Source organism: Camelus dromedarius, chromosome 26, assembly GCF_036321535.1.
Source record: "Camelus dromedarius isolate mCamDro1 chromosome 26, mCamDro1.pat, whole genome shotgun sequence".
NCBI lineage: Eukaryota > Metazoa > Chordata > Mammalia > Artiodactyla > Camelidae > Camelus > Camelus dromedarius.
This window is the reverse complement of record NC_087461.1, coordinates 20,270,796-20,392,691: the sequence shown is the minus strand read 5'-3', so window position 1 is coordinate 20,392,691 and position 121,896 is coordinate 20,270,796. Positions and strand designations below refer to the sequence as shown.

The 121,896-nt window shown below is 39.5% G+C and overlaps 1 protein-coding gene and 2 pseudogenes across 2 annotated transcripts; all 3 read right to left on the bottom strand.

Annotated features, from left to right (window-relative positions):
* Positions 1 to 532: 532 nt before the first annotated feature.
* On the bottom strand, positions 533 to 47,742 carry LOC116152204 (WD repeat-containing protein 35). Of its 2 annotated transcripts, XM_064479254.1 has the most exons (28): positions 47,719 to 47,742; positions 46,930 to 47,047; positions 41,464 to 41,535; positions 40,333 to 40,425; positions 38,478 to 38,606; positions 36,910 to 37,043; positions 35,765 to 35,930; positions 35,493 to 35,638; positions 32,121 to 32,246; positions 29,252 to 29,437; positions 26,639 to 26,671; positions 26,212 to 26,272; positions 23,505 to 23,649; positions 21,487 to 21,556; positions 20,453 to 20,506; positions 18,405 to 18,514; positions 17,713 to 17,923; positions 15,188 to 15,268; positions 12,089 to 12,225; positions 11,562 to 11,765; positions 10,579 to 10,725; positions 8,001 to 8,133; positions 5,857 to 5,967; positions 4,809 to 4,973; positions 3,697 to 3,837; positions 2,881 to 3,037; positions 964 to 1,204; positions 533 to 690 (listed from the first exon to the last, which is right to left on the bottom strand). In XM_064479254.1, the coding sequence occupies exons 1-28, from the start codon at positions 47,740 to 47,742 to the stop codon at positions 540 to 542; spliced, it is 3,546 nt and encodes a 1,181-aa protein (XP_064335324.1). In that variant the 3' UTR covers positions 533 to 539. The 2 variants fall into 2 exon arrangements, with proteins under 2 accessions (XP_064335324.1, XP_064335325.1); XM_064479255.1 differs by lacking the exon at positions 26,639 to 26,671.
* Positions 43,173 to 43,698, bottom strand: LOC116157419 (E3 ubiquitin-protein ligase RNFT1-like; annotated as a pseudogene).
* A 3,134-nt stretch (positions 47,743 to 50,876) lies between the features above and the next one.
* Positions 50,877 to 68,613, bottom strand: LOC105101164 (matrilin-3-like; annotated as a pseudogene).
* Between the last annotated feature and the right edge of the window lie 53,283 nt (positions 68,614 to 121,896).

The window sequence follows — 121,896 nt, the reverse complement described above, 5'->3', positions numbered from 1 at the left end:
CAAATTGTAAAAAAAGTCTTAAAATGCCTTCTCCTCACTTCTAAAAATAAAATAGAGAAGACATTCAATAAACTTACTTAATTAAATACAGCTACATATAGTGCTCATTTCAGTATTACAGCTGTTAAACCTCCTTCTCTTACAGGTTATGTCAATTCCCTAAATTCAACTTTGCCCCATTCCCATGCTTCCCTCCTCCTCTGCACCAAGCTTTTTAATGAATTAGTAACCCTGACACTGTGAGAAAAAAATTTCTTGTTTGGAATATTTCCATAGCATCATATAAACAACCACAAGATAGATCAACAGACAATATGATGGATTTCTATACACTTTCTATGAAAGTTAGCATCATTTAACAGTTATATTTTCACACAAAATTATACATAATTTATATATGTGTGTATATACCATGTATGTTATATACTAAATTTTGTATAAAATACAACTATGAAATAATAATGCTGATTTTCATATAAGATGTTCAGAGTTAACTTTATTACAATAAACACTCCAATTATACATAGTTTGTCACTCCTTCATCCCACTGGACTATGACACAAGGGGCAGAAGTTGTAGTTACTGATTTCCTGAGCCAGAACACAGTGCTTGCATATGCTGCACATCCAGAATTGATACTCAGTGATTGGGCTTCCTGTGGCAACACATGTTGGCAGTTTCCCTTCCCCTCTGTAAAAATAAGAGGAAAAGCAATTATACTTTAAAACTTCTAATTACTTAAAACTTTATTTATTACACTTAAGAAAACTGAAGAATGAAAAACATCTTAAGGTAAATTTCAAATAAGCATTAATACACTTACAAGAGTAAATAAAGTAGGGTATACTATTAAGGAGATTACTTCAAAATTTAGTGCTTCAATTATTGTGTGACACTATTTAGGCATAAAAATCGAAGCTTTTAATAAGGTAGACTGACATCTACTAATTACAATTAGCCTACCCTTCAAGAAGGCTGTCCAGTTCAGATTTTCTGTTATCTTTTGGAGTATGTCTGGTGAAGATTTCTAGAGCAAGATCTTCATACTGCTGTTTCTGTTCTGAACTGAGGGTCTCTAAAGATTCAAGTTTAATAAAAGCTTTTGAACAGGTACCAAAAGCTCTTCTGGCACATGCACAGAGGGCCAACAGAGAGTAGATCTCAATGGCAGGGATAATGTCTTCATAGTCTCTCAGGTGAAGAGCTAGGAAAGAGATGACAATTTAGATTTTTAAAAGCAATCATGATATCACGAACATGCATGGGAAAGAATGTTAAGCTGTTTCAGTTTAACCTACACGAACATAAGCAAACTTAAAGAAAACAATAGTGACTGAAGAACCAGTAGGAGGATGGAGGCTACATGATCTCCACATTCTGCAAACCCAGCTAACAACTCAGGGCCTATGAAAATAACCACCACCAAATAATGCATGTGGCTGTGCCATTTAGAAATATACACACAGACTAAAAAAAAGAAAAAAAAAAGGTGTCAAAACACACATCTTTTGTTCCAAAAAAAAGGTGTCAAAACACACATCTTTTGTTCCATATAAGTGTGTCAGATATTTCTGTGGATACTCAAAATAATATATCCTGTTTCTTTTTGCTAAAAAAGCAAAGTATGAAATCATATGTTTTCTCTTTGTGTTTCTTTGAACAGATTATTGCTTTTCTGTTTGTCTTATTGAAACAATAGAACTTTGAGAAAAAAGAATGAAAATGAGACTCTAAGTTGTTAGTTCAATTTATTTTGACAGTTACCGTGTCTTATTTTCAATATTTCTACACTGCAGATATAATCTCTCTTTAAAATGCACTAGAGAATTAATAACAGATTAGTAACCAAATTGTATCTTTTTATTCTCTAGACCTGGCAATCTCAAAAATATCTTGTTAGAGTATAATACTGGAAACTTCGTAAAACAATTCAAAGCAACATATTCATGTATTTTACAATAGATTCCTATACACTGGTGTTGGGGTCAAGTGTTTACAACAAAGCTCATTTGGAAGAAATTTTAAAAAAGGAAATTCATTGAATTACAATAAAGAATACCCTCTAATTTCACAGGTTCATAGGCAATAATTTACAGTGTGATATTATTTTAAGTAAAACTGTATACAATTTTATAGGTATGGAGAAATGTCTAAAAGGAGGTTCACTCAAATGTTAGTGATGCTTATCCTGGAGTTTTAAGATTATTTTATAAGTTATTAGATTATTTTACTCTTGTCTTTGCATTTTTTCCTATTTTAGTTGAAACTGTTATATAAGTATCATTTTTATTTAAAAAGTTAAATGCTATAGATATCTATTTACTAATGTGGAAGTATTTGATAACAGATCATTGTCTTTTAAAAAGTCCCACAAGTATGGTCTGTTATACTCCCAGCATTGTAAAAAAAAATTTTTTAAATATATATATACTTATTTTATTTTTATTTACATTTATTTATTTTAAATAATATACATTGATTCTTATATTATATTATATATTAAATATGTAAAGATTTATATTATATATATATATACACACAAACACACACAAGAATGTGGACTGGGCTGTTAAGTGTTTAACTTTGCATAAATAAAATAGTGATAGTGAATGTTTTATAAGTGTTCTTTTTCCTTATCTCAAACTTCTGCTTATTCTATTAACCATGTATATACTGCTTTCCATGTATTAAAAAATAAAAAGAACTTCAAAAAGAAAATGTACAAAACAAATCACAGATAGCAAATCTTGAACATATGAAATAAATCCAGAAAAAAAAGTGTTATTGAAACTAATATAGGGGCAAAGTGAAGGAGTTGGCCCTTCATATTCAATTTATAATTTTTTAGGCATGTTACACAGACTAGGTTAACAGGCCCACCTGTCTTCAATGCACTGTCAACACTGCCCTCGTAGAGCTGCCTCTGTGCCAAGAGGAAGAAGTGGTAAGCCTCAGCCCCCCTCCATGCAGTATCTGTGAAACGACTAGTTGTGGACAGAGCTTCTTCTTCCAGCAAACCAGCCAAAGCAGAAGTGGCCTAGAAGTAAAGCAGACCCACATTTTCTGTCAGCACCACCATAACAATGGTCTTCCAATGAAGATGACTTCTGAAATTGTTATACATTAAAATATCTAAATTAGCAGATTTTATCATTAAAAAACTCATTCCAAACTTAGTTTCTCCATTATAATTCATATTTTGTTAAACAAGTATGATTAAATTTTGTCTTAAGTTTTATTGAGGTATAATTGATTTTAAAAATTATAAGATTTTTAAAGTGTACATCATGCTGATTCGACATATGTATACATTGTGAGAAGGTTCTCCCCATGGTATGATAAAATTTTAAAGTAGAATTAATTCACTTTTAAGTTAATGTAAGGTTCAATCACACATTAAAAGAATGTACATATTCTAGAAAAGCTTTTAAAAAACTCATTGTTAGAAAGGATTTTCCAAGTAAGGAATTTAAACAAAGATTACAGATTAGTCTTGTAAAAAAATAATTTGCAATATTTGCAAGTTGCAATGTCTAAATTTGAGTACCAATTCCAAATCAGTCATTCATTTCCCTCATACCATTTAAGAAAATTCAAACAAACAAGTTAAATGTCCTGTCCATAAAGAGAATTTTGATAGTTCTTTTTTCCTTGAACACTTCTGATGATTTAATGTTACTAAATAATCTACCTTACCTCTGAGTTCTTTCCTTTAGCTTTTCCTCGTTGAGCATTTTTCATTTGTTCATGGTACTGCTCTATAAGTAAAGCTGATAGTACATAGAGCTTCTTAACAAGTAAAGGTTTAGTTCTTTTCTTTGCCTCTTCATCTGCAATCTTTAAACATTTAAAGAGTTATGGAAGATATTTCTTAAACTGTATTTGTACAGTTATCATTTCTGAAATATGATTCTCTAACAAAAAGGAGGAAAGTCAGTATGATGGGATATAAATACTACTCATTTATGGTAAATATTTTAAAACCCATTTCTTGGGGGTATAGCTCAGTGGTAGAGCATGTGCGTAAGCATGGGCGAGGTCCTGGGTTCAATGCCCAGTACCTCCATTAAAAAATTTTTTTTCTTTTCCTTAGTACTAGTAAGTATTTAGTTCTTTCCTTAATGTTTAGCTATTGGAGTTAGAGCTCATAACCATCTTAGAAAATAATAGATGCTGCTAAAAAACTAAGTCAGAAGGAAGAAAGCTTTCATGGAATGGGTAGTATTTTCTGTAAAAAAGAGATTTTTAGAGTAATGTTCCAAGTACCCAGAAATAAGATGGCTTTAACACGGTACATCCTTCAGAAATTTAAGTTTATTTAAATGATTTGGAGGGAAAGTTTTCCTTTTTCATTAAATCAAATGGGAAAAGAACAGAAAAGAATATAACATTTGTATACATTAATACTGTACTGGTCATCTTCCCTCCAAATGCATACTATGAAAAATGTAAAGTCTTTAAAACTTGAACATTTAAAAGGACTCAAAATTCTACTGTCAGGGGGATTTAATTTTCAGTTAAGGGAATTTGTACTTTATGGTCCCTTAAAATTCTATAATTCTTTGTTAACTTTGATATTAAGTAAATATACAATTGCTTAGGTATCATTAAGGTGCTAAAATTAATAAATAGCCTTTTTAGTAAAAGGTAATAATACTCAGATAACACATAGTTATAATAGCAACGGAATGAGAGGGATTTTGCTATAACAAATACTTGTTTCCAAAGAAAATGGAAAAGGTACTCTTTGGTATATAAAAAATTAGTACTAGAAGAAACCAAATACTCACAAAGTTTATTACATTTACCTTAAACATCAGTTTAGCAGCATCATAAAAGTAACTGGCTTTCCGGTAGAGTTCTATGGCATCAAGAGTTTTATTCTTTCCCAATAAATGGCATGCATACCTCTCTAACAGGGAATCAATTTCCTTCATGCTATGACTTTTAGCCAATTCAACAGCTTTGTTCCACTGAGGAAAAATATATATAACATACAGTTACCCAAGCATTTACAGTCAGATGTCTTAAAATACACACAATAAAGCTTTAAGTTTGTAAGAATACATAAGACTATATCAAAACGTAAAAACTGGTATCTATTTTTAAAAATCACTTAAAATCAGAGCAACTGTAAATGTTACGACTCAAGCATGTGTCAAAATAATCCAATGACCTAAGATATGCTTACGAAGTATATCTGAAAAAGAAAACTTCATAGTTTATAATCACATTAATCTTACAATTCTAATTCTTTATTTGTTTATAGTAATACAAAATATGCAATTTCAGTTAAGAAAACATCCTACCGGATTTAACATTTAAAGTTATTTTTATAAAGCAAATGAAGCTTTATAAAATACTTTAAAAAATACTTAAAAGAATACATTGATAGTCAATAATTTCAATAATTCTGTACTTTAATTTTATTTAAGTTCCAGCTCTTAAAAATATCAAATGTATGGTTTCTATATAGGGAAAGGAAAATAGATTTGCCAAAATAAATATTGATAAAGCAATTCAGTTCCTTCCTCTTGCAATGACCGTTAACTGTTCCTTCATTGGAAACAAAACCCAATCCTAATAAAATGCAGAAAATTATGAAATTACTTCCAGACAAAAACTTGCCAGACTAAAAGCAGTTTTGTTCATGTTCCCATATTGAATTAGTTACGAGTGGGTCACCCTTAATGGTAGCCCTTCAAGAGGTAAGTGCACATTCCAACATTTTCTTAGTCCTCAACTAAGTAAGGGACATCTGACTCCTTTCACAAAATCCATCTCAAGCTCTCCAACCCTTACATTGGCAACAGTCTTTAAAGCATCACTACGGTGACTTTGATTTCAGTTCCTTACTTGGTTGAGATGTACACAGGTATCCACTGCTGCCTTTGGTTGATTACATTTCAAAAATGCAGTCACTGCTAGTTCACACATTCCAGCTCTCACAAACATTTGTGCTATTTCCTGTGGACAAAACAATACTATCAGATTTCACAGAACAAGGAAATCACTTATATTTTAACTTACAAAACTCCATAGGGATATATGAATATTAACTTCACTGGTGGCTACCAATTTTCCTTTTAAACAGACATAGAGGTAGAGGCTACAAACCAGAAAGGATGCTAAGGCATCACGTTCTATAAAATCAGTGACTCACACCGAGGATCTGGTTTTTAACCAGGTTCTAATGATATTGCACTCGTATCTTCTCTCAGTTCAGTAGCTATTTTACAGAAATGCCAAGCTCCAAAACAAACCCCACATTAGTGGGCAAAAAAAACCTTTAAGGCAATTGATGTTACACTCAATGTTAATCATTAGAGGCTTAAGAAAAACCTCACACTCACAGAGCTCTCAAATACCTCTATAAAAAATGCCCCAGACAAGTTGACCACTCATCAGTTCAGGAAGCTAGACCAAAAACAGAAGAGGGAGAACCACAACAAAAACCAGTCATAACCATTGGGCTGTACTCGACATTTTCAGAATATCAGGTTTTTTTCCTTTATTATTATCTAGTTGGTTAGAGTTTTTCTCTCTGCATCCCCACTCCTAAAAGATTTTGGGAAATATCATAAAAGTACATTGTGTACCCAACTATCTTTTTTTAAATGATGGTCATATTTTTCTGATTATAAAGTAATTCTTATGGTAAAAAAAATTAGAAAATATGAAAAAGTAAAGCTACTCATAATTCTTATTACCCATAAGAAACCTCTCTCCATATTCTGATGGAATGTCCTAACATCTGTGTCCTATGACTATATATGTATGTGTGTGTATGTATGTTTTGTAATCATAATATACAGTTTTGTATACTGTATTCCCCACTAAAATATTTTGTTCGTTTTCCCAATTATTAAAAAATCCTTCAAAACTTTATTTAAAATTTGCAGTTTAAATTAAAATATACTTTATGAAAACAAATATATGTATGTATATGCAAGACTGAGACATTGTGCTGTACACCAGAGACTGACGCATTGTAACTGTACTTCAATTTTAAAAATTAAACTATACTTTAATTATTTAATTATTGTTATCATAGCTATAATTAGTATTTACTCAATAATATTACTATTCTGGATACCCTTCAGCAACATTTTTTTCTGCACCATCAGACACACGTAACAGATGACAGTAATATGAGATTCACTGTCCCTATATCCAGGGTTATGTTGTAAGTAATTTCAGTTTCTTTCCTACTTCAGTAAACACATAAGATTGAGAATAAGGGTATGTGAAAATGCCATTATTACAGGGATAATTGCTCTGATTCACAATAAAGAAAAAACCTGAATTATCAGAATTCTTTGCTCATCTATTAATAGACAAAACATTGTGGGAGAACCTACAACTGATATGTGTCCAGACCCTGTAGTTGAGAGCTCTTATCTCTCTAGATATCATACAGCTCAGTGATTTATAGTTCAGATAAAACAAATAAAATACAAGCTCATTTACATCATTAAACAATTAAAGAGGCTTAAAAAGAGAAAATAGAACAAAATTAAAGAGAACTCTGCTTTTAGTTTCTTTTTTTTAACATTAAACCCTTTATTGTTAATGTAGCCTAATAAAAGTCAAGCTATCTTTTTAAACTTTTCTAATAGCAAATTTCCAACATACATACACACACACCACTCCTCAGACCCACCTCAGATTATTCTGAAGTAAAATTCTGACAAGATGTCATTTCATCTGTAAGTATTTCACATTTTCAGCTAACTCTTTAAAACAATTTTACTAAACTGACAACCCTACTCAACACTATGATCATGTTAAAATAGTAGGAATATGACTGACAATTTTCTCTCCATTTTCAAGCATACTGACAATTTTTTTAATAACTAAAGCATCATTCTACGTCTAAGACACTGTAAAGTTGTAGTAATTTTTAATTTTATGTATTACAGAGGACATTTCCTGACTATAACATAAAAACCTTATAAAGTAACCTAACAGCTCCAAAAACTAAAATTTTTAATACCTACTGGAAGCAACTTGTGGTTTTCTGGAAGTGAATTGGCAAGACTCTCCAATCCTTCATAATCTTCTAACATATAATAACATTCAGCTAAGCACTCCTGGTTCTGGCCTTGTACATAATACTGCACAGCATTCAACCTAGGGAAAGAAAAAAAAAACTTTTAAAAATAATGAAACTAGCATGAGTTTCCTGATAAATAAGCAAATTTCACCAAAAATGTTCTTTCATTAGGATTCCAGTACTAGTATTACTCTAGTCATCATCTTCATTACAGAATGCCTTTGAATATTCTTAAGACATATTGTTTTAATCTGATATACTGTTGTATTTCCAAACACTGACATAAATAAATAAGCATACTGATCAAAATGATAACTTAAGAACAAAGCCAATGATTTCTGGAAAAAAATCTGTAATAACAAAACAAGCAAATATAAACTATATCCTCAAACAGCAGAAAGTTATCTGGAACTAAAATGTAAGTTTTGTGAGTTTTGAAACCCCGAAGGCTTATGATGCTCATGACAGCTTGAAGGAGCTCTTGCTCCTCAACGTGAATCTAGAAGTACATGAATTTAGGAGCCGGAAGGATGGCCTTCATTTGCCTAGCGTTATGTCATAGGGGAGTACTCAGGCAGGCCTAGCGTTATGTCATAGGGGAGTACTCAGGCAGGCCTAGCGTTATGTCATAGGGGAGTACTCAGGCAGGCCTAGCGTTATGTCATAGGGGAGTACTCAGGCAGCCCTAGCGTTATGTCATAAGGGAGTACTCAGGCAGGCCTAGCGTTAGGTCATAGGGGAGTACTCAGGCAGGCCTAGCGTTATGTCATAGGGGAGTAGTCAGGCAGGCCTAGCGTTATGTCATAGGGGAGTACTCAGGCAGCCCTAGCGTTATGTCATAGGGGAGTAGTCAGGCAGGCCTAGCGTTATGTCATAGGGGAGTACTCAGGCAGCCCTAGCGTTATGTCATAGGGGAGTAGTCAGGCAGGCCTAGCGTTATGTCATAGGGGAGTACTCAGGCAGGCCTAGCGTTATGTCATAGGGGAGTAGTCAGGCAGGCCTAGCGTTATGTCATAGGGGAGTACTCAGGCAGCCCTAGCGTTATGTCATAGGGGAGTACTCAGGCAGGCCTAGCGTTATGTCATAGGGGAGTAGTCAGGCAGGCCTAGCGTTATGTCATAGGGGAGTAGTCAGGCAGCCCTAGCGTTATGTCATAGGGGAGTAGTCAGGCAGGCCTAGCGTTATGTCATAGGGGAGTAGTCAGGCAGGCCTAGCGTTATGTCATAGGGGAGTAGTCAGGCAGCCCTAGCGTTATGTCATAGGGGAGTACTCAGGCAGCCCTAGCGTTATGTCATAGGGGAGTAGTCAGGCAGGCCTAGCGTTATGTCATAGGGGAGTACTCAGGCAGCCCTAGCGTTATGTCATAGGGGAGTACTCAGGCAGGCCTAGCGTTATGTCATAGGGGAGTACTCAGGCAGCCCTAGCGTTATGTCATAGGGGAGTAGTCAGGCAGGCCTAGCGTTATGTCATAGGGGAGTACTCAGGCAGCCCTAGCGTTATGTCATAGGGGAGTACTCAGGCAGCCCTAGCGTTATGTCATAGGGGAGTAGTCAGGCAGGCCTAGCGTTATGTCATAGGGGAGTAGTCAGGCAGGCCTAGCGTTATGTCATAGGGGAGTAGTCAGGCAGCCCTAGCGTTATGTCATAGGGGAGTACTCAGGCAGCCCTAGCGTTATGTCATAGGGGAGTAGTCAGGCAGGCCTAGCGTTATGTCATAGGGGAGTACTCAGGCAGCCCTAGCGTTATGTCATAGGGGAGTACTCAGGCAGCCCTAGCGTTATGTCATAGGGGAGTACTCAGGCAGCCCTAGCGTTATGTCATAGGGGAGTAGTCAGGCAGGCCTAGCGTTATGTCATAGGGGAGTACTCAGGCAGCCCTAGCGTTATGTCATAGGGGAGTAGTCAGGCAGGCCTAGCGTTATGTCATAGGGGAGTAGTCAGGCAGGCCTAGCGTTATGTCATAGGGGAGTACTCAGGCAGCCCTAGCGTTATGTCATAGGGGAGTAGTCAGGCAGGCCTAGCGTTATGTCATAGGGGAGTACTCAGGCAGGCCTAGCGTTATGTCATAGGGGAGTAGTCAGGCAGGCCTAGCGTTATGTCATAGGGGAGTACTCAGGCAGCCCTAGCGTTATGTCATAGGGGAGTACTCAGGCAGCCCTAGCGTTATGTCATAGGGGAGTAGTCAGGCAGGCCTAGCGTTATGTCATAGGGGAGTAGTCAGGCAGGCCTAGCGTTATGTCATAGGGGAGTAGTCAGGCAGGCCTAGCGTTATGTCATAGGGGAGTACTCAGGCAGGCCTAGCGTTATGTCATAGGGGAGTACTCAGGCAGCCCTAGCGTTATGTCATAGGGGAGTAGTCAGGCAGGCCTAGCGTTATGTCATAGGGGAGTACTCAGGCAGGCCTAGCGTTATGTCATAGGGGAGTACTCAGGCAGCCCTAGCGTTATGTCACAGGGGAGTACTCAGGCAGCTACAATTTTAAGTGCTGGGTAAATGGATGAGGGGGTCCACATATGTTACCTACCACTTTTGTCGATCAGCAAAGTAGTCTCCGATGCCGTTGTAGGCTTGTTCAAGGAGACTGTCATCTGCATCACCAGATCCAGTTTTCAGGAGTTGGAGTACTCTAAACCAATCTCCCAATTTCACCCAGAGGCCAATAGCAAGATCTCTACAAAAAAATGACATTCATTCATTCATTCACTCATTCAACATATATTTATCAAGTGCCTACTCCATGCTAGGTTCAATTCTAGGGCACTGAGAATACACAGCAATGAATGGACAGATGAGGTAACTCTCCAAACACTTTAAAATTTAGCCCCATCAGGTAAGAGGCAATAGGGAGAACCTGGAATAAGAAAAAGGAAACAATTTCCTGTCTCTTATTTTCCTAGACTGTCAAGTTACTTGGCAAAATAATGATTCAAATAACAATCACTTCTTTTCATCAATTTCTTAAGACATGATCAGGCTTATTTCATGTTTACATGTTTGGTTTTATACTTCTTGTCAGGGCCCAAGTTGTATTAGCAATTTCTTAAAAGTACAAATAATAAAAATTAGATATAATGTTCACAGCTGAAATGAAGTTCATAATTATTTTCTACAAATCAAATGAAATATGAAGAATAAAACTCAATCCCCTAATATCTTTGATTTTTATTTCATGCTCCTTGACAAAAGGCTTAAATCAAAAAAGAGAACCGAAACAATCAGCTTAGTAGATAAATGCTAAAGCTTCCAGTTTCTGCAGCCATATATGACTTTTTTCTCCTACCAAATGAAAAAACTAACCCATGGCCAGCCCTTACTACATGTATAAAAAGAGAATAAAGCTGCCCTCAAATTACAAAGCATAAATTCATGAAGGTCATGCAGAATATCCAGGTTGTAATCCAAAATGAATTTATTTTCTGAAACACATGATTTTACAAATCCCACTTGTGAAAAAAAAAAATCGCAATTTCCAGAAGTACTCTGGGTGCCGGCACCTTCATCACTGACCTTCTGTCCATATCGAGGTACATTCTCTCTGCTTCCTCGAACCTGCCGAAGTAGGCGACCACCTCCGCCTGCTTCATGGACTCGCTCTGTAGGTTGCCCAGGCGCTTCACAAACTTAATGCCTTGGTAATCCTTACAGCGCACGAACCCTTGCTCCGCAGTGTGCAAATCCAGCTTCTGAAGAGCTGCTTCAGCCAGCAGGCGCCTTTAGTACAAAAGAACAGGAAAGCATATGGCAAGTTACTGATAAACAAGTCTCGAATCAGAATTCAATTATTACACCTGTTGTTTCTAGTGAACCATGGTGGGAAGTGATTATTTTAACACATTTATCCATGTTCATATAATTTTATGCTTCTGTTGAGTACTTCCAAATCGAAACTGAATTTCTGTATTTTTAAAAGAGCAAGAACGGAAGTCTACTCCCATCAGGAGGCTAGGATGAGTGCAGAGGAAGACAGAGCTGAGACCGTAAGGCTTACACCTGACATTTGGGGAGGTTTTTTTGTTGTTGAATTTTTTAAATACCAAAGTCGGGGGTGTGGATTGTCCTGTATGAATTGAGATGCATGTTGAATTCCAACATTCTCAATCAGTGCTCGGCTATCTCGCAGGGACTGAAGCTCGAAGTTAATGATATAATCCTTGTTCGGATGTTCTGGATTCTGAAAGTAAAGGTGAAAAGAAAAAAAAAAAATCAAACAGTTCCCTGTAGAATATGTATTTCCTTTTTACAGTAAAAAAAAAAAACAAAAAACAAAACAGGAACTGCATCATTTTATGAGCAAAACCAGGGAGAAAAGAAATTCCCATATATGAATCTCTTGAGTTATCTGGAAAACAGCCCCAACCCACAAGTCCTTCCTGAGGTTAAACGGGGACAGTGATAGAAGGGGTCCCTCACAATTATGCAGACTTGTTCAGATTCTTCCTTTGGACAAATGGAATAATCAAACTTACTTCCAAGCATTGTGAGGATTAACTGAGAAAACATATCAAACATTTAGCACAGTGCCTAGCTGCATTACTCACACTATTTGCAGTCTCAGAACTGACCTCATGCTCTCTTGCTTCAAACCTTAGAAGAGATACACCAACCAACTAAACCACATCCCCAACCCTCTTCCGGTGGCTGAATGTCTTGTCCATCTCCCCAGCTCCTCCACTTGAGGCCAGAAACTGTCTCACTAGACCTCAATAAATATTTGCTGAGTCAACGAATAGATGAACTTTGGTTAAATATCTTATCCACAAAGAGCCTTCTTCATCTACAAATGAGGTCTGTGTAATATCTACCAAGTACAGTTGTAATGACAAATAAACAAAAATATGCAAAGACAAATGAACACCTCATATGAAGGAACTTTAGTAAATGTTAATTCCCTTCTTTTCTTTTTGCATTCCTTCTCCAGTCTTCCAAGAAAGTTCTCATGTTATTTCTCTTTTTCCCCTATTTTACTGAGATATAATTGGCATACAACATTGTATTAGTTTTAGGTGTATAACACTCATGTTATTTCTGAAAACTGTATGTCTGAAGGAATCCACAGTTTAGCTAAACAATTCCTGGGTCGACAAGGCCTCAGTGGGAACTAAGGTATGACAATATTCTTTTCTTTATGGCTTGGCACATAGTAAGTCAGAAAACAAAACTGTCAGAGAGAACTTGGTTTTCCTTACAGTTTAACAACTGCCCGTAAACTGGGCAACAGTACTATAGATATTCTTTATTCTAGAATTAGATATGCAAAAAATGTGTCCAGTGTATCAAGAATTTTAAAGTACATCTAACAATTTAAATATGCATTTTTAAAAATTCTTCATAAAAGTCAATATAATTATCAGGCCAACAATATCACAGGCATTTTTAAGCATTCTAGATCTTAAAGCAATCTGCAACTATGAGCCTTTCTTGAAAAAAACTACAATCATGAAATCCAGCCAACTAAAAGATTAATCAAAATTAATAACTCATGTACAAAGAAAATGCAGGAAAAACTGGTAATAGCTGTCTCTTAATGTGAGACTAAATAACTGAAAATTAGGATTACACAACAAAGTGTCAAGTTCTAAATCTTGACAACATAAAAATAGTATGTCTAACAAAAAAAGAAGAGAAAGAGGGAGAAAATGTAAGAACATCATCTTTTAGAATGGACAATCAATACTATTAAAAATGAAAATGTAGTTTAAAAGCAATAAACTTAGTTTTTCATAGTTTTTTCTTACCCAGAAAAATGTATTGTTTGTGGTGAGAAAAAATTACCTAATGTTCTACAATTCCTTCAAATATTGTCACATTATTAAATTAAAATCAAATTTAACACTACAAAAGTAGATTGTACAGTGAAGCCATTCTTATAAAATTATTTCCATTTATTTTTCTAGTCTATCAAATGTATCTTTCCACATACAGATTACAGCTTTCTAGAATACTGTTCTGGTGTTTACCTAATGTTAACCATTAAAACATCTAGATTGCAATAAAACCTCAGACATTCCTTTCTGATGTTTGACAGCTGACAACTTTTAAGCCTCATCCCTCCCCCTTCTTCTGCCTCACATCTGGGCAAGGTGATGAGAAAGAACAAGTGGTCCATCCTTTGGCGCCACAGGAGTTTCAAAACACACAAACATCTACATACACATGGAAACCCTCACCCTAACCCCACCCTCTAACTCCCCCACCTCCCCAAAAAACCAAGCCAGTCTCCTTTCCCTGCTCTCAAACCATCTTTGGACCAGCTTGGGAAGCCTGTCCTTTCTCCCTTAAAAACCCCATTATGTAGGTAATATCTTCTTGCACCCTTTTGGTATGTCTGTAGTGTCATCACTCTTGACATGCGAACCAAGTTTAGGGTAGAAACCCATCCTGCTGCTGCAGAGCAGGCATGATTAGCAACAAACTGGTTCACAATAAAAGAGCTGCAATTTACACATAAACCAAAATATGAAGACATGCTATAAAATGCAGCTAACATCTGAAAATTTTAAATCTATCCCAATTCCAAAAAACATACATGGTACATAGACAAGTAAATATTTAGATAAAGTGAAGGCAAATTTTCAATATATTCTTAAAGTAAAAAATTCTCAAAGAATGTTCAATGAAGGCCAAAGCAGAGATTCAAAAATTATCTGAATTCTATTATCTGGAATTAGAGTATTTTATGAAAACCTAAAAACAAAATGGGAGGATAATGGACCTCCAAACAAAAGGTTACTCAAATATCCCTGAACAAGAAAAAGACTAAAGAAAATTATCAAATATTTCTTCAGTATCTCTATTATTAATATAAAAATAACGATGACAACAACTACCTACCAGTTTTCAGTTCCTCCCACTGTGCTAAGTGCTTTTCATAAATTATCTTGTAAGATAACAATCGTATAAGATAGGTGCTATTACCATCCACATTTTATAGAGGTAAACACTGAGGCTTATAAACAGGAAAGGAAAATGAAGGTGAAAAGATGAAGGAACCAGCAAAAAGGTTGTGTAAGTGACTGAGCAGGGCTGGACCTCCTCAATCCACACTCCTAACCAGGACACTGCACTGCCCAGTGCAAAAATGAATCCTAGTCAAGCCAGCAACAAAAATGTAATTGTTTCTTAATAAGAATTACCTTTAATATCTCATCCAAAAGAACAGATTTAATTTCTAAGTCCTCAAAGTTACAAATATATCCAGAAGTCTGAATGGGCTCCTTTAAAAACAAAAACAAATACTAAAGTTTAATTGTACAAAATTTCCCTTCTTTAACATATCATGATTTTAAATTTTATTATCAAAGTTTTCAAAACAACAAAAAAGTAAAGAGAATGTCATTAACACCCAAATACCCATCATCTAAATAATTAACATTTTGCTAAATACGCTTCAGTCAATTTTTTTGGCTAAAGTATTTTAAAGTAAATTTAGAGACATCATGAGATTTCACCCCTATTTCAGCACATACCTTTAAAAGAGAAGGATGTTCTCTTCTAAATAAGTAAGTATACATATATGGTGGGTACAGATTCAAAACTTTAGAAAACCCTTGTTTGGAAAAGAAGCAAATGTACAAAAATAAGAAACTAATTGATGAAAATATGAGATATGAAAGGACTATGAATATAAAATAGCACCAAAGAGAGGGAAGATCCAAGACAAAGAATAGAAGAGCTGAATCAGTACCCTGAGAGGGTGACTGGAGATGAAAGGATCAAGCAGGGAATATCAACATTAAACACTTATTTTTTAATTTTCAAAGAAAATGTACTTTATCAATGAACTAGAACTTTGTACACAAATGGCACCCTTTTCTCACACATAATCTGAAGAAAGGTTTGCAACTTAAGGAAAGGTATGACTCTAGAATTCATAGTAACACTCAAATGGATAAAAATGTATTCAACATTAACCATCAAATAATAGCTTATCTCCTGAAAAATAATACAGAACACTGTGTCCTGAAGGAGTTCTAGTAAGCTCTGTTTTGAAGAGTATGTCCTCACATGCTCAGTCAATAAGCAGCTGGAGGAATAAACAGCAGAGTAACTAACCAAGCAGGGACCACAGCCAGGCAGCATTCTCATGAATGAAAAGAACAGCACAGCATGATTTATAAAGAAATTCAGTCAGTGGTAAGGTTATAAGAAATTCACCTAGTTCTAAATCTAATAGAAACTGAAGAACTTCCCAAGCCAGACAACAAACTCCAAAAATAAATAAATAAAAGGCTGTTTTGTTAAACTACTCAAGGAATGCTTTCCACCAGGCTAAGATTTCCCCTGGTACTAGATTAACCATATGTGCTACACACACATTATGGACAGCCAGGCATAATCCTCCCCCTTTCCTAGGCATATGATTTCAGAATTACTGTAAGTAGAGCCAAGGATGGAAAAAGGACCCTAACATTCAGAAAGTATTTTATTTCCATCCTCAAGGTGATCCCAAGGGATAATTTTCATACTTGTTTTGTAGCAAGGGTCAAATTTCCCTCAGATCCTTGAAAGCAGCCTATGCATACAGGTCAAATGCAGCAGCCCTGAATACCTTTCTTTTGAGCCATTCCCCAGGCTCTAAAAATTACAAAAATCCTTAAGACTCCTAAAAACTTCAACAAAAGCCTTTGAGAGCAATTTACATAAGGTCATTTACTAACCCAAAGATTCTGAGTAGGGCTCAAACGAGGAAACACGAAAATAATTTAGGATATTAAAGAGGCAAATAGTTAACCACTAAATAAGTCATTACAGAAGAACTTCAGTAGCTCAGGGGCCCAAGCAAGCAATTTCTTCCCAAGAAGGAAACTATAGGTCCAAACAAACATCAATTAATGACATAAAGCATTTATCAAGTCATCTCTTATTATGCACAGTAGTGGAATATAGCAGGAGTACCGAAAATTCCAATCTGAAAATCCACTAATAATTCAAAAATTGTTTAAAAGATTTACTTTCTTAATGCTGTTTTGATTAGGCTACCACTCAAATGATTCTGAATTTCCTAAACACAACATCTAACGGCTGATACAGAGCAGACTAAGTGGCAGGAAAATTCAGAGGCTAAAAATTAGCTGATGTGAGCCATAAGTAGAAAATAAAACTGTAACTTCAAAATCAGTGAAAAAGGGGCTTCTTGATACCTCAGAGAACGTAGGTGAGGCACAGTAAGACCATCAGGGTGAGAAAGAACATGGATTAGTGGGTGACGGACTTCATGTGAACACAACTAAGACAAGGTAAGCACAGAATAAGGTGGACAGAAAGGCAGAAGTATGAAAAGATAAGGCAATTTCAAAACCACATTTTCTGTTTGGGCAATTTCAGTAAATAACACTATTTTCTTCCTTTCTTTCTTTTTTTTTCACTTTAACAAGGGAAAAAACAAAGGCTATACAGTTGGTGACCATGGTTCCATCTTTTAAAAAGGAGAGAAATACTTAGAAGCGTCTTTCAGAGAAAGTAGAGAATCTTTAAAGGATAAATATTATTCCCACTGAAGACCAAATATTTTTAAATTCCACAGAAATGTTTCTATTTATTTTCAGAAATTCATGGAGCCAACGCCAATAAGCCTCTTGAAGAAACAAAGGGGAAATGTTCAGGTTTTGATATTTGGCTCCTTATTTATGCACTATTAATGCTCATTTCTTGTTTTTACCTCAGGATCCAAGTTTCTGAAAACATACATCCTTGTCCTCTCCATCATTGCAAACAGATCAGGATTATCTCTGGCCCAGCTCATATCCCAGACATTTTTTCGCTCCAATTTTAACAACTCGCCAGTGACTTGCTGTCCTGTGCTGTCTCTTACCCGAGCATCCAAGTCAAAGCAGGTTAGAACTCCTGCGGTGTCTATGATTGCAAGACGACTACAAACGGTGAAATTGGAGAAGGGAAAATTGTGAAAGTGCCACCAGCGATCATGGATATAATCACCTACCACCATGCTTCAAAATTAGTTCATCAGAACCTGAGAATCAGGGAGAAACAGCTTTAAATAAATAACTGGCTTTAAACACATGTTTATAAATTTGATAGAAGATGTGGGCTGCTTTCCATTTTGCTTCCGTGTGAGAAAAAAATATCCAAAGGGATTAAAGCAATTGGTGTGTAAATAAGTTAAAATATTACACTAGAATTTCTATATTTTGCCCAGTTAGAGAAAGATATCTAAACTAAACACAGTATAGTAAATACGATGTTTAAATACAAATACAGTATAGTAAAGTCACATTGAGCTTTATTAAGTTGAAAACAAACACACGTCTTTGCATTTATTACATAAGTGCAGCAATCCCAATGAATAACTTCTAAGTCCAACATCTAAGTGAGGGAAGTTTTCAGACTTACCTGGAGTTGCAATTCAAGGATAACCGGCAGGCTCGACAATTAAGGGAATATTTTTGGATCAAACCAACATTAGGAAGACTGTATCTCTGAATGGTGCCAGATTCACGACTCTATGGAAAATATGTTTGATTATGAAAGCATATTTAAACATCATAACATTATATTACAACTACAGGTCTCCCTATATGTTCATACAACTGTTTCAAAGCCAAAGTGATGGTGTCATAGTGAATTCCCAATTCCATACTTAGAAATATGTTCTGAGTACATATTTACCTCCTAATTTAATTAAAACCTTTTTAAAGTAGCTGAAGGTGATCTAATTTTTTAAATGTAACATTCAAGAAAGAAATCAGAAACCTATTCTTTGATAATATACAAAGCTTTCTATCACAAGGAAGAAATATCTAAGGTTATTTACAGTTGTCTTGGCTAATATTCAGGGTATATTAAAAGCTAAAATATAAAGCACTTATATGAAACATCAATATAAGATCATTATAGGAAACAGTTGTTACTGAAAGTCTACATTTTTCTCCTATGCCATCTATGTGATACTAGTTTGTGGCAAAGGGAGATGATCAGAAAGCAGTGATACAATGAGTATTAGTCTAAATGTCCTTAAAAATAAAACAAAACGTAAGTTTCTATGCAACTCTGTACAAGCCTTAAGGTTGACAGACCAAGAGTTAGAGCAACAGACAGGAGAGAGCTATGATTTCCAAACCCTGCCGTGCCTCAGGCCGCGGCAATGGGAAGAAGGGCAAGGCCGCACTCAGCCATCCCTCCCCGCCCCCCGCCCGCCGCCCGCCCGGGTCTAATCCGAGCATCACTGCTCTTGCAGCGCCTGCAGAGGGCCTATCAGAAAGGCTGGGGAGAGCGGGGTGGCCAGGAGCGGGGACGTTTTTAATGTATAAAAGGGAGGTATAGTCTTTAAAAGAGTTAATATGCTGAAGTACACAGTAAGATTTTGTTTTTGAGAAAGGGGGTCCTGTGGTCTAAAAAGGTTGAAAAAGTAATGGTTCTAAAAACCATTTGAATTTCAACAGTGGAAAGTTTTAAATGCAGAAGATATCTTTTCCATTAAAATTTTTGGCTGGTATTAAAACTATTTGAGTGTGTTTCTCATAGGTACACCCTGTCATCTAGGAATTAAGTCAATTTTTGTGACTGATTTGACTTGCATGTTTTTTGATTTTTCCTGCAAATGTCAGAAACACAACACAACCAAAACAAAACAAAACAAAACAAAACAAAACAAAACAAAACAAAAAAAACCCCACCCTGTATAGCAAAGAATCTAAAAAGAAAACAAGAGATTCCTCAGATCTGATTGTAAGATAAACTGCTTAAAACATACACCATCATTAGGTGAGGAATAATGAACACTACATTCTTAAGATTTTCCCCCCATAAACTTAGCTAATGTCTAAAGAATGTAAGTAGAACTGGAAATACACACTATCAAGGATCTGTTTACATAATTCAAATTCAGTGACTCCACCAGCATTACTACATTAAACATTTATTTCTAAAATTAATATTTTCAAATACCAGAGCTCAAGAAAAGACACTGTAACATTGATACATTGATTTTGTTTGAAAAATTCAACAAAAATTTGCCACAGACTTACTTTACTTTACTGGCTAGCAAACACACTACCTCCTCATACTAAGCCTTGTGAAACTAACTGAGCCAAAGCACCTTCTCCGGTACAAACTAACAGGCCACATAAAGGAGGCAACTTTCCAAGACCCACTACCACCATCCAGTCCTCTCCACATCTGCCAACCCTTTATAGGGCTCATTCAACCCAGTGTCAGACTCTCCCCAGCTGGCCACAGTTCTACTGCTTTTATAAACTGCTATTTCTGCAAATGATTAATAATTTGTGAGGCAATTTTTAAAACGTTCTTATTTCTTATGTTGGACGTAGTAAAACTGGAGGGGCCCAAAGATGAAATTCAAATCCAAAACATACTGCTTTATTCTATTTTTACAATTTAAACAATTCTCATTCATAGAATAATTTTTTTTAACAACTTACCACAATCAATGTCTTATCAGATGCAGTTATGGCACAAATTGGATCCCTTGTTCCCTAAAATAAATCAATGTTACTCTTTAACAAATATTTATTGAATGACTAATCTGGTATAAGGTAGTATGAAATTCACTAAGAAGAATACTTCAATTATAGCATCTAAGCATAGAAATCTCTGCCCTCAGGGATTACTCAAAGTCTACTGGGGAAGACAGTGGACTGACACCTAAAGACAGCGCAGTATGGTAAGAGGAGAGGTCAACTCAGGAGTTATGAGAGCACAGAGGGAGGAGCATAAGCTTACACCAAAATGTGAAGAGAGGTAAAAGCCTGGGCTTAGCTGTAGAAGATGAACATTTGGCAGAAGGACCAGCACGTGCCAGAACGAGGAGGGGCAAACGGCACAGCTCTGTACAACCTGGATGGGTCTCTAGGGTTTTTTTGGTTTTGGTTTTGGGTTTTTTTGGGAAAAAAGCCAATCTCAAAAGATTACATGCTATATGGTTCCATTCATAAAACATTCTCAGAGTGACAAAACTATAGAGACGGAAACAGATTAGTGACTGCCAGGGGACAGGGGTGGGGGTGGAGAGGGTGTGGAAATGAAGTAGCATGAGGCAAGTTCCTTTATGGTGATAAAGTTACATAAACCTACGTGTAAAAACTAGTGAAAACTGAGTAAGGAACTGGGTCATAGTCTAGTTAACAGCACCATTACCAATGTCGACTTCCTGCTTTTGATGTTATCCTACCATTACATGCCACCATTGAGAGAATCTGGGTAAAGGGGTTCTATGCGCTATTTTTGCAACTTCTTGTGAGCCTATGATTATGTCAAAATACATTTTTTTTTTAAAAACCAAAAGAAGAAAAAAAGCAGATCGAGAAAAAGTTTTTCAGAATAGAATTTTTTAAAAGAATTACTAGAATAATATGCTATTCACTGGAAATAATTTTTTTTCTGGTCTCAAAATAAAACTACAGTATTTCCAAATCTACGGATATTAACATTTGCTGGCAATAATAAAATCACCTACTTGAATGGCTTTACTATAATCAAGCACCCCATCCACTGACCCAGAAGGAGTATCATCAACATGATAAATTCTGAAAAAAAAAATTCAAATTTCAATGACAGTATAAGGAAGATTTTTTACTATTCATGATCTCTAGGACAATTAAAGGATTGGATGACACCAATGAATATTGTTATTTAATATAAATATCTTGATTATTTTAAACAGTTCTTGGCCCAGCTCAATCTTATAAAGGCAGAAACTATCTACAAGGTGTTTACTAGTTATGTGAGTGCCATGTTCCTAAAGGCTGTGCCAAAAATATACCTGGATGCTGAATCACATATTTCCAGTGAACTGCAGTAAGCCCCAAGAGATACCTTCCCTTAGTCTCCAAGTGAACACCAGTTAGCAGTAACTTCCAATGCACTAAGTTGCTCTGTTGCTTCTCCATAACTTCCCTCCTGTCGCTGTGCTCACTAAAGGTAGAAGTGAAGTGTACTTGGGAAGCTCTAATGAATGGAATTTTTGTTCTGAAGTAAAGACTCCTCCCCTGTGCTTACCGGGTTATGAAGCTGCCCCACCTTGTGCACCATCTCTCAGGCACCTGTGTGGTACTGCTTACACTGCAGTATCACTGCTAGTGTCCTTGTCTCTCCCACCAGATGGTGGTTTTCCTGGAGGCAAAGATTGCATCTCCAGTGCCTGTCACACAGTGTCAGGGGCTCTATAATGGCTGATGAAAAAAATACTAAAATGAATGGAGGTGAATAGAGAAGACATATCATAGAAATGCTATGAGGCCCTGGGCAAGTTATTTAACGTCTCTGAGATGCAATTTCTCCATCTGTAAAATAAGGTTAACAATTTCCCCTTTGCAGAGTTTTTGAGAAGCAGAAATAAAATGTTTGTAAAGCACACATGCACAGAGCCTGATATATAAAGGGAGTTTAAGAAATTATAGTTGCAGTATAACCACACGAAAATCAAGTCATTTTCTATCTTTAAAATATGAAATTTTGTCATTGTTAAATTGATGTCACATTTGTACTTTCATCAGTGTAATAGGGAGATCAAATGTCAAATAAATGTAATAGAAATGTATTAAATACAGAGAGGTATATCAATTTAGAAGTACCAAGTTTCTGCTTTCTAATACATTTCTATTAAGTACAAACATAATATTTCTACTTAGTTATCACAAAATAAAAGTTGAAGGTTAAAATAGGAGTCTCTCAAAAGATCGTGTGACCCACATCCTTTCCTTAAAACAAGCAGGAAACCACAAGGAAGGCCAATCTGGCAGAGTGGCTCCATGTCCCATCCCTGCTTATCAGCTGGTAACCTCTGGCAAGTCATTTAAGTCTCTGTGTCTCAGTTTCCTCTCTGTGAAACAGGAATAATCAGAGTCCTAACTAGACTTACCTGAGTCTGGCACATAAGAAGTACTCAGTCAGTGCTGGCTCTGATCACCATCGTCAACTGTACTTTACAGACAGGGAAACTGAGGTCCAGAGGGAACAGACTCAAAGTCATTAAAACTAGTAAGTATATCCCAGACAGAAATATAAGGAAAAAGGAAATGACACCTTCTTTATTTAAACAAAACCCAGAATTTCTTTAGCTGGTTCATGAAGGACACTCACTCAGTGAAGATGCTAGACTTTTCTGCCCCAACTTCTCCCAAGATCCACTTTCTCCCCCAAAAGAGGCCAAAGGCCCTTCCCATTGAGTCTTTCAGAACTACTGAGAACACAAGATACAGTATTTTTCAACTGTTTTTTTTTTTTTCTGCTTCCACATGAATTCACATATCCAAATTTCTTTTTTTAAACTGGGGTTATAACTCTTATCTTAGTACATGAGTGAGTCTTAAAGGAAAGGGACGACTGCAGTAAGATCTCAAGTATGTGTGAAGGAAGAAGATGACTGCTAATTAAAACAATTTATAGTTCTCAGGCATGACAATTTGTAATAGCTATGTCTAATTTAAATGTGATATGGTTGAGTTACTAAAAACTATGCATCAAAAGATATACCTTTCTCTGCCTTCTTTTCGAGACCGTGTGATCTGATTAATTTCCAATGCTGTGAGCTTCTTTGCCACACGATATTGCCAGGTATAAAATGCTTCTTTCGAAGCTGCTATCACATGGGTTTTGGTCATTGTAACAAATAATGGTACTATTAAAAAGAACATAAAGACAATTAGGTTACAGTTAGACAGAATCACAAAATGTTTGTGCTTCAAAAGACTTCAGTGATCACTGAGTCCAATACCTCATTTTACAGATAATATACTCCACACAGTCTGGGGCATCAGAAAAGAGTCAAGCACTTGTAGGACTATACAAAAATATCAACTCAAAATGGATCAAAGACCTAACTATAGAACTGAGAAGGAAACTTAGGTATAAATCTTTGTGACCTTGGGTTAGACAATGGTGTCTTAAATATGACACCAAAAGCGCAAGCAGCAAAAGAAAAAGTAGATAAACTGGACTTTATCAAAATTAAAAGTATCTGTGCTCCAAAGGACACCATCAAAAAAGTGAAAAGGTTGGGTGAGGGTATAGCTCAGTGGTAGAGTGTGTGCTTAGCATGCACAAAGTCCTGGGTTCAATCCCCAGTACCTCCATTAAAAATAAATAAATTAATAAATAAATAAACACAATTAACTCCCCCCCCCAAGAAAACCAAAAAAAGTGAAAAGACAACCCCCAAATGCAAGAAATATTTGAAAATCATATACATGATAAGGAACTGTATCTAGAATATGTAAAGAACTCAATAATAAAAAGACAAATAGGATCTAAATAGACGTTTCTCCAATGAAGATATACAAATGGCCACTAAGTCACTGAGAAGATGCTCAACATCATTAGCCACCAGGCAAACACAAGTCAAAATTACAGTGAGATACCACTTTGCACCCACAAGATGGCTAGAATCAAGAAATCCGACAGTAACAAGTATTTGCAAAAATATGATAGAGAAATGGTAGGCACGTAAAGTGGCGCCTTCACTTTGAAAAACAGCTTGGTTGTTCCTCGAAATGTTAAGTATAGAATTACCAGATGCCCCAGCAGTTCCACTCCTAGGTAAACACCCAAGAGAAATGAAAACATATGCCCACACAAAAACTCACACACAAATGTGCATAACAGCATTCATAACAGCCAAAAAAATGGAAATGGCCCATAAGTCCACTAACTGACAGGTGGATTTAAAAACTCCCACTCCTTCCTCCCATCTCCACTACCACTGGCCGGTTCAGGCCTTTATCCTTCCCTCTGATCTCACATGCCTTATATTTCCTCATTAATTTAGAAAAGAAAATTCTCCGAAGTTCCTTCCTAGTTTAGGAATATGTTCTCTTAAACATTTTTTCATCTGTTCCATTTCTTAGAGAACATTTAAGTAAATCCCTACTGGGTATCCTTTGATGAAATAGTCCCATCAAATCAATCTTACATATAAAGAAAAAGAGGATTAAGGAACTAAAATAACTTGTCCAAAACAAACTAGACAATATAAAATTAGACACACACATTCACACAAAATATGGAAAAATAAAAAAACTTTTATAAAAGATCATTTTAGTACCTAGTTTCTAAATTCACAATTTAAACAGTACAAAACATATTTTTCTATTTACAAATACTTACAAAGTAATCATTAATATGGTCAGAATAAAGAAATGGTGTTAGAAGCTACCATTTACACAGTTCTTGCCACAGTCCAAATAAAGGACATTTAAGGCAGTAGGAGACTTAGAAACTGAACAAGGAACTAGAAACTAGACTGATGGTATGGTGTTAGTTGAATAGATTAATAAGTCTAGATTCAACTTCAATAATTTTATATGCTAAATAACTCAGTGTAGTTGAATCATATTTTTAAAAATATTTTATTACAATTGCCAAGATTTCTCTATTCAAAATGTATACCACTATCAAACTCTAGAGGGAGCTAGAAGCCTTCCTCTGGGGAACAGCTGGTGGGAAGGCACTCCTGAGAATGGCAGCAGAGCCCCTGGGGATGCCAGGCCCAAGCTTTGCTTAGCTTTCACTGACCCCACCTGCTCTAAATCATAAGATAACTGCTAAACCATTTTGACAAAATCCTTAGAACAGGATTTGTAATTTTTTAATGATTACTTTCATAGCTATTGGATAGAGGGAGTGGTAAATCCACAGTAACAATGTCTTCTGAAAACAAGAAGTCAGGGATTTTTTTAAGCTGTCCCTATTAACAGACTGATTTCGTTAGAAAAATCTGGAAAGGACAAACTCACTTTCACAAGCAGCTAAAGTGTTTTTTATGGAAGAGAAGTATTTACAAGCAGTTTATTAATAAAAGTGCTTCCATGGCAAAATTCTTTCTATAATCCTCAGTTTATTACATACGAATCATTAGGTTAGATACCGATTCCTATAACAGTTATATCTCCCATTTAAAGCAAATGATGACAGTATGGAAGTTGTGAGAGTATTGTCAATTTTAGATAAAATAACCTTATCATTTACTGTATTAAGCGGGATTCTTCTGAGAGTGAAATGGGGGAGTTATTAATAATTCTACCACAACAGGCATACACTGGTACTGAGCCTGGCAAGCCAGGAAGTACGCTCATCCTTGCTTTAGAGAATACCATTCTAATTAATAATGCCATTGTTGCACTTTTAAATTCGTTTCACAAATAAAACTTGATTAAAGAGGGAATAAATATTAACATCTCCTTACCAATATCAATGTATTTGGGATCCAGGGGTGTGCCAATAGAATTACAAAGGACTAGCACAAACTGTGAACAAATAAAATAGAAAATATCAAACCTCTTGCTTACGCACTTTTAATAAAAGAAATAATGGTAACCAAACATGCTTATCTCTTTTTCAAGTATCACTAATATGGAAGTAATTGATAAAATTAAGTGCAAAGAATAGCAAAGATAATCTACAGCATCAAAAATAAAGAAATATGAATTAAAATTAAACCAAGGCTGATTTCTCGACTTAATGGAACATCGGTTTTTAAGAGATCAGTTAAGAAACGCAAGTACACTGGCTACTTTTCACGATTTATACTTCTAAAATTCCTGATCAGCTACAACCTCAAAACTCATTTTTATCCTATATCCAGGTATATAAGAGCTAACTTAATTTGTTACCGTTGCACCAAATGTTTCCATATCGTTCTCCTCCTTTGCAGCAATCTATATATGATAGAAATTCAAAAAAAAGTCAGTTAATTCAGAAAAAACAAAATCTAACCTAATGAAAATAACTTAAAATGCCCAGTGATTCACACACACACAAATAATTATCAATAATTAATATTAGGAAAAATAATCAAGCACATTACACACTTTACATTCTAATAATAATTTCTTTTTTTTTTTTTGCCATTAGTCACCTTCTCTATATCCAGTACTAAGAACATTATTTTACATAGACATATTCCTGATTAGAATAATAACTTCAAATAAGCCAACTTTCAATGCATGTGGACTTTTTTTTTCTCAGTACCTCAAGTAAAACTTGTTTAATTTCATACATGTAAACTAAATAAGGATTATACTAAAATATAATTTATTCTTTCACTAACTAAAATAAGCTTATTTACTGTCACAAAATACAAATGGTTTACATATTTATCATTCACATGATCAAATAAGACTTCTTATTAAAAAAAGAAGACCCCCATCCCCACAACTTCCCATTTCTTGCTCCCTAGAGTAATTACGTCCAGCTCCTGTACATCATCCTTTTGATATTTACCTCCACAAATCCAAGTAACATGCTTACAATGCTACTTGTGTTTCAGCCTGGCGCATTACGTAACCACTACCCACCAAGACAGCTACGTGTGGAGCCATCCTTCACCCCTTTCCCAGGCTCCCATCACACAGCAGTGCACACCCATCCCTCCATCGATCCACTAGAATTTTGTTAAATCAGGATTTCAGTTTTAAAATCTTCATTATACTTCAATTTTCAAAAATGTTTAATTAAAAAAAATCCAGTTGAGAATAGCATTTTGACTATTTTGGCCCACAGCTGAGTCAGGTATAACATGATTTATTTTCCTTTCAAGCATATTTTGCTTTCCTTGTAGTGGATAATTGTCTTTTATTTTTCTGTGCTTAGTTTTCTTGGTATTTACTACTAACTCAAGTCCACAGTTATCCCCCAGTTTGTACGTCTCCCCTCAAGAGTTAAACCACATTAAGTATTCTATTAATTTCATCTTGAATTTCTTTTGGAGCCACGTGGCCTGTTCTCATTTGACGACTGCCTCGGCATGTGCATAACTGTCAGCAGGTACCATTCTTTACCACTGTTGTCAGGTGACCCTGATTCTTTCTCTTTCTGTTTATTCTTCATTTTGCTGAACCATATCCTGAAGTAGCTTCCTAAGATAAGGAAGCTTGGAAGGTATATTTTTGGTGATCCTGTATATCTAAAAATGTCTGAATTCTACCCTCATATTTCATTAATAATTAGCTTAAGGTGTGGAATTCAAGATGGGAAGTCATTTTCCCTCAGAAATTTGAAAGCAATTCTCCAAAGTATTGAGGTTGACAAGTCGAATGCCATTATGACACCTGATCTGGTGAAATCTGTCCTGGGAACCAAGTGGGAAAAGAAGCCTAGGGTAGCATTATTTAACTGCCCTGTTCTCAGCAAGTTCCTTCACCCTTCCTGATGCATGGTGCTCTGTAGTGCAGACTCTCTGGGGGCAAACCAGTCTCCCCTGGAGGTAGAAGGGCAGCTCCTTATGAGCTCAGTAGTGGGGAGGGGATCTAGAAATCTGCTTCTTTAGATGCCTCTCTTTTTTCCCCGAAGTTTTCTCCTGCCTGCATAATCTCTGGTACTTTCAAATTGCTTTTCTGTTTGTTTCTTTCTGCTGCCAGGTGCCATCAAGTCCTGTGTCTCTTTGGGATTCTGTGATAAAAACTAGCTGCTGCTTTGCTTTCTTCACTAATGGCTGAGGATCTCATTTTTCCTGAGTCTGCTAAGGTAATTGCCACTAATTCACCTACTCTCTAAGCCCCGAAATTATGATGCCATTTCCTCTCCCTTTCTGGTCCCTATGGGCATATGGCTTTTTAAAAAATACTTTTCCTGTTGTTTTAATGAGTTTCAGGAGAGAAGAGAGCCAAATGTGGCTGTTCAAATGGCCACCTTAAACCAAAAATTCTATACTTTTTATGTGATAAAATAATTTATAACACAGCTAAAGATAAATGAGTCCTTTTTTGAAAAATTTGCATACTTCTGAAAATATTTACATTTATAGCATATTTTTAAAAGGGCATTATTTATATTATTTATTTTATGAGACATTGATTTTTAAAGTAATATAACTCCACATAAAAGTACATTTCTGAATGTCAAAGCTACCCAAATTGTTATAAATGGTCACTGTTACATAATTTCTTGAGCATTTGTACTAGACATCTGGTTATTCATTTCTGCTTATGGAATTTTAAACTGGAAAAGAACTGTGGTATTTTAAATATATTCCAGAGACAAGAAGCTTCAGTACTGGTCAGTATGAACTGCCAATGGATTAACTGATTGGAGAAAAAATCAGGGAACACAGAACCAATGGAGTCACATAGTTTTCCAAGCAGAAGTCTAGACAGACCTGGCCAAAAGACCCAATACTTTGCTGTATCTGCCAGTACAGAGGCCATGCTTGAGAAGATGGATAACCATAGCCCAATTCTGCCAAGCAGTTAACCCACCTAAGTTTTAAGACATCAAGGAACACCTACCTGAGGATGATTTTCATCAGCTTTTGCAGCCAAAATGCAGAAATCCCCACAGGTAGTAATGGAAATGAGACTCTTGACATATTTAACATACGTCTCATTGTTTTTCGTATCCCAAAAGATAACACAGTACTCTGGACGATCAGGTCTGGTATACGCATAAACTACAGTGTTTGAGCAGTAACCCCACTGTGTTAGGAGGGAAGGGAGGGAACAGAAGGAGGGAAGATAGGAGGGACGAGAGAGAAAGGGAGAAAGAAATTACCATTGGGAAAGTCATATTATTACATTTTCTTCTAGAAATATTGCAGATATGTGGTTTATCAGTGGTGACAAAATACATTCTTTAGAAATGGAAGCGATAAGGGCTGAATATTCAGCTTAAGACCTTTTCTCAATAAAATAACAAAAAAATCTAAGAGTAATAAAGACAGCTTAAAAATATGCTTCAAAATAAATTTAGTTTAACTTTCCTTATTTTAATTTGTGGTGAGAATTTCAGATTTTTCCTCCATCAACAACAGCTGCCTGGGGGCAACAGAAGGAGTGACCCCTGCTGGAGTTCAATTCTGAGTCCCCAAGCCAAAATTCAGAGATAGGAGCTCTGCCTCTTTCCTCTCATCCATGTTTTTCATATTTGTTTTTATCAGAGTAACATATGCACATAGTTTATAGTCAAATAATTCTACATGGCTTATTTAAAACAAAAACAAAATGCAGACCTCTCCCCACCACCCCCACCTAATTTCCTCCCAGGATAGCTATTCACAACTCTTTTAGCTGTAACTGTTTGGTATCGATTTCCATATCACATGCATATTGATTATAGAACTTACAGCTTTCCCTTTCCCAAAAAATTCATATGTAATTTTGAATAAATCAATATTCACTATCTACATTATTAACACTGTTTACTATTCAAAGCTAAGTCACGTTTATTTTTTATACCATGATTACTTTTCAAAATAAACTTTTTACCTTAAAAGTTTTTAGATTTATATAAAAACTGCAAAAATAGTATAACAATCACTATGCTATACACCAGAAATTAAACTGACAACACTTCAATTAAAAAAATTAATAAAAAATAAAAATAAAGGGACTTGTACTAAGGTGAAAAATGTGATTAAAAATAAACCAATTAAGGTCATTTCAACTCAAAAAAACTTGCAAAAATAGTACAAAGTTCCCTATACTCTTTACTTACTTTCCCCTACTGTTAACATCTTACATTACCGCAGTGCATCTGTCTCAACTGAAAAACCAACACTGGTACATTACTACTTACTGAACTCCAAACGTAATTTAGATTTCATTTGTTTTTCCCTAATATCCTTTTTCTAATCCAGAATCCCAATTGGAATATACTATATTTAGTCATCATGTCTCCTGAGGCTCCTCTGGGCTGTAACGGTTTCTCAGTCTTCCCTGGTTTCTGATGACCTTGACAGTGTTGAGGAGTACTAGTCAGGTATTAACGTAGAATGTCCCTCAATTCAGGTTTGTCTGCTGCTTTTCTCAGGCTAAGAAGGGGATTATCGGTTTTTGGGGAGACCACCCCACAAGTGAAGAGCTCTGCCCATCATGTCACAGCAGGGGTATGTGAGCTCCACGTGACATCACCGATGATGCTGGCGTCGCTCGCCTGGACAAGGTAGTGCTTGCCGGGTTTCTCCGCTGCAAGTCACTTTCTTTTTCCCCCTTTCCATACTCTGCTCTTTGGAAGTGAGCCACTAAATGCAGTCCACACTCAAGTTGGGGGAATGGGAGGGACTACTCTCCACCTCCTGGAGGGTGGTGTCTAAATAATTAGAATACTTCGGTAAGAAGATTTATTTCTTCTCCCCCATTTATTTATTTAATAATTTATTGACATTGGTTGTACTCATGGACATTTATTTTATCATCTGGGTGACAAGCCAACGTTACGTCATTTATTTCGTTGCTGAGATTGTTCCAGCCTTGAGCTCTTTCAAGTTGGCTCCTCTGTCCCTTTGGCACGCCCCCTTCTTTCTGTTTTTTGAGCACTTCCTTACTTCCTGGCACTGTAAGATGCTCCAGGCTTATCTTGCGCTTTCCCCACCCTAGTCCTAGAATCAGCCATTTCTCCAAGGTGCTTGACCTTTAAAAATTAAATATGTAAGTCTTTTCACAACAAATATTCTAGGTAGTTTACCAGATCAATCCCATACTTCAGATCTCGTTATGACTCAAATGTTAACTTTAAGGTAAAATATGGTTAGTTGTTACATTGCTTATTCTTACTTTCTCCTGATCCACTTTGCCCTTCTCTGCTCTGCTCTCTGCCCTGGAGGATGACCTCTATGAACTCCATCACCTGAGCTACCTTGCCTTCTGCTTTCCAGTTGGGTTTGGCCAATAAAAGGCACCAGCCGGTAGAGAACTGGGTGAAAGTATTTATTTCCCCAAGCTGTCTCTGCCCAGCCAGCTAGCAGTGGCTGTGCTCCCACAGGGCAGCCCCTCTTGTATGGCCACCATGCTTAGTGGGTTCCAGGAACAATACTCCTTCTCTTGCCCACTGCTGCTAGTCCTTGGGTGCTGGCTTTGTCATCCCTTACTTGGTCCCCTTAGCCCTGTCCATACTGCTGTAATAAACCCTTCATGAATCTCTCTTCAATTACTCCTCTGTTTCCTGCTGAGACCCTGACTGCAGGAATAATTTTACTAATTATATACAGTATCCTAGAAAAGCTTACTAGTTCTAAGGTCTTCACACTAAAAAACCCTCCTTTCAACTGGCTTCTAAATAAAATGGCTATGAATATAAGCAAGAAACAGACATTATACTTCCAGCTATTACAAAACTATTTAGTAAAAAATACCTTTTTTTATAACTGCTCATGATACTCACCTTATAATCAGGTCTAATATTTGCAAAATATATAAAAGAATCAACAGCTAGTGCAATTTTCAGTCCACCTCCTTCCCAAGATAGTGCAGAAATCTGCTTTCCAGGAACCTTCAAAGTACCCAGATGCTGAAAAAAAATTATTATATTTAACCTAAATTATCACAATTAAATAAATAAAATCACTTCACAGAGATCAAAAGTGGTACAAAAAATATTTTATGAAAAGTTGCTACATACTTCAAATCATTTTCCTTCAATTTCTATGATGAAAAACAAATATTATGATAGAAGTTTACAAACTAGAGCCAAAGAATTCAGTATCAAATTTCATCAAATCTAAGATTACTGAGATTTAAATATGCATCTTTATTTTTATGTACAACTAAGGAAAGAAAAACACACTAATTAAAATAGGACAACTCTGATTATAAGATGAATCCCAGTTTTAGAGTTGTAAAAAACTGTGCTTTGTAGAATCAGTGAAATATTGGAGTAGTAAACTCAATCCTTAAGTCTTGCATCTCATTCATCCCCACCCCACCCCCAACAGCCAAGCAGGCAGCAAGCCCTATTGCTTTCACCCCTTTCTGTGCTCCCCTATGGCTGCCTCCTTTCTTGGCTGAACTATGGTAATAGCCCCCTAACTGCAATTTTTACCTTTTGCCTCTTTATCATTCCCACCCTTCAAATTCAGTCTCCACTCCGATGCCACAGTTATCATGCAGGAACACAAATCCAATCAAATCCTACTCTGCTTTAAAAAATGTTTAATACTTTTAAAAAATCAATAGCTCACCATCACATTCTTTAGCATAGTATACAGTGCCTTTCCCCTTTGCCCAAAACGCTTTGGTTCAGCACCCTACTAGTTAGCCATAATGACTGTGTTCTCACACAGGAGGGAACGCCCGTGCCTCCATGCCTTTGGCCCATATAGTATCTCTTCCACCTGAAATCATCCTTCTCTTTCCCCTGTGCCTCCCCTATCCTGTTCCTCATCCTCCTGGAGTTCTCCTAGGCATCTTAAACAGATACAACTTAAATATTACTTCCTGCCTTCTTCCCTCCCTCTAGGGCTCCAGAGAATTCAGACAGTGAGCTACTTGAGAGCACTAACTTTATCATATCCACATTTGTTTCCCTATCTCTTAATAGCTCCCTTGGTAAACAAGTACTCAAAAAAAAAATCTATTATGTAAATTAATGTATCATGCAGTCAAATTAATTTCTTCATATGCTAACACACTCTGCTTTATGGCTAAATTTACAAATGAATAAACAAATACAAAGACTTTTTTTAATGTGGCCATAGAAAGAAAACATTTTTAATCTTTGCTTATTTGACACAAGAGTATAATCCCTAGAATTTCAATAAATCATCCTGGTAGCCTTGTTCTTAAGCAAGTATGCTCTAAAGTCAAATGTATTAAACTCTATTTTGCCAGGGAAATCAATGGGGGGGAAAAGGTTTAACCTAGGAGGGTCCACTCTATCTGTCCTGCTGCCTGTATGAAACCAGAGGGAATAGGCAGGCTCTCACATCGCTCTTGGTACTGACAACCCACACTGCGAGAGCAAGGCCACCTCCCAACGCTGCAAACACACCAGGGGGTGGCAGCAGCAGGGGAGAAGCCAACTGTTAGAAAACATCCATTGAGCACCGCGGTAGACATTTTCCCACTGTCATGTCCTTTAATTTTTACAACAATGTCATGAGGTGTTACCTTTATTTCAGGAAATAAGTAAACTGAGTCTTAGAAGTTAAATGACTTCTCTAAGAGAAACTACACTGTAGAAAGGGAATTCAAAGCCAAAGCCAGGTCAACCTGACTACAAACCACATGCTCTGTTATCCCCTTCCATGGCTAAGACCACACTGTGCAAACCAGAAGGCCCTAGCCCTCAGAACCAAAAGCAAATCCTTCCCTGAGGTTTTCCTTAAGTTTAAATCCTTAGGTAATCTCCTTTCAAGTTACCTTCTCTATCTTAATAACATAGATCCAAAAATAAATCCCTCATATATTCACTCATTCAAAACACAACAAAACAAAAAATATTAAGTGACTAAATACCTCAAGGAACTGTTAGATACTTTTAATTACAACTATACCGAAAACTACTTACAGTTTCCAGTTTAACACATAACACGTTGATTTGCAAGACAAAGCAAGAAGACCTTTGAACGCATGTTTTTATACTTAGAGAAGACTGAACTAACAAGAATAAGCTGGTAAAATAATATAATGATAAATTAGATAATGGCAACAAACAAAAATAACCAATAAAGAACACGAATTAAAAAGGAGGCTATCAACATCGAGATAACTAGAATCCAGATTTTTAATTATTTAGGAAACTTGAGAACTATGCTTTTGTTTTTCCTTAGCTTTTACATCTACCAGAAATATTATTAGCTGACAACGTACAGAGAGTACCTGCTCTCAAGAGCACACTGTACTGGGTAACTTTCAGCATCAGCTGACACCATTTCTTACCCTTAGAGAAATTATGAAAATACATAAAAAATATTAATATTAAAATAGTAGAGCAACTGGTATAGGCTTTTGTGCAGCCAAAAATACGTATTATTGAAGTCTATGATGAATTTATAAAAATCAACAGGATGTCCAAAAGAGACTGAATATAGTCTAAAGTTAGAAAATAAAATAGGCAAAAATGTATTAAGTTTAGTTACTACTAAGTTCTCATTTTCTAAATTCTTTAAAATGTACAATATATGAATCCTCCTATTTGATCTTTTCTACTGCTGCTTAAAGAAAATTCTCTTCCAAAATTAAATTTATTAATAATACTATTGAGGAAGATAGCATATGTATTTATGAAAACAACACTTATATTTTAATGTAGTATCACCTAAGATTAATTATTAAGATAGATTGTCTTAAAATAATTGATTATTCCACAACAAATTAAAACTATTAGAAGTTTGGGAAAAGGACCGGTATGTATATTTAAATATCTATGCATATTTAATATATCATATTAAAACCCCCCAAAATTAACCTCGAACAACTAAATTACACTAAAAATAACTCAAAAACCAGCTGTAAAAGGAGATGCATGTTCAGATCACAGAGAAAATATTCTCAGCTACTCCCTAGTGATTTCTTATGTGAAACATCAGGTGTCCTAAATGTACAGATTATCAAATAAATTCCATGATAAAATACAACCATGAAGACTTATAATATGGGGATAACATTCAAAGACATTCACCTGATGGTTCATCATTTTTACTTGAGATGTCCCTTTTAAAAAATGTGACAAATTCATATCCCTCCCTCCATTCGGTTCCCCCCTTCCTCACTGCATATTTAAATAGAAAGAAGACAAAATCTTTAATACACTTACCACACCAAACGGAGTGTAAAACTGTACAACGTTTACATCTTTATCCTGAGTGTTGGCCTCCTGGGAGCCTGCCACAGCTAGCACACTGCCAGTGTGGTTCCACTGGATGCTGACTACATACATGTCAGCATTAATTAAAACAGGATCTAGTCAAAAAGAAAAAATGAAGTAATTATAGTGAAAAACTTAGCCTAGAGAATTTTATCATCTTAAAGATAATTTTTAAATATTTTTTTAATTCTCCACATTTAAAAAAAAGAAAAATTACATACTTTGGTCATTTTCATGTCTCATTATTTGGCATCTCCCATTGTCAAAACAAATAGCAAGGCAAGGGCAATCTGGCTCCACGTAGCCTTCTGTGCCATGGTACCAATGAATTCCAGCAATACTGATTGCTCCAGTGACATTCACTAAACACCTGAGTTTCATTTTCATCTAAATAAAATCAGTTAGGTTAGTGTTTTATATTTTAAAACAGGAGTCAGTATGAATCAGAGTGTTATATAAAGAACACTGAAAAAATTTAAAAAATCTGGTTTGGGATGCAAGTTCCATCACTTATTGGTTTACCAATCATGGACAAATCACTTTACCTGAGTTTCAGTTTTCCCCATTCGTAAAATGAAGATTAAAAAAAAAACAAAACCCAGAGTTTTTATGAGACTCAATGACACGAGGTACACAAAAGTGTTTTGAAAATAGCAAAGTGTCATGTAAAAGTTGGTTGGTTATTATCACTTCCACCAATGAGTGGATTTATGTAACGTCTTAACCCTCACTAAAAACAAAAGTAGGGGGAGGGTTGAGCTCAGTGGTACAGTGCATGCTTAGCAGGCACGAGGTCCTGGGCTCGATCCCCAGTACCTCCATTTAAATAAATGAATAAATAAAAACCTAATCACCTACCCTCCCCTACAAAAAAACTGCCCCAGAAGTAAGGTCAGAGATCCATCACAGCCAGATCTCACAAAGCCAAGGTTTTTCTTGATATTATGCTTCCTCAGCCTATTCTATTTTGTCTTCTTTTCAGGACCTGATGTTTAAGTCTTCCATCCTTTTTACAATCTTTAGCAGCTTGCTACAAAAATATCTTTGGTATCTAATGGAAACTTTGGCTTCAGGTATTAGAGGACACAAAGATTAAACTACACATCATCCTACCCATAATCCCTCAGCTTCAATACGCTGAGGTCTTGTCCTTTCCAGCTACCAGAATTAAAAGCATTAATTTACCTTAAAGCAACCCAGAAGTTTTTTAACTAAAAAATTTTAGACGATTGGAGGAAAACCTGAATTGAAGACTTTCTTGATTACATAAACTATCATAATAAATAAATGTGTATACATAAGTGAATGATATAGAAAATAATCATATAAAACTGTATAAATAAAAGTAAAGAATATATATACTTACTATAAAATTCCCCTGATTATCATAAATGTGTATTTCTCCATTTGCCATTCCAAAAAGTAAGATTTTGCTATCTGTGGACCAGGCTACATGGCATAACTGTATACCCTTCAGGTCTTTTCTCCAAATGCGATTCCCTAAAACAAAACATAAAACATAATCATTTCATTAAAAGTTCAAGGTCATGATTCTCCAATAACCTCTCTGAAAATCTTTGTTTCCTGAAAAAGCCCTCACACTCCTCACAGCATTCATGCATTTGTTCAACTTATTCAGTCAATACTGAGCACCTACTATGTGTCAAACACCCTACTGAGCATTTGAAATAGCAGCTGCTTCCAGCTTTCTTCCTTCTCTTCTAAACTCTGACTCAGAACCTCACTCCTACTCACTTCTACTTTGGGAAGAAAATAAAAGCTTTCAAAAGAGATATCCCCCATTCCCACTTTCAAACATTCGGAACAGAACTGAATCCACTTATCCTTTCTGCTTTGCCCCCAATACAAGGAAAGAGGTATGTCCTCAGTCAGACACTAATCTAGGCTAAGATCCTAATTTCATCACATGCAACCCTTCTCCCTTTCGATTCATACTACACTGATTCTCAAAATTGTTTCAATAACCTAAACATGGGTAAGTTCAACTCCTCTGGACCTCCTCAAATGCTGTTTCTTAGGTCTAGGACATTGTACACACCAACCGCCCTTGTAGCTAATGCCTCAGCATAGACATCACTTCCTCCAGGATGCCCTCCCTGATCCCTCTGATTCTGGGTTGCATACTTCTTCCACGTGTTGCTGTATTTTCCCTCCCTTAGCACCTGTCATGAGGCATTGTAATTGCCTGGTTACTCATCCATCTCTCCTGATCCAGATCTGAAAAATTTTTTTTGTTTTACCTAGTGCCTAGAACTACAGCTGTCATTTTGAAGGCTCTCAGAAAATTTATTTTTTTCTGTACAAAAAAATGTTTTTAATAAATTATTTCTCTAATGGACAGAATTTCACACTAAAACAAAAGTCCAAACTCTTAGAAGCCCTAGTGTTATAGATGAACTAGAATTTTAAAGACATAGGTTTTTAGCCTACAAAACACAGCAATGACATGCTCACTTCTATTAAAAAATGACCAGATGATCATTTCATAATATATAAAAATACTGAATCATTATGCTATACCCCTGAAACTAATGTTATATATCATTTTCATCTCAATGTTTAAAAAGTGATCGTTAGACCTCTACATACTTTTTGAAACTAATATTTACATATTTATAATACAGTCTAACAAATGTAAAGATAACTCATATAATTAGGCAGATATATTTAAAATAATTCTGAAAAATTCATTTTTTCCAGTGCTACTGTAGGAAACTTTTAAATTGATTTTTCACCTGAATATACTTGAGAATAAATGATTCTTGAAAGTCATCAAATTGTACAGTAACTATTTTCTCTTTTCTTGTTTATTTTTCTATCAGAATGCTAACATATGACAATTAATTTAAACCTCTAAAGATCAAAAATGTCAGCTAAATCTTGATCTTAGCTCTAGGTGCAAAAATGCATTACCGTCCACAGAACCAACTATCACAGCCCCGTCTTCGTACACGATGCAGATCTTCCGTCCGTCGGCATTCCAGCTCATACTTCGAGCCACTGATCTGTTCCTATCATTGATCATCTCCTCATACCACGAGCCTGTTTTCACAAATAAAAACTAATTACAAGTCGAAACTCCCATCTAACAAATGGTACTTCAGAGTTGAAAACATGCCATAAAATACACGATGGGATAAATAACTACAAAGTTTTCTATAACTTGACACATTAAACTATAAAATCTTCAAATCCAACAGAACAAGATGCAAAAACTAACTTAGGTCTTAACTAATAATTGCTTCAAAGGTTATCACAGAAAACACAATAAATGCCCATCTTTTTTTTTTCCTCTTTCTTGCTTTCTTTTCCTCTTTTTTTTTACATTTTCCCACCAATTTATTTTAATTTTTTTGTTTGGAATGAATTTTTTTTAAATTAAAGTACAGTCAATTATAATGTATCAGTCTCTGGTGTGCAGCACAATGTCCCAGTCATGCATATATGTACATATATTCATTTTCATAATCTTTTTCTCTTTCCTTTTTTCTGTTAATTGAAAAATAAAACTTCATTTGCTTTGGAAGAACCAAAACAATTGATTTTCCTCAAAGCCCAGCTTTTCCCACTTGAGTACATCTCGCATAACCAAGGGAAAAAACAGAATAACTGCAGTACCTTTATAAGTATGCATAAACTCTCCAATGATTAATTATAGGCATATTAAATATCAGCATATTATGTAAAAACTCTAAGCCTGCTTGAAAAAAATTTTAAACTGTTCATATCACATTAGTGATATCACATCCCTAATGCTGAGTGACAAAAACGTTCTTGTACATGGGGCTGGAGTGAGATGTGACCTGACTCAAGGTATAACCAAATGTGAGATAAATCCCAAGGCTATTTTGTTTTGTTTTCGTTTTTAAAAGCCTTTACTACATTCTGTACAGGGAACTCTGGCTTGAAGCCAGGTAAATAATCATGCAATGTGGAATAACTAGTCAGAGCAGGGTATCATCAAGTCAAGATCGAGGCTCAGAGAAGACCTACTTTGGAAGAAGACAAAGTTTAATCTCCTGTATTTTCACATTCTACTACCTACACACACACATACAGACATAAACTTTAAACATAAATAAATGAATTCACGTACTACAGCATATTTTAATTGAGAATATTTAAAAGGCATACCCTAAACGTTTTCAAAACAACACGTGTGAACCAAGGGGCCCTTTTCATTTAAAGATGATGGCTACAAGCCTCAAAAGAATGTGTATTATTCAGTTATTTTTCTGGCAATAGTGATGCACATAAATTAATCCTTCTCTCTCTCGTGGGCAAAAGGCACAACTTGTGAGCCAGCAGTCAGAGCCGAGATGAAATCTGTATCCACGGAAGAAAAGGAAGCTGACTGGCTCATTAAAGGAAATGAATTACTGCCTTTGACTTCTTCATAAATATGTTCTTATCTACTGAACTAACTCTAGCCACTGACCACAGAGAAACCAATTCTTACTGGAAACCTGAAAAAAGAAAAAAGAAAACAAAAAGGCTATCTCAAGCAGAAACTATACTGCTAAGAGTCTAAGTTCAGTTTGGAGATAACCAACAGTCACCTAATTCACTTTCTTAATGCAAGGTCACAGTTCAAAAGAAATAATGTTAAAGGGAAGAGGAGGCAGCCATAAATTCAGAAATACCACCCCTGTGAACTCCTTCTGGTGCTGGTTAAAAAAGGGCCTATTTCAAAGAAGTTATTTCCCCATTCAGATACTGTAATCCAGACTCCATTTTGTGAAAGATTAAATGAACTCCCCCAATATACCTTTATATAACATCCAAACAATGATAAGACCATTTTCATCACTGGTAGTCAACTTCTGGTATTGTTCATTCCATATGACAACTTGAACAGAACCTAAAAAATTATAAAACAGTTTAGAGACCAAAAAGGAAGCCACAGTTAATTTCAAATTTATATTTTTACAGTAAAAACCAAGAGCAGATTAAAATCAATACTGTTCCTGGGCAACTAACCAGTCTTTAATACTACTCAAAGATATTCACAGGATGTAGTTACTATTATTACTCATTTCTACAAGAACGCATAACCCTATTTCACACGTTTGTTTCTATTCCATGCCAGCTAAAGTCCCTGTAGGATCAGCTGCAAGAGCTGCCATATATCTGACAACAGAAACAAATGTAAGTAAGATTTACCCAATTTGCCTGACTCTCAAGGATTATGATGCCCAAAGGACATCATACGAAGTACTTTTTTTTGGTCAGGGGAGGGGGTGGATATTTGTTGGTGGTTGATGTGTCCCCTATTTCTCTCCCCCCTCCAACCTTGTTTTCCATTCTATTAGTAACAAACTCTTGAGCATATTTTAAACCTCTGGGTTATATGACCAAATGGGGTTTCTTTTAGTTTTTAATCCCTAAATACTTTAGTATGTATATCCTAAGAACAGGGGCATTTCTCTTTTAAAATCATTTTACAAATTAGAAAGTTTAGTAACGGTACAATATTATCTAACCCACAGCCCACTTTCAAGTTTTATCAACTGTCCAAATAATGTCCTTTATAGATACTTGTTTTTGTCATTTCAAGATTCAGTCTAGGCTCATGTAGTGCATTCAGATGCCTCTTAGTCTACTTTAATCTGGGACCATAGGACAGACTCCAAAAAAGGATTATATCCTATCCACAGGCAGATAACAGTATTTTTAATATATAAAATAGCTACATTTTTTTCACATCTGTTGAAGATGTTATTTAATCATCTGAAAGTTGGTGAATGATTCTAGGCTCTATTAATTATGGCTAAATAGAAATGATTTCTTAAAATATTACCATTATTTAAAATGATGACATTGTTGCATTAAGTAGACAGTTTCTAAATTCCTAAAGTTAATACTATTGAAATATGATTTAAAAATTTACATGACTCACCACTATGACCTTCAAGAGTCTGATTCACAGAAAGGGTACTAGGGGCTGCAAGACCTGTCAACTTTGCATCATCTAAAAAAACAAAAACAAAAAAATAGTGTGGCAAATATGTAAGTGGCAGATTATAAAATTTTGACAGTTTTTGCTTTTTTTGAAAGGAGTTCCTATTCCCAGATATTAGAAAGATTTAAGTATGCCTCATTCTGATCTGCTTTTCTCATGGCGAAAACAAGGACAATAACACGTACCCTCTTGCAAAGATGTTTTTCTGGAAAAATAAAGCAAAAATGTGTAAAGGACGTTGTTTATTCAGTATACTAAATATATAACTTATTATTGTTACTTATTCCTTCCCCAAAGATAACACATAAAAATATTTATGAGATATAGATTGAGAACTCTAAAGCATAAGATTGATCAAAAAGCAAAGATTTTGGGAACTAGTTTTTACTAGATTTTACAGAACCTTATATTTATTCATTCATTCATTCAACAAATATTTATTGAATGTCCACACTGACCTATGTACTGTGGAAGGTTCTGAATATAAAATGATGAACAAACTAGTTAAGGCCTCTGCCTTCAGAGAGCCTGGAGTCTACTGAGGGGACAGATATTAAATACACCCTCACACGCCCACATAAATATATATAATTTATATATATAATTATATATATAGTATATTTATAATTATAAACTGGGGAAGTAAAGGTATAAAAAGAGGCAGTAACAGAAGGGGATTAATTTAGACTGGCGGGAGGGAGAACCAGGGAAGGATTTCTGAAGAAATGATATTTATGCTGAGACTGAGGGAGAATCTGGGAAAAGCCAAGCAAGACAGGGAAAGGGGGGCAGTATTCTGGGCTAGGAAACAGCGAGGCAAAGGCCCCTGAGAAGAAGTGTAGAGCCTCTGACAAACTGAAAAAAGGCCGATTTGGTTGAACTGGGGGAGAATGGCACAAGAGGAGGCAGAAGTGATGGGCACAGGAAAAATTAGGAAGTCTTTGCAGGAAACAATAAAAAAATTTTTTTTTTTAGATTTTATCCAAAGAGCAATGTATGCCTTTAAAGACTTTTTTATTTAAAGGGATTTATTCTCCTTGATTACTAATCGTATTGTAGAGAATAATACATTAATATGTCATCTCAGTACATTAATCTTCACTTAGAAAATCTGACTAATACATGTAAAATATAGCATCTAAAACATCTACTTTAAAATATGAATTTATGAAACTCTTTTAAGAATTTGTGAGAATGGGAATTACAAAAGTTGATGCTAAATAAAATTCTACTTTCAGATAACATGTATCTTAAAATATTATGAAAAATATTCTTTATTCTGAAAACAATCTCAGGAAAAAATACCTGAGTTCCTCTAAAACCACTGGTTCTAATTATCCAGTTACTGTCTTGGTAACATTAAGAAGAATGCACATATATAACATCACAATCATCTGTCAAACAATTAAGACAGAATAAATGTTGTTGATATACATTAGGAGGATCATTATTTTTTTTAACAGAAGGTTCTTTCACTCACTGAAATCTTAAAAATTGTTCTACACACTTAAACCTTATTCTAGTATTCTAAAAACATTTGCTAGAAACATGTTTCTTATAGCACTGAAAATCCATTCTAATGCCATAGTAACAGTCACTGTAACCAAGTGAAATTAATGATATGTGATTCTAAGGGTTTACAGGACCTAACATATCTGAAAGTGTGATGAAATAGTTCCATCTTTCCCTTTGTTTATATGGTCTGAATTCATAATTCTGCACAGCAGGCATATTTTTTCTTTGTTAAACTCTTCAGTAAAGGACTCTTCACAAAATATATTCTGACAGATGAGAATAATTTTTTGGAATTCCACTTTACATGTTGAACAAGTATCATCCACATCAAAACATTGTCTTTTGCTGGCAGCAACTCCAGAACTTGATCATGCTGAAAATTTTGCAAAACTCACCTGAAAGTTCTGATGTCAAAAAAAAAAAAAAGCCAAAAGTTTTCAATGAGGTAGAAGTAGAGCAAAGCCACCAATATTCCAAGACTCTAGTGAGTTACATTCCTAAACTCCTCATGAACAATGAGGAAACAAATCAGACTGGCATGGGAACAAAAATTGGGTAATACTGACAGAATTCTTCTAAAAGCATGTACCAATAACCCTTGGATTTAAAAGGCATGATGAAAGAAGGCACCAATAAAATAAGGCATTTAAAACCCATGAAAGATTCTTGTGGTGATGTCCAAGTCTGAAAAATCAGGACTGGGTTGGAGATGTTTATTTAGGAATCATCACCCCACAGATGGCATTTAAAGCCATGGGAATGAAAGAATAAGTCTAAAGAGAACGTAAAATGAAGAGAGCTCAGAACTGAGTTCTCAGGAATTCCAACAGTTAGAGGAAAATCTAGTAAAGAGACTGAAAAAGGAGGGAAAAGCAACACATAGAAATAAAACAATAATTTTAAAACTTAAGTTCTTCTGTCTTGAAAAACAATGATTCAAGACAGAAGGAAAGGTCAAATGCTGATAGGAACCAAAAATAAAAGCTGTCCATTGGATTTGGAACTTGAAAATCACTGGTGAGGGAGAGAAAAGAGGGAGAAATCAAACTGAAACTCAAAGGAGAGAGAGGATAAAAAAAGTAATAGGGTCCATGGAAGGAGGGAGGAGGTGGGCTTCAGCAAAACATGTGGAAGTTGGCTTGTGAGAGAAGAAGGTTACCCGCCTCCCCATCTTAACCTGATGGAAAAAGCTGCAGGCTAATGCTGGTTCTAGTCCCTTTCCTTCTAAGGCAAGGGAGTGAAAACTAGTACATCACCACAGGGAATGCAAAGTAGTGCAAACTTCCTAGAAGATAAGTTGGCTAAACATACGAAGAAGCTTTATAAATGTACATGACCTTTGATCCAGTGGATTCCACTTCTAGAAATTTATCCTAGCAAGTAATTAAAGGTTTACACAAAGAAATATCTTTAATAAATATCTTTAGATATGAAGATATTGTTAGAGACAACCTATATGAAGACATCTAAATGTCCAACACTAGAACTGGTTAAATAAACTATCATATATACCAACATAATGGAATACTAAACAGCCATTAAAATGATGCCATAGAAGGTGTTTTATTGATGTAGAGGATTGTTATATTGATGAATGATAATAACTTAGCTATTTTGTAGCTAAACTCCAAAATGGTACTTACAAAGTCACATCTTTGCATCTTTAGTACAACACAGTACTTCAAACGTACTAGGCATGCAATATCTGGTCATTGTTACTGAAGGATCTGTTTTATCACAACTATGCTTATTAAACACAATAGACTGACCTTTTAACAATCTTCCAGTAATAGTTCTTATATTCATCTCTTTAAAATATGATTTACACTCATTAAGTTCCAAAACAAATAATTTACTCCATCTTCCAAGACTCTCAAGAATCTATATGCCATCTTGCTCACTAATTGCAAAGAATACTCTAACCATACTTCATCAAAAGTGCAGAACAGGAAGAGAAGTAATTTTTTTCTTGAAAAGTCTACAATATTAAACATAAGTGCATTTCTTAATGTAATTAAAACTTCCTACATGTTTTAAGCAAAACAAAAAATACATACATACACATATGTACCTATATATTTGAAAAACATAACAGAGACAAAAATTATTTTCTCTTAACACAGTTAATAAAACTAAAGCATTGAGAGATTAAATTGCTAAACATCAGAGGTCAAACTCTAATTGGTACATAAGTATCTACCTTCGAAATCTGCCTTTTATTTCATAGAATTAATTTAACACATCAAAACAATTATTCTCTCTCTACTGAGGCTGTCCATGAGCCCTCTGTGTAGTGGTTAAAAACGAGGGCTTAAAAAGTGAGACAAACTAAATTCTGATGGAAGAAATTTTCACATATTGAAGTATGGGGAAGTCATTCTGGCTTATTTATTATTTAACTTAAACTTTATGCTAACTAGAACAGCCTGTTTTGTAGCCTATCAAACATCTTGTGTATCTGTTTTAATCATTAAAGCGTGCATTGTCCAGAAGTAAAGAATGTCCATTCTGAACACAGAGATAAATATAAATGCTCAGTGCTGGTACTCCTTCAATGATAAGGCTTTCTTCCTAGGAGCCAAAGCCAAAGCCAGACTTACTCGTTGTGTAGGAAGCATATACATTCCTTGAAGGAATGTACCACTGTCATGTTTGATGCTGTTTGTTTCAGCAGGAGATAAAACCATCTTCTTTGGAACAGTTTCCCAGAACTACCTGAGAGGCTGCTTCCTGCCTACAGTCCTCAGTTTGACTCAAGTAAAACTCTTTTCTATTCCCATTATTTCAAATCTTATCTGTGTCACTTATTTCCTATGTGACCTTTGGCCATTTACTAACTGCTCAGCACCTCAGTTTTCTCATCTGGAATACCTACCTCTCAAGGTTATTGTGAAGTCAAATGAGATACTAAAGGTTAAACACCCCAAACATAGAAAGTTCTCAATTAATATTCCTAAATACCACTTCAAAGCTGTAAAGCAGTGCTACTCAAAGTGTGGTCTGAGAACCTGCAACGTCAGTATCACTAGAAATGCAAATTCTCAGACCCCATTCCAGATCAACTTTGTGGCTAGAGCCCAGAAATCCATTTTAACAACCTCATCAGATGATTCCTAATGTCTGATAATGCTTGAGAAGCAATGCTGTAAGGAATCCAAAAAGTAATTTCACTCAATCCTTTATTTTACAAAAAAGTCAACTAAAACCCAAGGATAGTCAGCAATGTGCTGAAAGACATTCAGAGGTCTTATGGCAGAGCTGAGGTTCCAACTCCAATCTCCTCATCTCGATCTACAATTTAGATTGGGGATTGTCTAGCTCTCCAACCTGGAGCAACACTAGATCGTAACAAAATGTGTAACAGTTTGCTATGATTCCAGAGAACTAGAAAAAGAGAAATCAAGCCATAAAACACAAGAGACTTCTTAATAAAAGTGTTTTTAATCCAATTTTCTGTTCTTGGGAACTAGGTGCATACTAATTCACACATCTGAAAATCAGAAAGGATAACATAAACCTGCAAATAATCTGCCAAAATGTGAGATTTTGTAACCTTACTGAAATGATTATTCACATCATTTTTATTGGTCTCCTAATAACACAGCACAATAACACACATTGCCTAGGGCAACACAGTGTCTTAGTTTTCTTTCCTCATTCTTTTTCATTTTCCATCAATAACTTCAGCCAAATTCGTCTAACATTTACATGTGATATTCTCTGAATGTTATTAAAAAAAAAAACTAGAAAAACACCACAGAATGTTTGGGGTTTTGTTCTCTTCCTTTTGAAAGAATTAGAATTGCATACTGACAAATACCATGAGCAAATCTCACTGAACAAATGATTTTCCGTCGAGTTCAAACATTTGGATTTGCATTCATTTACCTGTCTGTGTCTCCAATTTCAAAACTTTAAGTAATCCATCTTCACCACCGCATGCTATGAATCCTTGGTTCTTGTTCCAAGATACACACTTCAGCTTCACATTATTGGGAATGGTAATCTGAAAAACAACCAGACCCACTCTCACAGCTCTTCACGAAGGGGTTGGGAACGGGTCTACTCGAGACGAAGGCTGAAGACGAAAAACGGCCAGCCTTGCAGAAGTGCGAGCCGTTATGAAAATGAACATAGTCCCCTGAACTGCCCCGGGCCCCGCCATTTGGGAAAAAGAACTGCACACAAGACAAGGTGAGTGACTGAGAAAGAACCCGAGAGAGGAGTGACCTGATGGATTTATTTTTTAAAGGAGGGAGGGGGTAATGGAGGTATAAACCTATACCATCAATCCATATTCTCTTTGCACACACACTTTGCCTTCCTTTTTGTTATTACTTTTCTCCTGCTCAGCGGCCTGTGATAATCCAAAGAATTTAAGTCAACTGGATCAGCAACAAGTGGCGGAGGAAGGATAGGGAAGCACGCAAGGTCCTGCAGTTCCCCCAGAAGGACCTAACCCGGGGAGGGAATGGGAAGGAATCGTGCGAGAGGGCTGCTGGCTCCACCAGGACTAGCTGGGGCTCAGCAGGAGGTCCGAGGATGGACCAGGCAGAAAAGTGGGAGCAGGGACGGCGAAGCCGCGATCACGACGCCTGGCCTCTAAGGCAGGATGCGGGAATCGCCCGCCGGACGAGAGATCGGAGGAGCAGCGAGGGCGAACCCCGGGAAACTCACTTTCTTACTCGGGTAAAATAACATCCTGGGGACCCCGAGAGGACGAGCCCAGCAGTCAGAGCCCGCAACAATAAACTTCTAAATCTCCTATCTAGAGCACCGGCGGGTTTGGCAAGCTCCTGTCGCGCCGGCAACCGCCGCCATCCAGTGGCAACCGCCGCCGTCCAGGGCGCCGAGGGACACTTCCGGCGTCGCCCCGCCTCGCGGGGCGTCGGACTCCCGCGCGGACGTCGCGGGGCCAAGTGGGAATGGGCCCTGATAGCTTTGCGGTTTGGCCTTACTGTCGTGCGTCTGGGCCAGGGCGGCGGCCCTCACCCCTCTGCCTCGTCGTCTCAGCCGCCCTCCGTGCGGGCGGGCTCCGAGGACCGGCCACGCCTCGGACGGTCGCGGTGGAGCTCGCCCGAGGGGTCTCGTATCAACTCAGGCGTAAAGGCGCCCACTCCATTGAAGTCCTGACGATGGGGTGTTGTGTAAGCCGAAAAGTCCCAGCGTTGTTGAAAGGGCAAAGTCATTCACGGCGTTTGGCAGGCTGGCACCGTTGGCCAAATGTTGGTACAAACGTGCGTTTTCAGGTTGCAAACCTTACTTTGTGCCTTTGGGGGTTGGAGAATTCCCTGGAGCAATCTGAGGGTAGGAGATTGTGTCAATTCTGTTTGTTTTAGAAGTTTTTAACAGTTTATTTAAGCTGTTAACGGCAACCCAAGGGTCCTTATAAAAGGGAATCTGTGTGAGCTTTGGGCTGTTACAGCATGTGATTGACACTGGGCATAGCCTTCCATTTTTAAGTGATTGAGGTGTTTGGTATTTTCTTGCCTGGCATCGACTGTTCTATATTCTCTTCTTTTTCTGTCTTATTTTTTCCTTCAATTCTCCTTGTCCTTTCTGAATGCTTGGAGAGTTACAGACCACAGTTTTAGACATAGGGCAGAAACTCGCATGAAATTATTTAGTCTCACCTGTTTTTTTTTTCTTCTTAATTTATGTATCGTTTTATTGGGGGGGGGGTTAAGTGTACTTATTTGTTTCTTTTTAGAGGAGGTACTGGGAATTGAACCCAGAACCTTGTGTATGCTAAGCATGCACTCTACCACTTGAGCTATATCCTCCCCTCTAGCCTCATCTGTTTTTTATCTCTCGTTTTCACTTTTACCATATTTGTAGCTACCACTGTTGTATATAATCTAGGACGTACTTCATGCAGCAGTAATTAATTTCCCCACCTAGAGGCTTTCCCCATCTCAGGCAAATAAGGTTCAAATCCTTTGACCTGAGTCCATTGCCTCACCCGGCATACTCAAAAGTTGACAATGGTCCCAGTTTCTTTCCTATCAAATCTAAACCCCAGCTAAAAGCAGATCTTCCTTCAATCTTAGAATGTCTTTATGTTGGTGCGCCTACTCTAAACAAGCCAGTATTGCTTTTTTCATCCCACCACACCTGTCTGCTTCCAAAGCCATTTTATATATCCTCTGATGTTCCTACCTTCTTGGTCATTTGTGCCTAGTCAAACATACAAATCAGGTCTCCCTGGGAAATTCTTTCCAAACTTAACCCCCATCCCATTCAGGTAATATATTTATTTATTTTCAAATGTATGAGTATCTTTTTTCAGCACCAAACTGTACATTCCTAAGATGTGTCGACACCTGCTCATGGACTCCCTATACTGGACCCAAGAGAAAAATCAGTTATCCAAGCCAGGGGATTCCAATCAACCGGTCAAAGTTTAAGACATGATTAGTTGAAACTACTGATGATTACATTCTTGAAAATTCATCTCTCTTTAATTCCTTTCCCTAGTTCTTGCACATTCAGTCTCATTTATCCCTCCTATAGCACCATTTTTTGGTGATATATTAATATAACTGTGTGCTCAAACAAGTTTGGAAAATAATAACTTGCTCTGTGTTAGGTCATTTCAAAAGTGTTCACAAATAACAATATATGTTTCATATAATATATACTGCCATGATGTGTTCATTTTTCATTTCTCTTTACAGTTTATATTTAGATTTTTTTTACTGTTCCTGGGTTTACATTTGTAGGTTACATTTGCTTTTCAGGTGCATATATTAATGTATCCTCATCATTTTATCTAAATTTAAGTAATTTTGTTGTATTCCCTCTCCCACAAGATTCTTGATTCAAGCCTTTCTATTTAACATGAATTTACATTTGTAATCTTAAAAGCATGAAATTAAATTGTAGAAAGAGCCACAACAGTGTGTCCTGTGACAACGAACTGTTTCATATTCAAAACAGTTGTTAATTCAGCTTAATTTAAGGAAATGTGTTAATAGACAAAGTTGATGTCACCCAAAAAAAAATGACAATAATATATAAAGATAATGATGTTTTTATTATACTAAAGACAACATAAACCAAAAAAGAATGAGTAGTATACAATTTAAAGAATTGTTTTCTTCTAAAAGTTACAAGCTTTAAAGCTGAAAAAATTATATGTATCAAATATGTAAGTGAAAAAAGTTAGGCTTATCATTAACATTTTAAAAACATTAGGTTTTGTTATTTGTTATAGTAATATTTATAAATACATAATTTTATTGATTGGATCCTAAAGTAAAACGATGAAGTAAACTTAGGATTTTTTTGTCCTTGGTAAAAAGTTATAATACTCTTAATTCACAACTAAAGTCTTTAGTTGTGTGTTTCTTTCTCACATTAAAATGAATTAAAAATGGCATATAACAGTTCACTTGATGTGTGTTAACTATATTTAGGTACGTGTATTATAATCCCTGATCACAGTTTCAGCAGTACTTTAGCAAAAATGATCAAAAACCAAAAGTGTTGAAGATATAGTTCTGAATTATATTCATCTCAATTTAATGATATGATTTTTTTATGTGTAAATACTTTGTACAATTTACACTCTCAATAATAAGCCTGGTTTATACTATAAATATTATCAAGAAAAAAAATAGATCAAAAGTTCCCATTGTATGTATGGTTATCTTACTAATATAAACATTTAAAAATTAAATGGCTCAATTAGTAAAGAAAGAAAGAAATATGAAACTTTACGTTCTATTTACTACCAACTATTTCACAGCCATAGCTTAGAGACACTAAAGTTTGCTCTTAATAAGGATATGGACATTTATTTCCTTAGAAAAATGAAACTGATTTTCCAGAAGGTCCTCACACTACTTATCCAGTAACATTCAAGCATTTGTAATGGCAAATTATTAGCAGGAACATTGAAGTGTGCCGAATTATTAAATACACCAAGCGCTCCATGTTTCCAGGTGAAAAAATTGAGCTATTTTACGATGTATTTGTCCATATTCATTTGCTTGCAACTTCTCCAAAATGTCATTGAGTGGCAAGTTGTTAAGGCTAACACCACATATTTTTAGACATTAGAAAATGCAACCACACTTTCAAACACTTCAATACAAGAAAAAACATTTAAGTTCTATTTTGAACAAAAAGAGTAAAATTGTTTTCTCATCAATAATCTAATTTACTCTAAAACTCAGATATTCTGTTCTTTAGAGAGCATGATATAAAGCAGTGGTCTTCAAACATTTTTGCTCAGATATCCCCTAAAGTAATTTTGACAAATGACATCTTATATTTAAATTATATGGATATACACATATTTAAATTATATGCATATTTAAATTATATGAAAATTTTCTTAAGTTTAGTTACAAAATACGCAATTTCTGCTATATTATAAATAGTGACTCTTTAAAATAAAATTTAAATCTGTCTTTCAAATGTATCCCATGTAATATTAATACCATACTGAATTAATACGACTATCATTCTTCTAAAATAAAATATTTCCTTGAAATTGTATTTCTACTTTCTCTACAGAATTTTATTCTACTTTGAATCTTGGAAATCTGTTCTTGATCACTCTATTGTACTTCGTTGATGTCAACTTTATACAGACAACAAGCAAATACACATTTATTTTGAAATAACCTTTAAATTAATTTTCTTTGACCATGGGCTCTAAATTTTTTAAATTATCTCATTTGAGTTATCATTACAACTATTTTGGGCACGCAGTTGATCTAAACAATAAACAAATTACAAATTCTGACATAAAATCATTTAAAACAAAAGGTAAGTTTTGGTTAGAAATGTATCTCTTAATGGAATGCATTGGGGGACATGTGTCTATAAGGGCTTCGTTAATAATCTGTTGAGTTTACCCTTTATTTGGCTCTCTGGAGAGTTTACTTTTCCAAGAAATTCACCTTAGTCAAGGGCAGGCTGAGTAAGAGGTATGCCCTTTTTATATAAAGTTAGGAGAGCGGTGGTACTGAGAGGTGAGAAAAGAGAATGCCAACTGACCCCCAGTCACATTTTAGGCAGATCAATGTAAGGAAGTGCAGGATTTGGAAACTGATTCCTTTAACATCTTCTGTGCTGCCCCAGCCCCGCCAACACCCCTTGAAGGTCTCTGCAGACTCCTAGGGTGGCCCCATCTCAGTCTGAGTACCACTCCTCTGGGATCACTAGAATGGTGGTGTCAGTTCACTTGAGCTGCGCTAAGAAAAAGTACTTTTTCCTGAGTGACTTCTTTGGCTAAACAACTGATTTGGAAGGTTGCTGAGGTGCTACTATGTTCCATTTTGAAGTCTGCGTTTTGACCACTGGGCTGGACAGAGAGAGTGTACAGCTCAGTGTCTTCTGCACCGTCACACCCTGGTAATCAGCTGTCCCGTTCTGAATACGAAAGCCATAGTAAGGAATCAGCAGAATAGCACCATCTGTTAAACAGAGCTCAGTGAGGAGCTTCTACATCTGTGAAAAAGCACTAGGAAAAGAAATAATTACACAGCTTTTGCACATAAGTAAAGATAGGCATAACAGTCTATTAAAACATTTGAAAAGAATTCTAAATTTAAAAAATAAAGCTATGTGCTACTATTTCCCATCTTAAAACTTAATGAATTTTTTCCTTATCCTGTGGAATGTCGGCCCAATTTTAGTACCCCAGCTTGCTTCAAGCAGAAGCAGAAAACCTTCCAGAAAGGATATGTTTGGTGTTCAGCCTCTGCAGATACGAGCTGACCTTATCCTGGAATGCCAGTGTGGCTTCACACGCACAAGCATCTTCTGTGGAGATGAGTCTTCATGCTTCTTCAATGGCTGATGAGAAGGACAGTACACAAGTGTTACAGCTAATTAGAAATCATAGCAAATCAGGAAATCTGTGCTTCAGTACTTCCATTTTTAAGACTTACCTAAATGCATTTCTCTAGAAGAGAAAAGGATATAAGAGCACAAAGAAAGAGGAGAAAATACTGTGGAATTTGAGTGTCACAGAAGAAACTGAGTTAGGAGATACTGAGGTAAAGTTTACAGCTGTCAAAGCTGTGGGATGGTAACATGAGAGAGTTCATTATATTGTGGTTTAGACAACTTTTGTGGTTGTCTAAAATTTTCCATGATATAAAGTAAGTGTTTAATTAGATGATGTAATGTGGGGGTGGGTATAGCCCAAGCGGTAGCACGCATAGCTCAAGTGGTAGAGCACATGCTTAGCATGCACAAGGTCCTGGGTTCAATCCCTAGTACCTCCCTCTAGTCATAACTAAACCTAATTATCTCCCCCAAATAAATGCATTTTTTAATTAAACAACAACAACAACAACAACAACAACAACAACAACAACAAGATGCCCAGAATGCAGAGATAAGGCAATCTCCTTGTGATCCTGTGTCCTCAATAAGAAATGAAAATGAGGAAAACGGTCCTCTATTTGTGTGGTTAGAATATTTTAAGGATTAAAACTAGGTAATTCCCGATTTCCTATACAGACTTACTCCCCTGAATGGTTTGAACTGAGAATTCTAGTTCTTACCCATAAATACTTTGGAACTAAAAATTCAGGTTTCTATACCTGGGAGAATGATAATTCTAACCCCAATTTCTTTCTGTAATTCAGTGAGGCAGCTATTCCTACTCAGTATTGTAGCCCCTAAAGTTGCCTAACAGAAATAAGAGTAACTTCCCAGGTCTGAAAACGCGTATTATCTGCCAGCTGAGTAGTAGTACTGCCTGAGGACAGGGCGTAGTCCTTTCTGCCTACATTTTCTCCCACGTGCTACAAAGAAGATACGAGGCTGGGGGACCACAAATTCACTTGATTAAATATAACCTATGTAGCTGTCCAAATCCTACTGAAACTTTCAGTGATAGCCAACTCAAATCCCCATCTCAACTGGTTAATTAGTTAGCCCTGAAGTATTTACTGAATATCAAGTACATGCCCATCATCCCTGTACAAAGTATAAAACTGGTACCTATGACACTTTTCCAGTGTATCTTGCCTGACAAACTGTAAGCTCTGTGAGAGAAGGGGCTCAGTGTAACATCCTCAATAAAACACCCCATGGAAAATTGGGATGTTGTGCAATTGAAAGTTGAGAGATGGGTCCATTCACAATAGCATCGAAAAGAATAAAATGTTTAGGAATAAGTTTAACAAAAGTAGTGCAATACTTGTACACTGTGAACCACAAAATATTAATCTGTCTCCAGGTCCTTCCTCCGGACCTAACAGAGTACTTGATATATGACAGTAGCTCCGTGGATACTTGCTGCACAAATAAATAAGTGAATGGCTAAAACAAGCGAGGTCAGAGCCTAAACCACTACAAATCATGCTGGAATCCTCACCTTCCAGGAGAAGAAAAAATGCCCAAGACTGATTTTTCTGAAGATTAAACACTTAGGTCGGGCAACAGTATACCCAGACGTATTCAAATTCTAGAAGCAAGCTGGTCCTTATTATTGTCACCCTCCCCAAGAACTGATCCATACTTGACTTCAAATGAAGAAATATCTGCTGAGTAACTCTCAGGTATAATGGTAGATGCTAGGAATACAGAGATCTACTGCCCTTCGGGGCTGGGGCTTACAATCTACAGGAGCATAAAAAACACAAGTCCAAAACCCTTGAGTTTTCTTCCCCAAATATGCTTCACTCTCAGTCTTCCCTCAATAAAGATGCCCCATCCCCCCAGCTGCTCAAGTGGAATACGAAAGCCATCCTTATTCCTCCCTCATTCTATCCCCAACATCCAGTTTATCACCAAGCCCTATTCATCCTCCCTCCAAAACATATCTGGAATCAGTTTACTTCTATCATCAATGCCACTGTCCCAGCCCAACTGCAATAGCCTCCAAACTGGATTTCCTCTGCTCTCCATCCTCTTCAATCTACTCTTCACACAGCAGCTAGAGTGACTTTTAAAAATATAAACAGCATTATGTCACTCCTCTGCTTCAAACTCTCCATGACTTCCCATTTCTCATAGAATTTCCCTTGCCCCAGGATATCAGCATGATCTGGCTCCTGCCTAACTCTCCAAACTATCTTACACCACATTCCTCCTGGCTGGTCATGCTTCTGTCACACTGGTGGCCTTTCACTTTCTCTCCCCTCTAAAGCCACCACACAGGGCCTAGCATTGCTCCCCCTCCTCCTGCCAGCCTCCAGTCTCAACCTACCTGCTGCCAGTTCTCAGGTTTCAAATGTCACCTCCTCAGAGACAGCCCCCCAACCTGAAATAGTTTCCTCCAACCCCTATTCTGTTATTTTCCATCATTGCTTATTTAATCTATAAATTTGTATTAAAAAAAAAACCAGAGAAATGATGAAGTCAGATCGCAGAAGAAAGAATGCCTGGTGGAAAAGTAGAATTATTCCATTCTGACGACAGCTGGGAACCACTGGAGGATTCTGACCAGGAGCAAGACTCAGAACTGTGCTCCAGACTTGGAGACAAGACAGCTTACTCCTAGAAGACTGTCCTAACCACATGAATTAGGCTTAAAGGGACAGTCTTACCTGAACATGTCTTCTTGTCTTCATTCAAGGTGTGGTCATTGTAACAATCTCAGTGGTAAGAGGCGGTCCCGTCATTCACACAAATGTGCTGGCAACGTGAGAGCCCAGAGCACACTTGTTACGAACTGACCAGGAGTGGGGCAGGAAATAAAATATTCACAGATTACAATAGGAAACCAAACCCAAACTTCTGGGAGAAAAGAACCTTTGGTTTGATCCCAACAAGTACAGCAAATGACTCCTTCAGTCATCAACGAAGTGTTTCAGAAGACCTGGTTCCCTTTTCCCTAACATCTCTTTAGCCTCACCTTTTATTGCACCACTTTCCTTTTTATTTCTTGTAGAAATCTTGGATACCTTCTTTTCTTCCTACCTACAGCACTGGGGCAGCACTGAGTCTTGATTCTGTTCCAGAACTTACCTTTGGCGTTTCCTGATGACCATAAATGCCTCCAACGTCTCCACCTATACAAAGGATTATCTTCGCCATCACCAAAAATAACTTATTAGGGACCTACCTGGCCTGCACCTGGAGCTAAACTGATGCTGCACAAAAAAGACTGTACTGACTGAGGGCCTGCCCTTGATACATACACAGTGGGACAGAAAACAATGGCTTGCATGCATGTGCACACACGCGCACAGAGATAGAGACAAAAATAACAGCAATGACAGTGATGACGATGGTGTATGACTGGATAAGGAAGCACTTATTACCTGTCACAAGTAAGTACGTTACAAGGAGCAAGGGCTTCCTGGGAGACATAGCTTCTTCCTCGGCCACTAAAGGAGCCAAACTATTTTATCTGTTCCCCTCTAACTCTTCTCTTAAGTGTCATTCCATGCTCAAAACCCCTCCGTGGCTCACTATTGCCTACAAAATACTTTTCATGAAACATATGGCCCTATGTAATCCACCCCTAGTCTTCCCAACCTTCACAGTGATACTCTCCTTCACTACTACAATTCAGATGTTTGCAGCAAAATATCAGAGCATTTCATTTTCCCCTCATCCCAGCTTAGCAGCCGCTCCAGAAATAACAAGCATACAAGTCTGCAGCCTCCGGCCCCCGATCTGCGGCTCCGCATTTAATTTACAAGCCTTCCCACTGCCCAGCAAGGGGTAGGCAGGTCATTGCAGGGTATCTGGCCCATGTCATGCACCCAGTTTTAGAATGGATTCATTATTACTTTAAAATGTGAAAAATACTAACTGCCCCATCTTGTCTTTTTCTTCTATCTCCTTTTGCTCTCCTGTGCTTTCTACCCTGAGATGGTATGGCTTAGTGTTTGAGAGAATGTGTCACCACCAGAGCAAGTACCTGGATTCAGATCCTGGCTCTGCTACTCAGCAATCAAGTGACTACAGGCAAGTCACTTAATCTGTTTGTACCTCAGTTTCCTCATAAAGTTTTTTAACTGAAAATCGTCTTTGATTTCTTTTTTTAGTAAAATGTTCCGTTTTTATTCCATAATATCTGTTAGTTTACATCTAAATTTGTTTTTGTTTCCTTTTTCCAGGCCTTCTGTTTAAAGGCCTCAGTTTAAAGTACCAAGTGGGAATATTTGTGATGGTTTGAGATGTGTGACCATGAGTCCTCTCCATCCAGGTGATTTAGTCCCTCCACCCTTGAACAAACCAACACAAGCCACGCCCCTTGCCCTTGCCGCTCTCCATCTAAACCTTCGCTACCTTCCAAGGCCCACCTCCAGCCCCATCCCCTCTGTGTCTGGCCTGGACATCCTGCCTCTGCCGCCCTTAGTACCACCAGCCCCTGACTACTTAGTCCCTGCTTCCTTAAGGTGCTGGTTCTCTTTGCACCCAGAGGCAGAAGCTTCCACTTTATAGCCCCACAGTGCTTAGCACAGTCCTGGGAATCAATAGATGCTCAGTACTCTTGTACTGATCTCATTTTTTTAAAAAAGGGGACTTGGTGATATTCCACTTCTTTTAATCTCTTTTGAAAAGGTCATGTAATGTATCTCCTCAAGGGAGAAGAAAATACACATAAAACCTAAAAAAAATATGGAGTATGCTAAAATGAAACACCACTCGGAGAGCTAGGAGCTTCTCTAAGGTGTGTTTTTACATTATAAATGCCACCCTGTTCTGCCAGTGAGTTTAAATCAAACTAATGAGGATTAGCAGTGCTGGCATGGGCTCCCTCACCAAGTCATAAGGCTCAGATTCACCCAAGATTGATCATCGAGAAACTGTCAGGAAAGGACTTGCTTCAAACTTACTGGAAGATCTGTGTGGGTCTAATTCAGTCGTTTACAAAGTCTCCTTTACTGAAACAATCCAGCTTTAAGATTAACGCTACAGAAAAGTTCCAGGCCAAGTTTTAATTGGAAAAAGATCACTTTCAGCCTGTTACACCAAATAGTTACTGTCCAACTGACTTCCTCTAAAGTTTCCTATTTGCTTTACAGAGCTATAAAATTTTCCTGGATAAGGACCCTGCATTCAATTAGCTTTTCTCATATCCCCCACTGCCTACCCATTTCCAAGTAATTGTCTGAAGTAAGCTATGTTTGCAAAACCTAATGAGCTCGTTGCCCTCTGAGCACTGTGTCTTGGTCTGTAAACATGGTAGAATGTCTGAGGCCCGATTCTTTACATTACCTTTAAGAATCTTCTCTTGGTAAATTGCAAGTTGGTTTCACCACAGTAGAAAGAGCCACATGTGAAAGGGTTTATTGAATGGACTTTACCTGAACATGTTTTTTTATCTTCATTCAGAGTGTAGCCCTCATAACATTCACAGTGGTAGGATCCAGCGCTGTCATTCACACAAACGTGCTGACAGCCATGTGTACCAAGTGCACACTGATCTTGAGCTGCCAAACGAAAGTCCAGAAGGAAAGAAATTAAACGTGGAAAAGTCTTTTATTACCCATATAGAGCAATCTTCTTATTTGTAGGTAGAAATGCAGAAGCAGAAAACTGATTAGAAACCATTCGAAGCCATCAGTCATATTTGTTCTTACCAATAAATTAGCTGAGTAAAACAAAATCCTACACATATAATACTTATTCTTCTATCTTCCTCAACTCATGTTCACAATCATTTTTACTGAGTTTTCATAATCTGAGTATCTCATAAATACTTTGTAAGGCATTCCTTATAGGTTTGTTGTATTTATGCTGAATCTGAGGGACTCCAACAGTTGTGGGGCTAATTATACTAGATTCAGAAAGAGATTGAACTAGAGTTTGAAGAAACCATAGCTCAACCCTCTCTTGTAAGAAATAAGGAAACTGAGTCCAAAGGAGACCAACTGACTCAGAGCAGCATCAGAACTCAAGACCCAAATTGCCACTCAGTGATCTTTTCTCTGTACTGACATATTTTTAAACTATTTTTTAACCTTTGAACTGTTCATTTTGAAATCACTTCAGGCTCACGAAAAAGTTGCAAAAATAGTACAAAAAGTCCTGTACTTCACCCCATTTCCCCAAATGTTAACATCCTATACAAGCACAGTGTCATTATCAAACCAGAAAATTAGCACTGATACAATGCTATTAACTAATCTATAGACCTTATTCAAGTTTTGCCAATGGTTCCACCACTAACGTTCTTTTTCTGGTCCAGGATCCAGTCGAGGATCACAAAGTGCATTAAGTTGTCACATCTCCTTAATTTCCTCCAATCTGGGACAATTCCTCAGCCTTTCTTTGCCTTTCATACAGTGACACATTTGAAAATTACTGAAAAAGTATTTTGTAGAATGTCTCTCAATTTGGGTTTGTCTGAGGCTTCCTCATGATTCTGAGTTTTCAGCAAGTATACCACAGATGTGTTGTTGGGCCCTCAGAACATCATGTCAGGGGATCCACAACATCACTATGTGCCATTGCTGGTGACGTTAATTTTGCTCACTTGGCTGAAGTGATGTCTACCAGGTTTCTCCACTATGAACTTACTGTTTTCCCTTTAAAAGTAATAAGTGTCTTGTGGAGTGTTATGTAATTTTAATTTACTAAAGTGTCTTTAGCATCTGGAAAGGACTGTTGGGGGCTGGGTACAGAGAAGGAAATGAACAACACACTCACACATGTGGGTCATGATACACACATGCTGCTGTTTCTAACGTTTCTAATAAGAGGTGGGAAAAGCCCAAGATGGCGAGAGAGGAAAAGAGACCAAGTTCCCCATCGATGGACCCCCTCCCTAACGCTGGCTAGGGAGGCAGGTAGACAGGGAAGCAATAGTAAAGCCCCCTGCCCCACTTACCGGAACACGTTTTCCTGTCTTCATTTAAGGTATAACCCTCGTAGCACTCACAGGGGTAGGAGCCCGCTCTGTCGTTCACACAGATGTGTTCACACCCATGAGAGTTAAGAGCACACTTACCAATAGCTATCAAAAGACGATCAGGACAAATGTCAACATACCGGAAGCGTGGTGAGTAAATGATTGTGGGCCATACCACACACACACACACACACACACACACACACAATGCTAATGAAACAAGACAGACCGGCACAAGAAGGAGACTACTGGGCTGGAGGATAGGAACCGATGACCCCTGGTCTTGGCTCCTTCACTACCAGGCCCCATGACGAGGATTATCCTTTTCCCTTCCTTAGGTCTCAGTTTCACAACCTATAAAATGAGTATGTTGAATTAAACAATCTCTAAGTTTTCTTCCTCTCAAAAACTTTTTTCTAGGATTTTACAAAATGGACCTAATTCCCATTCTTCACTGACTATATGTGATGGCTCATATGGCCGATGTGTGAGAACCTCCCTAAGTTTTCTTCCATTTCTAGATTCCACGAGTGTCTATAGTCACAAAGGCCAGAGTAGCTTGTATTTAATTAATTATTTAATTAAATAAATCCAGGAAAAAAATTCAAATGCTCAAAAGACCAAGAGTTTGGGCCCTTTCCACACTAGCCCTTTTCCCTACTGGCCCTTCTCTCTAAAACTAGTAGTAAGTCCCACCATAGGCTGTTTTATGTATTATCTCACTTTTCTTCTCCTGTTCCCTCTCAGGGAAAATTGTTAATAACAGAAAACCAGCCAAAAGGCAGTGAGGAGAAAAGCATAAAGCCAGTCTCCAGCCCAGAGAGTGAGTCCCCGCATCAGTCGCAGTCAGCCACCATCCCCTAAGCAGGCCTCACCTGAACACGTCTTCTTATCAGCATTCAGGGAATAGCCTTGGCTGCACTCACAGTGGTGCTTGCCTCCCCCGTCACTGACACACACGTGCTGGCCCTGGTGTGTGCCAAGCATGCACGGGTCCAGAGCTGTGCAAAGAAATTTATAACAGTCAGCGTTGACATGTAAGAAGCATTTTAGATAGTTTCTCTCCCATGTCAAAAACACATTGCTCTCTGGGTTCCTCTCCAATGCTATCTTTAGTTCACTATAAAAACTGGCTCTTTTCCTCTGTCCCTGGCCTATTACAAATACCACTCTTAGTAATGTTTAAATTAGTAACTAGTAATGTTACTAATTTAAAATCATAGATCTTACGGTTGACTTCTCAAAGGAGAAAGGGAATTTTGAATTTGGAGCCCTAGCCAAACATTTACAGGAGGCAGGCAATTTGATATTTTATTCAGCATATCCACCTGACCAGAAAAAAAGACTTTTGCTTCCCAACAAGAAACAGGGAGAACAATAAAGTACTTCCTGAAGTTCTATGAGCTAGTGGTCCCACTGCAACCAGAACCCAGATTGCAAGGGTTCTATAGTTTGTGTCTAAACAATTCACACTCAGACATTCCTCTCGGCCTGGAACCCACTCACTCTTGGGCACCAATACGTGTTTGAACATGCAAATGGTGGAGGGCAATGCAGGTAACTGTCTTCTGAATATGCAACATGGGTTCCTGAACTCAAATGTATATGCATGCTACCTCAGGAGCTCTCCTATCTGCCAGGAGAATAAACTCATATGCTATACACAAACCGGTAAAAAGAAAAGGAAAAACACAATAAATAAGATGATGTTAGCTAAAGTGCATCTCCATCTTTTTGCTCCTGGAGTCATTTCTATCTCTTTGGATTTTTTTTTTTCCTAGTGACATGTTTTGATAGAAGAATCAATGAATGGAGTCATTTCTGAGAAACCAAGGAGGCCTTTTGGAGGAGGCCAGCACCCCCATGGCAGGTTACCCAGTCTCCACTTTTTGGCAACAGGACAAGGCTAATATTTTCCTAAGAAGGGCCTTTTCATGGAATAATCTTTCCAGCCCGTTGACTACAACAAGCTACCCCTCAGTCTTTTTTCCATAGAAAGAATATTTTTCCCCAGAACAAGCAGGCCTTTTGTACCAGAATGAAAAGGTGGCCACTCACTGCTTGTTACTTTATGTCCTTCAACCCCCAACCCCAGGTGCTAGCTTTGAGACCCAGCCTTGCTACAGACTAGTATCTTTATGGAAAAGCTCTCACCCACAAGCACAAGGGGTTTTCCTGGGAGAAAGAAAGCCATTTTCTTTTGGGAAACCAATGAATGCCGAGTAGATGCCACCAAAGCCAAGGACAGTTTGTGAAGGCCCAGTGTCCTGGGGCAGGAAAGACAAGGGGGCCTCAGCCAGGTCTGGCTTAGGTCCTGACCGAGACTTCATCTCCCATTTCCTGACAAATTGTTGACTGCTGAGTTTCACCTTCATTTATATAAAAAGTCTCCTTGAAATTTACAATTGTAATTATTGATCCACTTGTTTGTCTCATCCACACCCTCAGACTGTTGCTGGATAGTAGAGAGGGACTACCTTTCTCTTTGTATCGTCAGTGATCAATAAATGCATGTTGAAAATACAAAATGTGGAATAGATTATATAGCCAAAGGTATCTACATTTTAAAATTCACCTGAACAGGGCAGTGCCCGGGTATAGCTCAAGTGGTAAAGTGCATGCTTAGCATGCAGGAGGTCCTGGGTTCAATCCCCAGTACCTTCTCTAAAAATAAATAAACTAAATATATCCCTCCTCTAAAAAAAAAGTAATAATAACACTGCTAAAATTCACCTGAACTAGAAATCTGTCCACACCTGCCTGGATAATTCCATAGGGGGCTTTGAAAGATTATCTCCAAATGACAAAAAACATAAAGCATGAATACAGAGAGAAATAGAAACTTTAAGAAGAAAAACAAGAATAAAATTAAAATTAAAATTAAAAAGTTTGAGTCCCACAAATTCGCAATACCGATCAGTGACTGAAAGCAAACATCAGCTTTGAATGGATTCATATTCGTGGATTTGGCTGAGTCATGCTAAAAATTCTAATTAAATCAGCATATTCGTATTTAAACTCTATCCTAAAGGAAGAAAGGAGGACAGTAACAGAACGATCAAAAAACAAAAACAAAAAATACCCTGCTTCGCGCTAGCTCACGAGTGAGCTGAAATCTCAGTCTCCCTGGTCCCTAATCCTGCCCATCCACAAGGAGTAATCTGAGAAAGAGCCAACCTGAAAACTGGAGTATTCCCTAGTGTGCACTCTGACAGTTCCGCTGGAATGCAAGCCAGCTGATTCTTCTGTGGACGGATACACTTCCCCGTCTTCTGCAGGAAAACCAACAGGGTTCTGTTAAACCTAGAGATGGTAAAACTAAAGAAAACATCTAGAAAAACTGTGGTGGGCAGAAGGGAGAAAAGAGGTGTCTTGAGTTATTTTATTTATTTATTTATTTATTTATTTATTTATTTATTTATTTATTTATTTATTTTCCTGACCCCATCAGGGAACACAGGATCATTTATCCTGGATACTTCCAGAACTTCACATTTCTAATGCAAACATGAAGATTTTATGAGCAAAGCAAGTTACATATATAAGGCAGCTCTATATTCCTAATCAACAAATTGTGTTTACATTCATTAAAAAAAAGCACAAAAAAACATTATTTATAAAAGTTTTCCTTAAAATTTCCACCAAAAGAAAGGAAAAAAAAGAATAAATCTCTTTTTCTTTGGATACACGATGTCTAACTATAACACCCTTTCTAGTGGGAAGCAAAGACTTACCACTGAAGGTTTTCTGGAATCTAGAGGAAAGTTTCTCAATGACACCGTAGGTCTCCACGTAGGAAACATGCTCGTCCAGGGGCTCACTGGCCATCATCTTGAGGGACTCCATGTCTGCCCGGTCCACACCCACAGCGTAGAGCTCAGGGCCCGAGCCGCCACCTCGTTCACCTGATCCTGGGGCCGCCCATCTGTCACAATGATGGCCACCTTAGGGATGTTGAAAGTGGGCCCCCGAGCTCCTGCCTCCACTGTAAAGGCTTCATCCATTGCTGTCTGGATGGCCAGGCCGGACATGGTGCCTGTAGACAAGGGTGTGATCCACGCCACGGCCCTATTCAGGGACTGCTTATCTGAGTGGGTACCGAGATGAAACTCAATCTTCACAGTGCTAGCGTAGTTCACCACTGCCACCCACGTGTCCGCAGCCCCGATGTCCAGAGTGTCGATTATCCACGAGACAAATGTTTTCACTTTGGTGAACTCCAGGGGCCGTACACTATGGGAGCTATCAATGATAAATACCAAGTCCAAGGGCCTGCTCTTGCAAACACCTGCAAATAAGGGTGTGGGGAACAGAAATGACCAAGCCATGATCAGACCACAGTCAGAAACCTGGCAGTTCTCCCACCTGGAGAGCTCTGGGATTGGAGACCAGGCAACACAGCATCCTCTGACCCCATATTACCCGTTTGCTCACTTGCCCAAGACCACCCTCCATTTGGATGTTGAAAGCACTGAGGCCTTCAGAACGCACTAGTGAGAATTCACATAAAGGTGTGACTTTCCCTAAACATCTCTCCTATAGACTGGCTAAGTCCTGACATTTCACTTGGAGTCTCATCCCTCTGCGTAAAGTTTTGCTCGAAGGTTCCTCTTGACTCTCAGGAATAAATGGATTCCAGACCTTTCTTGGGCACTTTGTGCACCTGAGGCAACAGGACAGTGCCTGAACCATGTGACAGGGCAGCCTCACGGCTCACTCCCCTGCCCAGGCCTCACAGACCCCTCAGGCAATGGAAGTTTGAGTTGAGGCACACGTGTTCTCCTGGTGGCTTCATTCTTTTACTCCACTCCCAAGGTGGTGAAGACTACTCCAGAGTGGCCCTAAACTCTCCCTCCAACTGGTCATTCACTCATGTTTAGTGGATTTTGCGGTGCACGTAGCGCTGAGCTATAGCTTGAAAGTGGAAAGAAGCAGATTACGTGGAACTTAATCTGATCCATGTGTATTGCATTTGCATCTTTGTGAGCATGTCTTGTTTAAGAAGCAGAGATTTTGACTTGATCTCCATCCTACGGCCCCCACCGAACTCTCTTAGTGACCTCTTTCATTTTTCATTTACCAAATTTTTTTCTTGAAAGCTTACTGGGTATTAAGCCAAAGGGCTACTAAAACAAGTCAGCCAGATTCTCTGCCCTCAAGGAACTTGTATCTTTCCCACACAAAAGGACCTGGCACATTGTAACTACATAGTACATTTCTGTTTTCACCTCCTCTTATTCATTCCCTTCTGACAAACTCATTCTACTCTCCTCTCTCTCCTAGCCACCAAAATCAAGTCCAAAAGTCTGGCCAGGCTAAGAGAGAAGCCTTTTTCAGGTCATTGCTCCTTCTTTTCCAGCACATACCCACACACACACGCACACACACATCATATACACCAAGCCCTAAATGGAAACGAGATACCTGAGCATGAAGTGTCATTAGGGTCTTTTCTTTCCTAATAGGGGGCTGGAAATTGATGCTACTCTAAGAAGGCAATTTACTTCGTGGATAGCGGGGGAAAGAATAGGTATTTATTTGTTCAAAATAAATTCCTAGGCTAAGCAGTTGATGACAGAAAAAGCCCTGTCTGGAACAGGAATTATGCATCTATATAGATTTCTTTTAAAAACTGAAAACTATCTTCTTGGTTTTATCCTGATTCCTAGATGTATTTAATTAGAAAAGTAAATAATATTCTACTTTCAATAACCTTTTGGCGATCATAGGATTCCAACACCACAACCCTGTGATGTCAGAGATGCAGAGGTTGTTCTTATACCCATTTTACAGGTGAGAAACCTGAGTCTCAAGGAGGTATAAGAGCTTGAAAGCTGTAGAACATAGATTGGACTCCAGGTTTCCTAACTCCTATCCCAAAGGGACTTTTCACTGCATGGTTGCCTCTCTATGAGGCAACATTTTCCACCACAGAAATCAACATTATCTCATATACCTAGTCAATATCCTGCATGTTGACTTTGAGCCACCAGCCTGAAATATGCTGTATGTCATGTATTTAGCTAAGTCAAAAAGATTTAATTCTTTTTTTTTTAAACAACTCCAGAATTTAATTTCATCCCTGATTGCTATGCATCAAGAGTAAAGAAGAAGAAAATCTTTCTGGAGGATGGATCTGGATGTTTTTGCATAACTGGAGTAAAAGGAAAACTATGTATCTAGCAATCCTGTCACTAACACCCAAATGATGCCCTTACTAATATCTAGGTTATGTTCTTAAAAGTAAACATGCAGGATTCCTTCCTTCTCCACTTGGTTTTTCACATGGAATCATCTATGGGCGGTTACAGAGGGTGAGGTGGGCAGAATAATCCTCCCCACCTCGTGAATATGTCCATATCCTAATCCCCAGAACCTGTAAGTATGTTAATTTATGTAGTAAAGGAGATGTTGCAGGTGTGATTAAAGACTTGCGATGAGGAGGCTATCCTGGATTATTCTGGTGGGTCCAATGTAATTACAGAAGCCCATAAAAGCGGCAGAGGGAGGCAGAAGAGGAAATCCGAGAGATGGCATGTGAGAAGAACTCACCCTGCCTTTGGTGGCTTTGCAAACGGAGGGGGAAAGCCATGAACCAAGGAATGAGAGCAGCCTCTACAAACTGGAAAAGGCAAAGAAACGGATTCTCCCCTAAGATCATTCCAAAAGGAACGCAGCCCTGCTGACACCTTAATTTTAGTCCAGTGAGACTAGTGTCAGAGTTCTGATCTACAGAATTCCTAGATAATAAATGTGTGTTGTTTTAAGCCACTAAGTTTGTGGTAATTTATTACCACAGGAATAGAAAATACAGGGGGCCTGACTCGGATGGCAGGACATTCTGTGATTATCTGCTCACTTCCTGATTTGGACCCTCTCCTCACTGTTTTTGAATCTCATTCCTCTTTACTAGTTAACAGCACTTTGATTCTCAAAAACCAAGAAAATGGAGAATCTGAATTTCCTAAAATGCTTCCTTATTCACAGTAATTGTTAATTTCTGATAGTTCCACTAGAAATAAAAGCCCATAGCAAAGCTTAGCAATTTCTGGATGCAAAAAGGAGGGAATTTGGAAAAGAGTGCAATGTGGTGTTTGTTAAAGAATTATCATTCAATATTGAGTTGGATCCCAGGTAATGAAGGACGAGTGCTGCTTAGGGGAAATATGACCACCCCATGCAGAATCCCTCCTCCCTCTCCCAGTTCCATCCCCAAGGGAAGTGGATCAGGACCAGAGGTAATATTTACTTCTGGGAGACAAGTTTCTCCCCTATCCCCATTCCTGCCTGGCCTGGAGCAACCAACTAGCTACCAGCTGAATTTAACCATTGTAAACCCTGGCACAGCCTGTCTCAATGACAATGCTCTCACCATTTCAAATCCAGCCCAGTGGAGCTGGGCACGGAAGTATCCCTTGTGCTTTTCATCAACATTATCCAGAAAGGTGCAGGAGGGGTAAACAACACAAATCAGGCTGAGGCAGATGAAACTGGCCAGATGAGACTCAACATTCAGAAAATGGTTTGGTGCAGCCTCTCTTTACATGTCTGAAGCTGGACTTTTTGGTAATGAAGATAAAATCTCATATAAACCATATTAAGAGCTCGGTAGCTTGGAGCAGTAGAAAGACCCATGCTTGGGATACCTGAGCTCTGAGTTTTACCCCAGGCTCTGACACTGATTTGCTGAGTCCCCTTGGCTTGAAAATCCTGTTTCCCTACATGTGCTTTTAGGGATTCGGTCAGATGATCTTCCAGCTCTGCTGCTCTAGGAGATTTGCTCTGCCACAGGAACCAACTACTGACCCAAAAGAGAAATGAAATTGTTCACCAAAGACCCAAAGTGTCTTGAGTGTTTGAGAATGTAAGAGAGTACAGGTTGGGGCTGGGGCCCAGTCAATCAGAGAACTAAAAGCAAAATCTCAGGAAGGGTTTATTGAACTGAACCAGAGGTGGAAATGGTCAGAGAGCTGGGAGGTACCCTGTGTTCCCACAGTTGCCCCATCCTCCCTGCCCAAATCTCAGGGGGGCAGTTGCTGGAGTTCGAACTTCTAGAGATTCAAAGTCTAGCCCTGGCTACGAGTGCCCTTGGGCATCTCCCTTCCCTTCTCTGGACCTCAGTTTTCCAGAGTTCGTTGGGGAGGGGATTGTTCTGCAACATGGTCTGGCGCAGACTGAGATGGAAGAAACACTTGTCGGATGACGAAGGCTTTTCCTTCTCATTCGACGCTGGATTCCCGTGCCCATCCATCCACCCCGCTGGCACCGGCCCTGGATCTCCCTCCCGCCCTCCTGCCAGGCGTCCCTCTCGGCCTGGCCCCTCTCCCGCCCTCGCCCAGGCCATACCTGCGCGGCGGGCCCCGCCAGGCTGGCCGACCCCTGCATAGGCCGCGCCGGTGAGGGCGGCCAGAGCGGGACTGCGTCCAGGGCTGCCCCCTGGGCCGCGAGTCCCCAACCTCCGGAAGCCCTTTCAGGCCTGGGGGCCGGGGGCGGCGAGGGGTGGGGGTGGCAGCAGCAGCAGCGGCCAGAGCAGCAGGACCAGTCCCGGGAGGTGGCGAGGCATGACTGGCAGCACGGTGCTGCTGCCCGTGTCTGTCGGCAGGTAGTGGCTCACTCACTGGCTGGGTCAGTCGCGGGCCGGTGCCGGGCGCGCGGGCTGCTCATTTAAAGATCCCACGGCCCTGAGCCCCTCCCCGTGGCCTTGGGCCACGCCCCTCGGGCGTACGCCCCGCCCCGCGAACCCGGCCCCTGGCAGCGTGCAGCCGGGGCAGCGTGCAGCCGGGCCCGCGCATTCCCGCCGCCGCGGACGCGGAATGTCTGGGACAAGCTGGCCAGCGGCGCGGTACATGACCCCGGCCCGCTGCCCGGCCCTTCCCTGTCTAGGTGGGCTGGGCCCGGAGCCTTCTGGCTGGGCTCTGTCTCTCTCGAAACTTCTGCCTCACCTGTACAACCCGGGGACTGCCTGACCCTCCACTCGCCCTCCCGACCTCCAGGCGCCTCTGGCCGGCGCCCCAGGCTCCCAGTTTAGAAGGCCGGGACTCTGCCGTCCAGCTCCATCCAGGTTTACCTGCCTCAAGGATTCACTCTGATCCTCACACTACATTCCTTTCCCCAGCCAAGTAACCCAAGTTAAAAAAAAAGAAAGAAAAGAAAAGCCTCACAGATTCTAGCAGCATGAATAGAAATGCTTTCATCCCAACTTCAAACATCCGTAAACATTTGAACTTATATTACCGGGAATAGAAAGTCAAACATACATTCCCCAGAGAGCCCCCGTTAGCTGGAAGGACAGCCTGTACGGACAGGCTTCAAAGGCTCTCCCTTTATCCCACTTCCCTCCAGAAGAGCGGTTGTGGCAGCACAGGGCTGGAGGCCAACCAGGGGACCCAGCAGGAACTCAGTCTACCGGGAGAGAAAGAAGCATCAATAGTGTACTTGTCTAAGGGACCATGCTGAATTCAAGGAGAAACTGGCTTTGCCTGACAAAACCAGGAAGACTTCTAAAAGAGGGGTCACTTCTGAGCTGGATGGTAAAACATGACAACAAACACGAGCTCCAACAGATCCTGACTGGTCTTCTTGCTTCAGACGATTGCCTTTTGAAATCTACACTCCACATAGTAACCTTAAAATCACTTCTCTTATTAAGCCTTGCAACTTCACTTCCAGTAAAATCCGAACTCCTTTCATGGCCACCAGGTCTACCTCACTGACCACATCTGGAACTTTCTCTGCTTTCCGCACATCAACCACACTAGCCTTCCTCGGTCCTGCAGGACACCAAGCTTGTTCCCACCTTGTGGCCTTGGCACCTGGTCGTCCCACCTCCCGTCTTTCATCTTCTCTACCCACCCCACTACACCCCTCTCCACTCTCATCACCACAGAGCAGTGGTTCTCAATTTCTCATCCCTTTAAACCTCACAGAATCGACACAACTCCGTCAGTGTTAGTGGGAGCAACTTATTAGCAAAGTGAGAGTCATAAGGAAGGAAAATGTCTCTCAACTCCCGGTGAGAATTCACCTATTTCGGAGGATCTTAGAAGCTAGAATGTTATAATGGGAAGGGGACACTAAGAAGACTGAAAGAAGCAACGCCAAAGTGAGAAGTTCTTGTCCAGCACAATGTCTGCCAGCTCTCATGGATATATGTCATTTGTTCATCATCATGCTCTTTGGATGATCCTCAAAGCCTTTGAACACCCTTACTCAATTTGCAAATTCCAACTTTATGAGTCAGCACCTCCCTAAGTAGAAGCCAGCAACTTGATTCCCAGCATCTCTTGCAGCTAGCATATATGCAAATGACCTAGACTTCATTGATCAGATGAATTCGCCTTTCTGTTTCAGCAGCTAGTGGTGAGAAGAAGCAAGCACTTTGTCGTCTTCATTCTGATGAGGATGGAGAGACAGCTAGCTTTCAAAGCAGCCATGGGGAGGGAAGAGCTGGATACAGTGCCCAGGGAAAACAAGGTGAGCTAGGCTGTCTGTGCCCATCAGCAGTGGCTCTAGGTGTCCCCTAGAGCTGACCTGCAATGTGACTGGGAGTGTTTCATGACTGTGTGGCTTCCAAGCTTGATTCTCACCCTCTTCCAGGAATTATGTAAGTCACTTGATATCCCGGGCTGCATATCGTGCACTATTCATACGCATAGTCACCACATATTTATTATAACAGATGGCATTCCTTTTCAATAAATGGCCGTGAGGTATCTTGAGGAATGGATGGCTTTTCATATGCATTTTGGACTAGTAGTGGGACTGATCATACCCTTCATATATCCTTTTTCTGCTTATTCTAGCTGGAGTGGGTTCTGTTGTTTGCGACTGTTAACTTTATCTTATAATTTTTACCTTTAAGTACCACAAGGGAGCATTATCTTATCAAAGAGCTCAGAATAAATCAAGAATCTCTTAGCTTCTTGGTGAATGACAGGACACATTAGTTGCCAGTAACTTAGATGATTTCAGATGCACATCTATGCATGTTATACCATCTTGGATGAAATGAAAATTGTCTGATAAATTGGTGTCTCCAGAATTCTTCCCATGAGTTCACGATCTTACATGTGTGGTCCAGTAATTCTAAAAACAAACACAAAGGCAACTCTTCTGGCAAAGAGATCCAGGTGGCCCCAGAGGCTTCTGGTGTGTCACTAACTTAGTGGCTACTGGCCTAGGTTGTAGCCATGCTCACGAAAAGACTAGAATAACTTTTTGATAACCTGAATGTTTAGGTAGTGAGGAGTCCAAACAAATTTCTTCAACTATTAAGGACAAAAAAGGAGGGGGGACGGTATAGCTCAAGTGGTAGAGCACATACATGAGGTCCTGGGTTCAATCCCCAATACCTCTTCTAAAAATAAGTAAGTAAATAAATCTAATTACCTCTCCCCCCAGAAAAAAACTTCAAAAAAAGAAAAAAAAGTAACAAAGATTTATGTATACTTCGCATTGTTTTTAGTTTTTTAATTATTTTTCGAATAGGTAATGCATATACTTGGTCCAAACAGTGAAAAACAAAAACAAAACAAAAACAAACAAAAAAAACCTATCAAATGCTGAGAGTACTTTCAGCTTTGCATCGCTACTGAGGTACAAAGGAGTGAACATGTTGGGTTATTTTTCTTATATAATTAGGATTCCCACAGTAGTGTAAATCTTGGGAGCTACTCAAGGAGCCAGTCTTCTCCTTCCACCCTTGGTATGTGAATTTTGTCCCCAAGGCTGCTTGACCTCCAAGTATTATGTCAGTGTTCAAGGCCAAAGGAAGAGGGAAGACACAAGGGCAAAGGGCAAAATGTAGAGATTTTCTGCCTGCATCTCATTGGCTAGAAATATATCATACAGCCCAGCCTGGTGGCAGGGAGTCTTGGAAGGTACGTTTTCAGCTTCTTAGGTCTACAGAGAGGAAGGCAAAGGAAAAACCGGATTGGAATGTGTGTTAAGAGCTAACCTATGGTATCTGCTGCAGACATCCAGTGAAAATGAACTATCTCTATCCCCTGACCCCCACTGTTACCAGTATCTTGAATATCCACGAACTTGTATGTGTAAGTATTTTAAAATACTGACATATACATACTCTCTGAATGCTGTATTGGAAGAGACATATGTTTCTAACTTGAGACCCAGAGGGTGAGAGTTCAGAAGAGCTACTTCTGAACCAGGTGAAAAGGTCTTAAATTCCGTGGATGCCTTGGAAAAAATATTGTCCAAAAAATGTCCCAAAGTTTCTTAAATCTGGTAAAGAAAAGGCAAGACCAAGTCCTTGGACAACAAATATAATCGCTTTTTTTTTTCTTCCCCAAAAACACCTCCAGCCCAAAATGGAAATTTTTCTGTAGAAATGAACGTGTGCAGTGACTTACAGATGTGTTGCTGCCTTTGTTTTTTAATTGCCAGAGGGGTTAAGATGGTACTAATCATGGAATGGTCGTGATTTTATTAAATCTTTGAGAATAAACAGAAATTGTGGGAATTAAGTCTAAACTTCATGTTCTAATGTCTGTATAATTTTTTTTTATGTCTGTGTAATTTTGGATACCAATTCCCTAACTACATGAGAGTTGCTTGGGAATAGGACGAGGCTGCAGGCAATGTTGGCTGCTCTGGAAGAGAGGAGCACTATTTTTGAAACATAGGCTGCATGTTTGTATCACTGCCAGCAATTCTGCGGAGCTCTGTGAATGGCCTACTGCTATTAATTAACATTGAGAACTCAAGATCTATTTCTATTCAAAACAACAGAATAAATATTTGAAAAGAGCAACTCACAGCAATTTTGCTTCCTTTAGTAAAAATTGAATTAATTTTTATTGTTTCACTGTACAGATATAAGCATGAATATTAAGTTTCACTACTTAATAAAAAAAAAGGCAACCAATTCATTAGCCATCGATGTAATGTCTTCCTTCTTCAGAGCAATCTTCGCTGAAGCCATATCTTAGTTTTTTCAAGCTTATTTTTACCACTATCCACTGTAGCAACCACGTTCTTTATCGTGAACCAGAAATGGTACTTTCCTGTAAGAGCATTTACCCTTACCACATGTAACCCACTCTAATGCCTTCTGTTTTATTCACCTCCATTCCGTTCTGTTATTTTTTTTTTTAAAGATCTGATTGTGAACATCTAGAGTTCATGATTCACTGTTTCCTAGTCAGCAGTTTCAAAAACTCTTGTTTCAAGTAAATTCTTTCCTACTGTCTCTGTCTTTCCAACCTATGACAGCATACCGTTTCTTTTGTGGGACTTACTCCGTTTGTAATTATTTGATAGATATTGAATTGATTTATTTCTATACCCCACTGGATTGCAGGCTCTGGGAGGGCAGAATTGATGGCTGCATTGTTCACTGCTGAATTCCTATAAATTCTCCCTCACTGCGTGCAGGTTAAATATTTATCATGGGACTAGGACTTCAGGAAATGAAAGATCATAGAACAGGGCTGATTTTTAGCCCTCCCTTGGCAGGATAGTCAACAGGCATGAAAGATTGTTTGTAGGAAAAGAAATAACCTGGCATTATTTTTTCCGAGGGGTGAATGATGCTGAGGAAATGGCTTCGCTCGGTTTCACTCTACTGACAAGAGACGGCTCTGTGCTGGGCATGGGCGCACAGACAGCCCTTCCTCTGGCCTCCTCTAGTGGGAGAGTTGGTCCTCCTCTACCCCAGGCTCCTTCTCTGAAGAAATTCAGGAGAAGAAGCAACATAAAGCGTCATGATCTGTTTCAGCACGTTTGCACATTGGCATGTGTAAAAATCAAAACTATTTGGCTAGGCTAGGGAATACATATTATGGATAGCTTTCTGTAAAAAATCACTTTCATACTGCTAGTTTGTTTTCACAATTCTAAATGACTGGTTCCTTATCATTCAGCTCTAGCTAGATTATGCTCTGATAATGACTCCAAAGTCTCAAGGTCCTTTAGCAACAAAGATTTACTTCTTGCTCTGCTATGTCTTTCCTGTATCTACATCTTCTTCATTCTGATACCCAGACTTAAGGGGCTGCCTCAACCTGGAATATGCTGGTCTTGCGGCAAAGGAAAGAAACGAGAGATGGTGGAGCCAGATGACAGATCTTAACATTTTTGCAAGGAAGTTGCTTCCATTCATTTCACTCATGTGTTACCCCCAAGTCAATGAACTTCAAGTCCAAGCAAGTCACATGGGCAAGCCTGTGTTAATGGGGGTATATAAACCTTCTACAGGAAGTATAGCAGATCGCTAAAAACTATACTGTGATCTAGCACAATTTCTTTATTCATCTTTTTTATAATATGATGGATGGGCACCCCTGTGAGGTTTCCTCTCTTGATTCAGTAAGAACTTTTTCATCTCTGAGTCCAGGTCAGTCTCTCATTAAGAGGCCCCTGGCTTTAGCTGATTTAACCACTTTCTTTTCAGCTTCTGAAGGACAGAGCCTCAGTGGATTGGTCTCTGTGTTCTTGCCACCTGATGTCCCAGGAGTAGGGGACCTGTACCAGCTCTCTGCTCAGGCCCACTGGAAAGTGAATGCGTCATCCAACAGGTTGTCACTCCCAGGAGCCAAGCCCTCAGGACACATGCAAAGCTGTGGTGTCAGCTGGACACCAAGAGATATTTTCTTCACATCCTGATTTTACTGATTTATAACAAAAATGTCCAGCTGTGAAACTTACAGAAACTCCCAGGTTCAGTCCTCTCCAACTCTGGGCCAGAAACCTAGAGAAGCAGGCCTAATTGTACACATGCCCTAATGCTTGCACAAGAATCTGCCAGGAGGGTCTTAAACGTAGAGACCTGTGCCCCACCCCAGATATTTTGATTCAGATGGTTTGGGACTGGGCCCGGGAATCTGCATTTAACAATCTCTGGAGGAAACTGCTGTGCTGAGGGAATCTGCAATGTCCTGGTTCTAGAGGTCTTGGCTGCAGGCCTGGATGGGGGCCCACTGCAGAGCTGCTGTATAAGCCTGATTCTGCACCAAGTGTCTGTTTCCTTTGCCCTTTCCTTTTCTGCCTTCCACACTCTATACAGTCTGGAAACCCATAGGCTTTTTTCTAGGTCATATTTAAAAAATATATAATTTTTTAAATTATATACAATCTTAATTTTTAAAATTAAGATTTTTTTCCTTGTTGTAAAAGTAATGTCACTGTGAATCTGGAAAATGTAAGTAAGCAAAAAAAAAAAAAAAAAATCCATAATACCACCCACCCCAAAGATATGCTGTGGTGTCACCTCTTTTTCTCTGCTTATATGTTCATATATTTTTATTTATAATGAGATCACACTGTATATTGTGGTCTTATACCTTGTTTTCTGTACTTAATGAATTGTCAACAATTTTTTGTTATAATTCTTTTCCTAATACATCATTTTTAAGGGCTATACTGTACGCCATTGTATACGCCACTTACTTAACCAATTCTCATTGTGGGACATTTGGTTTATACTTGTTTTTAAATTATAAACAGTGCTTCAATGAATCTCCTTTTGTGAATTGTTGTGAATTATTATTTTTCCCCTAGAATAAATAGTTAGAATTGGAAAGTCTAGAAGTCTGACTATATTCAATATCTTATAATAAACTGTAATGAAAAAATATATATATAGTAAATTAACTATACTGTAATTTAAAAAGGAATTTCCATACAGAAGAACAAAGTTAAGGAAGGCAACAAATTTGTCAATGGAAACAATGTGTGCAAAAAGACAGTGCAGCAACATCTTTAAAGTACAAATGAAAAAAAAAAAACCCTGACAACCTAGGATTCCATACCCTGGGAAAATATCTTTTGAAAACTAAAGTAAATAAAACACATTTTCAGACAGACAAAAACTAAAAGAATTCAGCAGCAGCAGAACCACACTGGAAAAAAAATGTTAAAACACGTCCTCTGGGAGCTAAAGAATGACAGAAATGTGGAACCACAAAAAGAGAAAAAGTACCAGAAATAGAATCTAAATGGATGTATATGTATGTTTTTCAATTATTTTTCTCTTTAAAAGATAATTAACTGTTTAATAAAAAAAAAGAGTCAAGGAAGGGCAGAGGAAGAGGGAATCTGGTCAGCCACCTGTTTGCAAAGAGTTATTTACTAATGTCATTCAACTGATGGGAGGAGGGCCAGGAATATAAGTCAGGTTTCCTGATAGCCTGTCCAGATTTTGAGCTCCCTAATTGAATGATGAGAGATACAAAGCTCCTTTCTAACAGGTAGAAAAGTTACTCTTTTTCTGGTTTTTAGGTCAAATACTTTCCTTTTCCCTCTTCAGGACTTCCTCTAGCCATTCCTTGCTCACCGCCCCCCACCCTTACCCATGATAATATTTGCACAGGGCTTTATAGCTGCCAACCCTCCCATGTCTATTACCTCACTTGATCCTAAGAATGCCTCCAATAAGTCTGTAGGTCAGGAATTTGCATCTTCTTGATTTTAGATGCAGGAACTGAAATTCACATCCTAGTTAAATTTCCCAAGATGAGAGAGTAATAGCCTGGTGAAGTGGGGAATTTAATTTCAACTATCCAGATCCACTGCTCATTCCACCAGCCCATTCTGCCTCACTCCTATGTTTGAATTTCATGGTCTTTGGCAACATTCATCTTGCTTCTAAATTATTTCCTCATAATTAAAGTCATGACTTTTATAGAAAAACAAAGCAACCTCAGAAAAGCAAAGGTACAACTTTTTCATTCAGTCAACTCCTGGGCTTACTTACAATGCATTCCTTCTCTGAAAGCAAAAGGAGACCTGAAATGGCACACCAACATTTGCCTACGAGGAACATTGGAACAACTAGACTTAGAACAAAGTTCCACGATGACTAAACAAATTAGTCACAGATGGGAAAACAGAGCGATCAGGACACCACCAAACAGAAGGAATAAAATGTACAATTTATCAATGTAGTCTCTTCTTTTCATATTTTAAGACCCTTTAAATGTAGATGTGATGTGCCTCACATTTGGATGATACCCAATTTATACAAAAAAAGAATCTATTATCAGTGAAAATTTTGTAGAGACAAATTGTTTCATTCAGTAAACATTTACTACACCCCTAACAACCCCAGTTTGAGTAGGTCATTGTGCTAAGTGCTGTAGATGGGGATGGGGGAGGGGAGGGGGTCAAAGGAGGAAATGGCCAATTTACAGAATTGACTATTTACTGAAGAATTTTTAAATATTTCATGTTATATTCTTTTGAGTACTTACAAGTCTGCCCTTGTGCCAAGAAGCACTGTACCGTCTTCATTTAGGAAGATACTGTGCAAATCAAAGGTCAAAGAGGTTAAGTAACTTGGCCACACTCATGTGGTCAATCAGTGGCAGAACTGGGGTTTAAAACCAAATTTGTCTGAATCCATTATGTGATTTCTCAACAACTCCTCTGTACAGTCTGTTTTACAGCAGCCAATTTTTTTTGTCATGTACTACGCTCTGTACCAGGGTAGGCATATGAAATATAGCATTTATTTACAACTCTGTGAGTTATGAGTCCTTTTCCAAGTGAGAAAACAGACTCAGAGAAATTGTACCATAAGTCATTTTGGGACTCTCATCTGTTTGGAAACCTCCTGTAGCTTCTTGCCACTAAGAATCCCTGTAATGACCCATAATGGCCAATGTAACACCTCTCTGAGCTTGTCACCCACCACTGCCCACTCTCCTCCCTCTCCACTTACCAAGCTCACTGGCTTTGAATACACCAGCCCCTCTGCCTGGGATGTTCTTCCTCCCTCGTGCTTCGGGTCTTGCTCAAGTGTCACTTTCTAAGTGTGGACTTTCCTGCCATTTAAAATTGCACCCTTCATCCTCTATCCTTGTTTCCTTTTTTCCTCCCTAGCTCTATCACTTACTATACAGCTTACAGTTAACTTTAAGTCTTTTGTCTCTTCCCACTAAAATAAGACCAAGGAATTTTTTAAATTACATTTTGCCCACTCCTGCATTTCTTGCAACTGAAACAAAGTACATGCTGAAAACTTCTGAGTTGAATTGCATTAAACTTTGCTCAAGATTATGCAGAAGTGAGAACTGGAACCCAACAGAAAGACCCCACCCTTCCCAACACAGCAAATGTGCTAATGCCAGAGAGAACGTATATTATGGTGAGCTCAATTTTGGAAACAGGATCCTCACAGGACTCTCAGGTTGACAAGACTCAGAAACAGAACTCTACAAGTTTTTGCAGCTACATTCCTACTGTTGAGTAAAACCTGAGAAAGTGAAGCAAGATGGCTAAAACCAGAGTGGCATGGACAAATGTAAATGTGGATGAAAACAGCAAGAGAAGGGAACTGATTAGATTAAAAGGATAGGCAAACCTCAATAAAATATTTTGAAGGCCAAGAGAAAAGTGACTTTGAAGGTTCGGTAGTTAACAATGAATGATAAAAACCAGAACTGAAGTTAGAAACAGTAACAGAACTTCGTGGTTTAGGAGGGCATCAATACCTCCTGAGACATTTTGTGGGAATACGAAGGGAGTGTCAAATTTCAGAGTCAGAATGGTGAAATGTATGAGCTACTCACTTAAGGTGAAGTTGCTACATATTTTTAAAAACAGGGCTAAATATTTCAACAGTTATCTTTCAATGTTGTCTCTACCTTCATTTTAGAATCAAATACACTAAGTAACCTACTAAAGTTTTTCTCTAGAACTAGCAGAGGGAAGAAAAATGACTTTTATCTGTTAATTTTTAATCTGTTAAAAATTGTTTTGGCAAACAGTTTTTGGCATATTTATTAGGATATTTACCTGTTATGTGACAAGATTTCCCACTACTGGAAAATGACCCCTTAACAGTAAATTTCTCTTCTTCCTTGGGGGAGATGATTGGGATTTAACATATTCTATGACTGTTCTCTTATTTAAAGTCTAAGGTCTATGTTCTTTTCCAGGAGATAAACCTGCTTCGAATGAAGTAGTGATGAGCGGTCATAATGGTCCATCATTTCCACCCCAGGGAGAGGAGCATGCCCAGCTGGGGCTGCTGAGCCTGGCTGTGTAGACTGCAGGCCAAACTCCCAGCACTAAAAGGGGCCCCACCAGGTCAGGGTCCTGATGTGTTCACACTGTGATGTAACTGCACCAGGATCAAAAGGCTGGTACCAGCTGGGTTAGTATCTAAATACTGCTTAGCATGATCTTCGACAGAGAACAATAGTTTTAAGCCAGCAACAACAATCAAGAAAACCTGATCTTGAGATTTTCATTACAGTTTTATACAAAGTGAGACCTACCCCAGAGAAGTCATCCCTGATTCTGAAATATTCTAAAACCATAAAGGTTTCAGTAAAACATACTCTGAAGGTCAACTGATACATTTTACCTTGAATTATTCTTGATGAATTCATTCCCTGACTAAATTATCTCAACATAAAAACATAGCTCACTATACTAATCATATAATTTTTCTATCAATGTTAGTGTAACTTCTATCCAGGGATTCAAGTACCATTTTTGCCATAACTTTCAATAATATTTCAGTTACTGGATTAAAGAAATATTTTCAAATTAAAAGCCTGGCAGTCTGAGTTTACTGTAATAGAAAATGTTGTGTTTCATATACCAAAAATGGTAATAGATTAAAAGAGCCAACAAATACTTAAGAGATTTATTAAAGCATCTTATCACAAAGATGGAAACATACAAATTAGAAACATACAACCATCATCTTCCACAGTCATGTTAAAATGTTATGTATTTTTTCCTGTTTTCATAGCTGAAAACTCCAGATCTTATACTCAACTCACTCACCCTGAATATTTAATTCATTCTGCCTGGAAGTATCCAGGGCAGCAAATAACCAAAATGCAAACTATTATATAAAGAAAGTGCAGAGTTAAAAAAGAAAATGTGTGGAGAGTACCCCCTCCCTACCCCCTAGTCAAAGGCAAACAATGGCACTTTGCTCTTGCTTAACCTACATTGTCTTCAACAACTATTTAAATGTAATATACTCAACAGCAACAACGAACTCTGAATTCTAATAGATGTCCAAAAAGCTTGTTAGTGTTTAAAAATAAATGCTTAAACAAAGGAAAATGTACTTTATATCAAACAAGTCTGAAGAGCCCTGTATTGCAGCATTCTGAAAATAAACGATGAAAAGCTAGTACAGAGTTTAGTGACAAAGGCAGAATGTCTTCAGGCAGGTATGTAGGGTGGTGGTGGTTCTTTCTCAGGCATCTTCACTGCCACTTCGTAGGCTGGCAAAACATACTGAAGAGAGAAAAAAATTATATTGAACTTAGTTCTCCTTTCAGATCCTATCTGAAATAATTCAGCTTTCAGATTTCATATCTCAAATAGGGGTATACAAACGCACGGAGAAGAGCTGAAGACACTGTTAGCTAAGTACAGCTGACCCTTGAGCAATGTGGGGGTTAGGGGGCGCCGACCCTCCGCAGAGTTAAAAATCCACGTATAACTTACAGTCAGCCCCCCGTATCTGAAGTACCACATCTGTGGATCCAACCGACTGTAGATTGCATAGTACTATAAGCATCTGCGTATTAGTGGACACTCACAGTTCAAACCTTCATTGTCTAAGGGTCAACTGCAGTTCCTGAGAGTAAAGCTAAAAACCTGTAACTTTATTTACATACAGGTGACACGTCTGATTCAAGACTGCTAGAGCTGCATGGATGGAAGGACGGGGTGAGGGCAGACAAAGCTTTGCTTCTGAACTGACCCTGATGCCACCAGGACACCCTGACAGGTGGTACATGCCACCGCCCTCCCCTTGCTCCAGTGTGACTGATGAAGCAGCAATGTCAAGTACATGTTAGGAACTGAGGATCTTGGACAAGGGCCCCTCTGTACCATGCTAAATGAAGCCTCCAATAAGTGGCTGGATCCTGAATTTCATCACAATCTGTACTCCAAGCATCAGGTACTTGTATCATTTGCTCTAGGGTAAAAGGCACATCTACGTAGGAAGGTGGAACTTTAACCTAAGTGACTCCCATGTGACAGGCTGGCCCTACATGGGTCACATATAATCTACATGCTGGAAACCTGGGAAGACAGCATAGCAGCAACTAGAGGGCCCCGAGAGGTACCCACCGCACTCGTCTCCCCACAGGAAATGCAGCCTCCCCTCTGCATCATGTGAATGTTTCTGAAAGCAACATATACTACAGCTGATGTTACCCTAACTTTAGAAGTTCCAGAAGCCAAGAGCCTGGCATTTCTCACACTGCTGTTCCCTGTCTGATCTCCCCACAAAAATGCAACTCTTGGAGACCACTTAGAAACCAAACCTAATGGCTGAACAGGACGAGATGAGCAGTGCACAGTGTCTCTAGCCCATGTACCCAGGATTCCAACTAGGAAATGTTGAAACTGGTGGACTTAAGCTACCCATGCCTGAAACCACAGTTATGGCATCAAAGAGAAAGTCAAGATCCAGATTTTTCTTCTGGGAATAATCAATAATGGTCAGTGAAGTTTAAATATATTGAAAGGTCATTCACCTGTGGAGGTGCGTCAAAGGCAGGGTACACAGCTATCTCTGGCATGTTTTTTTTGTTGTTGTATGTGTAACAGTTCCAAACACAGTTGATTAGATAAGTCTAAAAGAATACAAACAAAATTTACATATGCTCAAAACTCAACAGATTACCTGCTCTAAAATTAAGGTGACTTTTAATGCTCTCCCCCATGTCTTCTCTATGGAGAAGGGAAGTGACATCCATCTGGACCTAACACAGGCGCTTTCTCTTCTTGCTCTCACTTAAATGTCACAAGTTTTATTATCACCGTTTTACAGAGAAACCAGAGTTGGCGTTTCAATTCAGGTGTGGCAATCATTGTGCTACAGAAGAAATTCTGTTTCCAGACCTTGGGAATTTTAACAGATTTTCAGTCCAGATCATGAGCCACATCCTAAAACATAATAGTGTTACACTTAGGAAGAATCCTGGCATTTCCAACCACTGCCTGGAAGGAAGAGGGAGGACACTGCCTAAAAGCAATCTCTTGTACTATGTCAGAATAAACACTCACTCACTGTGAACTGAAAGGAGATAACCAACAAGAAGGTTGAGATGGACAGTGTCACAGTCCAAAAGGCTCCCCAAATATTCAGTAAGCAACTCACCTTAAAAATGATGAACAAGGCAAAGAACACAAGAACAATGAACAGGAGACAGCTGGAGTCCAATGCCAGGAGGTCATCTTTATAGGGAAAATCAGGCTATAAAAAAAAGGGGGGAATGAGTAGGTGAAGCAGAAAGGATTTTTAAAGCAGGGAGACAATTCTGTATGATACTACAATGAGGAGTAAATGTCATCAGACACCTGTCCAAATCTAAAGACTGGACAATACCAAAAATGACCCCGAATGTAAACTAAGGATTTTGGGTGATAATGATGTGTCAATGCAGGTTCGTCAATTACAACAAACGTACCACTGTGGTTTAGGATGTGGCTAGTAGGGTGGGGGAAGGAGTATATGGGAACTCTGTACATTCTGTTCAATTTTGCTATGAACCTAAAACTGCTCTAAAAAACAGTTTATTAATTAAACATATACACACACTTATATTCAGCCATGGCACCTCCATTTTGCACTTTGTGATAACCTAGAACACATCTTAAGAATACCAAATTAAGCCATGCGCCTCATTTACTGTCATGGGACAGTCCTGGTTCATTATCACAGGTAAGATCTTCATGTCTTAGCTCCCCAAATACATGGTTTGCTCCTTGAAGAGAAGGAACTTATGTTTATATCTAAACCATTCACCAACAATTTGCCTAGAATAGAGTGAAGGATATGGTAAGCACTCAAACATTTGCTACAGATGCTTGCAAAGACAGAAAGCTAAAACTCCAATGAGTGCCAAATGCAGCTGAATTATAATACTTTTCATATGCTCAAAACAAAAGCTGAACTACTTCTGAAGTTCTATGATATCTATCTTTAGGGACTTTTTATACTGGATTATCCAAACGGTATGGTAAGAAGATATTCTATTTTCATCTTACTGGTTTCAACATGGTCAGTAAGAGTAGTAATAATAATTATTTTAAAACACTTTAAAAAATAGAGAGGACAGATTAATAAGAATAGTACCTAAGATGACTCCAAATTTCTATGTAAATATTTTACTTAAAATAAAGAGTTTAATTAGCATACACACTTACTAATTGATCCAGATATTCCTTGATTCTTGGCAAATAAGTGAGAGAACTGATACCAATCAGGCAACTGAGAACAAAGTCAAAAAGCCGATAACAGAAGAACGGAATCAGCCAACCCACTTGATACTGAAGAGAAAAAGCAGAAACCACATATATGAAATTACTAAGTATCACTCAGTAAAAGGTCGAATACTGAAAGTTAAAAACATAGAATATATAGATACTTACAGAAATTGTTCCATGTACCAGCACTGAACTGATTATAAACATAAGAACAGAGACAGCAAAAAGAACACAGGCATTATCTAAGAAAACAAAAACCAAAATGTAAATAAGCTACTCATGTAACCAAAAAAGTTAACTCTTTATGACAAAATAATGTTTTAAATCTAGCTTAAAAAACTGAGTATTTTCAAGATTGGCTATGGAAAAAAATCTAAGGCCAAGAGAGTAAAAAAAAATCTGCCTCAGCATTAACTAATACAGTTTGAGAAACTCAACGCCTTTGTTTTTCTTGTTAAATTGCCACAACTCACTGACACTAATTTAGGATGGCACATGAGCCAGATACTCTGCTAGGGAGAAGATCTCTGCCCAGAGTCTGAGAGTCTGAAGATGTGCAAATAGACAATTATAATCCAATGTGGCAAGGGCTACAACAGAAGCAGAAACAACTAGTTTTGCCTGTAAAATCTAGGAAAAAATATGAAAGAAATGACACAAGTTGGGTTTTGTGACATAAGAAGGGCTCAGCCAGAGGGAAAGGCTGGTATTTGCTTAAAAGACAGATATATTAAACACAGAATGCTACAGATGTCTCCTCTTGCTTTAGATAAAATAAACAATCTGAAATTCCAGGCTCTCCATTAATCCCTCCCCCTACCCCCACTCCATGCTGACATCCAGACTCCCGGCTCCGCATCCTTTCACCCTAGCTTCTCTGCTACACACAGTCTATGTTCTTCTTTGCTCAACTCTTCCTCAGGCTGTTCCCTTTCTCTACATTAATCCATGTTCACTAATTTTTTCAAAAAGCACCCATGTAACTTAATCAGTACTAAACCACACTTGATGAGTTTCTTAGCACAAATCTAAAATGGACTGTGACTCTGGATGGGTATTAAGAACCTTTCAGGCACTAACAATGACGAATGAGTAGACTCAATGCTTAATGTTCACACTATTCACTAAATGTCATGTATCATCTTGTCACTTGGAAATTCATTAAATTTTCCTAGAGGATAGAGGATAGCTAAATGATAAGGATTTAAAGGACTTCCCTGCTGCAGCATGCAAAATGGCACTCAAAGGGAAGAAATCAAATATAAACTAAATATGAAATTAAACAGGATAGGTACTATCAAACGTGAAAGCAAAATTTATAATTCAAACAATCAGCTTTCTAGAAGCTTTCTGCTACCGGAAGACTACATATTTATTTCCATTTCTTAAAGTACTGAAATAATAGTTAAAGTGAAGTTCAAAATCTTCCATTGGAGCAACAAATAGCAAAACAGAGGCGAGATGGGGTGGTGGGTGGGAAATACATATAATGCCTGGAGCCAAAGACACTCCAGTACTTATGAACCAATAAAGCAAACAGAATATGAGGGGCTAGATGCCCGGATATGAGCCTCAGGTTTCCACCTACCCACCACCACATTCAGCATCTTCTCCAGGACGCCCCTAAGTCTTCATCCATCTCCAATGTGAATATAAATAAGGACACATTCATATTTGAAAAACAGCCTGCATATGCTGCAGAAGTAGTTCATATACACTAAATGTCATTTCCTGTTTGGCTGATTCAAAATAACTAATCATGAACCTCATTTAAAAAAATCAGTTATCAGGCCAATGACCAGAAATTAACTTACCTCTGTAACACTGGGTCTGTGGGAAACTCAGTTTCCAAAGAAATACCAACTACCGTACGGCCAGGAACTATGTATTTTTATAGTCTCTCAATAATATGGCTTTGACAGAATTATAATCAACAAAAATATGATAATGAATACATCTGGTTTTCTCTGCAGCAGCGATAACACTCATGCAACAGGCAATAAACCTGTGACCTCTTCCCTGCAGTTCTGAAAGAACCAGTGCACAGACCTCCAAGAATCTCAATGACTGTAAGTCTTTTTCTGTGCCTCAGCTTGAGGAGAAACACACACGACAAGGGAAAATGCTGACATTAGCAGCTTCAGCACAATTTTATTTATTGTTCTATTTTGGTTAAAAAAAAAAGATTACTCAGAAAAAAAAAATCAAATACTAGAAGGAATAGTTTCTATATGTTCTTGGTATTTCTGCTCTCAATTTGACAACAAAACCAAAGGATCAGACTATATCTGAAAAGACAACCAGGAGACTCATTTAAAAAAAAACACAACTTTAAAAACACAGTATGAACAACTATTAGTGTTATCACACTACAATATATGTAACTGATGGCAACAAAACTCTACCTGGCTCCTAGAAATAGGTTAGCCCTGTGGACAATGAATCACTTGAATTAACAACCAAATTAAAAAAAAAAACTTCATTAATAGATCAGAGATCAAAATGCAATGAACTGCAGAACTTTATGATAAAAGATAACCTAAAAATATTATAATGAAGATCCTGTAATATTACAAATATAACACATGTGAACTGGGAACATTTATCTGAAGTGAAATTTTTCTGAATAAGAAATTGTTCACCCTGAAAAGTCTGAAGGATAATTTTCTGTTCAAATATTAAATTCCTAACATAATTTTTAATATAAAATTAAACTTGTATTTTAAAGAAAGATAAATAATGAAAATACTGCTCTCAGGGAATTAAATAGGTTTAAAAGGTAATTCCCATGAATGTTCTAGGAGTACCCTATTTTTAACTCCAAATGTCCAGTCTTCATCTAAATAACAGAAATATATTTAGAATTGGTACCCTGAGCAAAAGATATCACCAAATATTCAAATAATTCATATTTTATACTTGACTGTAAGATTTTGCTTCACAAGCAAATCTCCCATCCTCGGCTACACTAGTCAGCTGACCCCCAAAGGCTCAGTCTTTTTGTAATTCCTTCTCTCCTTCCTCTCTCCACAGTACCCCACAGAAATCAATGACCAATGTACAATATATATTTCTCAAAAATCTTCTAGCAGTCCATTACATTTTCTGGCTATAAATGCTCAATTATAATTCTCAAAGTATCTTTGAAAAACCTAGCAAAACATTTTATGCCTCAGCAAGTATAATAACAAACATAATTTAATCAATCCTCCCCTAAGTCACAAGTGTGTGCATAATTAGCAGGAGATGGTTTCAACTAAAGACATACCAGCCATTCTCTCAGATGAATAGTAATTGCCAATGACTTCATACTGAATGTTGACAGCTGGCATTGAGTTTGGATGCGTTACCTCCACAGTCAGCAAAATTCCCATCAACGGGTTGACCACCTGTGAAAGAAAACATTTTATCAATTACATTATTAACCAGGAAAGCGTCTTCAGAATAATCATAATCCTTAGACATCTTCCCCCACTAAACATTGTTTTACTTGAAGTAACAAAGACATAAAAAGGAGACTACCTATGAGATAAAATAATACACAACTATCACTTTAAGAATGGTTTAAAATAAATATTTCATAAAATTAAAGTATAAACTTGATACTGTCTCAGAGAAAAGATGTTTGATCCTATGTTAATACAACAGAATAAAAAGGCATACCAATTTAAGTTGAGAGATCATCACAAATTGTTCATGTCAGAGTCACGTATTTATTCATAACCCAATATCAGAATTTCTAGGTTTAAAGAAGCTATGGTTAGTCCAATATACTTATTTATCAGAGAAACATAATATCCACCAGCTAAGTATGTAATGATCCAGCAGATCAGCCAAAAGCCCCTCCACACTATCTCCTATCTAGTGATGGGGAAGTATTTCCTGTTAAGCTACCTTCAAATGCTTTAAAGACTTTCCAAGATTTTGACCATGTCACTTAACTTTCACCTATTGGTCTTAATTCTACTGTTTGAGCTAGTTTGCTAGCCCTTCCGAGTAAGTGCTCCCCTAACACCTAAGGGCAGTCAACACATGCCTCCAAATACTACCTTTTCTAGAATAAACACTCAGGTACTTAAACCACTTTTCTAACTACATGTTTCCAGCTACCTCACTAGTTTCTCTTTGCTCTCCTCTATACACATGCTCCAGTTGTACAACATATTATTTAAATGAGGGAAGATCAGTCCAGTCACAACACACCAGACCTCAGTTCCCATATGCTAGTTTAACAAATTTCAAGTAATACAGTCTGAAACTGTACTGGCTGCAGATGTTTTTTGCATGTCACCTATGAGTGACTCCGTAAAACCCTTTATTCTTTTTCATATTTGATCCTGTTAGGCTACCACCTGTACCTATAGTTGGATTCAGAGGCACAAGCATGAGCCCTTATATGTATCTGCAATCAAATTTCATCTTAATAACATTCTTGCCTATCAAGATTTTCTCCATCTAGGAGATTCCTCAAAAAACTAAAAATAGACTTACTGTAAGATCCAGCAGTCCCACTCCTGGGCATATATCAGGAGAGAACTCTAACTTGAGAAGATACATGCACCCCAATGTTCACAGCAGCACTATATACAATAGCCAAGACATGGAAAGAACTTAAATGTCCATCAACAGATGACTGGATAAAGAAGCCTGTGGTATATTTATACAATGGAATACTACTCAGCCATAAAAAAGAATAAAATAATGCCATTTGCAGCAACATGGATGGACCTAGAGATCATCATTCCAAGTGAAGTAAAGCCAGAAAGAAAAATACCATATGATATCACTTATATATGGACTCTAAAAAAGTAAAAGGAAGACTCTAATGAACTTATCTATGAAACAGAAACAGACTCACAGACTTAGCAAAGAATCCTATGGTTACGGGGGGAGGGAGGGTGTGGAAAGGGACAAATTGGGAGTTCCAGATTTGCAGATACTAACAATTATATGTAAAATAGGTAAACAAGTTTCTTCTGTATAGCACGGGGAACTATATTCAATGTCTTATAGTAACCTATAATGAAAAAGAATATAGAAAGGAATATATGTATGTATATGTATGACTGAAATATGCTGTACACCAGAAATTGACACATTGCAAACTGACTAAACTTCAATTAAAAAAAAAAATTCTCCATCTAGATTCTGACACTCTTCAGATTGACTCTCCCTCAGCTTCCTGAATTTGAAAACATGATGAGCATGTAATCAAGGTCTCCATCTAAGTCACTAGCAAGAGAACAGCCCTGAGGACAAAGCTGCCAGAGGCTGTTCTCCTCCCATTAGTCAACAACCTTTGAACAAAAGTCTTTATCTGGTCCAGAAGAACATCTTGAGATTTTGCGAAACACCTTGCTGAAATCCCATCATGCTATCTGAATTTTCCTAGTCTACCAGGGTGTAATCCAGTCAAAAAGGAAATTATTTATGCCTCTAGTTAGTGAATCCCACAGTTAACCCAGGAGGCACCATTTGCTTTAAGTGCTCAAAACAACCCTGCTAATGATGTGATACAGAAATCTCACCTAGGACTGGAGGCTCCCCCATCTAAAGTTCACAGAATCTATCTTCCTCCTCTTTGTGAAAATCTGAATATAGGATATTTTCAAGGGATATCTAAGGTTTATCAACACTGTTTTAAACAATCTTTATTATACAGCTCTCTCTAGTCCACCCTGAATGATTAAAAACAATTTACCAGTTGAAGGCATTTCACATTCTCTTAGACAAGCAGCCCAAGTTTTATCTTTCAATAAGATAAACAATGTCACAATATCTAATTCAGAATCGTCTGATATTTCTGAGAATACACTATAAATCAAGTATATTTACATATATACTTCACTTATTCCTCACAATAGCCTTGTGAAATTAAATATTACTTAAGCCCTTTTGCACATGGGGAAACTAAAATTCAGCAAAGTGAAATAGCATGTGTTAAGTTCACTCACTGAGCTGTAGGAGGATAGAGCTAGCATACAAATCTGGTTCCTTTTAAGACATCCTGCTTCTTAGCACTACATAATTACTTATAACCATTCCTAAGCAACTCTTGTTTTGAGAGCTTTCCAAAAGAAACCATTCTCTGAGGCTATAAAATGTTTATACTTTACTCTCTAAATAAATATGTTCAGTAACATGCCTTTTTCCTTGCATTGCTCAAAGGCAAGGTCTTTTATCCTTCAATGCTTGAAAGGTCTTACAAGAGATAATCATATTTGCAAGGTGGCTCCCCAGTTGAAGGCTGATTTTTTTTTTTTAATGGCCCATCTTTACTGCAATGGATTTTGCACAGTGTATGTGATGTATGAGTTAATATGATTAGGTGAATTATTGAACAATCAGATATATCTACTAAAATATTGTGTATGGAAATCAGTTTGAAATCAACTCAGCAAACTCTGCTAAGCATGATATAGTCATAATTTAAAAGCTCTGCGCTGTACAGAAAACACTCATGTCAAAAGAACAAACCATGCAAACTCAATTACTAAATGAAAGACGTGACACACCAAACTACTTAGGAGCTTAATTTTCCCTTATTTTTATCACACGTAGAATTTATAAAAATCTCTTTTCTTCTCTTCCATGGGTAAGTCACAGACTCACCCACTATTATATCTTCTAGTATTAGTGACACTTCAAATTTCATTTCGGAGTCATATCCCTGAATATTAAACAAATCATAGGTCTAATCAAAAGGACCAAGAAATGGTAAAATAAGTTCAGTGCTACTTCATTAAAAGCTCAATTTTTCAAATCTTCATTGAATTAATTATATTTCATTAGAACCCCAACTTACATTTTAAAGTACTAATCTGGAAAATCTATCCTTGAGATCTTAAAAGATTCATCACTGAACACCTATCCTGTGCTCATATATAGGCCCTATCCTATTTACTTTTGATTACAGCTGATATTTCTAAGTTCCATGTAGTATTTTTCAAAACATACATAAAATTTACTTTTTGGTCTTATAATGTAAAATTTCTCTAAAGAGAGCAACTAGGTACACACAGCTCCAGAACACTTATTCCTGATTAATTTTTCCCTTTTACTGCATTCAGGAAAGAAAATTAATAAGAATATAATTAAAATAATGATCACTTCTAAACCTAGTAATATGGAAAGGTAGTGAATGCAGCAAATACTCGTATAAGTTACCAGCGTGGGGAATGGACACACCAGTGTAGGAAAGGTACTGTATTTAGTGGATTAAACAGCATGGTTTGTGTTATTTTTGTAAGCCTTTTGCATACCTTATATAAGTTAAAAAAATATGTTTGATTTCACTTGTTTCAAAGGAACAATATCAAATCTTTGAAAGCACTTACTGTCAGGAGAGTAATTTCTCTTTGCTTTCTCATTTGATTACCACACCCATCCCAGAAGATTCACTGAGGATCTGTCTTTATTTCTGTTTTTGTTTTTGTTTTAAATCATTACTCTTTAGTTTTCCCACAGCATATTTTCCCACAACTCAGTATCTCCTAAGACTATATAATTAGAGCAATGTTTTAGAACATACTGATAAAGGCCTCAGGAGACAAAGACTCTCATCAGATAAAGGCCAAAATTGATTATCTTTAAAATTTTGCTAAATGTACACTATACATGTATCTATAGTTGTTTACCATTATGTACAGTTACAAATGAGTTATTCCTACTATTTTTGGAGAATTCATTTAACTCAAGTATTTAATTGAATACCCCAAATGGTCTAATAAGTTACTACTATACACACTTCATAGAGGAAGGTATATCTTATTGTGGGGAAGAAAAAGTTTAAAAAGACAATCACACTAATGTGTAATTAGTGCTATTGAATACGTACATACAAAAGGTATGCAGTAACTTTTCGAGGTACACAGGGAGGAAACCAGATCCCTCTGGCTGGGAAGCAAGGAACTTCACCAAGAAAACAATTGTGGAAAAAAAACTAAGTGGAATTGGCAAAATGGTTGTACTAGTTGCAGGTATGTAATGAGTAAATAAGAGATTTTTATACCATTTCATTATTTTTGCATATTTGAGATTTTTCGCAAAAAAGTTTTTAAAAAGTGACCTTAGAGAAGAGAATTTGGGGGAGCAGGAATAGTATATGCAAAGGCACCAAGGCATAAAGCATGTTTGAGGAAAGATATTTAACTTTGAAATATAAACAAGGTACACTTGTTTAAAGGAGTCCATGATGAGGGCTGGAAAGGAATACAGCTTGAGGAAGCCTGTCTTTGCTTCCTTCCTAGCTACCTAGCTTTTAGATTGTTTATGGTTAAGACACTCATGAAAAATCACCCATATATGAAATCTTTCCAAGACCTAAAATTATGACAACTTCTCAAAATGTCTTCTTGTTGGTACAGCATTACTATGAAGGAGGACAACCCTGCAGCAGACTTTTAAGCTCATTCAATTGTACAATAAACATTTGAACTTATACCACACAAGAAACTGCTGTTTTAAATCATCTGACCTCAGATTTTTCAATAATCGATAGAGAAAACAATTTATGACTGTCAGTTTAAACTGGAGCTTACACTGAAATTTCATATTACTTAAACCATATTAAGCCAGGACGGCTTCTTTCAAATCTAAATGCCAAAGGCTAACACTTCAGGGCTGGTGCATATAATAGTTGGCTTTGGCTTCTCTGTGTCCTACTGCCCTATTTAATACCATACAATTAATCCTTTGATATACAGTGTGCAATCACCTTAACACTAGCTCATAAGAAGCAGTTGCTAGAAAGCAATGACACTGTGTCAGATACAAAGTCATTGATACAGTGTCTGCACCCAGGAGGAGGGAGGACTACACCCCTCAGGTTCCAAACCCCACAGAGGCAATCTAAAAAGAACCATAAATTGTCTCCCACCTGGAATAGAGGAGGAAAACTATTCTGACAAGGTACTTGGAGAGGGAAGTGACATTCTACTTCACCCACTCCCGTATTATTTCTTTGCCTTCGTAAAGAAGCTTCTGGCAACAAAACTGCACTGCTTAGATAAGTCCTCTTTATGTCTTGGTGGTCTTGTTTTTTCTAAATGTTACATGTATCCCCAACTAGGCAGAAACTGTGTCTTTATATTGCTGTGATACTGAAGCCACAACTTTGAAAGTCACTAGCAATATTGTAATCAACAAAACCAACACCCTTTTCCAGTTCTTAATCCAATTTGAATCTGATACTGCTGATTATCTTCCCTTCCCCGACACTGTGCCATAAGCTTCATTTTCATATCTGTGCCCCAAAGTTCTTTGTAATACCATCAACATCTTAAGGGCAAATACTATGTTCAAGACAAGAAACATCTGAGAGCCTCTGTGTGGCAGATAATAAGAACATAGAAGATGAATAACACATGTCCCTGTGATTTATTCTTTCTGTATGTGCACCATAGCTTTTTACACTGTAGATGATCAATAAATCTCTTAAAATAGATTAACTGATTTAAGCAGCTTATAATGTTCTACTAAACAGAAAAATCCATGCAAAGAAACAAGAGCTTTGCCATCTTTTTTAAAACCGTGAAACTAAAACATGGAAAAAGGAAGATAATGTGAAATGTTTTCACATCAAGTGCTTCCAGTGGGGAACAGATTTAAAACTCCCTGATCCCCATATTGGGAGAATAAATGCCCTTACAAAAGTTGTTCTCACTGCATTTTGAGTTTCACTGTTTATAACTCACACTTTTCCTTACAATTCCTTTCATTTTTATGAGCCAAGCCCACAGCATCAAAAAAATCTGCCTTGGAAAGAAATACAGCCAATTACATTCAGATGGTTGAAATTTAGATGGTGCTTATTTTCTTCTTGAGGAGGAGTTAGAAATCCTTTGTTCCATGAATGGAGGGAAGGATCTGAAAACAGGAAGATTTAGTGGGCAGGCAAGAGTCCAAGGCTGCTGGACTCTATTTCTCAGTTAAGTAGGAGAGAAGGTCATCTTCTAGGGATGAAGGAGGCAGGCTTGAGTGACAGGTTTGAGGACCCTAAAGATTTGAATTATTCATTCAGGGGAGTGGAAGGCAGGGCTAAGGACAAACAAAAGAAATTGAAAACCCAGGCCTTTAGTAAAATGCAGAAGTAAAAGTTGGAAATACAATGCTGCTATTGCCATGACCTGATCAATGTCCAGTATTATAAATCAGTTAAAATATATAAGGGGGGGGTCTTTGTGTGGAAATGTGATACAGCAATAAAACGATGTTTCTAAATATAAAAGTACAGGAAATATTAAAAGAAACAAGCAAATAAGCCTACACATTCAAGTTTTGTTATTTTTGATGTACATTAATGAAGAAGACTGTAAAAAACAAAAACAAAAACAACAACATGGTACTCAGGAATAATGGAGTTCAGGTCCCCTGAGGGTGGGCCGTGAAACCTGTCTGCCTAACTGAAGATGATTCTTGTCTGGTGCTTGTCAAATGGTAATAATTTTGAGGCTGTGGGTCGGGAAGTAATGAAAACAGAGAAGGACAAAAATAATGTCTCTGATAAAGCTCTTCCTTTTTGGCAGTTTGCAGGAGTTATCAGAAATTGCAGTATCACTAATGCTGCAACCTCCCTAATCAGAACTAAATCAAAAAAATTTTAATCACAAACTAATTAGCAAAAGTGGCCAAAACAATATGTCTGTCAAAACTTCTGTAAAGTCATCAAAACCTAAAACTACCTGAACAGAATCAGGTATTTACAAGTCACAAATTAGCTTCAATGTATATGGATACCGGAGACAGTGGTAAGACATCACAAAAAGTATTACTAGTGAACCACCAATCAAGAACACTGTCAATTTGGTTATGACATAATATTGTATAAGTCCTGGAACCTAGGGAATGAGTATGTGGCCAAAACAGAGTAGGCTCTCAGTAAAGTCCATAAAAAAGAAGGAATGGGTCTGATATGAAAAATGTCTCATGAGCAGGGGGAGAAATGCATTAGGAAAAGGCAGATCTATACATCCTGGCTCTCCTCCCAGGCTTAAGTTCTCAGTAAATCTGCTAAATAAAATGTAATTCTCAACTTTCAAGTTGTACGTATTTTTTTTCAGTTGACATCTATTCAGCTCTAAATTATAGATAACTAATAGCAAGAGGAAATATTCTTGTCCATTGAACTTTGTATTGAATACCCCTCCTTGAAAAAAGCCATTTTGCAACTATTTGTAAGTTCATTTCCTATTCCTGCTTTCAGCAATGTAAGTGAGCACTTAACATTGTCCTTTAAACAGGTTCTGACACCTCTGTGTCCCCCTCATTAATTAATTAATTAAATCAATAAAATCTTTGACATGTCTTCATTCTGTATTTGTATGTGACTTATAACTTTTACATTTTTAAGAAAATACATGGTTTTACTCTTTGGAAAGTACACTTCCTTTTAGGGAACAGAGAGGCCTTCCTCTCTGCCATTCTTAGCTGAAGACCACACTGAATTCAATGTAAAGTTTATTGCATTGGCATGGCCTCAGTGAACACTGCTTGAAATTATATGTGGATTTGTTGATCATTTATCTCCTCCACAAAAATGTAAATTCTAGAAGAGCAGAGACCTTGTTTACTTCTGCAACATTGAAGGAGTTGTCCACGGACAATTATCCTAGTTTGAATAATACTTCCAAACTATCTGGGAGACTATAGTTAAGCCAAGCTACACTAAAGGGTGGAATGGGGTGGTAGCAATTTAGCTCAGAATGAATTATGCCATTTCTCCACTTACCAGGTGTAGACTAACAATACCACCCCCCGCCACACACACAAAGTTCCATAGCCCTTCCTGTGTGCTATGCACGGGTCCAGTGGCCTTGTTTATTTTGAATCATTTCATCCTTACAACAGCACTATAAGGAAGATACTTTTATATTATTTAACTCCACAAGGAAGTTAAATTCCGTGTCCAAAGTTATAAAGCCAGTATTTGTCAGAACTGAGATTAAAACTTACCACACCAGTTTCCAAACTCTGCAGCACATTAGACTCCCCTGAGCATCTTTAGAAACCACTGATACCTGGCTACTACCCACAGGCATCCTGATTTAATTGTTATGGGTCTGACCTGGGCATTGGAAATAGAAAAAGCTCTCCAGGTAATTCTCATGTGCAGCACTATGTTATTCTGTCTTGATATAAAATGTGGCAGACAGAAAAAAACCATATAATCAAATAAAAACAATAAGATAGAATAGAAAGATACGATGGGGGAAAGTTATCTGGTTCATCTATATAAGCCAAAATCAATCCATATTCCAAATAAATTATATTTAACATAGCATCAGACCAGCTCTTAAGGTCTGCTTTCCCTGTGCTAGGACTCTGTGAAATGGACCATGAGATGGTGGCTAAATGTCAACCACTAGAGAGCATACTACTTGTGTATTAAGGGAGAACAATATGATTACCGAAGATTTGTCTGGATAATTTTTATCTAACATGCATACCATCCTGGGGGAGAAAATAATTTTTAGATACTATTAGCAAACAGCTTATCCTTTCTGGTGTTGTTATTTCTAGGGGAAAGTCATACAGAAACATCCACAATAAAATAAATTAGGGCAAGTTTGAAGATCTTCAAATAGCAAAGTTTAACCTACTTTTCTCTTTTAAATAATGGCTTCATATTATTCATGTGACTTTAGCATATTTTTATTGAGGATATACCACAGGATGGGGATATAAGAATGAACAAGATACTGTGTCTCCTCTGTAGTTTTTTACAGTCTGGAGAGGAAAAGATAGGAAGCCATTGTGGTCACTATGGGAGAGGTAATATCTGCTGTCACAGGGTCACGAGGGTGTTATGGAAGCATGGAACAAGAGCATCTAATCTACAGCATAGGTTTCCCAGGGGAGGGGACACCTAAGCTGATAGTAGATGGAAACTAGGCTGGGAACGAGAAAGGCTGAGCCAAGTCAGAGGCAATAGTGTGGAACAAGTGTAGTGGAGAGGGAGGACAGAGTAGGGGATGTTTGTGTAGCAGAAAGGGTCATGGCCCTGCCAGGGACTACATTTCCTAGCATCCCTTCTCCAGCACCTCTTATGTCCAGGTGCCTGTGTGAAGAGTTATTACCAACTGAATGTGAGCAGGAACAACCTGAGTCAAACTGGACCAGGGGTTTTAATAAGAGTGGGGTGGTTCCCCCCACAACGTCTTTGTTCTCCTTTCCCCTCATTCTCTGATGGCTGAGTGCAGAGAACTCTGAGGCCCTGGGGCATGGCAGAGTCCCAAGATGGGACCGCCAAACAGAGGAAAGCCACAGGGTGACACTGGATGGTAACACAAACAAGGAATTATTATTATTATTATTATTAATTATTATTATTATTATTTTTTTTTTGCTTGGGGCGGGAAGGATTTGGTTTGTTTGTTTGTTTGTTTGTTTGTTTGTTTATTTATTTATTTATTTATTTTTTAATGGAGGTACTGAGGATTGAACCCAGGACCTTGTGAGTGCTAAGCACTCGCTCTGCCACTGAGCTTACCCTCCCTACCCAGAAATAAACTTTAATGGTTTAAAACAATACTGTTTGGGGGTTCATTTATTGTAGCAGCTAGCATAATCCCAATCTGAAAGAAATTTAGTACAGTTAGAGAAATGGGATTCGGGGGAGGGTTGCGGAGAGGAATGGGAAGAGAAGAGTAAGAGCTGAGGTGAAACAGGAGCGCCTGTGCCAGATCAAGAAGACCTGATAAGTGCAGGAGAAAGTTGAGAAAGGCTTTGGCATGGACCAAAAAGCCAACTGGGTATGCTGTCTAAGTCACCCTTCTGGATGATTTGATTCTAGGGTCTTTGTGCCTTTCTTTGCCTTTGGAGTTATTTAAAGCTTATAAATTATAGATAACTGATAGCAAAATATCTTTTGTCTATAGACCTGAAGATGAATTCTGATCCACGGAGGCACATGCATTTTCCCAGCACCCATAGGAAAAGCCAGTTTTGCATCTATTTGTAAGTTATTTCAACATTTCTGATTGACCTATGTAGGTGTGGTACTTTGAATTCTATTTTGAACTGGTTGTAACGTACTACTGGTTCTCTCATTAAATAAAGGGATAAATAAAATCTTTGACATGTGTTAAGTGTATATTTGTATGAGAATCATGATTTTATTTTTCTAAAGTAATATTCTTTAACATAAGCTATTTCGGACTTCATGTGAAGTATGAGAGACCATTGAAGGGTTTTAAGCAAGGGAGTTGCATTATCAGATTTGCACTTTGGAAAGATTATTCTGGATGTAGTATGGGGAATGGATTAAAGTGGGCATACTGGAGAGAGGAGTCTGTCAAAGAAATATATGTGTGACTGATAGTGGCATACTAAGTAAGATGGTGGCAGTAGAATGGAAAGGTATAGATATGAGATATTTTTATTCAGGAGGTGTAACTGACAGAGTTGGTGACAGAAGGGATGAGAGTGGGGAGCAGAGAAAGAATTCAAGAATGGCTTCTGCATTATTTACAATAGCCAAGACATGGAAACAACCTAAATGTCCATTTACAGATGACTAGATAAAGAAGTTCTGGTATATTTATACAATGGAATACTACTTGGCCATAAAAATAATAAAATAATGCCATTTGCAACAACATGGATAAAACTGGATAATGTCATTCTAAGTGAAGTAAGCCAGAAAGAGAAAGAAAAATACCACATGATATCACTTAAATGTGAAACCTTAAAAAAAAAAAAACAAATTTACTTACACAACAGAAACAGACTCACAGACATAGAAAACAAATTTATAGTTACGGAGTGGGGGGAAGGGCATGGGAAGGGATGAATTGGGAGTTCGAGATTTGCAGATACTAACTAATACATATAAAATAAACAACAAGTTTATACTGTATAGCACAGGGAACCATATTCAATATCTTGTAGTAAGTAACTTATGGTGAAAAAGAATATGAAAACAAATATATGTATGTTCCTGTATGACTGAAGTATTGTGCTGTACACCAGAAATTGACCTACAGCCCAGATAAACAAAAGCTCTTTGGTGTCCCCTATAATTTTTAAGAGTGCAAAGGGTTCTAAGACTAAACAGTTTGACAACCATTAATCTAAGACTCGGTTTCTGCTGATGCAGCAAAGCTGAACAAACAACCCACATCAAGGTAATAATGACTTAAGTCCCCCCACCTCCTGATTGGTGTTTCAAAAAAGGAGGCTGGGGAGGGTACCACTTAACTCCACTGAAGTTAACCTATCTATCATGGTAAAATTTTAGTAACATTTTTAGGTAAAACTTCCCCCTAGGGAAAAGCATCAGGGGAGATGCTTGGAAAAGCTAGCTGGTTACTTTTGCCCCTGACATCACAAAATTGGTTAGAGAAATGGGAAGTGGCAAGGGGCCTCAGTAAGCATGATGGAGAGCTGCCCCCAGTAAACCTGCCATGGGGACTTGCCAAGGGGCCAGCTGGGCATGGCGGGGTGATGCAGCAGAAGACCCCAAGGAAATTGGCATGAACATGCAACCTGGCTTGCCTGCCACGCAGATGCCTCCTCCTTCAAGTGCTTCAGAAGCAGGCCCGTCACCAGGCCTTCTGCCCTCTGTCATTGTCAAAAGGCCCAACCAGTGACTGCCAGCAGGAGAAAGAAAGAGGAGGGGTGCAGGCAGTGAACAGCCATCTTCCCCAACCGGCTCAGCCCACCGGGATCTTCTCCTCCCCTGAGCTCTCCAGCCTTGACCACCGTGGCCAGGGCTGTCATGACACACAACTCCAGAGGGCGCCATTCCTATGCACAGCCAGGCTGGTTCTGTTCAGTATCGGTGTATGAACTTGTCTTAACTACCTCAGCAAGACAGCTCCTGGCAGGCCAGGGCAAGTTTCTAAACCTCTTTAAATACCAAAACACCTAGCGCTGAGCCCAGCTTGGTAAATATTTGTTGATGGATGGGCCATCCCGAAATGGGGTCATCAACCCTGAATCACAGATAAAAGAAACTGTTTAGTCTTGGAAGAGCATCTATTTTAGAGCTCTGCAAACCCACTGCTGCCCAGCTTTGGCATCTGATATGAGCATTAGTCATTCAGAAATGTGACCTTCCGTGACACAGGGTCTCTCCGAGCATCAGTGTGACCTGACCCACGGTGGCTTTCTGGCCTGGCTAGCGTCCTCCCTAAAGGGGTTCGGTTTGGAACAGGGATTTCACGAGCCGCAGGCAGAGCTGACGCGCCCTGCAGAGCCCCGAGTGGGCTTGGGATTAGCCGTGCTCATAACCACTGTTTACGCAGCCTCCGAGCAGGCCCAGGCTCACGTTTCTCCCAGAGGCCCACGGTAGTTCTCTCTGTGATTTTTGTTTTTTAAACATGAGATCTCAACCCCATACTTGAATATTTCTCCTCTAATATATGAGTATGAGCAGCTAAATGATGCCTTATTGGGCCCTGTCAAGGCTGCCTACCTTCCATCTGGCAATGAGTGCACAGTACGAATGCTTTCAGGCACTGTCACAGCACTGCCTGGATGCTGGGCTGCCCTGCTGGAATCAACTGTAAGTGATTGGAAAACAATGAGGGGGAAGAAAAAAAAACAAACAAAGGTGCTGAATTGAGAATTAGAGGACTGGAGTTTTAGTCAGGAGCTCGCTGGATGGCCCTGAGCCGGTGATTTCTCTGTGCTCCATGTTGCTATTTTTAAGATGGAACAAGAAGAGTGTCATCCCCTGCCATCCACAGGACTCCTGTCCCCAACCCTGTGCCCCTCTGCAGATGAGAACTAGGAGGGTGGGATGGGACAGGCCAGCATCGAGCCCCCTAGCCCTTCCCTGGCACCCTTTGCATGGATGACTGGGGTGGGGATGACACCTTGGTCACAGGACAGAGGTGGTTACATTTTTTCAGGTCAGAGACTGAGTTTGGAATTGTTCTCATGGCATAGTGCCCCAGAGCTCTGATTCCTAAACTAATTATTGAGATCAATGAATTGATTCTTCTTTTCCAAGAATGCCAGTCTCCAAATGCCCAAGGATGAGGGGGCAGCCTTTAGAGTCTCCAGCTCCCTGGGAAGGCAGTGGGGGGACCGGCACCATCTCAGGAGACCTGGGCCTGGCTTCAGTTCCAGTTCTACCCTGAACTCACAGAATGACATTGAGGAACTTCTTTCCCCTCTAGGGCCTCAGTTTCCCCAACTGTGCAATTAGGGGTAGACTGAAATAGTCCCAGGGTCCCTCTTGACTCTGAGATTTGAGGCTGTTTGCATTTCCTTCTCCATCAGGCCTTTTTCCTCCTTCTTTCCTCATCTTTTCAATCTTCTAATTCTTTCCCCCATTCTTGCAGGAGATCTTGGTTCTTTTTCTGGCTGGTCTTGGCTGTTCTACTGATCTGGGCCCCATTTTTCTCCATAGACAGTGAGAGTTTGATTCAGAGTGTCTAAAGGCTTACCCAGCTCTGATACTCTGGTTGTCCTGCGATGCCCTGGGGTAAAGTTCCACCTGGTACACAGCTGGAAAGTGCTAGATAATCTGGGCTGGGCCTCTCCATTCACCCATTACAGGGGGACTTATCCCTTAGGTGCCCCAGCTGCCACTTCACTGACTGGTCCAGATTTCTCAGGAGGACTTTGTGAAAATGTCTTAGACTGAGGTCAACAGGCAGAATCTGTTGCAATGGCTTTTTTCATGTGTCAGCTTAACAGCCTCCACTTATTCAATCAAACATAAATCCAGGTGTTGCAGTGCAGTTATTTTACAGATGTGATTAAAGTCCATAATCAGTGGACTTTAAGTAAAGTAGATCATCCTAGATAATCTGGGTGGGCCTATTTCAATCAGCTGAAAGCTTCAAGTGCAGAGCTGAGGCTTCCGTGAAGAAGAATTCTACCCGTAGACAGTAGCTTCCATCCATGTCCCTGAGTTCCACCTGCCTTCCTTGATGGCTTACCCTACAGATTTCAGCTCTGCCCAGCCAGTACCCACAGTCACTAAGCCAATTCCATGCAATAATTCTCTTGATAAATACTTCCTACCCATTCTGTTTCTCTGGTTGAACCCTGCCCAGTAGCTTGTTCTATGCCACCTCTGGTCTGACCAGTTGCCTCTAAGCTATTTCTGAAAAATACGAAATGGGGCTCCCTAATTTTTCAGTCCAGACCTTCATGACCTTGACAATGTGTATCAAGCATTTCCTACCTAGGCAGAATTAATTTACCCTGACTCTCAGTCACATTCTGGCCAAGGTAAAATGAGGCTCCTGAATGCTTTGCCTTTGCTGGTTTTTCAATCCCTCACTTGTGCTTTTACTTGATTTACTTGATTTTTACTTGATCTTGGGATTCTTTGCACATTTTGTTCACCTGATGTTACTTTTAATGGTAAGATCTTCTAAATACATCTTACTGAGAAAGGGGGAAGTGGTTAGAGTACAAGCTTAGCATGCACAAGGTCCTGGGTTCAATCCCCAGTACCTCCATTAAAAATGAATAAATAGATTCTACATATGAGCAATCTCATATGGTATTTTTCTTTCTCTTTCTGCCTTATTTCACTTAGAATGACATTCTCCAGGGACATCCATGTTGCTGCAAATGGCGTTATGTTGTCATTTTTATGGTTGAATAGTATTCCATTGTATAAATTTACCACATCTTCTTTATCCAATCATCTGTCAATGGACATTTAGGCTGTTTCCATGTCTTGGCTATTGCAAATATTGCTGCTATGAACATTGGGGTGCAGGTGTCTTTTTGAAGTAGGGAAACATAAATACAAAACAGAAACAGACTCATAGACATAGACTACAAACTTGTGGTTGCCAAGGGGGAGGGGGGTGGGAAGGGACAGACTGGGAGTTCAAAATTTGTAGATACTGACAGGCACATGTAGAATAGATAACCAAGATTATACTGTATAGCACAGGGAAATATATACAAGATCTTGTGGTAGCTCACAGTGAAAAACAATATGACAATGAATATATGTATGTTCATGTATAACTGAAAAATTGTGCTCTACACTGGAAATTGACACAACATTGTAAACTGACTATAACTCAATACAAAAAAATGTTAAAAAAATAAAAATAAAAAGAATGAATAAATAAACCTAATTACTAAACCCCCGCAAAAAACCAACCAACCAACCAACCAACAAATACATCTTACTGAGAATGGAATATTCCACCACCCTTATCACTCAGTTAACAGCTGCTCTTAAACATCTAAAGTGAAGACAAATAGCCAAGCATAACCAAGCATGTAAGTCTCCAGGAAATACAAGGATCCTGGGTCTGTGAGCTGAAACAATCCTGCACATTGGGAGAATTACCAGCCCCCTTTGGAATTGGGGGCTGAAAAGGGGTCTTGGGTAAGTGAGACTAAAGAACCCAGAGTCCTCTGCCTTTTGTTTTCAAGATCTGAGCATTTAAGCATCCCTCTCTTTATTCTGCAAATATAAACTTGCCAAATACCTGGACTATAATTTTTAAAAGTAATAAACAATGCAGATTCCATTAATGTTTGTCCCTGTTGGGTGAGCAGGGGATGGGCAAGACTGGTTGACCTTTTTTGTGCAGTTTATACAATGGAGAATATTGTCCTCTGAAGTCCAAGGGAAACAGAATGAGCCCAGTAGATCCTTCTGTCAGAGGTTTCGAGGGGCTGAGAGTAGGCTGGGATGGGGAGGGAGGGGGTCCCCGTAGCAACAGCTGATGTCAGTGAAAATTACTTAGAAGACAAAGTTTCCCAGAGTTTTCTACTCTCAGACCATCCCAGCCACAAGATTCAGAGCTTGTTGATCTGCAGTGAGCATGAGACTTTGAAAAAGCCCCTGCCCCTCTCTGGAATGAAGTGGGGCTGGAATACTAGTGTCAAAACCTTTCAGCCATAACCTGGAGTGGACTGCCCTTCCTCCTTCACTCCGTGCATCCATTTTCTTCTTGCTTCTGGCTTGTGCCACGAGGGATTGGCTGCTTTGGAATAGGACGTTCTGGTTGCACATCCAGTGTCCAGCCCTATATCTAAGGCACCTGCCGAAGGCCTGTCTGGGCCTGGCAGGAGGACATCTGCACAGGCTGCCAGCAATGAGGAGTGCCCTAGCCTCTCAGCTGGTCTCTTGCAGGCTGCACTGTGGCTCTGACTTATCTTTCTCCTCCCACAGCTTGCAGCCAGGGAGGGAGAGCTCAGTTTGGAGCAACAAAAGGCATCAGCCCCATGGATGTTCTCAGGCTTCTGACCTCAAGGCCAGCAATGAGCTCCTGCTCTGGAGGCTGTAGCTGGTCTCAGCTGTGCCCACTCTGCAGGTCAGTGACCACAGCTGGTGTCTGGGGATCTGACAGTTCAGGATAGTGTTGCTTCTGGCCTTTTGAATGTGATGAGAGATGAGCAGGGTATGGGGTAGAGGGTTTACTCACAATATAAACTTGTAACTAACTGGGGGTGATATTTTGGAAAAATATTAATATGCTTGCCCTTTTGCCTTTTTGAGTATGTAACATTCTCTAATTTTCCTGAAGCATTCATTTACATGGGAAAGATTAAGATTGTGCTAGAGGGAATACAGAAAGGAAGAAAGCATTAATACTTAACCTTTTGACACTCAAGATTTTTATAGCTTTAAAAAATATAATTGAATTACAATAACTACATATTCAAAGTGTACAATTTGATGAGTTTTTTTTTTACCTATGCAGTTCAAGTTCAAAGCATCCAGGTTAGAGAGCCTGGAAGAAGCCCATGTTGTAGCTCAAGTTCAAAAACACTCTGCTTGCACTCAGCTTTTTTTCCATTCCGGCCTTCAACTGATTAGATGAGGCCCACCCACATTATGGAAGGCAATCTTCTTACTCAAAGCCCACTAATTTAAGTGTAAACCCTATCCAAAAACACCCTCACAGAAACATCCAGAATAATGTTTGACCAAATATCTGGACACCCCATGGCCCAGCCAAATTGACACATAAAATTAACCACCAAGGTATGAATGGAATACTAAGTAGCCATTAAAAAGGAAAGGTAGCTCTATATATACCAAAATGAATATCTCTCCAAGAAAAATTATTAAGTGGAAAAAAAAAAAACTGCAGACACTATGTAAAATATGCTACTATTGTAAAAAATTTTAATAACATACATGGTTCTGATTGCAGATACATAGTATATATCTCAACAGACATACAAGAAATTATTATGGGGGAGGAGGAGGTTGCCTCCAAAAAGAGGAACTGAGTGATTAGGGGATTGAAAAGAAATAGACCAACTTTTTATTTCAGTCTACATCTTTCCTATTTTTTGGCATGTATCGAAGCCTTTGCTTTAAATGTCAGCTCCATAGATTAGTGATGTGTCCCAGTCTTTCCTCCTTGAGGGCTGCAGGCACAGGGGTGGCTACTTTAGAGCAAAAATGATGATAAGGGGGGATGGGCTGGGATGAAGACCAGAGAATGCTTGAGAGTGGCGTGGCCTCACCCGTTTGCTGTGGGATGGACAGTCCAGGCCACAGACTGAGGAAGACAAGGCTGGAGTTTGGGAAAATGGGGGTGGCATAGGGCACTGTGAGAATCAGGATGAGGTTGAGTCAATTAAGAAGCACCATGGCTCCACTAAGCCAAGCTTTTTCTTTGCAGTGAAGTCAGGCCTGTTTACTTCTCCATCCAAAGATGGGAAAGATGACATAAATCCCATAGGCCTTTAAACTCACCCAGAGGAAATCTCTTTCTAAACTAGACTCTGCCCTGACATTTTGGCCTTGCAAACCTATGTAAAGAGACCCCTCTCTACAGGGGGCCCAAAGAGGAAATCCCTGCATGAGGTGAACAGTTAAACCCTCTGTTTGTCAGCAATTTAAAGATTTGGACTCCACAATAAGGTTTTGCTCAAAAAAGAAAAGATAAAAGAAAAAGAAAGAAGGAAAGAAGGAAAGAAGGAAAGAAGGAAAGAAAGAAAGAAAGAAAGAAAGAAAGAAAGAAAGAAAGAAAGAAAGAAAGAAAGAAAGAAAGAAAGAAAGAAAGAAAGGAAGAAAGAAAGAAAGGAAGGAAGGAAGGAAGGAAGGAAGGAAGGAAGGAAGGAAGGAAGGAAGAAAGAAAGAAAGAAAGAAAGAAAGAAAGAAAGAAAGAAAGAAAGAAAGAAAGAGTGGGAGGGAGGAAGGAGGGAAGGAAGGAAGAAAGAAGGAAAGAAGGAAAGAAGGAAAGAAGGAAAGAAAGAAAAGAAAAACCAGCATGTGTTGCAACTTCATGATCAACATATGGTAGTGGTTACCAGCAATGCTGTCATGTGCTGTGAAGTTCCAAATTTCCCCAGCTCTCTTTCCTCTTTCCCATGTCCCTCCCTCCCTAGTCCCTTCTCCCACATCCCCTGACTTCCCTGGACTCTAGGCTGAGTTGATTCCCTACTTCCCCATCTCACCCTGACCACCCCACTCCATCCTTTGTCAGATGTTTTCAAAGCAGTGAACAGAACCCCAGCCCTGCTGCCACTCACTTAACCAACCCATGGACACATTTTAAAGCAAATTTTTGGTATTTCCACTGTTTTATTGGCATTTCTCTGGGGAGGAGGAGGAAGGGAATTCTTTAATAGATGTTTTTTCTTTCTTCTTTTTTTTTCCTTTCCCTTTTTCCCAGAAAGCCAACATATCATGGCTCAGGACCCAGCGAAGAACCAACTGCTATGTCCTACTAAAATCAGAAGGAAAAAGTTTAAAAAGGCATTTGTCCCACTGGTCTATCTGTCCTTAAAAATGTAAGTTTCTTTTTTCATTGTAATGTGTAATTAAAAGCTTGTTTATTTCCTGGACTCTTTGAAGAGGTTTAAGTGCATTTGGTGGATTTCTGAGAAAAGTACAGCTTGTATCTTCACTATCTTGCATCATGTTTCCAGCACCCTATTCCAAAAGACAAATATAACCAAGGCTTCTGAGAGCTTCCAAGATCCAACAGTGCCGGTGGCAGCTTCTTTGCTTTGATGTAACCACCACCCTCACATGACAGCATTGCTCTTCGGATGGACAGCCCGATTCCACGCTCCTGCCAGAACCATCCCACTTGAGGCAAAAATAAATGTCTGCTATACATTCTTGCCTGGTGTGTGGTCAATGACGCCAGTCTCCAAACCAGAAGTTATTTACACCAAATGCCTAAGCAAAAGGATTACTCAAGCCCCTCATCCACCCTGATTAGCAGGTACTGTTGGTCCTATCACCAAAATATGGTTTACAAGTGGCTCTTTCTCCCCATCTCCACGGCCATCACTCTAATCCAAGCTACCATTTTCTGTTGCCTTGAACACGCAGGGGTTTCCCTGACTCTCTGCTTTCACTCATGGCAGAAATTTTTACTGAAAAGTTCTCTCTCTTACTCTCACCAAAAAAAAAAAAAAAAAAAAAAGAAAAAAGAAAAAGAAAAAAAAAAGAAAGAAAGAAAGAAAGAAAGAAAGAAAAAAAAATTCTCTATTTTTTCCTTCTTTGCTTCACTCCTCTGCCTACCACTTCATTTTTCAAGCAGACCTTATAATCCCACAGTCCTGGAATTACAGTACGGCTGTAAAACAGCCTAACAATTTCCCTGTTTTTGTGGGAGCCAGAAACAGAGATGCCAATTCACTAGAGGTCCTGGAGGGCGTGGGAAGAGTGTGTCTGGATCCAGCAGCAGAGCCAGAGATGAGATATTCCCGGGATGGGAAGGGATAAAGTCCTGTGGCACCTGAGAGCAGTGAGGAGCCCAGCCAAGGCTCCAGGGAAGGAGTCACCAGATCAGATAATGTGGCAGCCTGGGGTAGCAAGGAGGACTTTCAGGGCAGAGAGTCATTGAAGGGACTACCCTCGTCTTGAACACTCAGGTCCTATGGAAATTAAATCTATGTTAATTGTTTTCTTATCACTCAGATCAGCAATGACCTGGCTTACTGAACCATTATAAACTCATGTTCTTAAGGACCTTCTGAGAAAGTGACATTTCTTCATCCTCCCTCCTCCTAGAGCAACAAAAGCTTAATTCATCTTGGATTAGCTCTGTTTTTTTCTGAACTTGCTTCTCTTCTTTCTGTAGCAATTTTTGTCATCTATGCACTCAGAAATGGAGTAATTGCACATGTGTTAGGTCTCAACCCTATACCTGGTGCCCATTCTCTCTTTTTTTTTAATTGAAGTATAGTTAATTTACAATGTTGTGTTAGTTTCTGGTGTATAGCATAGTGATTCAGTTATACATATATATTCTTTTTTGTATTCCTTTTAATTATAGGTTATTACAAGGTACTGAATATAGCTCCCTGTGCTATATGGTAGAACCTTGTTTTTTTGAAGCTCGTTCTTAATTGACCAGGCAGGATCTCCTGTGTACAAAAGTCTAGGTGTCTGCAAGAAGGTCTGACTCCTACTCTGTGGCCATACTCCAGGGAGGAGGGGGTGTTGAATGGGCAAGACTTAGAACATGTGGAGAGGGCACTAGTACACCCCTCTGTTACATGCCTGCTATACTCACTTACAAATCAGCCCATCCTTGTGTAGTGCAATGTGATTAGGGCTTTGGGGACAGTCATGTTCCTCATCCCATTTCCCTTGTGACTAGTCTCAGCTCATCACTGTAGCCCCTTAAATCACCTGTCTACCGCCAAGACACTGGTGCACAGGGTAAGCCTTATAGAGGACTTCGTGAGGAAGAGATGTTATTCTGCACTCACTCAGAAATGTCTGCTCTAAGTCTGTCCTTCCCTCAAGTTCTTCTCCCTAGGGCAGCTCCTCCTTCCTTCTCTCTCTCTGCTTCCCTAGTCTCCTCTTTTTCGTCTCAAACCAAACAGTTCCAGCAAGCGCCCTCCCCAATTCCTACCTCTCCAAATCTGGGGTGTCTGTGTCCTCAAGTGCAGAGCCAAATCAAGCAGTTCATCTATTGTTTTGCCAAACACAGTCCTGGGGGCCACCACTCCCTTCTAGCTGTGTGGCTCCTTCAGGGTTGCAGCACTAGGGCTTAGCCAGACTCCTGTCCTTACCAAGCTTCCTTATAGGGCCATGCTCTCCGCATCCATTATTGTGTTCAGGGCTTCTTGGATGAGGAGCCTGAGGGATGGACAGCTGAAGTCAACTGCTGAGGGTTACCCAGAAACAAGCAGTGGAGTGTGGATTTCAGCTGAGGTCTCCTGACTTGAGGTCAAGCATTTTGTCCTCTTATTAATCTAAGCAAAGGAAACGCCTGTGAAGTGAGCTCATTTTCCAACCATTGAAAACCCTAGGATGTTCCTGGTTCCCACTGGTCTTCAGGAAAGGCAAATGAAACTGTCTGGGTTAATTTCTTGGCCTTGATCCTGGGCAAGTTAAAGTTGAGGCATGTTTTGTCATACATACTTGTGAACATCTAGAAAATGTTGACTTGCCTGACCCAAGTCCTGATTGAAAGGACAGGGGTCAGCAGGTAAACCAATAACTAACAGAATGTGATATGTCCCCAGACTCTGAGGGGACACAATCCATAATTAATTCTGGAGAAGGAGGTCTCACAGAGGAGGTGACATTTGAGAACTGAGTTGGACCTTGAATGAGTCTGTCAGGTGGAAAGTGAGCCAGCTCTCAGCTTCCAGTTTGCAGGTGCCCAAGGCATAAAGTTCCCTTGGTTGTTCTGGAGCCCCATTTATCCCAGCCTCTGCCACATGTGACCCACACTTGACCCCAGGGCTATTCTGTTCATGTTTTTGAGATCATGGTGGTGATGGTGATGATAAAGGAGATGCCATATCTTCCCAGGGTCCTGGGATAGATCCAGTGGGTTTGTCTCTTAGAAAGGTTATGATGATTTTGCCAAAGCATCCACTGACTAGAAACGTCTTAGGATTAGAGGGAAGGTGACCTCTGTGGCAGACAGGTCCAGAGGCAGGAGCTTCCAAACCTTCTCAGGTCATCAGGCTTCAGAGGTCCTGGAGGGAAGGGAATCTGAGAAGTGCAACAGGTAGCATCAACATTGCCCTTCAGCTGAGACCCAGTCTTTAGCCCGGGGGTTTTCCGGAACCATTGTAAAGGCCCTGAGGTGTCCAGGGTGTTAGAAGGGCAGCGAGGACCTCTCTGAGGTGGTCTTCCTGGCAGGACTCACAAAGGTTTAACTGAAAGGAATCAAAGGACTGGTCAAAGGTGTGGACACAGTTAAGGGAGCCGAAGGGATGTCAAAGCCCCTAGAACCAGATTCCAAGGAAGTGTGAACAGTTCTAGGCTGAAGGGACCAGGGGAGGGAACTGTGTCACCTGCGAGGGGGCTATTTGTGTGTGTGGTGTGCGTGTGTGTGTATGTGTACAGATGGGGATGAACACCTAGTCCTTTCTCTCCCCCTGCCCTGCCATCTTCTACTGGTGCCTCCCATTGACCAAACCCAAGCAGAAGCCAGGAAGCAGGGGCACACGGGTGATGCAGTCCCTATCTGTCAGCCCCCCAGGGCAGATCACAGCAAAGAAGGGGTGGCAGAAGGAATATGTAAAAAATTAATAAACAGAAACCTCAATTAAATAGAGTCAAGAGACCAAAAGAGGGGAGGGGGTGGGGTAGGGGTGTTGCGGGCTGTGCTCTCACGCCCTGTCACAATAGCAGAGCCTAACAGGAGGAAGAAAGACTCCTCTTTGTTCCTGGCAAGTACTCAGCCAATGAAAAGCCATTGGTTCTGCCTACTAGCGGCATCCTGACTTCCCTTCCTCTCTATAAAAGCATTCTCCTTTCCTTGCTGTGTGAGGACTTGCCCATGGCTTGCCATGGTCACAGACCCCAAATTGCAATTCTCTCCTGATCTCGAATAAGCCTATTTTTTTTGCTGGAGAAATATATAGCAGTCTATTTATTTCAGGTCAACAAATACACAAGAGAATGGGGGCAGGAGGGAAGCAGCCACTGTTGAGAGAGAGAGAGAGCTCACCAACCGGCAGGAGAGACAGACTGAGTGATCTCCAAGGGCCTTCCTGAAACAAGGCCAGGAGGCTTTGCCAGGGTCCTTGCCATCCTTTGAGAAAGGCTGGAGCACATCTCTCAGAGATCCTACCAGACACTTAAACGGGTTCAGGACGACGCACTTCAGTGAGAGGGTGGGGTGTGGGGGCCTCTTTCAGCTGCGGCCAGCGGGAGCCCCTCCTGCCCTCCTGCAGGTCAACAGCCTGTGGCCGCTCCGAGCTCAGGTCCTCTGGCCCCTGACACGGGGCCACAGAGAGATGGCTTGTTGCTAAAATGACCAGACAGAGAACTCAGAAGATCTCTATGCCATGGCTCAAGTCCACTTTACAACAGATGTACAAGTATGCTGTCCTGGACCCCAGCCTCAGACATGTCCTCAAAACACCCTTGGTCCCCCTGGTGGCCTCGATGACTCTGTAATTCTTGACTTTGGTGAAACACTTCCTCTATTTGCTGCAAGGTCCCAAGTTGATCCACATCACAACTCAGACTTGCAGAGAAAACAGCTTTTTAACTGTTATATAAGGTAGATCCAATCTGCCCAATAAGCTACCAACCACAAAGGAGAAAGAAAAGCAAAACACCTTTTGTCCATTCCAGAGACTTCATCAGATGACTTCGTTTAAATGATTCCTCTGGGTGATGTCACTTGGACAGCTTAGCTCAGCTTTCTATCCCCTCCTCTCTGCAGAAGGGTGCCTGGGATATGGACTGGGTAGGTTTCTGGCCTGTGTCCCCCTGGCAGATGGACAGGCCTTCTGACCTACCCAGTGGTTCCAATCTCCCTGGCCTCCACTGGCATACCTCTGTCCTGGCCTGACCTGGCTCCAAGCACTGAATTCAGTGAGATATGGGCATGGGGAGGTCCGAGTCCAGGAGGCGGCTGGTCTTGTGTGGTCAGGTGTTGCTGTGTTTATTTGGCAAAGCCCAGATGAAGCCTGTGCTGGGTGGTCTGTGATGGAGCCCACAGCCAGCCTGACATCAAGCCAGCAGTCAGCTGGCCCCAGCAGTAGACCCAGTGTCCTCAGAAGTCCCACTGTTACCTGGGAGTAGAGGCATCTGAGCTGTACTCCCTAAAAGGTCCCCTTCACCCCTGCCCCTTTGATAATCCACCTTGAAACTCCTGGGCTTCTGGCCCAGGGCATCCCAGAGCTGGTGAGTGGGCTGTGGCCCGGGGGAAACCAACCAAGAACAGGCTGGTTTTGCCAAGTTGTGGCCCTGGAGGAGAAATCCTGGCTCTCCTCAGGGACAGAAGGTGCCAGAGGGCTGTGGGAGGGCTTGCCTGCTCTCTGGCAGGAGGTCTCTTGCCCCAGGAATGCCCTGCCCCTGCCCCTTCCCCACTTCCCAGTACTAGACCTCGTAGCAAACAGACAAAGCTTATACTCAACACGTCAGCAAAGCTGGATCACAGGCACAAAAAAGATGGGGGGGGGTGCCTGAGAGCTGGAAAAGCCATCCAAGGGCTCGTGCTAACTCTGTTGTTCCTCACACAGGATTCAGGGCCTCGAAAGTTCTGGATCTGGTCCCTCATAATGAGCTCTCCTGCCCCAGAAGCTTAACTCAGAAACAGCATTCTCTTGCTGATTCTGCAACTTTTGTCAGATGGCGAACGCAGCTTACCTCACACTCCTTTGACATTTCTGAGCCTTGCCCTCTGCCAGGCCCTGGGTAGATGCTGAGAAGACATGGTTCCTGGCCTCGAGGGCCCACAGTCACAGAGGAGACAGACATATACAATGAATGATATCTACAAATAATTCCTATTTTTGAGACACCTTCTATGTGCCAAAATTTTTACATATGTATTCATCCCAACACCCCTGAGAGTGGGCATGTCTCCAGGTTACGGATGGGGGAACCTGAAGCTCAGAGTGGTCAGGGCCACCCATCCAGTAAGTGGCAAAGCAAGATTCACATCTGTGGCTCCCAGGCTGTTCCACTGCCCCGGCCGCCTCCAGCCATGATGCCCTGGGAATCACAAGGGTCTCCTCCCAGACAGCCCAGCTTGTCGGGGAGGCTGAGTCTGTTCAGCTGTCGTTCTCAGGCACAGGCCAAATGCACCCTGCATTGGCGCAGATAACCTGGCTTCTTGATTCACATGAGGGTCCCTCAGGGTCTCTGTGCATCAGGGACCATGGGAGGCAGTGGCAGAAGGAGGGACTGTGTGCTGGCCGCCGACCTGGGCTCGGGGGGATCAGGCTTGGCAAACCTCACCCTCCCTGAGGGGCAGGGCCTACTGCTTCTGCAATGCCAAGAAACTCAATGGAAAGAGGATGGCTTGTGTGTGGGTCAGAAACAGCAGGAAATGGAAGGCCCTGTCCAAGGGTTTCCCTCCAACAAAGAAGAAAGGTCCAGCACAGCCTGTGGGCAGGGTTAGGGGGATTCCAATGGTGTTGGCAGATTTAGCACATAAAAATCAGGATGCACAGTTAAATTTGAACTTCATCTAAACAACAATTTTTTTTTAGGATGATTACTTATAGCTATCATATTGGAGACACACACAGAAAGAATTATTTATTATGTAGGCAGATAGGGCAGAGGGTCCCCAGAGAAAGAGAACTAGACATGGCTTTCTTGTCATAAGAGAAGCCATTTTTGGCCCAAGTCTTTCTGAGATCTAAGCCTGGCCACAATGCTTGTCCTTGAACGGGTCTCAGGGACAATGATTTTTAGAGAACAAAAGGACAAAGAGAAGCGACAATAGCAAAGAAAACAAATCCCTTGTAAAGACTCCCAGTTCCGTTTCATTGGTCACGACTAGTCTAAAGCATTGTCTTGAGCTTTTTGGGGAATTTAAATCCTGCCTCAGGAGCTCAAAAACCAGATCAACTGGAATCTGAGAGATGATGATGTTGACTTTTTCTGACCCTCATGACTTCAGCTTAAGTTTGGACTCTGCCTACCGTCCAAATCCCGTCATGAATGTGCATGTACCCATGGCTTAAAATTTCCCGTTTTGCTGTTCAGAGAAACACTGCTTTGGGAAAGCTCCCTGTTCTTACTTGCTGCAAGTAATAAATCCTTCCTTCTTCTCTTTGGCTTGGTTGTGTCTTTTGGTTCGACACCCACCAAGAGGTGAACCACAGTTGTCAGGTAATATTTATTTCTTTGAAATGCAAATCTAACAGGGCATCCTGTATTTTTTTTCCTCCAGCAATGCAAAGTTAAGGACATCCAAGGATTAGCTACAGCAGACAGCTGGGCCACGAGGGTGATGGGAGGGAAACCCCACCCCCCCAGCAACCTGGTGGGGCAATGAGGAACCCAGCCAACCCAGAGCCAGAGCTCAGCCAGGCGAGGAGGGAATGGGCAGAGGGGGTGGTGAGGGAAGGAGTAAATGCCCACACTTTTTTCTCTCCTCCTCTGATCTCCAGCTGTACCTCCTTTAGCAAGGGAGTCCCTTGATGCCATCCTTGATGCCAGTTCCTTAGCCCGGAGCAGGGAAGAGAATGGATCAGCAGAAACAAAACATCTAACCCAGTTTATAAGCAGGGGCCTATTCTCTCCTCACTGCTTCCTCAGTGGTTTGGACTACCTCCCTCCTCTAGGACCTACAATGGCTCCCACTGCCTAAAGCACCAAGTCCAATCTTTTTAGCACTTAAGCAGTCTTTCCCCTTTAGTCCCCTAACATAGAGCCAATGTTCTGAGCAGGCAGTGCTCCAGGGTGAACCAACACCTCACTGTGGCTCCATCCAGCCCCAGGGCCTTTGCTTCTGCTCTTCCCTTGGGCAGTCTTGGAATTCAGAGCTGGGAGGGCTCTCAAGGGACTCTGTTCTCACTCCCTTAAGGGGCCAGACTGGAAACTTCAGGCTTGGCAAGGGTAAAGATTGCGCTTAAAGCTACTTCTTTTCCAGTCAACTAATTCCACCCTCCCTAACCTCCCCCCGACCACCACCATGCCACCCTGTGCCCTTAAGGTCCAACCACAGTCTCTTCCAGGAAGCCACCCAGGCCTGTAGGGCCTGCACTTGGATGGGTAGCTGTGGCTCTCTCCCTGTCCTAACTCCTGCCTGGCTCTGTGGCCCTTTTCCCTGATCAGAGTATAAGTTTCTTTTTCTAAGCTTTTCCTTCAGCACAGTGCTGGGAATATAAACGCAATGATTTTCTTTTTAAATTACATCCTTTGATTATAGTTCAAAAATTTAATCATAGCTATCAAATAATTAAAGATCTGCCTAATTTGGTACTTGTGGTATAATGGGGGAAAAAAACAACAGACTTTGGAATCAAATAACCTGGGTTTATTTACTTTTTTTTCAATAAATCTTTGCTGAATTTACTTTTTTTTTTAACATTTTTTATTGATTTATAATCATTTTACAATGTTGTGTCAAATTCCAGTGTTCAGCACAATTTTTCAGTCATTCATGGACATATACACACTCATTGTCACATTTTTTTCTTTGTGAGTTATCATAACATTTTGTGTATATTTCCCTGTGCTATACAGTGTAATCTTGTTTATCTATTCTACAATTTTGAAATCCCAGTATATACCTTCCCACCCTCCACCCCCCTGGTAACCACAAGTCTGTATTCTCTGTCTGTGAGTCTATTTCTGTCCTGTATTTACGCTTTGTTTTTGTTTTTTAGATTCCACATATGAGCGATCTCATATGGTATTTTTCTTTCTCTTTCTGGCTTACTTCACTTAGAATGACATTCTCCAGGAGCATCCATGTTGCTACAAATGGCATTATGTTGTCGGTTTTTATGGCTGAGTAGTATTCCGTTGTATAAATATACCACTTCTTCTTTATCCAGTCACCTGTTGATGGACATTTAGGCTGTTTCCATGTTTTGGCTATTGTAAATAGTGCTGCTATGAACATTGGGGTGCAGGTGTCATCCTGAAGTAGATTTCCTTCTGGATACAAGCCCAGGAGTGGGATTCCTGGGTCATATGGTAAGTCTATTCCTAGTCTTTTGAGGAATCTCCACACTGTTTTCCATAGTGGCTGCACCAAACTGCATTCCCACCAGCAGTGTAGGAGGGTTCCCCTTTCTCCACAGCCTCTCCAGCATTTGTCATTTGTGGATTTTTGAATGACGGCCATTCTGACTGGTGTGAGGTGATACCTCATTGTAGTTTTGATTTGCATTTCTCTGATAATTAGTGATATTGAGCGTTTTTTCATGTGCTTTTTGATCATTTATATGTCTTCCTTGGAGAATTGTTTGTTTAGGTCTTCTGCCCATTTTTGGATTGGGTTGTTTATTTTTTTCTTCTTAAGTCGTATGAGCTGCTTATAAATTCTGGAGATCAAGCCTTTGTCAGTTTCACTTGCAAAATTTTTCTCCCATTCCGTAGGTTTTCTTCTTGTTTTACTTCTGGTTTCCTTTGCTGTGCAGAAGCTTGTAAGTTTCATTAGGTCCCACTTGTTTATTCTTGCTTTTATTTCTTCTAGGAGAAAATTTTTGAAATGTATGTCAGATAATGTTTTGCCTATGTTTTCCTCTAGGAGGTTTATTGTATCTTGTCTTATGTTAAAGTCTTTAATCCATTTTGAGTTGATTTTTGTATATGGTGTAAGGGAGTGTTCTAGCTTCATTGTTTTACATGCTGCTGTCCAGTTTTCCCAACACCATTTGCTGAAGAGACTGTCTTTATTCCATTGTATATTCTTGCCTCCTTTGTCAAAGATGAGTTGACCAAAAGTTTGTGGGTTCATTTCTGGGCTCTCTATTCTGTTCCATTGGTCTATATGTCTGTTTTGGTACCAGTACCATGCTGTCTTGATGACTGTAGCTCTATAGTATTGTCTGAAGTCTGGGAGAGTTATTCCTCCAGCCCCTTTCTTTCTCTTCAGTAATGCTTTGGCAATTCTAGGTCTTTGATGGTTCCATATAAATTTTATTATGATTTGTTCTAGTTCTGTGAAATATGTCCTGGGTAATTGAATAGGGATTGCATTAAATCTGTAGATTGCCTTGGGCAGTGTGACCATTTTAACAATATTGATTCTTCCAATCCAAGAGCATGGAATATCTTTCCACTTTTTAGTCTTCTTTTGAATTTACTTTGATGGAAGAAATTTTTGCAGCTGGCAGTGTCACACGGGATCGGGGATCCAGTGTCCTGTCCAGGTAGAATGAGGACCTCTTCTCTGAGGACATGATAGCATTTGAACAAGATTAACTTTCCAACATAAAGTTTAATTTTTTAAATTAAAACCAAGCTTACCAAATATAGTTTTTGTGTTTTGTTTTTTTTTTCCTCACAAGGACTTGTTGATTCAAAGGATTTATGGTGCTTTTTTCATGGGAGAAAGAATTTTCTCTAGCTTTTACTGTTCTTGAGTTTCAAGGAGTCTATGAACTCTTTTATATAGTGTAGAAATTGTCGTGTGCTTGGTGTTCGCTGCAGCCCCCTCAGCCTCTTCCTTCTGCTCGTCTTGGACACCCCCCTGAGCCCACCCCACTTAGGGTAGCCAGCTGTCACCACACATATGCCTGAGCACTGGCCTAGGGAGGAGTTAAATGCGCATTGTTTACTGACAATAAATACTTAAACACATCAACTGTTCCTTTGTGTTTGCTGATAGTACAACTGATCAGGACCTTATGGGGCCTTCCTGGGATAAACCCTTCCCCCATATCCTTTCCTTTACCTCCTACCCAGATAACAGTATCGGATGCACATTTCCTGAGTTGTTTTATAGATGTTAAACCCCCACCAAATGGAAGCCGTTCACCACCCGATGAGCACAATGTCCCCAGACCTACTGGAGTCTGAAGATTGATCATGTTAACCCCTGTGACCCTGCCCTGTTACCTCACCATCAACCAATCAAAACACTGTGCACAGACTGATCCCATAATTCCATGACTCCCCTCCTTCACCTGGCCTATAAAATGCCTCCCTCACCCACTGGGTGTTGGGCTGTTTTGAGCACTGGCTATACCTGGACTCCTTGCTGGGCACCCTGCAGCCAATGCTGCCCTTTCCTTCACCACAACCTGATGTCAGGAGATTGGGTCCATTGTGTGTGGGTGAGTGGACCCTGGTTTGGTTCAGTAACAATAGTGCAGCTGGTATGATATTTTGATTTTTTTAGAAACAGTTCTTTTAGCTCAAAACAATGTAATGCAATTGTCTATTTGCCCGTGTGTGGACTTGTATTTTGAATTTTTGTATTCATGAAGAAAAAGCTTGTTTTAAAAATCAGCCATTTCCTCAGCAACAAGAGACAGTTAAGCTGCAGTGTTGCTACCTATGCTCCCCACCCCCCGAGCTGCTCTCCGCCCCCCTGCACCTGGCCCCCCGCCCAGGGCAGCGGCTTGGGTGACATAGTTCAGCACATCCACACACAGTCCTTTATGAGTTAGTTAACTTTGCAGTTTTCCCCCAAGAACAATAGTCATATTACAGTTGTGGGACTCAAGGGCCCTTTTTGGTGATGAAGGAAGGGAGGGAGGGAGGAAGGCCCTGCCCTGGTGACTTGAAGCTGTCAACACCCCTCTCCCACTGTGAAAGTGTTAAAGCCCTTGGGGATCAGCCTCAGGGAGAACCCCGTATACACGAGCAACGTGCAGGTGTGTGACACTCACAAGCACAGGAGGCTTAAAGAGTGGAAACACTGTGTAGGGCTCCCTTGGCCTGTCCCCAGGCTCTGCTCCTGCTGAAATACACTCCCTCTGCCCTCTTCACCTCTTAAGGATCTCACATGCTTCAAACGCATCTCCTTCTTATGTGATACTTCCCTTCCTTTTATACAGATCACTCCTTGTCATCGGCCTGGGACCATTAAGATGACGGCCGGGCCTAGTCCTGAGCCAGTAGAAAGGATGTCACAAAAGGTGGACCAAAGCGATGGGGTATCATGGGGCCGACATCGGGAATGACTGCCGGGGAGAAACAACATAAAACAGACCTCTGGCAAGCAGAGGCTCTCGGGAGGGTGCTGCCAGAGTGCGGCAGGGCTCAGCGGGAGGGACAGCTGTGACGAATGAGAGCAGCTGCCCCAAGGACAGAGGGGCAGGAATGCAACTGTTTCTACACACAGTGATTTTTCTTTTCCTTTTTTTCTCTCCTGAGGGTAAGAATGGGGCAGAGAAGATGTTCAAGAATATTCTGGAGTGAGGATGAATCAATGAATGGCTTTCCAAAGGCTGGGGGATTTCTAGGGGCCCCGAGCTGTGAGGAGTAATGGAACTCCTGGGTCCAGGCTGCAGAGGAAGCAGTAACATGAACATTGTTTAGCATAAACTTATATATCACTGTGGCTGAGGCCAGGGCTGGTGAGGGAGCTGCTGGGCCTGACATCCAGCGAAGGTTAGACCAGTGAGATTCAACACTGTTGTCCAAAGAAAAGGCATTACAGGGCCCTCTGGATCTGATTTCTCTCTACATCAAATCTTCTGAGGCTTAAACATCAAATAACTGACAATATGGGCAATTTCAATTTTCTTCTGGATACTTTTCTGGATTTTAAAAATGTTTTGCTTTGATCAGGGTGTTTCACCAGCTGGCTCCCTCCACCACACATGCAACCCCCATTCTCTCCTCTGCATGTCTGGCTTTTCTGCAGTGTTTCACTAGTGTCCAGGGCCATTGTTCAAAAGTGCCTGGCCTGGCCTGCTTTGCAAAATTCTCTCACGCTTATAACGAGGAGGAGAAAACACTGGGTGAACACACCACCTTTTCCTAGGCAGTCTGCCTCCTCCTGTACCAACCTGCCTCAGGTTTGAGTAGGAGTGTCTCTGATTACAGAGGCTGAGGGACAGAGCTATGAGTGTGAATGTTGGGACTGGCCAATGAGTAGGGGGCATTGTCCGGGGAGATTGTTGGCCAGTCCAGCAGGGGACGGAGGGGCATGAGGAGGTCGCAGTCAGCTACCCTTGAAGGCCAGGGTTTGGGTTTTCCGGAGCTCCAGGGATCACCTCATGTGTGTTTGGCCCCGATGTCAAGAGCTGAGATTCAACAGGTCCAGTGGGGGCCAGATACAGCCTGCTGGGTCCCACAGGGGAGACTGACAAGGGCCAGGATCAGTCAGGATCCAACCAGCTGGCTGGGGGCTAGGCAGCCTCAGGCACTGCTGCACAGACTATGGTGAGAGGCATGACCTCGGTCGGTGCACCTGAGAAGTTGCTTCCTGCTTTGGTGGGGTGGCGGGCGGTCTGTGGAATCTTAGATGGATGAGGTTGGGTTTTAGACAGAGCTGACAGCTTCCGGATGGGAGATACAATCAAGGCTAAAACATCATAGGTATGTAGGGAGGGGGAAGGCAGTGGAAATAAGCTTGTGGCCAAAGCACAAAGAGCACTGAATGCCTGACTGGGGAGGGGTGTGGAATGGGGTTGGAGGGGCGGTGTTTAACTTCAATTTAATTTTTTTTTAATGGAGGTACTGAGGATTGAACCCAGTTCTCTACCACTGAGCTATACCCACCCCCCCACCTTCTGTTTGAATTTTTATCAGTTATATGCGATCAAGGTTTAAAGGCCCTTGTCCCTAGGCCCAGCTCTCACTTTTTCCTCCTTTCCAAGTTTTCAGCTCATTCTTTTAGTATTTACCATCATAGCTCTAAATACTACACACGTATCAATCCTATCTGATTTTCTAATGTTAAATGTCATTCTTTGAATCTTCACTATAAAAGATGCTTTCACTCAACATCATTTGTTTTGCTTCATTTAAGATTCTAAAGACTCATCGCTAATTCAACTCCAGAGTTTGTGTCAAGTACATAAATCTCCATTCAAGATGTTCAGAAGCCTGCAGTGACCTACCAATGTCACCTGCTTGGGAAGTCCCTGCTCCCGTCTGGACGATTCCCCCGGCGGCCTGTGCACAACCATCACTGGGAGATTCCTGTCATTTCTCTCCCAGGGTCGCTGCTCCCTTGCCTTCCTCTTTCTTGTTTTACCCCCATATTTTGGTGGGTCACATCCCCCAGTACCTTCCTGAGAAAAGGTACATTAGAGATTGGAGGTAAATTTACTGACCCTTGAATAGCTGAAAAGTTCATTCTACCCTTACTCTTGATTGTTTGGCTGGATAAGGAAATCTAGATTAAAAATACTTTTTCCTTTAGAATTTTGAAAATATTGCTCCATTGTCTTAAAAAAAATGTTGCTGTTGAGAAATAGGAAATCATTTTGATCTCTGCTTCTTTTGTCTGCAACATGATTTTCCTTTTAATTCCTTTTTTTCCCCCTAGTATTTTGAAATTTCACAATGATCTGCTTTGCTGTGGGTATCTTTTCATTCACTTTGCTAGAATGGTCCCTTTCAGTGTGGAAACTTGCCCCTCAGCACTGGGAAATTTTCTTGAAATATTTCATTGATGATTTCCTCTGACAGTAGGGTTTATTTATTTATTTTTTTTACACCCTCTGAATATAGATGGAAATACCATTTTCCCCATAATGTAACCATATCTTATGGTCCTAGAATATAACCAGGGTAGTAAGTCCTGGGAGAAAAATAAGCAAGGACATCCCATTACATCTGTCTGGAGTAGAAGTCGAGGCATCCACTGACTTTGGAAAGGGAGTTCTGTGGTCCTGAGGTCCTTTATGGCAACATGGTGCCTGGGAGCCTGGGAGTCCCACCTTGTCAGACAAAAATGGGCAACCCACCCAAGATAACACCTTGTCTTAGTCTGTTCTGGCTGCTAGAACAAAATACCATCAGTTGGGTGGCTTATAAACAACACTTATTTCTCACAGTTCTGGAGGCTGAAAGTCCCAAATCACGGCGCTGCCGGGTTCTGGTGAGAGCCTTCTTCTGGGTTGCAAACTTCTGCCTTCTCCCTGCATCCTCACATGGTGGAAGGGGCCAGAGAGCTCTCTGAGGTCCTTTTATAAGAGCATTCGTTCCATTTATGAGGCCTCCGCTCTCATGACCTAAGCACCTCCCAGAGGCCCACCTCCTAATACCATTACCCAGGGGGGCAGGACCTCAACCTCTGCATCTCAGGGGAAACACACAGATATTCAGATCATAGCACACGCCATCCATCAGTCCCTGGCATCTTACTCTGCTTAATTCCATTTGCCACCTGGTAGGTGCTAAATGTCTATTAAATGGGGCTAAACTGGAATATCTGGGCTGCAGTTTCTCCATCTTTAAAATGAGGGAGTTAGACTAGAATTCTCAGGGTCCTGCTAGCTCTAATGTACTACAACTCTGCTTATGTCCCAGGGTTGTCCCTGTAAGTGAGGACAAAATAAATGTGTTTGTCTGCTTACAGTTAGTGAATTATTTAGCATGATGTTTATGGGAGCATGCGTTCATCAGCTGGAGCCACAAAGCCTGCCCCACCTTCACGAGCAGGGCAAATCCAGAGGGGCTGGAGCCTGTGAGAAAAAGGACCTCCATCTCCAAGAACATGTGACTCCTTCCCCTCCAGACACCCTGGAAATTGTCCCAGGCTATTCCTGTCTGAACTCCTTCCCTTCTCCCATCTAATCAGTTACCAGGCCTCCTCCATGAGAGAGAGAGGTTTCTCACTCTCCCGCCCCCTGCCCTCTGTCCCTGGCACCTCCCTAGGATGGCTTCTCATGCACCAGACTCTGCCTTTTTCCTACTAAACACCTGCTGTTGCCTACCACCCACACCACAGAGTGGGAGAGAGAAGAGAATTCCATAAATACCCACGCTTTTACATTAGAATCTTAAGGTTGATGATGCCCATTGCACTGTTGTGCCATCTGATTCTCAAAACAGCCCTCTGAGCCCGAGAGGAGGAGCCCTTTGAAAAGTGCAAACCTGTGGCCCAGGGCACTCATGAAGGCATGTCTGGAAGCCAGATCTCCGACCCCAGCCCATCCCCTTCCTGGTGCTGCTTCCCTCCAAAGACTAGGTGAATTTTGTTGCTATGAACCTTTCTCAGGTGTGGGCAACCACAGGAACGGGACAGAAGCAAGACTCAAGATAAACAGCCTGTGACATCACAAAGTATTGGATGTCACCTTGCCTGGGGTGGCCCACCACAGCACTGTGGCTTCTGTGGGGCTCCAGGCAATAAAGTGTCCTTCCATCCTCACCG

Coding starts and splice junctions, on each gene's coding strand:
- LOC116152204 (XM_064479254.1), bottom strand. CDS start 47,742: ATGTTATTTTACCCGAGTAAGAAA. Junction 17,924..18,404: donor TCCTTGAATTGCAACTCCAG/GTAAGTCTGAAA, acceptor CACCGTTTGTAG/TCGTCTTGCAATCATAGACA. Junction 4,974..5,856: donor CCTGTGTACATCTCAACCAA/GTAAGGAACTGA, acceptor ATTTTTCCTCAG/TGGAACAAAGCTGTTGAATT.